Raw genomic sequence first — 109,161 nt, forward strand, 5'->3', positions numbered from 1 at the left:
ACACACACTAAATTAAACTACTAATTTAAATCGCAAGACATTTAATTCATTTGAAAAGACTAATTTATTCTTGTAATTTGATAAAATTTAACTTCATGAATCCACTAAACTTTACCTCTTTTTTACCACTATGTCAAATGATATTTGTATTCTAATATAATACATATAATATGTATATGCCATGTGAACAAAAAAATATTTGACATTTTATTTAGACAGACTTAAATACCATCAATTTTCAATAATGATTTTATTTTTTATATTTATTAATATATAATATATCATCTAATAATATAAATTTATAATAAATGATTTGTAGTCTATTTTTTATTTATAGAGATAATTTCTGTATCATAAAAGTGACTGGATTAAAAATCGTAAATTCTGAAAATATATTATTTAAGAATAATTTGTCTCAGTCTGAGATAACGTTGTCTTTAAAAGAAACAGTTGCGGAAATGGTACATGAATTCAACCCGATTTGTGCTAATATATCATTTTATATTTAAATGATGGTTACTTTTGAAAATGATGCGTTCTCGAATGCAGCATATGGCCAATAACGTTACATTCACCTGCATTTCGCCTATATAAAGCACTACAATTGAATATTAATTAGTATTTTATCATGTACGTGTACGTAGATATGATAATATCTATATATTTAGTAATTAAAACTTCAATCATGAATAGATGATTAATCAGATTCATAGACAAAATATGTTTGACTGAAATTTTTCCGATAGGTAAAAAATCAAGTAAAATCATCTATAGAATGAGAAATGAAAATTGGTATGATTGTTATGATTGATATATACATACTGAACTAGCTTATAAGATTAAAATAACAAAAATCAATTTTGTGTGTTAAGATTTATGAAAAAAAATATATAAAAAAATGGTCATTCTTTCCCCATATCATATAATTAAGTAATCGTAACTTAATTATCTTTAAATTAGTTTTCATTTAAATTATACATCTTTTTTAGTCTAATAATTGGATTATGTTTCGTTTTAAATATATTAGATGATTATTAAAAATTAACAAACAAACTAAATGAATTAAAACATGAATTTGTGTTTATACAAGATAAAATTTAAAAATAATGTAGATGATTCGACTGTACATAAATGTATGAGTTGTACTGATTTGCACTATTGATCAAATATGTCGAAAGTACAAATCGTCCGTCTTAGATTTGATTAGAATAATGAGTGTATATTTGTTTTTCTTGCCTTTGGTGGTACAATCTTTATAGGAATCATTTTTGTCAAGTTAATTTCTATAATTTAGATGATATACTTAAATATTGTATTTGACATGTAGTATGTCATTGCGAATACAGTATCTTATATCACTTAAATACATGTAAAGCCGTGTAAAACATACTTTTCATACTATACTTTAGAGCGGAATATAATTGACTATAACTAAATATATTATATTGTCGATTACGATACACTAACTTATAACTCGTATGATATATACACGTGTGTATTTAAATTGCTAATAATTTTCTCATATGTGTTAAAATTAATAATTTATTTGGATATCACTACTAGAAAAAAGGGCTTAGACATCGGCTAAAAACCGATGTCTATTGAAAACAGGACCGATGTCTTCGCATGTGATGTAAAAGGTAGGGGTCTTAGACATCGGTTTATGACCGATGTCTAGAACCACCTTTCACAGCAGTTCTACTAAAGAACCAGATGTCTATGCATTGAAAATCATCTTTTTTTACATGATTCTAATATGAAATATGGTAATAATAGAGGCTGAATATGATCTTAAACATGAGACACACAAGAGAAAAATGAACACATTTGCAGTGGAACTGATGTAATATTCATTTTTAACATCAGTTACCTAAACTAACCGATGTAAATTACTTTTTTTCACATCATCTGTTTAAATTAGACGATGTCTATGTTCGTCTTTCACATCAGTTCTTTATTTCAGTTGATGTCTATAGTTTTCTTTTACATCATCTCTTTATATCGGTTGATGTCTATAGTGTTTTTTTACATCAGGTTACTTTTAAATCCATTGTCTTTCTGTAGTTTAGACATCAGTTTTTCAAAGAAGTGATGTCATTTCACATTTTTTAGTCCATGTTCCACCTGCTTATATAACATGCCCAAATGTAAAATTAAAATCTCAAAACAAATCAACAATCAAATTTCCCAAGCAACAATATCACCAATTACCAAACATATTTGCATTAATCCACCAACTAATTACATAATTCACCAACAAGCAATACTAGTACTGATGCCAACTAATTCAAATTATCCACAACACAACCAATACTAGTAGTACTTCAATTCACAAGTCTGCATTGCCATTAACTACACATTATACTCCCAAAATCAGCAGTAGACTTCTAAACGAAACCTAAAGTCAGATTACTCCTAAAGTCATTGCAACTACATGAATGATTCAATATGGCTAAGAGCCTCAAACCGGACCTCATCAAGCTCGGCTTCCGAACAAATCAGCTTACGCGTCTTAAGAGCCCACTGAAATGTAAAACAAATAAAATTATAAATTATCCAACTGCACACATATATATATATATATGACAATTACAAAATCTAAGGAATGTAAATACCTTCTTTAAAAATGACAGTTCATGGTCCATTATAATTTCTCTCATGTAGCGCATAACTACATAGCCACATTCAATCCCACCAGGTTGTTTGGGACATCCCTGTTTAAAAATAAAATTAGAATAGTAACATACCTATATAATAATACCGTATTAACTGATCCTAATTAATAGAAAAAACAAAGGTTATACCGGCATATATTTGATACTAGGGGCTTTATTTCCCCTCCCAGCCTGAACATTAAAAGTAATCATCGCCCTGCAGTCACGTGTGGTGGTGACATTAATTAGTGCAAAATAAACGATATTTCAATAATTAAATATAGCTCTGTATCAAATAATGGAAATACCTAGTCAGTGCTTTTTCCAACTCAGGAAAATTAGTTCCTCGAGGCAAAGGATTGAGTACAAATATTTCTCCAGCCCATAATATGACCAATATCCAGTGACAACTATGTTTATTACAAAAAAATTTTAATTAGTAGGAAAAGCCGGTCAGGATTAGAAAAATATCCAATGGCCAATAAGGACGGAGTACTTACTTGGTATTATAGGGTAGTAGGAAAAGCCGGTCAGGATTACCCTCTTTCAAACGATTCACCAAGTTACGTTCAATATCTGTACTGTTGGTGAATATGGTTGCGGGATCACAAAAAGCATACATTTCCAATTCGTCATTGTCACGAACCACCGTATGCAAGTACCTGCATTAAAAATCAAAAAAATATTTATTTTTCAAAATAAATATGCACACAAGCAAATAATATGAGACAGGGCAGAAGCGACAAGAATAAATTGGAAAGATTACTTACGCCATGTATGCAGATAGTGCACCTTGCCCAATCATTTGGAACTCGAGCAAAGCAATTATATTCTCAGCCAATATAAAAATTGTTTTCTCAGCACCAAAAACCTCGGCATCACATGGCATTTGTATCGAACCCCCGCTGGACTTCATGAATGTTGTTGCATGTTTATACAACAAGCGAAAGCGCTGTGGAACTTTCTTATTGATCTCGACACTCTTAAACAATCTTTGCACCTTTTCCAACTCAGTTTTAGGTTCTTTTTCTTTTCTCTTTTTTTTCTGCATATATAAAGCAAATGATTTCAATATAACTTAGACCACTAATTTTTCTCCTATTTTTCTGCAAATATAAAGAACCTATAATCATGCATACCTCGACAACTGGGGCATTTGGGAGTATGATCAAGTCTCGGGGCCATGACACATAAGACCCAACAGCTTGGTCCACTGTCTCGATTTCACCCTTTATGGGGATTGGAATCAAGGCGTCTCCTTGAATTGCGCCATCCACCGAGACACGAGCACATCCGGGCTGCAAAGCCACTCCATGTATAGACTTGTTCATGTTTTCATCATCAAATAGCAAGCCAAATGCCACCTTGTTTTCTATGGTTTCCACTGCCAACTCACATTTCTTCGGCCCCTGCACACATTTAAATTAAAGAAATAATAGGAACATAGGAGATACCTTTGACAAACTACAAAATGCACAAGTTATATTACCTTATTCTCTGGTGGAACTGCAGCATACTCAATAATAGCTACATCATCATCGAGAAGATTTTTTGCAATTGCTGGCTTAGTTTTTTCAGGCTTAGCTTTTTGCGCATCTTCTGCCTTCGAATCACAACTTGCTTTATCAGACAACATAGGAGATGAAACATTTGATTTAAGAATTGTCCTCAGTTCAGCCATCTCCTTCCGTGTCTTTTCAATCTCCTCAGCCATGTCCTGCTTGGCTTTCTTCAACTCTTCGTCCCTCTCTCGATCACGGGCTAACAACTCGGCTTTGGTTATTCTACAGCGCTTTCCATTCGGTATGTTGAAGAATACTGATGGGCTGACGAAGCTACCAACTCCACGAACCCTTCCTGAATGTTCGGGAGTTTCTAAGGCTGTAGTCAATACATCGTCACTTCCGCAAGGATTAAATTCTCCTTTACTTTGCTTCTCCAATAAAGTATCCTTTCATAAAAAAATTTGCATTCAAATTAAAATTGCATTCGCAGTGCTGATTAATAATGACTATGCTATTTACTTTTTAAATACTCACAATTGTTTTACATATGTCTTCAAGATCTGAATCAACCTCTTCTTCAGGTTTTAGTTTGCGAGCCTTTTTCCACAACACAGCACGATCAGGAATTTCTCCAGGCTCCAAATTTCCATTCTTTTGCTGATGAAAATGAACACATGATTAAAGTACTGACATAGGTAAAATGAAGCAATCCAATTACAATGTGTAGTTGTTCTTACTTCTTCTTCTATTAATCCAATATAACCCTTCCTCGACGTGCGGTGATGGTATTTTCTATTTTTCACTCGTAAACTTTGTTTTGCACTAAGTGCCTGCAACAAAAATTACAAACAATATTTGCATATTATGGAAATATTACCTGCCAGAAATGGAAAAATTAACAAAACTTGTAGAAATGGAAAGATGTAATATTACCTGCCAGTCCCTAGTGGTCCTCTCAGCAACAAATTTTTTCCAAGCCTCTTTACCAATAAAAGCATACTGCTTTGGAGGCTTTCTTAACTTTTTCTTATTTCCAACATTCGGCTTCACGTAATCCTTAGTTAAATTCGCTTTAAATTGTCTCCACTTTGCGGATGCAGACTTTAGCACCGCATTCTTGAGTTCCTTGGGAATTTTGAATGTGTCCTGCAATCAACATTATTCCGATCAAAAGCATATCCAGCAGCTTATATAATTTAAAAACATAAGAATTCAAGAATTTAGAAACCTGAATATCAAGCCATAATTTGTCTTTTAATTCAGCATCTACACTTGGCCAGTTCGGATGGTTGATGGGAATCATCGTCCTAGCAAGCATCCCGGTATAGGACTGTAGTACGTGCCTATTCTCCCCGATGGGAACTCCAAGTGAATTGCATGTGACCTTAGTTTTCTTTCCCTGTGCCTTCTTCACTACCACTTTGTACATAGCGGAAACACCTCGGGCACTGCCATACCTTTTTTTTGCAGATTCCGTACTTGTAACTGTTGCTGCTGTTTGTTCTGACATTTCAGGTTGAGGTTCACTTGATGCCTTTGCATTTTCCATTTCTGCAACACCTTTATCTAATTCTTCATCTCCCTGATTGGAATCAGGTCCTTCTCGGAATTGTACTTTGGATTTCTGCTTTTTAGGTGTCATTTTTCTTCTTCAATCTGAAAAACAAGACCATAAAATCATTAACCATGGCATATTAATCAAATAGTAATGCACATGTATTTATACAAGAATATTAAAACAGATGCATGATAGTAATATATTAAATTGAATAGCAAATGTGCAGTAATAGTTAAATCAAAACCGATACGAGAATTAAATAGCAGATGCATGACTAAAAGTCTAAAACATCATTACACATATCAAAAACAGATACAAGAATTAAATAACGGGGAAAGACAATGTGTTTTGGACACAAATAAAAAACAGATACGAGAATTAAACACATATCAATGTTTAACCCAAGTTCCCTCAATATTATTCCTAATACTATGCTGAACATCATCAGGTACATCACACGTAGGAATTTCTGAGCAGAATGGGGGATTTTCCATGATTGTGTCTCCTAAATCATCATCATTATACACCTCTTGATAATCTCGGGTGGTAGAGGTTAATACAACAGACCATTTGGCATCGACCGGATCTTCAACATAAAAAACTTGTTTAACTTGATCAGTAGAGACATATTTATCTTTCTTGTGCCCTTGTCGACTTAGATCCACAAGTGTGAACCCAAGGTCATCCACCTTTATGCCTTTGTCATTGTCTGCCCAGTTACACAAGAACAATGGGGCCTTGAATGCATGATAATCCAGCTCCCATATTTCTAAAATCACTCCGTAGAAGGTCATATCACTCTCCACGGGATTTTTATCCTTGGCACTAGACACTTGGACCGTCTTAGCAACTAATGACACGCCACTGTTTTGAACAACCCTGACATGGTCTCGATCCTTTGTAAAGTATCGAACCCCGTCAACTAGATAAGCTTCGTAAGTAAAAACAGAAAATGATGGCTTTCCGGCTAGCCATCTGATGGTATCTGAAATGTCTTGGGGATTCTTCATCATTTCACTACTAACCTACAAATTGTAACAAACAAAAAATCAACTCAATTCTATATTAATTACTACGCAGCCACTAAAGTGTGCACAAAAGGAAACGCTAAAAAAACTAACTTTTTGCTCAAACCAATCAGCAAATAGCCGATTGTGCTCTCTCAAGAGCCAATGCAGACTTTTCTTTTTTCCTCGGTATATTTCCTCTAGATGCTCCTTATGCATTCTGTGAAAATGATTATAATTAAACAACAATACAAAACTTGGACAAAAAAGTGAAGAATTTACAAGGATATTAAATTCTTACACGATGTATGGATGTACTTCAGGATTGTTTAGAAGCACATGTAAATGAGCCTCATCTCGCTCTTTTTCTTCAATTGATTTCATTATCACAACAGATAATGGACCACTTAGCTTTCCTGCATCTTTGCGAATACCAGCAGTGGTGCAACTTTGATTAACAAACTCTTGGCAGAATTCTACCGACTCTTCTCCGAGGTAGCTTTCTGCTATACAACCTTCGGGATAATAACGGTTTCTTACGTAACTCTTCAATACCTTATTAAACCGTTCAGAAGCATACATCCACCTATAAAACACTGGCCCACATAACCGTAATTCCCGAACCAAGTGAACTACCAGATGTATCATTACATCAAAAAATGATGCTGGAAAGATCTTTTCCAGGTCACACAAGGTCACTATGACATCTGTTTGTAACTTATCTAGTTTCGACACGTCTACAATTTTGCAGCATAAAGCATTAAAAAAGAAACATAGTCTTATTATTGTGACCCTCACATGTTTGGGAAGAACCGAACGAATTGCGACAGGAAGTAATTGCTGCAGTAGGATGTGACAATCATGGGACTTCATCCCAAACATCTTCAATTCATCCATCGAAACACAATTTTTTATGTTCGACGCATGTCCATAGGGAAGTTTCATATGCATTAATGATGATAAAACTACCTTTTTTTCAGCCTTTGACAAATTAAAAACAGAAGGAGGCAAGTAGGTCTTCCTAACTCCGACTTCAGGAGCTAAATCAGCCCTGACCCCCATATCAATCATGTCAAGACGAGAAGCAGCCGTATCTTTAGACTTAAATTTCATATTCAATAATGTGCCAATCACACTATCACACACATTCTTCTCGACGTGCATGACATCAAGACAATGACGAACATGGTGAAACTTCCAATATTCCAACTCAAAAAAAATCGATTTCTTCTTCCATGGACAGTCCACCTTCTTTGACTTTCTTCCTTCCCTCCCAAATTCAAATTTAATCCGTTCTTGCTGCGCTAAGACCTCTTCTCCAGAAAGAGGTTGCCGTGCGTGCCCCAACTCCTGTTCTCCATTAAATGCTGCCCGCTGCCTCCTATAAGGATGATTTCTAGGCAAATAACGTCGATGACCTAAATAACACATCTTCCTACTATGGCTCAAATATTTAGCAACGGTATCATCCCCGCATACTGGACAACACATATAACCTTTATTAACGCAGCCAGACAAGTTTCCGTAGGCAGGAAAGTCATTTATTGTCCATAACAAAACTGCTCTCAAAGTAAAATATGATTTACTATGCGCATCATACACATTTGGTTCGCCTTCTTCCCAAAGCTTCTTTAAATCATCAATTAACGGCTGTAAATACACGTCGATGTTATTACCAGGCTCATGCGGACCGGAAACTAGTATTGTTAACATCATAAACTTCCTTTTCATGGCTAACCAGGGAGGAAGGTTATATATTACTAAAACTACCGGCCAACAAGTATATCTGTTTGTTAGTCCATTATTATGTGGATTTATCCCATCTGCCGACAAAGCCAAGCGAATGTTTTTTGCTTCGCTACCAAATTCTGGCCACCTATAATCAATATTTCTCCATGAAGGCGAGTCAGCGGGATGTCGCATCTTCCCGTCTTGTATTCGATGCTTTGCGTGCCAAGTCATTTGTTCGGAGGTGGTAGGAGATTTAAACATTCGTCTAAATCTAGGAATAATTGGAAAATACCACATGACTTTTGCCGGAACATTGACTCTTTCTTTACCATGTTTTCCTACCTTCCACCTAGATACATGGCACTTAGGACACTGAAAAACATCAGAATATACACCCCGATAGAGTATGCAGTTGTTTGGACAAGAGTGAATTTTTTCGTACTCTAGGCCTAAATCAGACAAGGTTTTCTTTGCTGCATATGCATTTTGTGGCAGGACATTATCTTTGGGAAGGAGTGATCCAACAGAAGAAAGCAAATCTGTGAATGCACTATCACTGATTCCAAACCTAGCTTTCCAATTATGTAATTTCAGCATCGACTCTAACTTGGTACATTCGCTACCATCGAATAAAGGTTGTTCAGCATCAGCCAAGAACCTCCTAAACTCGTACGATTCATTATCATAGTCCCCTGAATTATACGCAGCATCACAAACATTAACTGTTTCCGAAGCTGAGGCAACGGGGGCAGCGGGGACAGGGGTAGGACCTCGGCAATTACTATCAACTACTGACCTAGTCCTAGACTCTTCCTTATGCCAAATCCAATCAACGTACCCTAAACTAAACCCATATTCGTACAAATGACCCCTGATAATCTTTACGGGATATTTCTTGAAGTTGACACAACGTGAACAAGGACAGGGGATTTTTTTGGGGTCACAAGAGTTCTCCTCAGCAAATATCAAAAACTGCTCGACCCCCATTTCATATTCTAGTGAATCCCTATCTTTCGCAATCCATGACTTGTCCATGTTGTCCCCAAAGTACTACCTGATTGTCAAATTACTTGTCAAATAACTTGCTAAAATTTGCTATCTAAAATGACAGATGGGTTGTGAGTGTGCCTACTTATTATCAAAACAGCCTAGTTACTAAGAAAAACATAACATAATAGAACATATATATATATCATATCATATGAGCACAAACCACTCCAATATAAAATAAAATACCTATCCTTATAAAATAATCACTAAGTTGCAGACTTCTGAATTAAGCAGAATAGGTAAATACAAGTATATCACCAATATACACCTTTTGTTCCAGTCTAAAACAGAGCATTTTGATCTGCTTTTTCTCACTGTACACCACCACATTCAAGGTAAAATAACTGCTATAGATGTTAACCTTAACATGCTTGTGACATTTAAAATAACACCAATCTATCTTGCAAATTATTCTGAATTAAGCAAAAAAGGTATATACAAGTGTATCACCTATATACACTTCCATTTCCATTTTCCAGTATTAAGTTTAGAATTAAGGTCTTAACAACATAGCAATCATTTAAACCTCGAAGAAAATTGTGCACATTAACAAGACCAAAGAGAAAACAGATAGCATAAAATTGTGTAACACGTATAATTTAAATCCACTTCTCAGTATACTCCACATTCAAGGTGATCTAACTGCTACAATATTCTAATTTTCACAGCTACGACACTGAACAATATAAGAACCAGTTTACTGTAAGTTTACTGAACATATATATACGACATTGAACAATATAAAATAGCTATCCTTTGTAAGACCAAAAACAAAGGACACTAGCTAGCTAATTCAATATACAAAACCACTCCAATCAGTTTATGATAAGCAACTACAAACATACAAATACATATAAACATACAAATACATATAAACATACTATCTCATTTTCCAAAAACCACAACTACAAACTATCTCATTTTCCAAAAACACACACTGAAATACATATATACATACACATACAACCACAAGGATACCCAAACTCAAGTAATAAATAAGAAATTACCTCCTCCAACTCGAAGAGAGCTTGAATAGACTTGAACAGAGCTTGAACAGACTCCGAGCTCGAACTCCCTACAAACTCGAACTGAAGTACGAGCACCCACTAAACCCACAAACTCCACACTCGAACTGAACTCTGAGATCTGTTGAAAAAACGAATTAAAGAAGCAAATGAGTATTGTAATCGAACAAACATCAGTTTATTAGGTACAAATCAACCTTTATCGCACAAATTTAAGGATGAAATCGGCCGAATTGGAACCTAGGGTTCGCTCGCTGAGAAAGGGGGAAGAACGGGGAGAGAGAATGTATTTTGTACAAATGATTTAATTTAGGTAGTTTTATTAGTTTTATGTCTTTTTCCTTTTAATTTTATGTTTAAAGACAGGTGTTGATGTCTTGTTCAGACAACACATCAACTAAGCAGCGGGGTTTTAAAGGCGGGGTTTTTTTGTTTGTGAAAAATTTGGCTAAGTGGGGAATAGAAGCGGGGAAGCGCGGCCAATTTTTTAAAAACATGTTTTAGACATCGGTTCTACACTAAGATGATGTCTAGTTTTTTAATAGACATCGGTTTTTAAAATTTCGATGTAAAAAAGGGTTTTAACATCGGTGGTTTTTTTAACCGATGTCTAATCTGTGATGTCTGATCCTGTTTTTCTAGTAGTGTATGTTGTTGACCGGATTCGAACCCTTAATCTTTAGTGGCATAGATGTAGAAATATAGAAAATTAAATCTAACAATTGTGGTCAATTTAATCAAGTGATTTAACGGTTATAACTCACCGTACTGACTACAAACCGACGATCAAATTTTTTCATATTTAGCTTTGATAATATACTGGCTAATAACCCGTGCGATGCAGGTGTGTATTACAATAGTTAATAATTTTTTTATATGTGTTTGAATTAATAATTTATTATGATATGTTGTTGACGAGATTCGAAACTTGAAGTTGTTGTAGCATGGATGGAGAAATATGAAAATTTAAGTCAAATAAAATTGTTCAAACAAGTAAAATTCTTAAAATTGATGTAAAAAAATAGCATACATTTTATGGTTAATCACGATAATATTAGAAAGTTAGAGCGATAGTCAAGACCATAAAATAACTAAATGTTCATAAAATATATATATCAACAATCATCTTAAATTTTAAAATATTAAACTGATCGCATCAAATTATTCAAAAACAAAAACTAATCTCTATAAAAATCAAATTACTAGATACTGTTCCCGTGCCTTGCACGGGTTTTAGGGCTTTCTATTAATAATAGCCCAACATGGGCATGTGAGCAAGTAAATTATGAGACTTTTTATTCATGTGAAAAGACATGTTTATCCTTTTGTCTAATATTTGTTTAAAAAATTATGGCTTTGGAGAATTGAACTCGAGAGCATTCACTAACATCCCATTCTTTCGTACCACTACGCTGCCTTGTCATTTGTGTTTTAATACCATACATATAATACCTATGTGTCGTGTGAACAAAAGAATAATTGATATTTATTTATTTTAACGTAGGAATCCGCAGCCGCTACTCTTCATTTGCGCACTGGGTAAACCCACGAGCTCACACAATAGAGCTACAAACCACGTGAACCATATTTTATTTTGAGAAACTTAATCACCATCAGTTTTAAATTAATTCATGAGTTATTTTATTCATTTGAAAAGAGAACTGAAACATAAACTCTCAAATAAGTTGAAAATTTTGATAGCACTTGAATAAGTTAATATTTAAAATTATTTTAATTCATGAATTCAAGTTGCTTAAACATCCAAAACGTTTTAACATGAACGTCTTTGAGCTAATCATATTGACATCAAAATCATCTGCATTTCATCTAGATAGAGCACTACAATTGAATATCAATTAGCATCTTATTATGTACGTATACATAGATATGATAATATATATTTAGTAATTAAAACTTCAACTATGAATAGATATTATTGAGCGGATTCAAAGACGAAATATGTTTGACTGAATTTCTTTCTATAAGTGAAAAAATAAATAATCATCAATAGAATGGAAAACGAAAATTTGTATAATAGTTATGATTGAAAATACAGAAATGATATGTACATACTAAATTAGCTTTTAAGGTTAATATAACAAAAATCAATTTTATCGTCACAGAAGAAGTTCCTGTGATATATAAACTTAAATCATAGCGTAAGCTTTAGATCAAACCCAACTCATAAAATACAAAGGAGATGCCAAATGACATTTTCTGCCGTTACATTAAAAAAAAAACTACCAGCAGGGTGTTGAGCCTAATTAACCAAGCGTGGTTACAAATTAGGATTATATTGGTCATTCACAGGTATTTATTCACAAAAAAATTATATGTAACTCAGGAAATTTAAGGAGCCTAGACATAGAATCCAATGATTCAGACCCCAACTCACTGAAGTTCAATTTTGTATACCAAACTCAATGTCAGATGCCACATTTGGAGCATTAGTCCTGTAATATGCAACCAAGAAAGTAAGCAAGCTTTTTGCAGACACGGGTCAGCTGGACATAGCCTCAGCATAAGCATCTGCATGTTATCACTGGCTGAAGTCTTGAACATCTGATTAATTTGCATTCTTCATTAAACCAGTTGATCACATAGTGACATTGTTTAAAGTGTTCAGTAGATTCTTTTTTTAACCAATAACATGATATCACCTGCTGTAGTGCCGTCTGTGCTGTGACTGTACTTTAGGGTGGGTATCGGTTAAAACCTTTAAGGACAAAAAGAATATACTTAGCATCAAAATATAATTTTCATTTTCCCCAAATAACGAAGTGTACTAAATTACATATAATACATCTTTATTGAGCCTATATAAAGTTATACCTCCGTCAGCTTAGGCACAATTTTGGGAAGGCACTGAGACAGCTGCTGAGGAGCACAGTAAGCCATTGCACCTAGAAGCTGAACACTACTTTGCTTTGTCCGCCAAGCTTTATCCTCCAGACCCTGACATAAATATGCAATTTTAAGATATATTGAGCCATTACAGAAAAATGCACTTTAAACATCCTGGTTCTAACAGATTCTCTCCTGGAGAACTTACTTAATAGTTGCACAATACCTACAAATGGGAGGGAAATAGCCTCTGTAATCTGGATATTGACATTTATAATTTAGCTATTCCTACAATGCATGGAAATGGACCTCATCTGATTCAAGATGATGTGGCTTTGTATACTACATACAGGGGCCTGTACTACTGCTGGCACCCAACACATAAACACTACACCATACATGGTCTATCCTAACATTGCATAATAATGTTGCCACCAAAAACGTTGCCTTAGATGCTTAAAATTTGATTGAACTGGGTGTATAGCAACATCATATAGCGGTGTTGCCATTGGTCCGAAAACTGTTGCCTTAACCACAAAAAAATCGCAATGCCAACATCTTGTGCGATGTTGCCTTAGAGAAGAGTTAAAATAAAAGAGGGAAACATCCCGCTTTGTTTTGATAGTCGAATTTTTAAACAAAATTCAGCTGCAACCGCCTTAGAAAAAACATATCTCCCGCATATATCTCAGACAATTAAAACAAAAATTAAAAACATATCTCTCATCTCTCTCTCTCTCAGACAAACACATCTCTCTCCTCGAACTCACTCTCTCTCGGACAAAACCTCCCTCTCTCTCTCTCTCGCATCTCTTACTCAATCTCTCCCGTATACCTCTCTTCTGAATCTTCTCCATCTCGCTCTTTCATCTCTTTCTCTCATCTCGTTCTCATATCTCTCATCTGTCGAAGCTCGAATCTGCAAAAAATTGGGAAAGGGGGCTGGTCCGACGACTTTATAGAAGGAGCTCTGTTGTTTTTTCTCTCGTAGCTTTAATTTGGTCGAACTCTAACTATAAGGTATCTCTCTGAGTTCATCTTGTTGATTTGGGGGTTTTAAAACCCTAATTTTTAATTGTTAATTTAGGGTTTCTTCAGTTGGGGTTTAATTGGGTGTTGATTAGGGTTAAATTTGCAAGTTAATTGAAAAACTCTTGGAGTGTGTTTGCTTATCTGCATTTTCCAAGTTTGTATGTGCATTTCTGAATTCTTACTATGTGTTTATTGTTTTTTGTTTGTACTGGAGGATTAATGTATATAAACTTGTTAAACTGCTTGAGAATTAGTTTCAAGTGTATTTTCAAGTGAATTAGTTTTTGTGTATTCCTGGAGAATGTATTTGCTCCTGTAATCTGTACTTTTTCTTGAGTTATAGTTTTTATTCTAGTAGTAATGTGTGGAGAATCACAATGACCCTGGACATATGTATTTGCATATTTGGTAATGCTCCCCATTCTCTTAAACTAGTATTTGCACACTCTTGTGTTTAGGTGATATTAGTTTAGGTGATATTAGTTTAGGTGATACAAGATCAACTAGAGTCCCTAAACTACGACCAAATCTACCTAAAATTTTATATTATGAACACAGATTTTATAGTATTACTATTATGCAACCAATCAAGTTTGTATATGGTAATAGTAGATGTCATATGAATTGCGGACTGGTTAACAGGGGATTTCAAGTGCAATTTTTCTTTTAATAGCATTGTGACTTGCGTTGGGGATTAATAAGTTAGTATATATGTATAAGTTAGTAAATATGTATAAATTAGTTTGTATTACTACTTATTGTAGGAGACATGTTCTTTTTATATGTTATTTGTATGGTCTCTAAACTATAGCAGCCTGCCAACTCTAGAAAGTAATATGTGTAGTGATAACTTAGTAGTGATGATATTATATATATATATATATATATATATATATATATATATATATGGTATAATATTTAGTATTCATGATATTTAGGCTTATATATTGTATATATGTTTGTAAATATATTTGTTAGGTACTACTGTTAGGTATGGTACTACTATTATATATTGTATAATTGAGTTGTATTTTATTGTACAGAACGTAAAGATGAGTGAAATATGGATTAATCTTCCAAGGTTCAGTGAAGAGTACAGCAAGGGGGTTAAAGATTTTGTAGAAAATGCTATGGTTAATTATGCTGTAGAAAATGAAATGAAGTGTCCTTGTAGTTTATGTAAAAGTAAGCGATGGTGGGGTGCAGAACAAGTGTATAACCACCTGATTTGTAACGGTCCATCTGTGGTAGAAGTTAGTTGGATTTACGACGTCTCAAACATGGTAAATGGTAGTACTGAATGGATGGATTGTCAAGAAAATGTCGGGTTCGAAGATAATCTGGAAGAAATGTTGAATGTTACTTGCGCCTACGGTGGAGCGAATGCAGATGCAAGGAAATTTTTTCGCCTTGTTGAGGACGGAAAAAAGCCATTGTATCCGGGCTCCAAAAAATTTACTCGGCTAAGTTTCCTTGTTAGGCTTTACCACTGGAAATGTCTACATGGAGTAACCGAGTCGGCATTTGGTGATCTGTTACTACTAATAAAAGAGGCATTCCCCTATGTTGAAGTACCATCCTCTTTCAATGCTGCTAAAAAGGTAATCAAGGATTTAGGCCTTGACTACAAAAAAATACATGCATGTCCAAATGACTGCATGTTATTTTGGGATGAAAATAAGGATGAAATTTCTTGTAGAAACTGCGGTGCCTCAAGGTGGAGTGATGTGAAAAATGGAGACGACAACAGCAAGATTCCAGCGAAGGTCATGAGATATTTTCCTTTAAAACCAAGGCTGCAGCGACTGTATATGTCAAAGGATTTCTCTAAATTAATGACCTGGCACGCAGTGGAGCGAAAGAAAGATGGAAAGTTACGACATCCGGCAGATGGCAAGGCCTGGAAGCTGATGGATTCAAAATATCCAACATTTTCAGCAGAAAAACGAAACATACGATTGGGGATAGCTGCTGACGGGTTCAATCCATTTCGCACAATGAGTACCAGTCATAGCACATGGCCAGTTGTAGTAGTCAACTACAACCTTCCTCCCTGGCTTAACATGAAACCAGAAAATTTAATCCTCTCGACACTCATACCAGGTCCCAATGATCCTGGAAATAATATAGATGTCTATATGCAGCCTTTAGTAAAGGAATTGAAAGAGTTATGGGAGGAAGGAATTGAAACATATGATGCTTCGACAAATCAGAATTTTATTTTACGTGCAAGCTTGTTATGGACGATTAGTGACTTTCCAGGTTATGGAATGCTATCGGGCTGGAGTACAAAAGGCTACCTAGCCTGCCCTGTTTGTGCTTACGAGACGTCGTCACAATATTTGAAACATAGCCGAAAAGTATGCTATATGAATCATCGAAAATTTCTAGATTCCAACCATAAATGGAGATCTGATAAGAAAAGGTTCGATGGTAAAGTTGAGAAAGGTGAAACCCCACCAGTTTTAACCGGCAGATTAATAGAGTTGTTGTTGGATGGTTTCGAGAATAATTTTGGGTGTACGGGGAAGGGAAAAAGAAAAGTCAGTTGTGAGGTTAACCCTTGGAATAAAAAGTCAATTTTATTTGACTTACCGTATTGGAGTGAAAATTCGATACGGCATAATCTTGACGTCATGCACATAGAAAAGAATATATGTGATAGTATTCTTGGCACTTTATTAAATATAAGTGGCAAGACGAAAGATCATCTAAATGCCCGATTGGACTTGCAAGAATTGGGTATTAGAAAGGCACTTTATCCTACCAGATCCGCTGATGGAAAGAATTTTGAAATGAAGGCAGCAATCTTTGATCTAACAAAGGAAGAGAAGGATATATTTTGTTCCGTACTGCGAAATGCTAAATTACCGTACGGGTTTTCGTCTAATATAAGCAAGTGTGTGCAGGATAGAAAGATTGCGGGGTACAAAAGTCATGATGCGCATATTATAATGCAGTACCTTCTACAAATAGCGGTTAAGAAGACATTGAAGCCTGAGGTTGCAATTCCATTGATTAGGCTTGGTGAATTTATGCGTAGCATATGTTCAAAAGTGATTGAGGTGGAGGATTTTAAAAATCTTCAAAAACAGATCATTGAGATATTGTGCCAACTAGAGATGAATTTTCCACCTGCATTCTTCGACATCATGGTGCATTTACCAATACATCTCTGCAATGAAATTGAACTTGGTGGACCAGTCCACCAAAGATGGATGTATTCCATTGAGCGGTATTTAGGTAAGTTAAAGCGATATGTTCGTAACAAGAGTAAGCCAGAAGGGTCTATAGCAGAAGGTTATTTGGCTGATGAATGCCTAATATTCTGTTCCAGATTCCTAGGTGATGATAGTGTGTCGAATGCAATCAGAAATGTAGAAGCCAGTGGGTATCCTATTGGTCTAGGGAAAAATAAAGATGGGAAAGCATTTAATTTGTGTGAAGATACATGGATCTCTGCACATCGTTACGTCTTATTTAACTATGATGACAAGGAAGTGGAAAAACTAATTGAGTAAGCACTATATTCCTAGTTTTCAATGTATATTAATTAGATTAGTGAACATGATATAATTGTAACTAACATATTTTCTTTGTCTCTAATTTTAGGAAACACCGTGCTCTATTTGACGAAAATACAAAGTCCAAAAGGTATAAAAGAGAAAGGGATCACACTGGTGAAGTATGTGAATGGTTTAAGAATGAAATTGGTCAAATGAAGGATGTCACAAGAGAACTAGCATCCTTAGCAAAAGGTCCCAATCGGGCAGCCAAGCGGTTTAGTGGTTATATAGTAAATGGCTATAGGTTCCACACCAAGCTTAGAGATCAAAACTGCACTACACAAAATAGTGGGGTTTATTTAACAGCCTTAACCACTAGTTTTGCTAGTTCGAAGGACCAAAACCCAAAAACAGGGGATGTTAATTACTATGGTTCGATTGAAGAAATAATTGAACTTGACTATTGGGGGGCTTTAATTTACTGTTGTTTTGTTTAGGTGTACCTGGTATGTAGACGATAAGGATTCCTTAGGTTTTACTCGTGTAAACTTCAACAGAGTTCGTCAAAAAGATGACCCTTTCGTCATGTCGACACAAGTCCAGCAGGTGTTCTATATTCAAGATCCTACTGAACTGCAATTTTATTATCCAATTAAGAAGTTCTCGTCAGAGTCCTTTGAACAAGATGATAAAAATTTAGTTGAAGATGACATAAACGGGAAATTCACACATGACAGTGATTTTCATTCATTGCTAGAGGAACAAGATACTGGTGTTAGCTGGTTCAGGGATGATGTCCCATCAAAACAGATTCCTATTCCAGTTATCCCAATACTAGATGATTGTACCTTAGCTGTGGTAAGTAAATATGAAATTTAAATATATAAAATAGATCAATGCCTTTTTTGCCTAGTTTATCTAAGTAAATTAAATTAGATATAAATTAAAATTGACTAGCATTTTGTTTCCATTAGTTCCCATCTTTTCTTTAACTGCTTTTGTATTATTTCTTTGCTTGTGTATTATGTCTTTGCTGAAACTCGTTTATAGCTTAAAAGTTCTCATGATTTACAATAGAGTTTTCTGTTTTCGATATGCTAATAGTTTACAGTAGAGTAGATTAGTATGTTGACTTTGCATGATTCATTTTTTGCATGATTAGTTGTTCTTGATATTCTGTAATCTGACAAATGAATTTTTTTCAATCTTATTCCAGGATGACAACTGATACAATGACTTTTCACTTGCACCATAATGGCGAGTTCACAAAAGAAAAGTATGTTGGTGGATCAGTTATTACTTATGGGGACATGGACCTCGATCTGTTCTCATACTCAGTACTGATGGAGTGGGTCAAAGAACTTGGTTATGCGGAAATCGGAGGGGTTTATGTCAGGAAGGAAAAAGGCTGGGAATTGGTGACGAAAGATGCTGATATTAATGTGTGTATTTTGGAAAGTAAGACTTCTGAATTGGATTTGTTTGTTGACTGTGATGTTGATAAAGGGATAGAGCCGGCCAAACAAATGCAACCTCACGTGATTGTCAGGCCAAAGAAAAATCCTATTAAAGCCACAGTGAAGAATCCCAACAAGCGCAAGTTTGTAACTCTTAAAGACATTAATCATGAAAAGGAACAGAGGTTGGTGACTGCAAGAAGAAAGATATCATTTAAGTTGCCTGCTGCAAGTGAAACAAAGAAGACTGATGCCATTTTGAAAGCAGATGTGATGAAGGAAAAGGAAAAAGAGGGGAAAAAATTGATTGGATCAGTAACAGAGTATGCAGACTTAGTGTATGGTAAATATGACTTGGTGGAAGGATGTGGGGAAGTTGGAGGAACCGAGGAGGTTGATAAAGGTGTTGGAGTTGGTAAAAATACGGAGAAGGTGAAAAAAGGAGCTGAGGTTGGGGTTGGTAAAGATACTGGGGTGAAAAAAGGAGCTGGGGTTGGGGTTGGTAAAGATGCTGAGGAGGTGAAAAAAGGAGCTGGGGTTGGGGTTGGTAAAGATGCTGAGGAGGTGAAAAAAGGAGCTAACCCTGGTGAAGTTGTTGCTGACAAAGTTAAAGGAATGAAGGAAGTTAAAGGAGTAAATGAGTATGAGAAGCGTCGCAATAAAAATATTGAAGAAAATGAAAAGAAATTCCAGGAACTTGGGTTGAGAAGGCATTCTGCAGGGACCCCTGTCCAAAAAAGCCTAACAATCGCAAGGCATTCAGTGATGATAAAGAAAGTGACAACTACGACCCGAAAAATGACTCGGACCAATCTAGTGACAATGAAGAGGATATGGCTATATCTAAGGTACAATGTACTTGATGAAAATAATTATACTTAATTCTATTTATTATTTTCTCAATATGAAGAATTGTACTATTTGTCAACTGCTTCTTGACATAACTAAAATTATTTTAGCGGAAGAAAAAGGCCGGTAAGAGTGTGCTTGGGTCTGGACCAAGAACTCGGTCGCGGGCATCCAGGATTGTATTGCCACCACCTGTGAAGCAAGTTAATGATGCAGTGGAGGTTGAGGTTAATAAGGAGGTTGAGGTTTGTACCACATCTTCACTATAATTAAAGTAAACTTGAAACTTCACTTGCTATGCTAATTTGGGATTTAATATTTCATCTTAAATTACATAATTTCTTTTCTAGGCAAATGATGATACACCAAAAGTTAGTACGGTAGAGAGACTTAAGTTGATGAGAACAAATGCTCCTGGTTCAATGGCTGCCTATTTACAGTTACGCGAGCAAGAAAAGATGCAGGCTGCATTGGAGACTACGCAGCAATCACAGTCCCTAACTGAGAATTTGCAACAGCCAGGTACATTTATAAATTTACATTAGCCAGGCTGCATTAATTAAATTCTAATTGAATTTTGTATCAGTTTCTTACTAACTTATAATGTTGAATTTTGATAAGTAGCAAATGGCTTTGACTTCTTCAATTGTTTCACTTGATAGGTACGCCACCAGGCCAACCTGAAGAAGAAGAAAAACAGAGAAAGCCACGAGGGAAGTCAAAACTGACTCATGTCCATACAAGAGGGGAAAAGAGAGAGATCAAGCTATCTGATCTCGGGCAACCAGTAGATGATGATGAACACCTGATTAGGGAGTTCAGCAATTTTTTAGGAACAACAGTAAGGGAGTTTGTCTCTCTTACATGTCGTAGTTGGACCGAAGTTCCACAAAAAGATATCATGTGGGAATATGTGAAGGTAATATAATTTTTTTGTTAATTTTTGGCTATTTTCTAAGAATTGTTTAGTTAAATTTATGAACTAACTCCTCAATTAGCTCCTAAATTATATGTAAAACATGTTTCATTTTTAGGACAAGTACGTAATCCCTGAAGAAGGTTATGACTGGGTTATGACGACGATGCGGGACTTGTTTAGGGGGTACAAAGCTCGGATCAGGAGGGATTACTATTATAAATATCAAACTGGTGAGGAGAGGCTAGAAAATAGGCCTAGGGAGGTTCCATTGAAAGACTTCAAGATATTGTTAGAATACTGGGCTGATGAGAAAATAGCGGTAACATGAAATATAATTTTCGTTGTCACTGCATTATTTATCTCTTAAGGGATGTTCGAATTGTTTTTTCTCTCTTTTTCAGAAAAAAGCAAGAACAAATTCAGAATCTCGAAGGCTTATAACTGAAACACATACTGCTGGAAGTAGGAGTTTCGCACAAATAAGTCACAATATGGTAAGTGTTTTCATTTAAATATTTGTTAGGATTATGGTTGTTCTTTTGTTTGTTTCTATAAGTATGAACTGGTTGATGTGGTGAAAACCTTTTTTTTGCAAGGCACTTGAAAGAGCATTGAAGGCTACCCGTGAACAACCACCAGCGCCAATATCAGATGCTGATGTTTATGTTAAAACACGCAAACGGGAAAGCACAAGAACATACAAGCTACCTACTGAAGATGTTGAGAAAAAAGTAGTAAGTTCTCGGACTTCATAATTAGAATACAAATATAAATTATAATCTGTACAGTTATATCCTTGATATTTAGTTTTGCTATTTTAAATACTTTTTGGTAGTTGTAGATGATCAAGACATTTTTTTGCTCAATGTATGCATGTTATTGTTATAGAAAAATGTAGAGAAGCTGCTGAAAGATGGAACAATTGACGAAGCTGATGAAGTTGTTTATGGTGGGAAGGATCACAGTCGCACATTTTTAGTGGGGAGGCTTATTGAGAAAAGGGAACCATAGAAAAAGAATGCACGCCCTTTGCCTACCATTCCAGAGAAGTATGTGGCTAGTTTAACTGAACAGATTCGAGATCAAATTGCAAAGGAGATGGAAGAACAAGTGCAGAAGAAGGTTGAAGATAATGTCAAGCTCATGATGTCCAAGCTGGCAGAAAAGAATCCAGGCCTTAATCTCGATATCGAGCTAACCAGTGCAACTGAGCCAACAGTTGAGCCATCACAGGCCAAAAATGGCAGTGATTAACAGCCCTTGATTGATATTTTCCGTATTCTGAACTTAACATGTCCTTGATTAACTTTTATTTAGGTTTTATATTAAGATGAATTTGTATTTTGGAGAAGTTGGAGGATCTGGTTTTATTTTGAAAGATGTGATGTATTTTGGAGTTGGGGAATTGTCAGTACTGTTTGAGAATTTGGTTGTTTGTTTGCTTGGAAACTTGATATTGTTATTTATAAAGGGATGATCTAATTTTCAAACAAAAGCTTGCAAATTTTTTATTTGAACCTGTTGCCATAGCTTAGAAAAATGTTGCTAAGAAAATTAATTTACAGTGTTGCTATAACATTAAAAGTGTTGGCATAACCATATAATTTGATTTTAGTTATACTTTATGGTAACATAAAAAGTGGTGTTGCTATCTAAAAGAGGTGTTGCCATAACCTTTAAAGCAACAGTATAATACATGTTGCTGTTAACCAAATAGATGTTGCCATACACTCTATGGCAACATTATTTACTATGTTACCAAAAAATGGACAAAGTGTTAGCAAAACCTCTATGGCCACAAGGATTTTCGCAACATCTTCGAAATTGGAAAAAATGTTGCCTTAAACACAATAGCAACATAAATGATGGTTTTAGCAACGAAAATTCGGTGTTAGGACAGACCATATATGGTGTAGTGAAAGTTGATAAGCTGTAGAATCAAATTATCCCGGAAACCTGTAAATGAAAGTAGTGGCTATAGTTGTGAATCAAGTCCAGATCCATTACTTGGAGTAGACTCTGAGAAGTTTTAGTGCTAATAGTCACAAACCTCAATGCAACAGTCAACTTCACCAAAGTAATAAGAAGTAGTGATTTTCAAGAATAATTTTTCTACATCGGGGAAGAGAAAGTAACATTTTTATAGTCAATTTGAATCTGTAATATATTTCTGCACCAAACATTAATGGTGAAAATAATAACACTACAGCAAAGCTATAATATTTAAGCATGTTGATACTAAATTGCTGAGAAAATGCGTTGTTTTCTCACCACCAGATAAGAGCTCTGCCAAATAAGGAGGTGGTTGTTTTTCGGGTTCCAGCTCTACTTGACCATTCCTACAACAGATTGAGAAAGACGGATCGCTATATTTTGTACCTTTGTTGTTCCGTTCCTCGTTCCACATGACAGCCTTACATTTTAGACAAAGTTTTGTTGGTGGACCAAGGTACAAGTAGCCTTTCCAGAAATTTGTAAACAATGCAGGTATGCAGAAGATGTATGTGCATTCTACCAGTTTTTTTTGAATAATCACAGAAGCATGTAATAACTGAATTTTTGCAAACCAGGCAGATCTCCTTTGGTATCATTCTCGTCATGGGCTGTGTACTGTCCGCGTCTGGGCTCTGTGAAATTTCGAAGGTGATATACTTCTTTCAAAAATCCAAGACACATGCAAGGAACACGGAATTGCAGGGGATTAAAAGCTTGCAAACCTTCTTCTTCCTCAGTCAGTGTTAGTATCGTCATCCGCAACATTGTCTGTTCATAACAGGACATGAGGAACATCGGTATTAGAGAGATTAGAGAGTCATAAGAGGTAATGACCAAAATATTTGTCAACAGAGGTACTAACCCATGTCTCCTGCATCTGGAAAGGTGGTTTTCCTCAGACCGGCCTTAGTTCCTGACATCGATGCGAAGCTGCTGCTATGACTATCACCTGCATGAGCTGCATTTTGTTTATGCATTGAGGTGCATGGAAATTTAAAATCTGTTATTCATATATCTCATAGTGAGTTACATTTTTAGAGATTTATCGACTGAGAAGTGACGATCAAACATGTAATATAAAAATAAAAAAATAATAACATAAAAATATTAAGACACCATAAAAGTGTCTACTTAACAACCATCTATAAAAATATAACTATTATTTTAAAAATTAATCTTCTATTAAAAATGATACAATATTTCAATACATAATTATATTAATTTATATGGAAAATTAGGAAAAAATACAAACACAAATAATAAATAAATTTAAATATTTAACAAAAATATAACTATTATTTTAAAAATTAATCTTCTATTAAAAATGATACAATATTTCAATACATAATTATATTAATTTATATGGATAATTAGGAAAAAACACAATCACAAACAATATATAAATTTAAAGATTTAACAAATAGCTGAAATCTCATGTGTTGATGTACTTGACCATACCTGGTCTAAACTGGCTTCCTGAAACATTGTTATCACCAACTTCGTTGAAAGAATTCAACAAATTTCTCGGTCTTGTACTTGAGTCATTATGATACCAAGCTACAGAGGACAAAAAGCGTTAACAAATTGTGCACACTTGCATTTAAATAACATCATGAGAGTGTTTTATATTAGACACTTACCTGGATGGCGTACCCCTATTTTACAGAATTTTCTTTTCTCATTCTGAAACTGTTAGAACCACAGAATATTATTGAACGGCCTTACAGTATTTTTCTTGCCTTTGCAGCGATACTCCTAAAATATAGCAAATGTACAAAGCTATCGATTATAGACTATAACGCAGGTATGCATATTTATCACTTCAGAGTATGCATATTCATCACTTTTCTTAAAGAATGCAGGTACCAGAGTATGCATATTCATCACTAGAGTTTTTGTTTTGAATTTTTAAAGAAACATCATGTAAAGGTGTTGGTATGCATCAACCTACATAATATACAGAGGTGGTTTCTTTAGCATTCTAAAGTGTCACTAAAGCAAACATAATACAACTGGAATATACCACGGTGTCCAGTAGAAATCTGAATAGTGTTCGGATCACTATTTTCACCCAAATAAGAACCAATAGTTTCAGCATTCATTTTTAAGTTAGTTCTTTTAGCTCAAGGCCAAATTATACACAACTGATAAAGATAACAATGCAAGACCAAGAAAAGTTGCGCTGTTTTTATGACAATAAGTGATTTTATATGTGTAGAATTTAGAACACCAATTGCATCAAAAATACTGTGAAAGTAAGTCCGCAAAGAAGATACCTTTATTATATACTCCTAATTAGACTCGCCGTGAGGATGGCTCAAGCTAGAATTCGTGGTGTCATAGCATAGGCAAATCTCAGGTGGCCCTCTATTCTAATAGTCGTGGAGTTTGTATTCGTGTCCTGTAGAAAAAGAGCGGATTCTGAATGTGTGTAATTAGAAGTTCTAGATATGGATGATAGCATGTCTTTTGTGCAGAATATAGCGATTTTCTCATTACCCGTCGAATTTTATCAGCCAAAGTCCAGTTGGATTGAAGTTACAATCACAATAATATATTTTCATCATTTAAATCAATATTTATTAATAACATGATGTACTATCAATGTCTGAGTCTAGCAGATACTCTGGTCTACCCAAAGATAAGAATGCAAATCTCCACTGTTTACTAGGATTAAGTTCCCGAAACAAAACATAAAAATCAACATTAGATGATCCAACACAATGTATGATACACAGTAACAAACATACAAAGAACAGGGATCCAATATCAATCGTTAATTTCGATGGTTAAATAAAACAAAAAGATCATACCTTCTAGAACTCCTCGTCTGAAATCTGCAATTTCTTTTGAACCCTGTAACTCTTTCATCTAACTTTGTAAGTAGAGCCATTCAAATGTACAGTCCTCAAACTGCAGCAAAGAGATCAGGATGAAAAAATATTAATAAGGAAAACTTACAGAGTTAGATGTGTAATGAAAGAGTTAACTGCATATCATACGAAGAATAAACATACATACTTACCGGTAATGAGAAAAGCCAGAGAATTTGTATTGATGGGCCTCAGTTGAACACGCTGGCATGGGCAAAAAAAATAATGATTTGAGAGGAATGAGCACCTTTATCTCTTAATCTAAATAAACTAATAAAAGAGTTTTATTTCCTGATGGCATTACCTAGATGATGGCGGAAGTATACAGATTTGCCTGAAAAACAATTCTTATATCTGTATACCCATGACTCCTCCGTTTGTACAAATTTACATACTCATATCTGTATACCCATGACTCCATTTGAAAAACAATGTCTTCCACCCTCCTTTGTTGATTGGATTCTTAATTTTCTGCACACAAAAACACAAATACATCAAGATATATTAAAATTTAAACATAAAAACAGGCATAGTTTCACAAAATCTTGCACAATTTTATATATCGTTCGGAGATGTGAATAACATGACTTAATTCAAAACAAAAATAAAATTACTCAATTAAGAACAAATCTAACGAAACTGAGAAAAAACTGTAAGGCGATAAACACACAATCCAATTACCCGGTTTTAAAGTCTGCTGCAAAACAAAATCAGGCAACATATTCTCCTTGTTCACCATTGTTTTCTGCCTGTATTGACTAAAAACATCTTTGGCATCTTCACAGATAGATCGATGTTTTGAAGAATTTCGAGCATAGGAAGGAGACAACTGCGCGAACGGAACGTGCTCACGACCACCTACAGCGACGATGAATGATTAGTTTATCAATCATTCCCAAATTTTGAATTGTGAGTTTTTCTGCCAGAAGAAAAGGAGTGTGTGTATACACGCCATGATTTCCGCCAGCAGTTATGCCAGGAAACAGCAAAGGACTGGTCAAAACCCAGTGAAGCACTCTGACCCGATAGTAAGAACAAGTCTAATAGGTGTGCTAAATCAAGTCTTAAATTAAAAAATAGGGAATATGGGATAAAATTGCACTCCAACATTATGCTAGTGATGTGCTAAATCACTAGCACAAGCATCCCCTTCCCTATTTTTAGAATATGCTAGCCACTTTTAAACTATTTTTATCATTAAAATATTCATTTCTCTCTCTCCTCCACATCATTTCCCTCTTTCCTCCACTCCAAATAGATGGCAGTTGTTTAAATTTAATATTATTATAAAATAGGGAATGGATATAGGGAGTACTATTGGAGCTCATGTGCTAAATTTTGTGCTAAATCACAAAGACATATTATTTTATAATATTTTTAGGGAACCTCTTAGCATAGTGTTGGACTTGCTCTAAGCACCTCCAAGCTCCAATACAAAATTGTATAGGAAATATCTGGGTCAGATCCGATGGGTTATCAGAAGATCCAGAAAAAAGGAAAATACTGATATGCCCAAAAGAGATAGTGTAATGCTAAAAAAGAGGGAGGGTGATTTCAGTAAAAAAGAAAGGCTAGTGCTAGCAACTAGACCAGACAATTCGGTACACGACACGTAAACACGACACGAAAAGTTTAGGTTCGGTTTTCAATATTCGGTACACGAACACGAAAGTACACGAACACGAAAAGTGCACGTTACTATTAGTGTCGGGTTCGGTTTTTGATACGTTACTATTAGTGTCGGGTTCGGTTTTTGATATAAGTACACGAACGACACGAAAGTACACGAACTAAATAAATAAATATAAATTAAAAAATATATTATACATATTTATATATATTCTTTAATCAATTTCAGTTCTATTATTTCATTTATGTTATTTTATGAATTTATTATATATCTAATCTATTGTTTGTCACAGAAAAATATAAAAATAATAGATTAATTGTGAAATCTGTGTACTTTCGTGTACAAATGTGTATTTCGTGTACATTTCATCCGGACTGTTTGTGGTACACGGAAGGTACACGAAATTTTTCGTGTACTTAACGTGTACGGTTCGTGTTGACACGAAATAATTCGGTTCGTGTACGTGTTCCAGAACTGGTACACGAAACCGAAACAATTTGGGTTCGGGTTTAGGGTTCAGTACACGAAAACACGAAAGTACACGACACGAACTGTTTGTCAGGTCTACTAGCAACTATTAAGAATAAATTGAAATATTGAATATTGATTGATGTTGAATTGAATTGAATATTTTTTTTTTATAAACCTTGATTAATAATAAAAGTACAAACAGACTCAAGGCAGTGACGGCTCAACTAGATTTGAGGCCCTAATCAAACTTTAACAAGAGGCCTTTTCTATATATAAAAAATAATTTTTATTAAAAATAATGTATATTTTAGATTATTATAGAATTATGCACAAAAATTATTTATGATGAGATGATAATTAATTATATTTCTATTTTACACAAAATTTATATACCATTTTATATGTTGTTTTTTTATTTATTATTAGGTTTATTTGTATATTAATGTAACATTTAAACTAATTAAACATTGAAAAGTACTATAACACAAGAAATAGAAAACACATAATATATAATAATGTAAAACTTATGAAAAATAAAATAAGTATTATATATTTAAATAATAAATTTTATTACATTTAGTAAGTACTTAATACACATATCACTAAAAAAAATTAAAATCATTTGATTCATTTAATTCTCATTTTGTAAGTTAATCTTATATATATTTATTAATATTTCATGTTATATATATTATCTTTTTAAAATACAATAATTCATATTTGTTTTAGATATTTTATTTTTTTCATATTAACAAACAAAAATTTAATATTATTATCTTAATATATAGTAAAACATTAGCAAATTTTGAGCCCCTTTTTAGGGTTGGGGTCCTAAGCGACCGCTTAGCTCGCCTTAGTGTGAGCCGGCCCTGACTCAAGGCCGACTCTACAACCAACTTGAGCCCGAGAATAAAGATAAACTAGTTCCCAGAAAATGGATGCTCATGTATGAGCACCACTAACCACCCAAATACATAAACTATATAGCACTGTATTACCATCCATGCTTGTTCACTCTAGTCGCCTCCTCGCTATTTCATTCAGAACCATGCTGAGATGACCTTACAATCTAAATCTCCATCCAAGAAGATTTCCCCTAGTCCATATCTTTAGCGTAATAATCATAACTCCCAATATGAAGCTGATAAAGCTCTATGCAGGCCTCCTTTAGCTAGAGCATCGGCCTCTATGTTGAGCTCTACGAACAAAGGTTGTTCAATTTGTTATGTAATAAAATATCGAGAAAAATAAGTTTGATTATATTAAACTAGTTGAGAAGCCGCGCGTTGCGGCGCCCTATAAAAATTATATTAATGATTTAATATTAATATTTGTAGAATAAAATAATTTTATGGATGTTTATAAAAAATATATTAATGATTCAAAATTAGTATTTGTAGGATAAAATAAATTTTATATTATGAAAATCTTGATGTAATACCACTAATAATATATAAAATTGCAAAACTGGACTATAATTCATGATGAAAAAATGAAAATAAATTTAAGCACGTAATTAACAATTTAAAGTACGATGAATCTTAATTTTATTTATGTTTTTTTTAAAGTAATCGTGTTCTTACGTTGTCACCTCCTCCAATTTATTTGATTGATTGTGCACAAAAGGTTGCTTGAACGGAGCAAACAGATAATACATGAATAATTTTTTTCCGTATACAAAATAAATCATATAAAAATTAACAACAACAAACATGTCCGATGAACAAAACAAATATTATAAAATAATAACCAACAAACATACCTCACTAATAGTTAATTTATTGATCATCAATATCATGTCAACACTTTATTTTTTTTCCCATATTTGGATTTGTCGACTCCTACGTAGCGGTCTCTAACTACCTTTGCTTGCAACAACTTTTATTTTTTTTAATACTGTATAAACAGCCTTCATTTTTCGTTGCAGAAGAACGACACAACCGAGTTAGAAATCGAAAGACAACTATCACCAGAGGTAGATAGGGTTGTGATATTGAGAGAGAGGATGTTGTGTTTAGATGATCCAAAATCCTACAATCTATAGAGATATTTATAGGTGCAGAGAGACTTATATGCTACTCTTTTCCATAATTAAATAATCTGAAATAAAATCAGATTAAAATTTTCAAGTTTCTATATTCCATAAATAATCTGAAACAAAATCAGATTCTAAAACTTGCTTCCAATATACCCAAAACTAAAAAAATAGTTCTACTCTTTCCCATAATTAAATAATCTGAAACAAAATCAGATTAAAATTTTCAAGTTTCTATATTCCATAAATAATCTGAAACAAAATCAGATTCTTAAACTTGCTTCCAATATACCCAAAACTAAAAAAGGTAGTTTTAATTTTTGATAATTTTCATTAAAAAATTCTAGAAAATTAGAAAAATAGAACGAAGCGATGTCAGAGGCGCCACATACACGCTCCTCGCTTCTCTTTTATATAAGTATATAATCTGAAACAAAATCAGATTAAAATTTTCAAATTTCTATATTCCATAAATAATCTGAAACAAAATCAGATTCTGAAATTTGCTTCCAATATACCCAAAACTAAAAAAAGTAGTTTTAATTTTTGATAATTTTCATTCAAAAATTATAGAAAATTAGAACGAAGCGATCTGAAGGCCCCACATACACTTGTCAGATAAAACTTGAGACCTTTTGTTTGTGGGCCTGCGAAATAACCTAATGACTAGGTTTGCTTCTTTAGATTTTCGTGGCCCAATCAATAACATCATTACATTTTAATAGGAGGATATGAGATCAATTTGCTACGAACAAAGGTTGTTCAATTTGTTATGTAATAAAATATCGAGAAAAATAAGTTTGATTATATTAAACTAGTTGAGAAGCCGCGCGTTGCGGCGGCCTATAAAAATTATATTAATGATTCAATATTAATATTTGTAGAATAAAATAATTTTATGGTTGTCTATAAAAAGTATATTAATGTTTTAAAGTTAATATTTGTAGGATAAAATAAATTTATATTATAAAAATCTTGATGTAATACCAATACTAATATATAAAATTGCAAAATTGGACTATAATTCATGGTGAAAAAATGAAAATAAATTTATACACATAATTAACAATTTAAAGCATGACAAATCATAATTTTATTTGTTTGTTTTAAAGTGATCATGTTCTTACATTGTCACCTTCCTCCAATTTTTTTTGGATTGATTGTGTACAAAAACATCTAACTTAAATATAACTACTCTCTTAAAAGTTGCTTGAACGGAGCAAACAGATAATGCATGAATAATTTTTTCATGTATACAAAGTAAATAATATAAAAATCAACAACAACAAACATGTTCGATGAACAAAACAAATATTATTAAAGAATAACCAACAAACATACATCTCTAATAGTTAATTTATTGACATCGACCATCAATATCATGTCAAGACTATATTCTTTTCTCATGTGTGGATTTGTCGACTCCAATATAACGGTTTATAACGACATTTGCTTGCAACAACCTTTACTGTATAAACAGCCTTCACTTATCGTGCAGAAGAACGACACTTCCGAATTAGAAATCGAGCAAGAGAAAGGTATTTCTAAGTTTTGATATCTTTCATCCAAAAATTTCAGAAAATTAGAAAAATAGGAGCGATGTGAGAGGCGCCACCTACACGCCCATCGCTTCTCCTTTAAAAATCGAGTAAGAGAACTATCCGGTAGGTTTGTGGTATTGAGAGAGGAGGTTGTGTTTAGATGATCCAAAATCCTATGATCTATATGGGTATTTATAGGTGCAGAGAGACTTGTTTGCTACTCTTTCCCATAATTAAATAATCTGAACAAAATCAGATTAAAATTTTCAAGCTACTATATTCCATAAATAATCTGTCTTTCCCATAATTAAATAATCTGAAACAAAATTAGATTAAAACTTTCAAGCTACTATATTCCATAAATAATCTGAAACAAAATCAGATTCCGAAACTTGCTTCTAATATACCCGAAACTAAAAAAGGTAGTTCTAATTTTTGATATTTTTCATCCAAAAATTTCAGAAAATTAGAAAAATAGAACGAAGGGATGTGAGAGGCGCCACCTACACGCCCCTCGCTTCAAAATTTTCAAGCTACTATATTCCATAAATAATCTGTCTTTCCCATAATTAAATAATCTGAAACAAAATCAGATTAAAACTTTGAAGCTACTATATTCCGTAAATAATCTGAAACAAAATCAGATTCTGAAACTTGCTTCTAATATACCCGAAACTAAAAAAAGGTAGTTCTAATTTTTGATATTTTTCATCCAAAAATTCCAGAAAATTAGAAAAATAGAACGAAGCGATGTGAGAGGCGCCACCTACACGCCCCTCGCTTCTCCTTTATATAAGTATATTGATTTGTGTAAGTTGTCAGCAGACAGTACTCATATATATGTGTACATTATGTATTTCATGTCTATGTGACTTTTTGCATGTGATTAAAATGTGTAAAATAGATATTTTTGGTTATTATTTAATGAATAAAATTATGAAATTATATATTTTTATAATATGATATGATGGAAAATAAGTTTGATTCAACTAAATTTGTTTTGAGCCGACTCATGTCTATTTATTTTTTCGAGTGATATAAAATTTATAACATACATGTTTTTGATTATTAGTTTCTAAAATAAAAATGTGAGTTATAAACATTTTATTGACCAACATTTGATAAATAAAAACTTTTTTATAATTTAAAATTATGTGTAAAAAATCAAAATAATTAATATGAATAAAGTAGTGGAAAAGAGAAAGAAAAGTGGGTGAAGTGGCAGGCGGGACCCATTGATTTTTAATGTATGAAAGGAAAATAGTGGAGTAAAAATAGTGTGAAATGAAAAGAAAAGTAGACAAATGATGGTACCCATTGACAATTTTTGGTAAGTTTTTTTTTTGGGTAAATGAGGGCGGCACCTCGTGAGAATTTATAAATAGAAAAGAGAATTTACAACGAGAGGACTCCTCTCAACCACCACCTCTAAGAACAGACTCGAAGAGGCAGCACCAACCAAGAAGAAATAAACCAGAATAACAGTAAAAAACAACAAAATCTCCAACGGATAAACACCGCGAAAGCTAAGCAAGAAAAGCACTACAAAAGACACAAACTCCTGCCGAGGCAAATTTTTTTTTTTTTTTTTTAAGCACTTGGCTGATCGATCCGGTTGCGAAAAATGTGTCTGCCAAGAGTTTGTTGCTGTATTTTACCCTTCTCGTCTTCTTTGCCCTAGGTTTGCAAGCTTCGGCTGAGACTGATGTTCTTGATGGTATGTTTTTTGATGTTTCTTTATGTTTTACAATGAATCCCACCTGTAAAACGTAAAGAAACATAAAAAAACATACCATCGAGAACATGTCTCAGCCGAAGCTTGCAAACCTAGGGCAAAGAAGACAAGAAGAGTAAAATACAGCAACAAACTCCTGGCAGACATATTTTTCGCAACCGGATCGATCAGTCAAGTACTTAAACTATACTCCCTCCGTCCCAGTCCCACGCATTTCTTTAATTACACTCCATCCAATTCTTGACATTTCAAAACTTACCAAAAAATAATCAATGGGTCCCACTATTTGTCCATTTTTCTTTTCTTTTCAAACTACTTTTACTCCACTCTTTTCCTTTTATACATTAAAAATCAATGGGTACCGCCACTTCACCCACTTTTCTTTCTTTTTTCCACTATTTTATTCATATTTCTTAACCTCCGTGTCCAACCCATTCGATAAGAAATGGGAGGGACGGAAGGAGTATCATTCAATAACGCAGTCTCGGCTGTAGCGAAATCAGGCAAAGTGAAAACAGAGAAAAGAATCAATGCAATGACGATGTATAAACCGTAAAGAGTACAAGTAGTAGAGAGGATAGTAAAAGTAGAAAGCAAGAAAAGGATTAATACAGAGGAGGCGTGAATCTTGAAGAACAAGGAAGCAAATACAGTATAAAATCAGGGAGAAACTTGTTAACTAGAGATACATATGCAGGCTGAAACGTTTATGTAGTCGCAAAAGCGTGTGAGCACGGAAAGAATATGCACCCCCGTCCGACGCGTGACTTCTCTACCAAACTACCAAAGTATAAGTGATGTAAAATGGCCACAAAATTTATATGATTTTTTATTAAACAAATTTTCTTATGGGTGTTTTCATATCGAACATTAAAGCTTTATTGTCTAAGCGTCCCCGGTCATCTTTGCATGTGCGAGGGTAGATGGTAAAATTTCTTGAACGAAAGGAACTCCTGACAGCAGCTTTTGTATTCTGATACAATTCGTCATACGAGAAAGTATCTTGTGACAAAAAAAAATTCTTTTAAATCAACCAGCTAGCACTGGAAATTAATTTGTATAAGATATTGAAAATTTACCAAATATACTATATTTTTATATTTTTATTATCTTCCAAAAATATTTACGAAAATATTATATGTGACTATAAGTAATTATATATAAAAAAAAATTTAATACGATCAGTAATCAAATACAAAGCAATTTTTTTTTGAAAAAATTTGGAGTTACTTTCTATTGCATTATATGTTAACTTCTCCAGTCACTTATTTGCAACACAATTTATTTATTAAAAAATTCAGAAAAATGAAAGTTTTGCATATTTTTAATAAAATATTTTGAATAAATTAAAAAAAAGGGGAGAGTATATTTTTCAAAAAAAAAGTATTTTATAAAATCTATTATATTAATAATAGCCCAACATGGGGCATCCACTAACATCCATTTCTTTAATACCACTGCGCTAACTTGACATTTGTGTTTTACTACCATACATATAATATGTATGCGTCGTGTGAACAAAAAAATATTTAATATTTTATTTTGAGAAACTTAATAAGTTGAAAGAGTTGATAGAACTTAAATAAGTTAATATTTAAAATTTTCAATTCATAAATTCAAGTTTTCTAGACATCTAAAACGTTTCAACATGATTGTTTTTGAGCTAATTATATTGACATCAAAATCATCTAATTTTAAATTATTCATACCTTATGAGACCGATTAAATTTCAAAATACAAACATGTCTAATATATTCATATTTAAAATACTCATGAAATACTAAGCAAATTATTCGCGCGCGCGCGCACACACTAAATTAAACTAATAATTTAAATCGCAAGACATTTAATTCATTTGAAAAGACTAATTTATTCTTGTAATTTGATAAAATTTAATTTCATGAATCCACTAACCTTTACCTCTTTTTTACCACTATGTCAAATGATATTTGTATTCTAATATAATACATATAATATGTATATGCCATGTGAACAAAAAAATATTTGACATTTTATTTAGACAGACTTAAATACCATCAATTTTCAATAATGATTTTGTTTTTTATATTTATTAATATATAATATATCATCTAATAATATAAATTTATAATAAATGATTTGTAGTCTATTTTTTATTTATTGAGATAATTTCTGTATCATAAAAGTGACTGGATTAAAAATCATAAATTCTGAAAATATATTATTTAAGAATAATTTGTCTCAGTCTGAGATAACGTTGTCTTTAAAAGAAACAGTTGCGGAAATGGTACATGAATTCGACCCGATATGTGCTAATATATCATTTTATATTTAAATGATGGTTACTTTTGAAAATGATGCGTTCTCGAATGCAGCATATGGCCAATAACGTTGCATTCACCTGCATTTCGCCTATATAAAGCACTACAATTGAATATTAATTAGTATTTTATCATGTACGTGTACGTAGATATGATAATATCTATATATTTAGTAATTAAAACTTCAATCATGAATAGATGATTCATCAGATTCATAGACAAAATATGTTTGACTGAAATTTTTCCAATAGGTAAAAAATCAAGTAAAATCATCTATAGAATGAGAAATGAAAATTGGTATGATTGTTATGATTGAAAATACAGAAATGATATATACATACTGAACTAGCTTATAAGATTAAAATAACAAAAATCAATTTTGTGTGTCAAGATTTATGAAAAAAATATATAAAAAAATGGTCATTCTTTCCCCATATCATATAATTAAGTAGTCGTAACTTATCTTTAAATTAGTTTTCATTTAAATTATACATCTTTTTTAGTCTAATAATTGGATTATGTTTCGTTTTAAATATATTAGATGATTATTAAAAATTAACAAACAAACTAAATGAATTAAAACATGAATTTGTGTTTATACAAGATAAAATTTAAAAATAATGTAGATGATTCGACTGTACATAAATGTATGAGTTGTACTGATTTGCACTATTGATCAAATATGTCGAAAGTACAAATCGTCCGTCTTAGATTTGATTAGAATAATGAGTGTATATTTGTTTTTCTTGCCTTTGGTGGTACAATCTTTATAGGAATCATTTTTGTCAAGTTAATTTCTATAATTTAGATGATATACTTAAATATTGTATTTGACATGTAGTATGTCATTGCGAATACAGTATCTTATATCACTTAAATACATGTAAAGCCGTGTAAAACAATATACTTTTCATACTATACTTTATAGCGGAATATAATTGACTATAACTAAATATATTATATTGTCGATTACGATACACTAACTTATAACTCGTATGATATATACACGTGTGTATTTAAATTGCTAATAATTTTCTCATATGTGTTAAAATTAATAATTTATATGGATATGTTGTTGACCGGATTCGAACCCTTAATCTTTAGTGGCATAGATGTAGAAATATAGAAAATTAAATCTAACAATTGTGGTCAATTTAATCAAGTGATTTAACGGTTATAACTCACCGTACTGACTACAAACCGACGATCAAATTTTTTCATATTTAGCTTTGATAATATACTGGCTAATAACCCGTGCGATGCAGGTGTGTATTACAATAGTTAATAATTTTTTTATATGTGTTTGAATTAATAATTTATTATGATATGTTGTTGACGAGATTCGAAACTTGAAGTTGTTGTAGCATGGATGGAGAAATATGAAAATTTAAGTCAAATAAAATTGTTCAAACAAGTAAAATTCTTAAAATTGATGTAAAAAAGTAGCATACATTTTATGGTTAATCACGATAATATTAGAAAGTTAGAGCGATAGTCAAGACCATAAAATAACTAAATGTTCATAAAATATATATATCAACAATCATCTTAAATTTTAAAATATTAAACTGATCGCATCAAATTATTCAAAAACAAAAACTAATCTCTATAAAAATCAAATTACTAGATACTGTTCCCGTGCCTTGCACGGGTTTTAGGGCTTTCTATTAATAATAGCCCAACATGGGCATGTGAGCAAGTAAATTATGAGACTTTTTATTCATGTGAAAAGACATGTTTATCCTTTTGTCTAATATTGTTTAAAAAATTATGGCTTTGAAGAATCGAACTCGAGAGCATTCACTAACATTCCATTCTTTCGTACCACTACGCTGCCTTGTCATTTGTGTTTTAATACCATAAATATAATACCTATGTGTCGTGTGAACAAAAGAATAATTGATATTTATTTATTTTAACGTAGGAATCCGCAGCCGCTACTCTTCATTTGCGCACTGGGTAAACCCACGAGTTCACACAATAGAGCTACAAACCACGTGAACCATATTTTATTTTGAGAAACTTAATCACCATCAGTTTTAAATTAATTCATGAGTTATTTTATTCATTTGAAAAGAGAACTGAAACATAAACTCTCAAATAAGTTGAAAATTTTGATAGCACTTGAATAAGTTAATATTTAAAATTATTTTAATTCATGAATTCAAGTTGCTTAAACATCCAAAACGTTTTAACATGAACGTCTTTGAGCTAATCATATTGACATCAAAATCATCTGCATTTCATCTAGATAGAGCACTACAATTGAATATCAATTAGCATCTTATTATGCACGTATACATAGATATGATAATATATATTTAGTAATTAAAACTTCAACTATGAATAGATATTATTGAGCGGATTCAAAGACGAAATATGTTTGACTGAATTTCTTTCTATAAGTGAAAAAATAAATAATCCTCAATAGAATGGAAAACGAAAATTTGTATAATAGTTATGATTGAAAATACAGAAATGATATGTACATACTAAATTAGCTTTTAAGGTTAATATAACAAAAATCAATTTTATGTGTTAAGATTTATTAAAAAATTGTCATCCTCTCTCATATCATCTATACTATACTATAATAAGCCAACATAGGTATAATTTGTAGTCCCACTTTTTGTTCCCGTTTTTTCGTTTCGTCACACTTTTTTGGTTTCATCTCTCCGCTATACGGATGTTTAAAAACTGTCTCCTGCCAGGACTCTCTCTCCGAACAGCTATTAGGACTCTCTCTCTCCCAACTGAGATGGACACAGCAGGCATACGAATCAACAGGAACAACAGGAGGGGAGAAGCAGTGGTTCGCCATCAGAAGCTTCGTCTAAAGACAAGCGTCTCTCTGTCTCTCTCTCTCTTTCCCCCTCTCTCTCCCTCCCTCCCTCTCTGGCTCTTTCCCCTTTAAATCATCAGAAGCTTTGTCTCTCAATTGATATAAACAAGCGTCGAATTTATGGGTCAGCCTCTTTCTTTCCCTCCCTCCCTCTCTGGCTCTCTCCCCTTTAAACTCTATTTATCTATTTGCTCGAATTCGTTCCTCTCTCCCCTTTAATGCTCTATTAATCTATTTGCTCGAATTCATTAGTACAATTTGTTAATTTGCTTTTTTTGGTGATTGATACGCCCCTGTTTTCATCTCCTGAGTTTCTTGTTTTCACCTCATACTACTTTACTATCATCATTATGATTTTAATAGTTGAAGAAACTTTCTACTCTTCTACACTCTACTCTGTTACACTCTTTTCATTCCAAGTCACGTAGTTTTTCCTCTGTAATATCTCTTCACTATTTCTTAACTGCTCTTTGGTGTTCTGTTTTTCCATTCAGAATGGGCAGTAGAATGTCTAAGGAGACTTATTGTAAAAGATTTGCTCATAATGTATTTGTTATTGCAGTTACATTGATGGAATCTCGAGAAGGTTCGAGAAAAATATGCCAACAAAATAGTCTATAAAAAAGTTTCGGTGCCCATCCAAAAAAACTTCACGAGTATTTTGTTACTTTTGTATATGATTTGGGTGTTCCATATAGAAATTTGATATACTCGACAAGTAGTATCCTATGCTCTACAGCTCTTATTACTTATTTTCGCATTGATTTATGATATTTTATGTTTCTAATGATTTGTATTGACGATATGTAGATTTTGTTGTGGATGATTACACGGGTTCAAACGAGTCAGGTTAGTTCTACTAGGTTTGCCGTCATGTTTTTAACTATGCATTATATAATTAGCTTATCATTTAAATGTTTTTCGTAGTCTGTAAACATTGTTGGACTAATTTAATATATTAAAGCACGCAAGGTATTCTTTTATGTCAATCTAATGTGGTTACTACCACTTTCATGTCTTCGGTTGAAGAGTGAAAAAATACTATATTGTTTCAATTTATAAGAGCACTTGGCTAAATAGTCACCATGTATCTGCTTTTTTTTTTATTTTACTAGCAGCGCATAGACTTGAAGCTCTTGGCACATCTCTTCATCAACTTCTAAGCAATAGGATGGAACGAATTCGAAGACAAAAAACTGAAAATGAACAACAAAATGCCCAGGAACGAATTCGAAGACAAAAAACAGAAAATGAACAACAAAATGCCCAGATAAAAGCTCAACTAAATTGCGGTATGGTGTCTAGACACTAATCTTTTTGATTTGTTAAAGACTATACATCAATGTGTAGTGTTCATCAAATATAGTACTTTACATATCCATTAACAGGTTTGGGTAACAACTATGATTTCTCCAACAATCCGTATATTGATGGTCTCATTGTAGTTAACACTTTGTTTGGTCACAGAACTATTAGCTATTCTTTCCTTTACTGTACTGTTGTCTTTGGTACGAGATACTTGATATGATAATTTGACTATGCGGAGCTTCCTTAAGCTTTTAGATCTCATATATCTTTGTTTATTGTCATGTATCATGACAGGACGAGAACAACCATTTGTTAGAAGAGAAAAAGCTTTAGAAAGTCTTTCTTGCTATAAATCTCTATATAGAAATCAATTTTATGTCACATTGTCGACGTGTAGTTAGGTAGATGAATCTGATTTCCAAAAGACGGTACATAGATGATCATGATTTGTTTTTTGTAAAAGAACAAATTTACCTAACTTTCTTAAGCAAGAAAGAAAGAAAATAAGAAAATAAAAACAATGATATGTTATGCAGAATGGACAATGATTATTTTTGCCAACTACCGGAGAAGTGGTTTTCTTGGTACTTTGCTAGATTACTAATTGAATCTGAATTTTGATCAGAGCCAAAAAGGTTAAAATTGTAAATGGAAATAAGTAAAACTATTGAGATTAAATGGTGTTATTTTATTTTTTTACATGAATAAATTCAATTTATCAATGTTGTACAGGGTTTTAAGCATATTGAAGACTTTCTCCTAGGGGGTGTCAATAGTCCTGCATCTGATGGCAAAGTTGAGAAGTTGCCAGGCCTACCCAGAAGAATGATTAGGTATTTGATCGTAACCTGTTCTCTGGGAGTTGGATTTTCCTGTGTTGTGCAGTTTGTGTTTTTCAGCTTTTTTATGTTAATATTTTCCTCCTTGATCTGTGTTCTTTTATAGTCTGCCTATGGTTAGACATATGTATTTCCATCTATCATTTGTTAGTCTGGTTTCATGAGGAATTAAAAGAAAATTATTCCATCTTGTATATTGGTGGTCTCATTGTAGTTAACACTTTGTTTGGTCATGGAACTATTAACTATACTTTCCTTTACCGTATTGTTGTCTCTGGTACGAGATACTTGATATAATAATTTGACTATGCTGAGCTTTCTTAAGCTTTTAGATCTCATATATCTTTGTTTATCGTCATGTATCATGACAGGATGAGAACAACCATTTGTTAGAAGAAAAGAAGCTTAAGAAAGTCTTTCTTGCTATAAATCTCTATATAGAAATCAATTTCATGTCACATTGTCGACGTGTAGTTAGGTAAATGAATCTGTTTTTTGTTTTTGTTTTTGCTTTTATCTTTTTTGTAATTAATATGTAGGCTAATGCGACATCAAGGATCATCGTGAATGATTACCACCAGTTTAAGTTCTTAAACTGAAAATAAAAGAACTTTTCACGTTATAATTTGTGAATTTAAGAAGCAAGTCATAACGGATTTTTAACTCCATATGTAATATGATGTTGCAAAACTTTTTATGAACCGGAAGAAAGATAAGAAGTTTGGTAGCAGTTGAGTTTGGTGTTTGGTAAATTGCACTCCAGTGTAGTCCTGGTCTAAATGTTCCAATACATATTCTCATTAGTAATATCATGTGATACCTGATTGACCCAAGAAAATGGGGAACAGAAAATTTCGATAGGACAATGCTGGGAGAAGCAGGATATGTCATTGTGTTAAGCCTTGAAGTTACTTTCCCGTAGATTGTTAATGGAAGCCACCTTATAACATATGCCTAGATAGAAAGATACACCAGAATTTAAAAATTATCCAAAGCGCTTATATCCATGGAATGCAGCAGGTAGGAGGGCAATTTCAACATCTTTCCTTGAAGTGATAAATGAAAATTTTAAGAATGTGAGATTGAGAAGATTTTCAAGCATTCAATTGCAACAGGTATGTGTGTTTGTGTAGGTTTTTATGTGTAAATGAAATAATATTTTTTACATACTACCATCTTTATTCATTGGGGGTGCGATTTGCTTAAAGATTCGTTGATTGTCAAAGCCTCATCTATAATCTAGAGACTCAGTGACGTCATAGTAGGACATGAGGTCAGATACATAAACTTTAAGTTGCAGCCATTACTTAAGTAAGCCGTATGAAAAAGAGAAATATATATAGAAAAGAAAAATTATTTTCGATACACCATGTTTATGAATTGGACTTAATATCTTTAAGGCTACCCACCATTAATATTATAGCTACAAGCCTACAACAAACCAAATGCTTCAGATCATATTGCATGTATAAAAATATATATGTGTGAACTGAGTATTATTGTTGGTATCGCATCATATAGCGGAGCTGAGGCTAGGCCTAGCAGTTAGTTTAAGATACGCAGGCTGTCCTGCATATGTATTATGTAGTCCCTTGCATCCTGCATTTCTCTCCCCAGTGCGTTTTCATGTTGCTCCTCCTCTATTTTTTATATATGCACTATTCTGAATTGAATCTGTATCCCTTGCGAAATTAAAACACCCGCAGAGGCAAGCATCACCGGCTAGCTACCTCCTGCATGGGTTTCGCATGTATATTGTTATTATCTACTCAATATTATATACTACTACATGACCACCAGGGTGTATGAATTTTCACTCTTAATTTGCAAGAAATGACTATTTATTAGGTAAGCAGTTTAGACTGCTATCCTGAGTACTTCTTTTGTCATTGATTGTATGTTCTGTATTTAGAAATTTAGAGCTAACAGAGTTTTTAGCATAGTCTTCTTTTCATTGTCAACATTAGTAAAGCCTGTTCCTTCATCTTAGACGAGCTTTAACTTACCTTCGCTGTATATAAAAATGATCTGGAAAGAGTTTTTTATGCACTCTGATTTATAGGGTGGAGGAGCATTCGTGAAGGGTGTTTGTGTTCTATAATTACCTGCAGTTATGTGTCAGCATGTGTAAGCTCCATGATTAAGATGCAGTAGTGAAACTTCTACCCTGCTCTATACGAAACGTTTATTTTGTGATGCTTACCAGATATCTCAAGTTGCAAGGAAGTATGTTCAAGATCTTTATAAAGGATGCACATAGAGATGTTAATAAACTTTACCTACTATCATAATATATGGCGTGCCTGTTTATTACATCTCTCAAGCAGCATATCTATTATTTTATTCTGATTAGTTTCATTGATTTTATAGGTATGGGAGCTGCCTATGGCATTCTTCTTAACCGGTTACTAATATTTTTTGGTGCAGTGGATGTTTTAAATGGTGTGTGGAAACTAAAGAAAGTGATGGTCGGAAAGCAGGTACACGAGACTTCTTCAACTATAATGAATTCTTATTATTCATATTGTTGGGGCAAGTTCTTATATATGTACAAGTTGATTTTGTATATTAAATATGAGCCATTAGCTGAATCATTTTCCCATCAGGTTAGCTACCCACATGGCTGATCTTCTCCGCCAACAAAGATTTTAAGTCCAGACACTTCAGCTTTTGTTTGGAAGAGCTTCAGGAGGTCACTGTTCTGTCACCCCCGACAAAGATTTTAAGTCCAGACACTTCAGCTTTTGTTTGGAAGAGCTTCAGGAGGTCACTGTTCTGTCACCCCCAACAAAGAATTTAAGTCCAGACACTTCAGCTTTTGTTTGGAAGAGCTTCAGGAGGTCACTGTTTTGTCACCTTGTTCTCTCCCCCCCCCCCCTCACTTTATCATGAGAAACTGCTTAACTTTATTGTGATAAACTAAAGAAATATAAAAAAACAGAAAAGAGAGAGAGAATTTAGTTCGGTGTTTTTTTCAGTTCGGACGTGTAACTGAGCGCGTCAAGTGCCAACATTCATTCTTCTACACTAATGATATTCGGCATTTGTGGTTAGCCAATTTTCAATTTGTGTCTTTGGTACGTGTTCATGTATTTTATGTAAAGCACATATATCATTGACTTTTATATGTGTTCTGCAGATTTTAAGATTTTTTGAAGTGACTTGAAAAAACAACCAAATTACTCCTTTGCGGAGGCAATTGAGTGGTGACAACTGAGTAGTCTATATATGTCTGGAATATTGAATTTTATGTTGTTTCACTAATTTGTCAAATGTTTTTTATGAACAGGAATTCTTTCACTACAATCGACATGGTGTGCAAATGATAAATGGAAAATTTAGGTTATTTGATTAATTTACGTCATTTTAGAACAGTATATCACAGAAACTCAAATTGAGATGCCATCAAAAGGATTCCAAGGAGAGAGATGCTACATTTTTCACACCAGGTACCATTTTGTGTACTTCAAGAAACAAGAACTCTCTATATACAGCTCTTCCAAATATATATCTTAAAGCCGCTGAAGGGGATATTGTTTTTGCCACTATGGATCTTAAAAATTAGATTATTGCTTGAGTGATGTTTTCTAAGGGTTTTATCAAATGCCCTGTGAAAGGCATATGTTCAGCCTATTTGTATTTAAAGAGTTACAACTCAACTCAGATAAGAAAGCTCAGTAAATAGCAAGTCATCGGAATTCGTACGAAGAACGTCAAATGATTTATGGGAATTATATGTCAGATAAATTCCAGGATGCTGCTGCAAACCACTGAAAGAAGTTCATTAATATGTTCAAGCCTCAGTGCACAAATAATCTTTTGTGGCACGTCCAGGAGTTCAGAAGATATAAAGTTTCTATACTTTATTTTATCAGACGATTCCATTTAATGAAGATGTACTTACAAGACGAAGACTCGACGAACAAACCAAATTCTTAATGTTTATTTGACAGAGAATATTTGATTTAACTAGATACAGATGAACCAGACAGTACATCTGTGTATCAGTTATTCAAATTAAATATTTGAAGTCAAGCAGAAGTGGTAGTTCGATCGATCGACAATTCAAGAAGAAGTTAGTAAAGTTTAAAGAAGACGAGAAGCTGTTCCACTGAAGAATAGGTGATTAAATATTTAATAGATTATTATTTCACTTCTTAAATAATTATATTAATTATGTAATTTATTCATTAAATTAATTCACTCTCGAATTAATTTAATTTATGAATATATATAATTAACTTAATTAAGTGGATAATTTTTTATTTAATATAAATTACAAATTACACCTAAACCAATTCAGCAAGACAATCTGATATTGTCTTACCAAATGGAGTCCATCTTCCAAGACAATCTCAATTGTCTATCCAAGTGGCAGTGCAACTAAAGCAAGACAAACGGTTTTGTCTTACCGAATGATGATGATTCCAGCAAGACAATTAGATTGTCTGATCGAGGCTTTGAAGCAACAGCCAAGACAATATTCATTTGTCTTACCGAAGATTGGTGATTGCCTGCAAGACAATTGATTGTCTGACCGACTGGATGCTTGCAAGACAATCATAAATTGTCTGGCCGAATGCATTCTGCCAAGACAATCCAAGATTGTCTGGCCGAATGGTTTCCGCAAGACAATTGCAATTGTCCTACCGAAGTTAAATTGTCTTGCCCTTCTTATGGATTGTCTTTCTGCTATGTAAATGGCTTTGTAAGACATTTAAATTGTCTTTCCTTTCTAGATTGTCTTGTCTTTGCATTGTCTTACAAGTACAATGCTTTGCCTATAAATATGGCATTGCATTCTTCAATTTTAGTGTTCATCACTTTGATATTCAAAGCATTTGTAAAGCTTTCAAGTTGTTCGTAACTTGCTTGATCGTTATATCCACAGTTTTCTGTGCTTTGATAACCCGGTTGTTTTAATCACTAAATCTAGAATATACCCTGTCGAATTTATTCTATGAACTTTAGTGGACATTAAAACTGAACCTTATTAATTATATAACGACTTCAAACATTGTTATATTAATTAATTATAATCTGATTAACAAGTTCTATTTGTTCAGATTCACTTCCGCGATAATTTGGTATCGATTGTATTCAATCCCCCCCCCCCCCCTTCTACAATCGTATCTGGACCTAACAATTGGCATCAGAGCGGTTGATACCATTTTCCGTATCAGATCCTATACACACTCTGTAACGTCCAAATATTTTTTATTCGAATTAATTTTATTCCAAAAATTAATTTTGATTTAAAATATTTTTCTTTCAAAAATCCAAATCTCTCCAAACACTATTCACTTTAAATTCTTAAAAAATGAGTACGCAAAAGATCAGTAGCATTAAAATCCCACCGTTCAGCCAGGAACACTTTGGCCTATGGAAAAGGCACATGTTCCTATTCCTCCGAACAGCAAACAGAAAATACATCGGGATTTTGGACAAAGGTGTTACTACTCCGATGAATGTCATATTAGCACACGAAGAAGATGGTGTGTTAATACCTCATCAGGTCATTCCGAAAGAACTTTCTGAGTACACAGATGAAGAGAGTGAACAGATGAACTTAGATGACGCTCTTCAACTAATTTTGGTTGAATCTCTAAATCCAGTGATGTACAATGTTGTTGTAAATTGTACGAACGCCAAGCAAATCTGGGATACATTAGAGATTATCAATGAAGGCTCAGAGGAAGTTAGGGAAAACAAGAAAGAGATACTGATGGCTCAGTATGAACAGTTTGGTTCCAATCCCGGAGAAGGGATTTCAGAAGTGTTTATCAGACTTAATAATTTGATAAATAATTTAAATCTGAATGGGAAATTCTATGACAAGAAAGAGGTCAACATGAAGTTTCTCTTAACACTTCCTGAACATCTGGAACACAGAATCACTGCCATCAGGGAAAGCAGAGATCTGAATGAGATTTCTCTGAAAAGACTCTACGGAGTTTTGGAAACTTATGAACTGGAGCAAGTTCAGAGTAAACAGAGATATGGCTGGGGTAAAACACAGAACCATTCGAGAGCTCTAGTTGTTGAGTCACCTGCACCGGAAGAAAAGAAGGATGTCGTTGTTCATTCTAAGACTACTCAGGAATTTGTTGTACCTGAGATGGGTCAGACTGCTTCTTCCAGTGGTGACGAAGAGTTCTATACAATGGAAGAGCTTGAACAGTTAGAAGATCAATCTCTATCACTGTTTGCCAAGAAGTTTGGAAACATGAGATTCCGGAAGAATCCTTCCTATAAATACAAACCTAATGTTGGTAAGTTTCAGAAGGGAGGCTATTCATCTTCAACAAGCAAAGGAGGATACAAGACTGGGATGGTGGACAGAAGTAAATTTAAATGTTTCAACTGTGGTGAACCTGGACACTTTGCAACTGAGTGCAAGCAGCCCAAGGTTCAAGGAAAGAGAAAGGATTCGTATGATGAGCTGAAGCAGAAGTATGATGCCTTAGTAAGAAAGCATCATGGTACTTCTGGAAGTCAAAACTTCAAGAGCAAGTCTTATCTGGCAGAAGGCAAAAGCTGGGATGATGCAGATAGTGATGAAGAGGAGCAGCTAGGGAATGTTGCTTTCATGGCTAATACTTAATCATCTTCACCTCCTCCTGCTGGAAGCTTTCAGGTAGATCCTACATGCCCTAAACTGTTTATGCAATTAGGACTTGAAAGAGATGATGCTATTAAAAAGATGAAAGCTGCTAATCTTAAAATTGATACTTTAGTCTTAGAAATTCATGCTTATAAGATGAATGAGATGAAAGTATTAAAACCTAAAATAGAACAATTGACTATGGATTTAGGATTACAATGTGCTAAAGTCAAAGTTCTAGAGAAAGGTGAGATTGCTTTAAGACTTCAGCTAGACGAAGAGAAAGTGAAATGTAAAGCCTTTAAGGATGCCTCCATGATAGTCAAAGAACTTAATGATAAACAAGAGATCAAGAGAACTGTTGGAATAGGTTTTGACTATAACAAATCTGTAGGTAAGGCTAGTAACATTACTCCTTTTAAGAAGAGTGCTGAGGAGAGAGGGATTCCTTTTGTTTTGAAAGATTCCCTTAAACCTTTGTTTAAAACCTCAGAAGCCGAACCTCTTTTAGAGACTCCTGTTGTCATTAGATATGAACTCAAACAGGAAGACCTTAAATTGAAAGAGAGTAATGAGAAGAGAGATGAGATCCTGACATCACTGAAACCAATAAAAGTGAAAGGCAATGTTAGATTGCCTAAAGCTGGTTTAGGTGTCAACTCTGAGAGAACTAAATTCAACAAGCCTAATAATTTTGTGAATAGTAAGAACAAGAACAATAGATGTCATTCTACTGAGAACTTTAAATCTGATAACAAGGTTATAGTAGAATCTATTGATGTTCCTACTACTATGACTGATACTCCTGTTGTTCCTGCTTTTGATGCATGTCATAAATGTTGTGGTGTTGATAATTGCATGACTTGTGCTTTCAATATGATGTCTGCTTATTTTAGAAATTTGCATGCTAAAAATGAAAACACATCTCCTAGACAACACACAAACAATAAGCATGCTAGATCAAAGACTGCTAGTCCTCCTCGTGTCAGGAAGGAGACTTATGTTCCAAAGCCTAAAACCAAGGTTTATAAGGTTGTTGTTAAGGAAGTAAGTTCAGTCAAATCTGAACCAAGTATCAGTCCAAGAGACTCTGTTGTATTACCTGATAGAAATCAATTCTTTAAGTTTGCAGGACCCAATCAAGTGTGGGTCCCAAAGAATGTTTAATCAAGTTGTCTTTTGCAGGGTGCCAGTGGAATTGTTCGTGTTACCTGGGTGCTTGACAGTGGAGCGTCAATGCACATGACTGGCAATAGATCCCTGCTGGAAGACATAAGAGAAGGAGATGGCCCAACAGTGAGCTTTGCTGATAATAGCAAAGGTCGTACTGTGGGATATGGCAAGTACAAAATTGGAAAGATCATCATAGAAGAAATTGCTATAGTGGAAGGACTTCAACATAATCTCCTGAGTGTTAGTCAGTTTTGTGACAAGGGATATTATGTTCATTTTGAAAAGGAGATATGTATCATTAAACATATCAAGGATAAACGTCCTTCACTATGTGGCATAAGGAAAGGCAATATATTCGTAGCTGATTTGTCTTCAGGACCTGGAAACGAAGTTCAGTATTTCTACGCCAAAGCGTCTGCTGAAGATAGTTGGTTATGGCATAAGAAACTCTCACACCTCAACTTCAAAACCATGAACTCTCTAGTCAAGAGAGATCTAGTGTGAGGTTTGCCTTCCCTGGAATTCTCATCTGATGATCTTTGTGAAGCTTGTCAGAAAGGAAAAGCGAAGAGAGCATCTCACAAAGGCAAGACAATCAATACCATTACAAATCCACTTCACTTACTGCATATGGATTTGTTTGGTCCTGTGAATGTTGCATCAATTGATGGAGGAAGATATGCCTTAGTCATTGTGGATGACTTCTCGAAATTTACCTGGGTTTACTTCCTAGCTTCTAAGGATGAAACCCCGATGACAGTGATTGATCATATAAAGTCAGTTGAATTAGAAAAGGGTGTGCCAGTAAAAGCTGTAAGGTCAGATAATGGCACGGAATTCAAGAATCAAACTCTAATCAACTTTTACTCTGAGAAGGGAATTAGAAGGCAGTATTCAGCACCAAGGACTCCTCAGCAGAATGGAGTCGTCGAAAGAAAGAATCATACACTGATCGAAGCTGCAAGGACTATGATTGCTGAAGCAAAGCTTCCTCTGTACTTTTGGGCTGAAGATGTGTCTACTACCTGCTATACCCAGAATAGAACTTTGATCAACAAGGATCATATGAAAACTCCATTTCATTTGTATAAAGACAAGAAACCATATGTCAAACATCTTCATGTTTTTGGAGCCAAGTGTTTTGTTCTCAAGGATAGTGAAGAGAACTTGAACAAGTTTGAGCCAAAGTCATCTGAAGCAATTTTTGTTGGTTATACAATAAGTGCTTATAGAGTTTTTGTAATTGATACTCTGTCAATGAAAGTTAGTGTCAATGTTACATTTGATGACACTAAACTCCCAAGTTTACAATCTGCTGATCCATCTGAATCTCTGAAGTTTGACAACTATCCAGATTCCGATTCAGATGATGATATACCACCTGAGGTTGCAACAGGAGATGACAACAATGATGGTAATGATCCAGGCAATGGTGGAGGAAATGGTGGAAACACTGGAGATTCCACTAGTGCCAGTGGTTGATCATCAAGTCAACCTGGCAACAACTCAGGGGGAGCTGATGGATCAACTAGTCACACATTTCAGCTCAATGACAATACTACTGAATCATCAAGGACACATCTTCCAAGGGAAAGGATTTGGAGCAGAGATCATCCCTTTGATTTAATTATTGGTGATCCTGATGTAGGTGTAAGGACTAGAAGTGCTACGACAAATGAATGTCTATTCTCTGGTTTTCTATCACAATTAGAACCAAAGAAAATAGATGAAGCACTAGCTGATCCTGATTGAGTTCTTGCCATGCAAGAAGAACTCAATCAATTTGAGAGACAAGAAGTCTGGGCCTTGGTTCCAAGACCAAAAGGAAAATCTACCATTGGAGCTAGATGGGTCTTCCGTAACAAGTTAGATGGTGATGGCATTGTTGTGAGAAACAAAGCCAGACTGGTTGCAAAAGGTTATTCACAAGAAGAAGGAATTGATTATGATGAAACCTATGCTCCAGTTGCTCGTCTTGAAGCCATCAGAATATTTCTTGCATTTGCTGCACACTCCAACTTCAAGGTTTATCAAATGGATGTGAAAAGTGCATTTCTGAATGGAAAGCTAGAAGAAGAATTATATCTGGAACAGCCCCCCGGCTTTGAAAATCCAAAGTTTGCTGATTTTGTATACTTCCTATTCAAAGCTGTCTATGGACTCAAGCAGTCACCAAGGACATGGTATGACACTCTCTCTGAGTTTTTAATTGAAAACAAGTTTACTAGAGGTGTCATAGATAAAACTCTCTTTTACAAATTGCATGATAAGGATATGATATTTGTACAAATATATGTTGATGATATTATATTTGGTTCTACTAACGATAACTTGTGCAAGAGATTTGCTAAGTTGATGCAGAGTAACTATGAGATGAGTATGATGGGTGAGCTGTCCTACTTCCTTGGTCTTCAAGTAAGCCAAAAGTAAGATGGAATATTCATTTGCCAATCCAAGTATGTCAGAGATCTTCTTCGAAAGTTCAATCTGGAAGACTCCTCACCGGCAAAGACACCCATGGCCACTGCCACAAAGCTTGACCAGGATAAATCTGGTAAGAAAGTTGATATCACAAGCTATCGAGGTATGATTGGCTCTTTACTTTATCTCACTGCAAGTAGACCAGATATCATGTTTGCAACATGTTTGTGTGCTAGGTTCCAAGCTGATCCTAAAGAATCACATCTTATAGCCGTCAAAAGAATCTTTAGATATCTTAAGGGTACACCTGGATTAGGTATTTGGTACCCTAAGAATACTGGTTTTGACTTAACTGGCTATACAGACTCTGATTATGCAGGATGCAGGATTGATAGGAAGAGTACGTCTGGAAGCTGTCAATTTCTAGGACGTCGGTTGGTTTCCTGGTATAGCAAGAAGCAGCACTCTGTGTCTACTTCTACTGCTGAAGCTGAGTATATAGCTGCTGGAAGCTGCTGTGCTCAGATCTTGTGGATCAAGAATCAACTGAATGATTATGGTGTTGTAGTAAACAAAATTCCAATATTTTGTGATAATACAAGTGCCATAGCCATTTCCAACAATCCGGTTCAACATTCAAGAACCAAGCACATTGATATCAGGTATCATTTCATTCGAGAACATGTCATGAATGGTACAGTGGTTTTACATTTTGTACTCACGACTGAGCAAATTGCTGACATCTTCACTAAACCACTGGATGAATCCACTTTCTCTAAGCTGGTTTGTGAGTTAGGGATGTTAAATATGACATAGTTTTCTTGTATATATTTTTCATATGCACTATATGTTTTTGTATATTTTTGTGAATTTTCTGTATAATTATATCTATATTATTAGATTTTATATGATTTTCTGTATATTATCTGATAATATTCTGAGTAATTATGCATGCTTGTATATTAGTAAGTAATTTTCTAAGTGCTCATACACTCCCCTGTAATATTCTCTAAGCATTTAGATAATTATTTGTAATTATTTTGTATTTTTCAAAATTAATTAAGCATAAATATTTGATTTTAAGTTAATTCATCTTTTTGAATTAAAGTTAAAGTCATAAGTATTTATATTTAATTAAAGTTGAAATTTACAAAATATTTGTGTAATTTATAGTATTGTTTTTATTATAGATTTTTGATTTTAATTGCAAAAAGTTTTATCTTTTAATTTAATCAAAAATCATATATAATAATTTATATTCTATTTCTTTTCGGTAAGACAATCGAATTGTCTTACCTGGGTGAGTCTGTTAAGTGGCTCGGCAAGACAATTCTATTGTCTTACCGAGTCTGATAAGTGTCTTCGCGTATATCAGTAAGACAATTTAATTGTCTTACAGACTTTCTCTGCACTAGCTTCTCAGATCTCGGCAAGACAATTTCAAATTGTCTTACCGAGACTCACCCTCTCGTTGTCTTACTGCCTCTTATTTATATCTCTCTAAGACAATTGGGCAAGACAATTTCATTGTCTTGCCAACTACTTCATCTTCCTCACTTGTATACACACACGATCACATACATATATACACGCATTCGTACTGGGTTTTCAAGTTTATACCTAAAACTTGCTGAGATTCGTGTTTTTCAAGCATTAAAGCTTGCTCTGTTACTTTAAATCGGTCGATTTTGAGTCGAAACTCTGCCGATTTTTTTGTGTAAATTCGGACTGAGTTGTTCTGAGTTTGAGCTTTTAGGGATCGTATTTGGCTGATTCTTGACCGTGTTTTGTTGATTGTGTGCATCTGCTACTGAAACCGAAGAATCGAGTTCGTGGTTGCTTGGATTTCGATTTTAGGGTTCTTCATTTGAAATTGGGGCTTTTGGATTTAAGGGCGCGTTTGGCTTTGTTGGGTTATTTGAATTTAAGGACTTGTTTGTTTGGCTAGCTTTTGGATTAATTGATTAAGTGCCATTTTAATTAATTAACTTTTAATTCGATTTTTTTTCTAATATTTCGAATTATTAATTAATTAATCAAGTTTTAATTATTAGTTGAAATTTGCGAGACATTTGAGAATTCACATTTAATTTGAAAAATTCTCGCTTAATTCAATTTTTAATTATTAAAAAATGGCCGGAGAATTCGTGATTGTTGAGACTAACTACTGTGCCAGCCTTAACCCTGATGACTGCTCTGATAGATTCCGGACTTGGGTCAGATTTCTTTCAAGACAGAGTCTAGTCAGTACTGCACTCACATCAGATATTCAAGTCAAGCTGCAACCTCTTTTTGACTTCTACTCAAATGCTGTCAATTCTACGACCCTGGAGAACTACAAGATTATAGGGGATCTACCTAACAGGAAACGTATTGTAATCACTGTCGATGATGTGAACCGGATCTTAGGATTTCCAAGGGACAATTTTGAGCCAGATCCCTGAGAGGATGAACTGAGACAATTCTTTCAGGATATTCACTATCAAGGTCAGATTTTTCTCCCTAAGATGTCAAAGGGAAATCTGAAGGCTGAATGGGATGTGTTCTTTGACACCCTTGCAAAGGTGTTTGCTCCCACTAATCGAAAGAATTTTGGGAATATATCTTCGATGCTGCAAATCTTTGGATTCAGCATAGCTTATAACCGTCGAATCAACTTTGGGAAGATATTGCTGAGGGAGATAATAAGAAAGATGGGGTCTGTTACACAGAGATCAATTCATCAGAATGAGAAAGTTGAATGCTTCTATCCAAGGTTTCTGATGTTATTTATGAATGATAAAATGGATGATGCTGATAGGAACATGTACATAGATTCTCCTGTTGTTCCTATTCAGAGGACTTGTGCCAAGATCCAGACCAGGCTGGTGAACAAGAAGAAGCATGACAATGTGCCACTGGTGGTGACTCCTTTCATGCTAGAGCAATTCAGTGCTCCATTTCAACCTGTTCAAGTTCCAGCACCACTACAACAGCAACAATATCAACCTAAACAACAACAACAAGCTCAACAAGAACAACTGCAACAACAATCACCTCCACAAAACCCTCAACCACTTCAACTTCTGCAAGACTATCAATCATCCAGCCAATCCTCACATTACTCTCCCTACAACCCTCCTTACAACTCACCACATCAATCACCTCACCAATCATCATACAATTCTCCTCACCAATCTCAACACCAATCCCCTCTACATTACAACTTCTTCCCAGACCAACAAGCCTCCATCCTTCCCTCTCAATCTGAACCAACACCTTCACCTACACATATACATACCATTCCTCAACCACAATCGACCTCTCAGCCACTGCCTGCTGATTCTGCTATCAATCCAGGCCTACAGGACTTCAGGGCTGATTTACAGGTAGCTCAGGTACTTTCTAATCTCACTGATACCTTTAATATTGATATTGCATATTTTGATTGTGATATTGGATTTGATTTCCAGACTCCCAGCATTGAACCTGAAAACACCCAGGTTCATATCCAAGCTGACGTTTCCATTTCAACTACAGATTCTTCATCAAACACTTCAAACAACACTACTTCAACCCCTGTTGTTAGAAAGGTTGCCCGGAAACGGAGTGGGAGTGTACTTTTAAGAGATCCCGCAGCTCTGTCTCATAAGAAGCAAAGGGTAGCAGAACCAGAGACAACTGCAGCTGCATCCATTTCCTCCCAAAAGGATTTGGACACTGAAACGGTATATATACAGTCTCTAGTTTCATTCTCTCCACAGAATGCATTTATTGAAATTGGCCGTCCGACCGCGGTATCCTGTAAAGAGTCAAGCACACAACTAGCACTCACGCTAGTAAACACTGAACCTATGTCTTTTGATTCTTCACTTAGAGAGAGCACAGAATTTCAAAACATGTTATATGAAAAATTTTCTGATCACTCTTTCTTTTTGGATCAGGATCTACTTGGCAACCTGCAAGTACATCCGCCTTCACAGGCATCTGAAGGACAATTTGTTCCTTCACTTCCTACAGTTCCATCTCAGGGAACTATGGTTGTATATACAGGTTCTGGTGACGGTGTGAAAACTACGAGTGAAATCAGGCAAACACCGAGCGAAACACATGCACGAGAGGATAGTGAAAAATCTTTGAGTGTTCGTGAGGTGAGTGCACACACCAACACAGATCTGCTACAGGAACAATTGGCTGCTCTGAAAGCTGAGATTGAAAGGTTGAATGCTGAGAATGCCAGATTCAGAAGTGGAGAGCTAGTGACTCTGCAAGAGAAAGTTGTTGATCCCTCCTTTACTTCTCTGAAAAAGGAATTGGATGATCATGTAAAGGGCATTCATTCTAGGATGGACAAATTTGATAAGAATCAGGAGCTCTGTCTGACGAAGCTTGACAACTTGGAGCAAACTCTGGCTCAAGTTGTTCAACACTTAAAGATTAATCTGTCAACATCTCAGTCTACTCCAGAGGATCCCTCAACTAAGGGGGAGAAAGATAAGAAGGATAAGGATGACAAAGATGATCACAACAATGCTGATGCTGCTGATAGGAGTGATAAGGGTGGAGATGGAGCAAGTGAAAAGGATTCTTCTGCAGCTGGCAAGTCTAAAGGCAAAATGCCTGAATCTGAGAACATCTTCACTAATCAGGATTATGACAACATTCCTGAAGATGTTGATGATGATGATGCATTTGATTCTGCTTATTTTGAAGCTGAGTAAGAAGGTCGTTTCGAGGAAGGCTTTCTTTTCAATGAAGATCAGTCTGTGGACCCTGAGCATATGGAAAAGGTCAGAATGTTTAAAGCTCAACATGAAGCTAGCAAAGCAAAGCTTCAGGAACTACAGAAACTGGTGGATGAGAAGAGGACAACTGATGAGTTGGTCAAGATGGAGAAACAGAAGATATGGGATGCAAAATGCAAGGAAAAGAGAGAGGATATCTCCAGGAAAGTTGGTGAAAGCTGGGATATTGCTAGGCAAATCCTCTCTGGACCTCAAAGGGAACCTTTCAATGATGGTAAGTTCAAATCCTTCATTTATGATCTGAGAGAGGCTAACCTTAATGAGGATATGTTTATGCGTGCTCTTGCTCTTGAGTTAGAATACATAACTATTGGTGTCAAGAATCTTCTCAATGAATGGGAGATCATTATTTCTACTCAGAGAAACGGAACATTCAGGGTTTCAATTGATTTATTCAAGTTTCTATCTCTAACTGAAATCTGGGTGATTCGTAACAAGATCAGACGCAGCTCAAATCTGAATGAACTCCTACGTGACAGACTTATGGATTGTGCAATTCATAACAGTCCACAAGTTGTCAGAAATCCCTACTGTGTTAAGTTCATTCACGAGGGAAAGTTTGGAACCTTCTATCTGGACTACCAACATCTTCTTAAGTATGATGTTAATCAGATGGTTCTTGTATCAACAATTCTACGTACCAAGGGCTTCGCTACTAAGGCCAAAGCTGATGCTGATACTGAGATTGTGAACTACTGCACAAGGAGGAACATTCAACAATACTTCAGAAAGATTAAGTATATCAACCAATCTCAGCCAGCAGACTTCATCGAAGACCCTGTGGACATAGAAGTTCAATATCATCTTTCATTGGCTCGTGAAAGAAAGAAGCGTGGAGAATCCACTGCTGCTGAAGAGCCTACTCAGAATGAGCCTTCTACTCCAATTATTCACTGTTCAGATGCTGAAGAAGGAGAAGTCACTCGTTCTGCGTGAATAGATTGATTAGGATATTTGTTAGATATGTTCAAGGAACATCCTTTTATAATCTATTTATGATCATGGTTTAATGTTTAATGCAAGCCATAAACTTTTGCTATTTACATTCCTTTGTTTAAATCTTTGTCGTATCTGTTAGTTGAGTTATCCTCTAGGAAATTTGCATGTTATGTTAACAAACAAATAGGGGGAGATTGAAAGGCATATGTTCAGCCTATTTGTATTTAAAGAGTTACAACTCAACTCAGATAAGAAAGCTCAGTAAATAGCAAGTCATCGGAATCCGTACGAAGAACGTCAAATGATTTATGGGAATTATATGTCAGATAAATTCCAGGATGCTGCTGCACACCACTGAAAGAAGTTCATTAATATGATCAAGCCTCAGTGCACAAATAATCTTTTGTGGCACGTCCAGGAGTTCAGAAGATATAAAGTTTCTATACTTTATTTTATCAGAAGATTCCATTTAATGAAGATGTACTTACAAGACGAAGACTCGACGAACAAACCAAATTCTTAATGTTTATTTGACAGAGAATATTTGATTTAACTAGATACAGATGAACCAGACAGTACATCTGTGTATCAGTTATTCAAATTAAATATTTGAAGTCAAGCAGAAGTGGTAGTTCGATCGATCGACAATTCAAGAAGAAGTTAGTAAAGTTTAAAGAAGACGAGAAGTTAGTAAAGTTAGTGCCCATATTAGACACTACTAAAGGTTGTTAACCTTCTTGTAATCACAACACACACAAGTGATGGCGTCCCAACCAACTCCTATCACATAGACATGTATACCTTGTGTCCCCTATAAATAGGGTTGTTCATCCCAATCATATGGAAGGAATGCCAAGAAATCTCGAAGAAGACCAAAGAATACCAAGAGATATCAAGGTATATCAAAGAATATTACGGAATGTCAAGGAATATCAAGAAATATCATTTCTTTTCACAACAACCTTTATTACTTACCAAGAATCAATACCAATATCAATGATCAATACCAATGTTCTCTCGTCATTCGAGAAATAGAAGATTTTATTTATCAAAACTTTTGTAGAAGAGATATCGTAATAAGGGGTCAATAATGATAAGAAGAATTAAAATAAATTTTCGTTAAAGAAAGATATTGCCAAGGTCTTCTCAAATTCCTGCTCTGCTTCAATAAACCGTTGTTCAATGTATGTCTTCTTCTCGACGTTCTCGCTCGTGATAGCCTCGTAAGATTTCCTTGTAGACATTATCATTCGCAATTAAGCTGGCTCATCTTGACATCAGATGAAATCCCGGTTAGCTTGAAGCGTCGTCGTGAAGACTAACGTTCTAACTTACTCACAGTATCACTTCTGATAACTAGACTCAATTCTACATACTCTCTATCATTCACTTCTCATCTATCTACAAAACTCTCTTTCTAATCCAACATATCTCATATTATACACCCATTATTTTACATCTTAATCAAGATGATAAACCACTTTCAAACATGGTCAGAATACTCTAAACCATGCATCTTTATCATTCTTAACTCAATCATTTACTATTAATACTCTTTTGACTAGGTCTAACTCTGACCCTTATCACACATTACTATCTCAATCAGTCCCCATACTAGAAACCAAGTGTCTAGACTTAGGAACCATGATCTATCTAAACATGTACCCTCAACTTAATTATCTAGATTCCATTCCTATTACCTTTCTAGACTATCCCTAGACAGTCTCACAACACCTCTACATGAGGTCACTGAACACTTCTTCTCTATAAAACTTATATCCACAATCTATATTCTAATTTCAATAACTTATAACCTATTGCTCTGATACCAACTGTGACATCCCGAGAATCCGGGGGTCTGGATTCTGACGTCACCACACAAAATCATTCTAAAACGCTTTTGAAAACCTGTATTTTTGAAAAAGGTAATAAAATCAAAGGATTTAAAACCTGAAAACTTTAGTAAAAGATTTAAAAGAAAACACTTTAACCCCCTAAAAACAGGATCGCATCCAGGTTACAGTATCGAAATTAGAATCAACCATTATCAATAAACAATGTCTTACAATCTCAGATCATCTTCGATGAGAAGAATCACTGTCAATCTATTTCAATTATGACTTACAACTGAATCTCATCAATACAATTCTATCTGGAACCAACCTTGACAATCTCCCTGGACATTCCACTTGTCCTCTGGATATTCTATAACTCTGACTCCTCGCTTAGCCTTAGCCATACTCGCAATCTCAATCAAGCAATTCATCTCTAAGCTTTTCTGAAATGGTTAAAAAGGAATAGCAAGGGTGAGCAACAATGCTCAGCAAGTGTATATAAGCAACAATAGTCCTGAAATATCTTATCAGGGTTCACAAGTTTAGGATATGTAATTGAAAACTTCACAACTCTTATCAGCAATTGAAATCAGAATTCAAACTTACAGAAGAATTGTCGAATTGGATTCATCACATATTTACTTAAAAACCAAAGGTTAGGCTGCTGATCAGTCACGCACTAACCCCGAACATGGCACACAGCCCTGTTCTCTATACTGGATCCAAGGCACACATTGGCCTATAATTGACCACGAATCTGGTCTGACCACGAATCTGGTCCACATATTTTATAAAAACTAATCCAGTTCTAACAATTTAGATCAATAAACAATTCAATCAACAGAACAGAATTATAATCATTATCAACAACAAAAATATTCCAAATCAACTTTTGAGAATCAACATTTCATAGACCACAGTTTGTCTTTTGATAAATCATAGTTCAGGAAATTCCTAACTATTCAGTATCCTCCATTATCGGCTAAGCAACTGAATTTAGCCTGCTAGCCCATCATGACAATGGCGGGTTGAATAATCAAGAAGATCCCAATTCATTCTAGGTTCTAACTATCACTGAACAACCCATGCTTCAATGACGGTCTGAACTTCGAATTAATTTGTAAAGCTGGTATTTTAAAACCTTGAGGATTGGAAAGAATGGATCAGAATACTTGAAATAGAAATTGAGAGTAATGAGGTGTTTGGTTTTTCAAAACTTGGCAGAAGAAAACAATCGTGGTTTCATGCTCAGAAGTAAGAGTTTATTTGAGAAGGGTTTCAGTATAAACAATATCATATTCTTAACAGAATAATCAGAACATGCAATATATATCTGAGGAAGGATTTAGGAAAACTTGCCTTAAATCCGATTCCAGTCTCATATCTCAATCTCATCTTTCCACTTTCACACTCTATGCATATCATAGTCTCTAGACCATCTTTGGCTATACTCTATTCGCCACACTGCTTCGTTTACTCGATTCGTTCCTTATTCGCTTTGTAACATCGTTTGACCTTCTGAACGTCTTCGATCGTATCCGTCTCGTCCAAACCCTTTACGAGAATAAGATACTACCATTATCACTAAATAATCTATTGATTCTTATCTCTACTTCTCAACTCGGTAGCATAACCTATCGCATACACATATCACGTATATCGATACCCACTTATATAACTCTTTAAACTCATCAAATATCACTTAACACATAATCATGCTTTGACTCTACCATATAGTCTAATCATATTTCACATAACATATTATCAATTAAATATCATATAAATCTTATCGAAAATCCGACATCGTCTCGTCTATTTATTAGACTATCCATTTGTTAACCTATTTCAACCAACAACCAATCAACCAAATCAAATTCCTGTAATCCACATATTCTTATCTAACCTCAATTAAGACATGATGCTATGTCTCCCAAATCATTTATCAAATCACAAATGAACACGTATTTCATGTATTCATTATTATATAGCAAGTAGATCACGTATAGTCACATTATGCATTTTCAACAATCTTTATACCCATTGGAAATTCAACCATATTGTTACATTATATTAAACTAGAGTTTATAAGCTTTAACCTCTTTTTCGTTTCACTCAATTCTGAATTACCGATCAAAAGTTATAAGCAAAACCGTTTTCTAACTCTCCTATCGGTACATAACATATCAAACAGATAGCAGACAACATTTTTCATATAAGGTTTCCCATCCCAATTGATGTCAAATCAAGTCTCAGGTTAAAAATGATTTTTCGGAAATTTTATGGAATTTCTAGACATTTTTCGGAATTAAAACGGGTAAAAGAATCCATTTTTGAATAAATAATCAAGTCCGATTGCTCAAGATCGGGTCCGAAATCATTTGAAATCAATTAACGAGCCTCAAACATATTTTAGAAAAATAATTCAAAGCTCGAAACTATTTTCTAGAATTTTTAAATCAAAAGGAACAATTAAATCTAATTAATTAATCAATTAAAATCAATTAATAATTAACTAAATTAATTAATCAATTAATATTTAAATTAATTGACCAATTAAAATAATTAATTACTAACTAAAATTAATTAAGAAACTAATTTAGATTTATTTTTGAATAAAGAAATAATTAAAAACTATTTTTGGAATTTAAAATAATTAAATAAAACAATTTTAGAAAATTAAATCAAAAGGTTTATTTTGTAAACTTTTGAAAGTTTTCGGGCCAGGGTTTAAAGTGTAACTTTCAAAAGTTCCAGGGGGTGTTTTGTAAGATTCAAACCTTGGGTACAAAAACTTCACCATCTTTAAAAGTTGGGGTACCAAACTGCACTTTGTCAGCGGCACCCCCCCACCGTCGCCGTTAACGCGCCGGAATCGGCGTTCCGGCCATCGACTCAACGCCAAACTGTCCAGAACTCAAGCGTACGATCCCCTAAATCTATTTATGGCTTCAATCTCAGCAAATAAACGACCAATTGGCCGGAAAAATCAAGAAAAGTTCCGCCGCCGGCGGAACTCTCTTTTCTCCGATGAACGCATAATCGGACTCCTTCACTAAAACCAACACCACCACCGGATTCCTCTCCTCACACTCTTTCTAATGGTATAAGCCATACACACCCAGAATCAACAGAAAGGAATCCCCCAAATTTCAATTAAAAAGCTTCAAGAACATTCAAGAACACAACTCCGAGAATTAAACCCACGTTTCTATATGTTATCGAAGTCAAAATTCGACATATAATATATGAAAACGAATGGCAGGAGATGCTCTACAACATGGAATCATCAAACAACACAACAAAGATCATCTACGAAAAATCATTATTTAAAATCATTTAATTCGAATTTTGTAAAAATCTCATAAAATCACCTGATGATTCTGCACTGAAACGGATGATTGTATTAGATTCTACGCGTCGAGAGCTTCGTTTTGACTATTTATACGCCTCCATCGGATTCCTATAACGCCTTCAAATCCTCGTTTGAATATGAAGAACACGAAGAACACCCGTTCGTCTTCTCTCGGTATTCGTGCAGAGAAACGGACGAAATGATTGTACGTGCGAAATAAACTGGTAAAGGATATTTATAGAAGAAGATAACAGAATATTCCTTGAATATGCTTTGGAATATTCCTTGAATATGCTTCACGCATTACGAGACAACCAGATAATTATTAACTTTAAAAATATTAATAAAACCGTACCGGATCATTTACGGGGCAAACCGTACTCCGGATTGAGAAAGTTAAAACACGAGAAATGCTCAGAATGTCCCAAATAGCCTAATGACGAAATTTTCACGAACGCCCACGAGGTTCAAAATGCTAAATAACTATTTAAATATAAATAATAATTAAACGAAATTAAATTCACAAATCGATTATAAAATCACGTAGCAATCCAAAAATTGATATGAACATATCTAAATAAACTATATTTTATCCTGATCATATAGAAATTGAAATATCTCAAATCCGAACACATATGAACAGTCAATTCAATAAACCCGATAACACAAACCTCACAAATTTTCATATAAATATCACATACTATCCATAAATTATCAGGAAAATACCCAAATGTTCCATATTTTATGTTATTTTACACCAACTATGAGAAAGATTGTAGAAGGGGGGTTGAATACAATCTTTTACAAACTTAAAAGATTCAAGAATGATACACTAAGAAAACAGTAAACAGAAAAACACCAAGTATTAAAAATACGGGTGGATTGAATGATCCACCCGTGAGATTTTATATAGAAGAATCTGTGGATTGTTTACAATTCGCACAGCTGCTGGTTCATCACTCAACAAGTTCTAACTCTCAGATTTTTCTTTTCAAGTAATTTGAACAAGTTCAACTGATGCTACTAACTTGGTTATATACTCCAAGTTTTACAAAGTTTTTAGCTAGATTACAAAATGCACTCTGATCTAAAAACAATGCTGCACAACTTTGTCTTATGCATGCTTTCTGAGATGTCTTCATCTTTGACCATCATCTTGATTTGATCCAGATTGCACTGCATGAGATAAGTATGTTTCTGCTTCTTCTTTATTTTCCTAATTAGGCTTCCATGTCTATTTTAGTGTAATTCGATCCATGTGATTTGTCAGACTTAAGCTCTAGTCACTTTCAACTGCTCTTTGCTTCATCAGTTGAAAGTTCTGGTTACTTTCAACTGCTCTTGACTTCATCAGTTGAATGCCTGACTCATCAGTTGAATGAATTACAAACTTCATCAGTTGGATGGTGTTCCAGTCTCATCAGTTGAATTCCTCAGCATCATCAGTTGAACACTTTGTCTTCAGTTGAATGCTTGATTTTCATCAGTTGAAACATCATCCAGTCTTCATCAGTTGAATAGTTACATCTCATCAGTTGAATATCCTTCACTTAGATAAAATTACATGGCATTGGATATTTACAATTAGCCATCCTATTCTACCCATCCGTTGATAATTCCCAAAGACAAGAAATGTAACAATTACAACTGAAATTTGATAAAGATTCTAAGTAAGACATGTTACAAAATGTTTATGTTATCATCAAAAATTATTGATTCCTAACAATCTCCCCCAATTTATGACTGGAGAAGATGCAGACATAAATTCTACACTTGATGATAACAAAACATTAATAAAATAAAATGCAGAATTTAAATACAAGAGTTAGAAAAGATTACAGATGATTATGCTCCTCTAGACTGAGCAGTTACTTGTTCCTAGAAGATCTTCTTCTTCTGGACTTAAGTTTTTCTTCAAGAATATTAATCTGCTTCTGAAAGATCCTGTAGAACCATTCTTCATCACTATCTTGTCTGTTGAGCTTGGATTGGAGAGTCTTCAGAGTATTCAAGCTAGCAACCTTGAGTTGATCTTTAGGTCTGAAAAATCTCCTAACACCTTGATTGTCCCTAAATTCCATGACTGGAGTAGGTTCATGATGAATTTTCTTTCCAGTGTAGGGAATTTTCAGCCTTCTTTGTAGACTAGCATCTGAGTTCCATTCCTTCCTGATCTCAAGGATTCTCTTTAGTACCATTTGCTTTGCAGGTGGTGTAAATCCTCCAGACCTCTTCATAGATCCATATATTTTTGTTAGAGAACTGAATCCCTCAGAATTCAGAACTCTGTGAAGAGGCCAGATAACATCACCCTTGTTTTTGTAAGAGAATACCAATCTTTCAGGTAACTTTGAAGTTGCTTCTATTCCTCTTACTTCTTGAAGATCATCCAGCTCCAGATCCAACTCAGAAATTTCTTCAATGTTAGCAATGATGAGATAGTCATCAGGATTTTCAGGTTCTTTTGGAGGTTTAGGAGGGTTAGCCATCCTCTTAGCCACAGACTTGACTTTCTTCTTTGGCTTAGAAGATTCTTGGACAAGAAAAGCTGGAATTGGGATATCTTCCAAGTCAATTGGCTCCTCCTTTGGCATTATTGGCTCATCATGGAAGTTGACATCTGGATGTACTACTGTGGTATCCTTGATTGGAGAAGAAGGCTTTGAGATAGGCTTTTCTGGCACTTCTTCTCTTCTCTTGGCTGCCTCAGGCATCTTAGTTTTAGATTTGACTCTCCTTTTCTTTGGAGAAGATTTAAGAGACAATCTTTCCTCATTTAAAAGCTCAGCTGCCAACTCCTCTTCCAGCTCAATAGCATACCTTTCATCAACCTCTATTTGATTTAAAGAGAGTTAAGATTCAAACTCCTCTTTTTCACATTCTCTGGCCACCTCTTCAGCTTTAGCAAATGAGTAGTGAGGATGGCCAGTTCCAATAAACAGCTTCTGGCCTTCTCTATAGATGATGGCAAAATGAGCCTTTAAGGCCACATCTGCACAATCTTTATAACTCTTGATTTCTTGGCCCAAAAGCTTGTATTCATTTTTGTCAGGCCTGGCTGGTGGAAAGTAGATTGAGCTTGAGTCTTTTCCAGGCCTGGAGTAACCACAAATGTTTGGAAACAGAATTGGCTTGAACTCATTCAGAAATGATGGCTCACCCTTTTCTGTCTTGGAGGGAATAACAATCTCAGGTGTGATTACCCTGAGAATTGTGGTTGTGGTTGGAAAAGAGATTTGAGCAGTGGTGGCTGTAGAAGATGTAGATGATTTCTTGCCCAGTTGAGCCACTCTCTTTGCAATGGAGTCCAATTCTTTCATCCTTTCAATCTTTTGCTTTTCCCTTTCAGTGTGGAAAGGGGGAGGAATTTGACTGATCAATTCTGCAGGAGTTGGTAATTCTTTCTCCCCCTTTTTGTTAGCAGCAAGTGTAAGGGATGGACTGGGAAGAGAAGCACCAGAGGCAAGAAGAAGATGTTGAAGGAGTCCAGTCTGAATTCTTTGATGCTGCAACATCTCATCCATTCTAGAGTTTAAGATATAGACATTGCCTTCCAGAGCTTCTACTTGCTTTTCCAATTGCAGTTGTTTTTGCTCAGAACCAGAAAGAGCTGATTTGACCTGAGCTGGAAGCTTTTCATCAATTTGTTTGGTCAGATCAGTCTTAACAGAGGCAATGAGAGAGTTGAGATGCTCTATCTCTTTCTGAAAGTGGAGAGATTGATATTTGTGAAGCTTGAGGTTTTCCAGAGCTTGACTGGCAATGGTGGCAGAGATGGCTTGAGAGGAGGATGAGCTTCCAGGTTGTGATTGAAGAAGAGTGGAGGCTTGCCTTTCCAGCTCCATGCTAACAACAATTGCATTGGCAGACTGCATGGAGAGCCATGAAGGTAGAGAAGTTGTAGGTTGTTCACCAAGGGATTCCTCAAGAGCATCATTGAGGTCTTCATCACTATCATCATAATGAAAATCATCTCCAGCATTGGCAGGCAGAGCTGCAAATGCCTCCTTTGCTCTAAGCATAGAAGATGTAGTGTGAATCAGATTAAGGTGCCTCTCAGCTGCTTGATTATCCAATCTGGCAAAATCTTGAATGGAAGACATTCCATGAGTAAAAGTCTCAGGGTCTAGTGAAACACTATCCAATATGGATCTATATTCAGCTTGAATCTCTTGTTCACTAAACCCTTCATTGACACCTGCATTTCTCTCATTATCTCTCTTTTCTTGCATCAAGGGCTCCCCTTGGCTCACCACACAACTCACCTCTCCCTCACTTACCCTTACTAAAGGGTCACTCTTATCCTCTCCTTTTTCCTGGCTAGAAGAAAATGCCAGACTCTCCACACCCTCTCCTTTTGCCAGCTCACTAGGCTGCCTCTCCACTCCATAGCTCACTCCACTCAATCCTAGAAGTGTTTGTGCTACCATGTGATCAACTGCTGTAGAAAGAGGTAAAGTAGTTGAAGTAGCAGCAGTTGTCAACTGATGAGAGACATCAGTTGAAACATTAGTAGATGAGGCATTCAACTGATGAGAGCTGTTAAGCAGATCAGTTGAAGGACAAACACTTGTCAACTGATGAGGGAGATCAGTTGAAGAAAATGAAGAAATAGGTTTAGAGGCTGTGATAGTTGAGTCTGTGGTGATTGATTTTAAAGGAAAATCCACAGAACACACTGTCACAGAAGAAGGAAATGGAAGAGAAAGATCCAACAAATCATCAAAATGATGATGATCAATCTCAGAAGGGGGCTTCTCCATGAAATCCAAAGATGGAGAATTTACAAGTGTGGTGTGAATTAATTCCACATCCACAGAAGAGGTTGGGGATTGTGTTTGAGTAGTAGAGATGGTAAGATCATAAATGTGGGTGATTGGTTGAGATGAAGAAGGGGGCTGTGACTCCACATTTATTGGAGTCACATCAATCTGACTTTGAGAAGTTAAAGGCATAAAATCCAGAATGGATGCCTGTGTGTGTGCAGAGTGCTTCAGTTTGTCACTTCTTAGCTTCTTTCTCCCATAGGCTTTTATTGGTGAAGAAGTGGTGTCCCTCCCCCTTTTTAACTGTGTCCCTGGTTGGGGACTATTTTCAATAGCAACATCCTTTTGGGAGGATGCTGCTAGGGATGAGTTTGATTCCATATTAACATCTACAGTCTTTTGGGAGACTGCAGAGTGGCCAGGCTGGTTAACACACACCTCTCCATCCTTATGCTTAGGGTTTCTTTGATGTTCACCCTTTCCCTCCCCCTCACAACCTCCAGTCACACTCCCCTCAGGTTTGTTTCTTTTGGTTTTTACAACAGGTGCCTTTTGGGAGGCATCTGAGGTTGGTTTAGAAGATTTGTTTTTAGAAGGTTTTGCCACTTGTGTGGACTGTTGATGGGCCTCTTCAACAGCCCTGATGACAGAAAGCAAAGAAGGTGAGGGTTGAGAGAGAGTAGTAGGAAATCCATGTACCTCTTTTTGCTTTCCAGCCTCCATTATTGGCAGGTACACCACCTCCAAGGAGGGGTACAAATTCATCCTGAAGAGGTCTTTAAAGACTCTCTTTTCCTGCACAAAACTGGGAAGCTTGGCTTCCTTGTTAGTAATAACCAGCTTTTTGTTAAGATGCTTAGCTAGCATCATAAGAAATCTGACATAATAAATATTCCTAGGTCTACCAGTTTTATCACCTAGTTTCTCCCCAATTTCTTGGATCATCAAACCACCAAAATTGAAATATTCATTAGTCAGGTACATGTAAAGCATTTGTAAAATCTGGGAAGTGAGAGCATTGAAATTACTAATCTTACCAGAAAATGCCTTAATAAAAGCATCACATAAATAACTCCATTCTCTCCTAAGACCCCTTCTTTCTATTTTACCTAAGGCATCAGTTGGCAGAACATAATTCATGGCATAAAGTAGATTAACCAACTGATTATCACTAGGCAAAGATAAAACAGTATCTTCAGGAATCTTAAAGCATGCTTTCATAATATCAGCATTAACAGAATGAGTTTCATTTTTAATAGAGAAAGTTAGAGTTTCATCCTTACTATTAAACTCTGCAGAGGTCCACATCTCCTCCACTATTTCATGGTAGATGATAGGAGCTTCAGTCATAGCATAAGAGAGCTGGCTTGACTTGATGAACTCCATCATCCTGTGATACTCCTTCTCCTCCACAGCTTTAGTATCCACAAATGATGCAAAGTTGTTCTTCTCATAGATAAACCCACTTGGTGCAGTATACTTCTTCATGGGTGCCATTGTAGTTACAGAGAAAGCTTGAGGAAAGATTAGAGTTTGCTTTTGCACAGAGAGAGAGAAGAGAACTTGAAGAATTCGAAAGAGTGAGATGAAGAGAAGTGAAAATAAATTAAAATACTTAAATACTTTCTCAGAAAATTGCTGTGATTGGCTGAGAAATTACCGTTGAGAAGAAATTACTCTTATTTATCTCTACAAAAATTACACACACGATCGTGTGTATAAAGTAGGAGAGAGACAAAAGAAATTTCAACGGCTCAGATCTGATAATACTTTCAACGGATGAAATATGCGCCCCTTTAAACTTCCTATTCAACTGATGAAGATCAGTTGAAAGCGTCTTCAACTGGTGTCATCAGTTGAATGAAAAACAACGCAAGAGGATATTGTTTCAAACATCAGTTGAAACAATTTCACTAATTCATCAGTTGAAATATTATAGACTATATCCAGAATTATAACTAATTCTATTTTGATAAATCAAAATTAATCAAATTCTGGCTGCCAAATTACAGAAAAATTCACTCTTAAATTAGGAGAAATTTAACATACCTAATTTACTTACCAACCTTGTGAATGTGGATTCATCAAGAGGCTTTGTAAAAATATCTGCAATCTGTTCTTCACTTGGAACAAAATGCATTTCAACAGTACCAGCCATCACATGTTCCCTTATGAAGTGGTATTTGATGTCAATGTGCTTGGTTCTTGAGTGTTGTACTGGATTTTCAGTTATAGCAATAGCACTGGTGTTGTCACAAAATATTGGGATTTTTGAGAGATTTAATCCATAATCAAGTAATTGATTTCTCATCCACAATAATTGTGCACAACAGCTTCCAGCTGCAATGTACTCAGCCTCAGCTGTAGAGGTTGATACAGAGTTTTGCTTTTTGCTAAACCAAGAAATCAGTCTGTCACCAAGAAATTGACAGGTGCCTGTTGTACTTTTTCTATCAATTTTGCATCCTGCAAAATCAGCATCTGAATATCCAATTAGATCAAATCCAGAGTCTTTAGGGTACCAAATACCAAGATTTGGTGTTCCCTTAAGATATCTGAATATTCTTTTTATAGCAATAAGATGTGATTCTTTAGGATCAGATTGAAATCTAGCACAGAGGCATGTAGAAAACATAATATCTGGTCTACTAGCTGTCAAATATAAAAGAGAACCAACCATGCCTCTATAATTAGAGATGTCCACAGATTTCTCATTAGGACTTAACTCTAATTTGGTGGCTGTTGGCATGGGAGTCTTAGCTTCTTTGCAATCCAATAAATCAAACTTTTTAAGTAGATCATAGATGTACTTAGTTTGATTTATGAATATACCTTCCTTAACTTGTTTAACTTGTAAACCAAGAAAGTAGGTGAGCTCTCCCATCATGCTCATTTCATACTGACTTTTCATAAGATTAGCAAACTTTTTGCAAAGTTTCTCATCTGTAGAACCAAAAATTATATCATCTACATAAATTTGAACCAGAATAAAGGCACCATTTACATTTCTGTAAAATAGTGTTTTATCCACAGTTCCTCTGGAAAAATGATTATCTAACAAGAATTGAGACAGAGTGTCATACCATGCCCTTGGTGCTTGCTTTAGTCCATAGAGTGCTTTTAATAAAAAGTAAACATACTCTGGAAATTCTGGATCTTCAAAACCAGGAGGCTGACTGACATATACCTCCTCTTCCAGTTCACCATTTAGAAAAGCACTCTTGACATCCATTTGATAAACTTTAAAGTTTGCATGAGCAGCATAGGCCAGGAAGATTCTTATTGCTTCTAGTCTTGCAACTGGTGCAAAGGTCTCATCAAAATCAATTCCTTCAGATTGAGAATATCCTTTAGCAACAAGCCTTGCCTTGTTTCTGGTGACAACTCCATTCTCATCCACCTTGTTTCTGAATACCCACCTTGTTCCTACAATTGTTCTGTTTTTAGGTTTGGGTACCAGCTTCCATACATTGTTTCTCTCAAATTGATTTAATTCTTCTTGCATAGCAAGAACCCAATCAGCATCTTTGAGAGCATCTTCTATGACTTTAGGTTCATCCTGTGAAAGGAATGCACTGTACAAACACTCATCTTGAGTTGCTCTTCTTGTTTGTACAGATGCATTTGCATCTCCAATAATTAGCTCAAAAGGGTGATCCCTTGTCCACTTTCTTTGTGGTGGAAGTGATTGTCTTGATGATGTGGCTTCATTGTTGAAGTTCAGGTTTCCATGTTGGAAAGCTCCCCCTAAATTTGACATCTCATTATTTCTAGACTGATTGAAACTTTGAGACATTCTTTCAACTGATGATCCTTGAGGTGTTTCAACTGATCCCTCCAATGTAGTTTCAACTGATGCTTCAGTTGAATTTCCAATTGTAGTTGTTTCTTGCACCAGAGAGTCATCAGTTGGAATATTAATTCCAGGATTAATTCCAACATTTTGAATAATGTCATCATCATCATCACTGTCATACAGATCACCTTCACCTTCATTTTCAAATCTGAGATTATCATGAAATCCTTCATCTGAGAATCCTTGAATCTTCTTATCATCAAAAACCACATGGATTGATTCCATAACAATGTTGGTTCTCAGATTATATACTCTAAATGATTTTCCATCAGAGTATCCAACAAAAATAGCTTCATCTGCCTTGGCCTCAAATTTTCCAAGATTTTCACCTTGATTTCTTAGAACATAACACTTGCATCCAAATACATGAAGAAAGCTAATTGTTGGCTTCTTTCCTTTGAAGAGTTGAAAGGGAGTTAGATTATGAGGTTTGGTAATTAGTGAAATATTTTGAGTGAAGCAAGCAGTGTTCACAGCTTCAGCCCAAAAATAGGTTGGAAGTTGAGCTTCATTAATCATGGTTCTTGCAGCCTCAATAAGAGTTCTATTCTTCCTTTCAACAACACCATTTTGTTGTGGAGTTCTTGGTGCAGAGAACTCATGAGTAATTCCCTCTTCTTCACAAAATTCTTTCATCACAGAGTTCTTGAATTCTGTTCCATTGTCACTTCTTATCCTTCCAACTTTGACATCTGGATTGTTGTTTAATGCTTTGATATGATTGATGATGATTTTCCCAGCTTCATCCTTAGAATGCAGGAAGAAAGTCCAAGTGAATTTAGAAAAATCATCAACAATCACTAAGCAATATTTCTTCTTTGAAATGGACATTATGTTGACTGGTCCAAACAAATCCATATGCAAGAGCTGAAGGGGCTTCACAATTGATGAAAGAGTTTTGCTTTTGAAAGAGCTTCTCTTTTGCTTTCCTAGCTGACAAGCTCCACAAAGTCCATCTTTGGAGAATTCCAGCTTAGGTAGACCTCTTACCAAGTCCTTCTTTACTAACTCATTCAGGGTTTTGAAATTTAGATGAGACAGTCTCTTATGCCATAGCCAACTGTCATCTGAGCTTGCTTTGCTGAGAAGGCAAGTGATAGATTCAGACTTTACAGAATTGAAGTCAGCTACATACACATTTCCTTTCCTTTGTCCAATCAGAACCACATTGTTGTCATCTTCTTTGGTGACAACACAGGCTGCAGGAGTGAAATTGACTTTGTAACCTTTGTCACAGAGCTGACTGATGCTAAGCAAGTTGTGCTTAAGACCAGACACCAATGCAACTTCATCAATGATGACATTCTCTTTAGCAATCAAGCCATATCCCATAGTATATCCTTTGCTGTCATCTCCAAAGGTAATGCTAGGGCCAGCTTTCTCCACAAACTTTGTGAGCAGGGAAGAATCACCAGTCATGTGCCTGGAGCATCCACTATCCAAGTACCACAAATTCTTCTTGTGGTTTCCCTGCACACATTTCACAAACAGATCAAGTTGATTTTGGTACCCAAATTGCTTTGGGTCCAGATTTGTTAGTCTTAGCAGCCTTTTCCACTTTCTCAACCTTTTCCTTGGATTGAATTGGTTCAATCTTTGGTTTTGGTTGAGAAACTGGAACATCAACTCTGTTTTCAAACACAGGCCTTTGAGACATGCATAAATTGTTCATTCCATGCAAGTTTGAATGAAATTGAGGCATGTTAAAGGCATTGAAATAAGGATTGAACATATATGGCATGTTAGGCTGAGAATAAGGATTGTGAGGCAATAAACCAGGCATCATATTTATAGCAGATAAATTCATGTGAGGAACAGATGTCATAGGAATAGGCAAGGATAAATTAGGAGCAACCACAGTTTTACAATTAGCAGATAAATGATTTACACTACCACACTTACTGCAGGTTTTCCTAAGAGCACTAGCATTGGGAGTGTAATTGGTGTGCTTGTTAACTCTTATTTTGCCATTTCTATTTCCTTTCTTCTTTTTAGTCTCCTCAGATTTATGCTCACTAGTATCCAACTTCTTCTTGTTCTTGTTACTGGAATGAAGAGTGTTATTAACACTATCACTAGTCTCAGAAGAACTATTCTCACCTTTAACAAAATTCTTTTTAACAGGGCCATATTTCTTGTTAAGCTTCTTGAGAACACTCTTGTCAACTGATGAGTTTTTGTTCAACTGATGACTCTCATCAGTTGAGACTTTGTTCTTCAACTGATGATCATCATCAGTATTCTCATCACCTGAACTATTCTCAGATTTCTCAAGCACTTTCTTATTCCTCTTCCACTCATTTTCTACAAAGGTCTCTCTACCTTGCATGTTGATGATATTGGTGGAAACATCCCTTCCAGATTTCCATTTGGCAATAATCTCTTGTTCCTTATCAAGCTGCTTTCTTATGATCTCTTCTCTTTTCAGAACAACCAAGAGATCATCCTTGGCTGTCTGACACTCAATTTTAAGCTTCTCAAACTCAATAAATTGAGCTTCTAAGACACTGTTTCTATCACTAAGAAAGGTGTTAGCTTCCTTAATCCTACTATTTTCCTTAGTGAGAGATTTTAAAGAAACATGCAAATGATACAATTCTGTAGACATTTCATTAATAGTAGCATTGCATTCATCTTTAGTTAACTCAACTAAGTTTGTAGTGAATACCTGACTACTGCTTCCAGTGTTTTCTTCTTGATCTGTGGAGTTGGCCATTAGAGCTAGATTGACAAACTCCTCCTCTTCATCAGAATCATCTCCAGCTGCCCAATCATCCTTTGTGATGAATGCTCTTTCCTTTTGTTTGAGAAGTTCATAATATTTCTTTTTGTAGTCAATGTTTTCACTTGAATTTTTCTCAACTTTAGGCTTTCTGCACTCATTTGCAAAGTGACCTGCATTCCCACAGTTGAAGCACTTGAATTTTGATCTGTCTACCATGCTTCTATCAGACTTGGGATTGCCTTTGAAAGATTTTGCAGAATTAAAATTCTTTTTGAATTTCAGTTTGGAGAATCTTCTTGACAGGAAGGCTAGATGTTCATCAATTCCATCACTTTCTTCACCAGAATCAGCTACTTCTTTCTCCTTTCTTCTTCCTTTGCTTGACTCTGAGCTCTCCTCTTTGACCAACTTCTCAGTTTCTTCAACTTGAGACTTTCCCTTGTCCTTGACAGTATCTTCCTGAGATGCAACTAGAGCCACAGATGAATGCCCTTTCTTTTGGCTTTTCTCAATCTCTTCATCTTGCTCCATTTCAAGCTCATAAGTCTTTAAGGTTCCATACAGTCTCTCTAGAGTATAGTCTTTAAATTCTTGTGTATTTCTGAGAGAGACTGTCATGGGTTTCCATTCTTTAGGAAGAGCTCTTAAAAATTTCAAGTTTGAATCCTTAACTTGATAAACTCTTCCAAAGAGCTTTAGACCATTTAACAGTTTTTGAAATCTGTTAAATGTATCACTCAAACTTTCACCAGCCTTGAAATGGAATGACTCATATTGTTGAATCAGAAGCTGCATCTTGTTCTCTCTAACTTGCTCATTCCCTTCACAGATGGTCCTGATGGTGTCCCAAACTTCTTTGGCACTTGTGCAGCTAATAACACTATCAATCATTTCTTGATCCAAACCATTGAACAGAAGATTCATGGTTTTCTTGTCCTTGTGCACTTCTTCAGTATCTTCTTGAGAATATTCATGGATAGGTTTTGGAATCATCTTACCTACCATGTCTTCACCATCAGCTCCCATACTTGTGCAGACCTTCATGGGGACATGAGGTCCTTTTTCAATACAGTTCACATAGCTTTCATCAATGGACAACAGATGCAGATGCATTCTTACTTTCCAGTGAAAATAGTTGTCTTTGTCAAGAACAGGAATCTTCACTCCAGCATCCTTCTTTCCCATCTTTCTCTAGCAGTGATGATCTTTTTCCCTGTTTGTTGGGAACCTGGCTCTGATACCAATTGTTATTTTACACCAACTATGAGAAAGATTGTAGAAGGGGGGTTGAATACAATCTTTTACAAACTTAAAAGATTCAAGAATGATACACTAAGAAAACAGTAAACAGAAAAACACCAAGTATTAAAAATACGGGTGGATTGAATGATCCACCCGTGAGATTTTATATAGAAGAATCTGTGGATTGTTTACAATTCGCACAGCTGCTGGTTCATCACTCAACAAGTTCTAACTCTCAGATTTTTCTTTTCAAGTAATTTGAACAAGTTCAACTGATGCTACTAACTTGGTTATATACTCCAAGTTTTACAAAGTTTTTAGCTAGATTACAAAATGCACTCTGATCTAAAAACAATGCTGCACAACTTTGTCTTATGCATGCTTTCTGAGATGTCTTCATCTTTGACCATCATCTTGATTTGATCCAGATTGCACTGCATGAGATAAGTATGTTTCTGCTTCTTCTTTATTTTCCTAATTAGGCTTCCATGTCTATTTTAGTGTAATTCGATCCATGTGATTTGTCAGACTTAAGCTCTAGTCACTTTCAACTGCTCTTTGCTTCATCAGTTGAAAGTTCTGGTTACTTTCAACTGCTCTTGACTTCATCAGTTGAATGCCTGACTCATCAGTTGAATGAATTACAAACTTCATCAGTTGGATGGTGTTCCAGTCTCATCAGTTGAATTCCTCAGCATCATCAGTTGAACACTTTGTCTTCAGTTGAATGCTTGATTTTCATCAGTTGAAACATCATCCAGTCTTCATCAGTTGAATAGTTACATCTCATCAGTTGAATATCCTTCACTTAGATAAAATTACATGGCATTGGATATTTACAATTAGCCATCCTATTCTACCCATCCGTTGATAATTCCCAAAGACAAGAAATGTAACAATTACAACTGAAATTTGATAAAGATTCTAAGTAAGACATGTTACAAAATGTTTATGTTATCATCAAAAATTATTGATTCCTAACATTTTATTCTGAGAATATGAAAATTGAAAACCCGCGATTGCAACATATATAAGCAATCAAAATAGAAAACTAGTTATCAAATAATTTACCAAATATTCAAATAATATTCGTAAATAACCATAACTGGTTACACGACCATTACACACGTAACACTTAATCATGTAATACATATATTCACATATCAACCATCAAACTTGCATGACCAATCTCTGTATTTTCAGAAATAACACTTGAAATGAGTTTTGAAAGGATATTCATATATCCATATAAATCATTTGGAAATATCTAAATAACGTACGACTCATTCTGATAATATCAATACTTAACTCACAGTTCTGGCACGTATAAATAACAATTACAGAAAATCAATTTACACCAAAATTCATGCAATATTCACATTTAATTATCATAACTAATTAACTCACAATTCACATGCAGCATTTAGCCATGTAACAATTATACTCACATAGCAATCTTTTAAATCTTTAAAATCAATTATATAAAATATAATTTTGAAAAGACAACCCTGTATCGATAATACAATAACCCGGAATTTAAATATAAACTTTGAAAACACATTAAACCGGAATAAAATATTAAATTTTATTCCTTTCTTTCTAAGAAAATAACCTTCACAACGATAAACAAATTTTTGAAAAAAAAAAAAATCCGGGTCGTGAAAATATACAAAATCACAGAAGAAGAATGCATAATATGTTTCAACCTTATAATTCCACATCAAAATTATACTCATACTACACAGATCATTCATCTTATCAGAAGAAAATCAACTAAAGGCAATAATAATATTCAAAAACTTATTTCTATATTAATAAACTAATTCTGAAAATCTGGGATGTTACATTCTACCCTCCTTATAAGGATTCTGTCCTCAGAATCCGCGAAGAGAAATAAATGTACCCCCTTCGTACTATCATCCTCCCACCTTTGTTCGATCTTGGCATACCTTTGACTTTGAAACAAATAAGAGTATTAAAACTTTCATTATTACAGAGTTCAGTTCTTAGATTCAATCTTTAAGAACTTGGAATGGAACAAAATGTTTTCAAATTAGGTCATGTTTGAATAAGAGAGTGACTGAGAGATCAATATGATCAAACGAACTTAGTGTTGCGTGCCCATATTAGACACTACTAAAGGTTGTTAACCTTCTTGTAATCACAACACACACAAGTGATGGCGTCCCATCCAACTCCTATCACATAGACAGGTATACCTTGTGTCCCCTATAAATAGGGTTGTTCATCCCAATCATATGGAAGGAATGCCAAGAAATCTCGAAGAAGACCAAAGAATACCAAGAGATATCAAGGTATATCAAAGAATATTACGGAATGTCAAGGAATATCAAGAAATATCATTTCTTTTCACAACAACCTTTTTTACTTACCAAGAATCAATACCAATATCAATGATCAATACCAATGTTCTCTCGTCATTCGAGAAATAGAAGATTTTATTTATCAAAACTTTTGTAGAAGAGATATCGTAATAAGGGGTCAATAATGATAAGAAGAATTAAAATAAATTTTCGTTAAAGAAAGATATTGCCAAGGTCTTCTCAAATTCCTGCTCTGCTTCAATAAACCGTTGTTCAATGTATGTCTTCTTCTCGACGTTCTCGCTCGTGATAGCCTCGTAAGATTTCCTTGTAGACATTATCATTCGCAATTAAGCTGGCTCATCTTGACATCAGATGAAATCCCGGTTAGCTTGAAGCGTCGTCGTGAAGACTAACGTTCTAACTTACTCACAGTATCACTTCTGATAACTAGACTCAATTCTACATACTCTCTATCATTCACTTCTCATCTATCTACAAAACTCTCTTTCTAATCCAACATATCTCATATTATACACCCATTATTTTACATCTTAATCAAGATGATAAACCACTTTCAAACATGGTCTGAATACTCTAAACCATGCATCTTTATCATTCTTAACTCAATCATTTACTATTAATACTCTTTTGACTAGGTCTAACTCTGACCCTTATCACACATTACTATCTCAATCAGTCCCCATACTAGAAACCAAGTGTCTAGACTTAGGAACCATGATCTATCTAAACATGTACCCTCAACTTAATTATCTAGATTCCATTCCTATTACCTTTCTAGACTATCCCTAGACAGTCTCACAACACCTCTACATGAGGTCACTGAACACTTATTCTCTATAAAACTTATATCCACAATCTATATTCTAATTTCAATAACTTATAACCTGTTGCTCTGATACCAACTGTGACATCCCGAGAATCCGGGGGTCTGGATTCTGACGTCACCACACAAAATCATTCTAAAACGCTTTTGAAAACTTGTATTTTTGAAAAAGGTAATAAAATCAAAGGATTTAAAACCTGAAAACTTTAGTAAAAGATTTAAAAGAAAACACTTTAACCCCCTAAAAACAGGATCGCATCCAGGTTACAGTATCGAAATTAGAATCAACCACTATCAATAAACAATGTCTTACAATCTCAGATCATCTTCGATGAGAAGAATCACTGTCAATCTATTTCAATTATGACTTACAACTGAATCTCATCAATACAATTCTATCTGGAACCAACCTTGACAATCTCCCTGGACATTCCACTTGTCCTCTGGATATTCTATAACTCTGACTCCTCGCTTAGCCTTAGCCATACTCGCAATCTCAATCAAGCAATTCATCTCTAAGCTTTTCTGAAATGGTTAAAAAGGAATAGCAAGGGTGAGCAACAATGCTCAGCAAGTGTATATAAGCAACAATAGTCCTGAAATATCTTATCAGGGTTCACAAGTTTAGGATATGTAATTGAAAACTTCACAACTCTTATCAGCAATTGAAATCAGAATTCAAACTTACAGAAGAATTGTCGAATTGGATTCATCACATTTTTACTTAAAAACCAAAGGTTAGGCTGCTGATCAGTCACGCACTAACCCCGAACATGGCACACACACATTGGCCTATAATTGACCACGAATCTGGTCTGACCACGAATCTGGTCCACATATTTTATAAAAACTAATCCAGTTCTAACAATTTAGATCAATAAACAATTCAATCAACAGAACAGAATTATAATCATTATAAACAACAGAAATATTCCAAATTAACTTTTGAGAATCAACATTTCATAGACCACAGTTTGTCTTTTGATAAATCATAGTTCAGGAAATTCCTAACTATTCAGTATCCTCCATTATCGGCTAAGCAACTGAATTTAGCCTGCTAAACCAGCATGACAATGGCGGGTTGAATAATCAAGAAGATCCCAATTCATTCTAGGTTCTAACTATCACTGAGCAACCCATGCTTCAATGACGGTCTGAACTTCGAATTAATTTGTAAAGCTGGTATTTTAAAACCTTGAGGATTGGAAAGAATGGATCAGAATACTTGAAATAGAAATTGAGAGTAATGAGGTGTTTGGTTTTTCAAAACTTGGCAGAAGAAAACAATCGTGGTTTCATGCTCAGAAGTAAGAGTTTATTTGAGAAGGGTTTCAGTATAAACAATATCATATTCTTAACAGAATAATCAGAACATGCAATATATATCTGAGGAAGGATTTAGGAAAACTTGCCTTAAATCCGATTCCAGTCTCATATCTCAATCTCATCTTTCCACTTTCACACTCTATGCATATCATAGTCTCTAGACCATCTTTGGCTATACTCTATTCGCCACACTGCTTCGTTTACTCGATTCGTTCCTTATTCGCTTTGTAACATCGTTTGACCTTCTGAACGTCTTCGATCGTATCCGTCTCGTCCAAACCCTTTACGAGAATAAGATACTACCATTATCACTAAATAATCTATTGATTCTTATCTCTACTTCTCAACTCGGTAGCATAACCTATCGCATACACATATCACGTATATCGATACCCACTTATATAACTCTTTAAACTCATCAAATATCACTTAACACATAATCATGCTTTGACTCTACCATATAGTCTAATCATATTTCACATAACATATTATCAATTAAATATCATATAAATCTTATCGAAAATCCGACATCGTCTCGTCTATTTATTAGACTATCCATTTGTTAACCTATTTCAACCAACAACCAATCAACCAAATCAAATTCCTGTAATCCACATATTCTTATCTAACCTCAATTAAGACATGATGCTATGTCTCCCAAATCATTTATCAAATCACAAATGAACACGTATTTCATGTATTCATTATTATATAGCAAGTAGATCACGTATAGTCACATTATGCATTTTCAACAATCTTTATACCCATTGGAAATTCAACCATATTGTTACATTATATTAAACTAGAGTTTATAAGCTTTAACCTCTTTTTCGTTTCACTCAATTCTGAATTACCGATCAAAAGTTATAAGCAAAACCGTTTTCTAACTCTCCTATCGGTACATAACATATCAAACAGATAGCAGACAACATTTTTCATATAAGGTTTCCCATCCCAATTGATGTCAAATCAAGTCTCAGGTTAAAAATGATTTTTCGGAAATTTTCTGGAATTTCTAGACATTTTTCGGAATTAAAACGGGTAAAAGAATCCATTTTTGAATAAATAATCAAGTCCGATTGCTCAAGATCGGGTCCGAAATCATTTGAAATCAATTAACGAGCCTCAAACATATTTTAGAAAAATAATTCAAAGCTCGAAACTATTTTCTAGAATTTTTAAATCAAAAGGAACAATTAAATCTAATTAATTAATCAATTAATAATTAACTAAATTAATAAATCAATTAATATTTAAATTAATTGACCAATTAAAATAATTAATTACTAATTAAAATTAATTAAGAAACTAATTTAGATTTATTTTTGAATAAAGAAATAATTAAAAACTATTTTTGGAATTTAAAATAATTAAATAAAACAATTTTAGAAAATTAAATCAAAAGGTTTATTTTGTAAACTTTTGAAAGTTTTCGGCCAGGGTTTAAAGTGTAACTTTCAAAAGTTCCAGGGGGTGTTTTGTAAGATTCAAAACTAGGATACAAAAACTTCACCATCTTCAAAAGTTCGGGTACCAAACTGCACTTTGGCAGCGGCACCCCCCCACCGTCACCGTTAACTCGCCGGAATCTGCGTTCCGGCCATCCACTCAACGCCAAACTGTCCCGAACTCAAGCATACGATCCCCTAAATCTTTTTATGGCTTCAATCTCAGCAAATAAACGACCAATTGGCCGGAAAAATCAAGAAAAGTTCTGCCGCCGGCAGAACTCTCTTTTCTCCGATGAACGCATAATCGGACTCCTTCACTAAAACCAACACCACCACCGGATTCCTCTCCTCACACTCTTTCTAATGGTATAAGCCATACACACCCAGAATCAACAGAAAGGAATCCCCCAAATTTCAATTAAAAAGCTTCAAAAACATTCAAGAACACAACTCCGAGAATTAAACCCACGTTTCTATATGTTATCGAAGTCAAAATTCGACATATAATATATGAAAACGAATGGCAGGAGATGCTCTACAACATGGAATCATCAAACAACACAACAAAGATCATCTACGAAAAATCATTATTTAAAATCATTTAATTCGAATTTTGTAAAAATCTCATAAAATCACCTGATGATTCTGCACTGAAACGGATGATTGTATTAGATTCTACGCGTCGAGAGCTTCGTTTTGACTATTTATACGCCTCCATCGGATTCCGATAACGCCTTCAAATCCTCGTTTGAATATGAAGAACACGAAGAACACCCGTTCGTCTTCTCTCGGTATTCGTGCAGAGAAACGGACGAAATGATTGTACGTGCGAAATAAACTGGTAAAGGATATTTATAGAAGAAGATAACAGAATATTCCTTGAATATGCTTTGGAATATTCCTTGAATATGCTTCACGCATTACGAGACAACCAGATAATTATTAACTTTAAAAATATTAATAAAACCGTACCGGATCATTTACGGGGCAAACCGTACTCCGGATTGAGAAAGTTAAAACACGAGAAATGCTCAGAATGTCCCAAATAGCCTAATGACGAAATTTTCCCGAACGCCCACGAGGTTCAAAATGCTAAATAACTATTTAAATATAAATAATAATTAAACGAAATTAAATTCACAAATCGCTTATAAAATCACGTAGCAATCAAAAAATTGATATGAACATATCTAAATAAACTATATTTTATCCTGATCATATAGAAATTGAAATATCTCAAATCCGAACACATATGAACAGTCAATTCAATAAACCCGATAACACAAACCTCACAAATTTTCATATAAATATCACATACTATCCATAAATTATCAGGAAAATACCCAAATGTTCCATATTTTATTCTGAGAATATGAAAATTGAAAACCCGCGATTGCAACATATATAAGCAATCAAAATAGAAAACTAGTTATCAAATAATTTACCAAATATTCAAATAATATTCGTAAATAACCATAACTGGTTACACGACCATTACACGCGTGACACTTAATCATGTAATACATATATTCACATATCAACCATCAAACTTGCATGACCAATCTCTGTATTTTCAGAAATAACACTTGAAATGAGTTTTGAAAGGATATTTATATATCCATATAAATCATTTGGAAATATCTAAATAACGTATGACTCATTCTGATAATATCAATACTTAACTCACAGTTCTGGCACGTATAAATAACAATTACAGAAAATCAATTTACACCAAAATTCATGCAATATTCACATTTAATTATCATAACTAATTAACTCACAATTCACATGCAGCATTTAGCCATGTAACAATTATACTCACATAGCAATCTTTTAAATCTTTAAAATCAATTATATAAAATATAATTTTGAAAAGACAACCCTGTATCGATAATACAATAACCCGGAATTTAAATATAAACTTTGAAAACACATTAAACCGGAATAAAATATTAAATTTTATTCCTTTCTTTCTAAGAAAATAACCTTCACAACGATAAACATATTTTTGAAAAAAAAAATCCGGGTCGTGAAAATATACAAAATCACAGAAGAAGAATGCATAATATGTTTAAACCTTATAATTCCACATCAAAATTATACTCATACTACACAGATCATTCATCTTATCAGAAGAAAATCAACTAAAGGCAATAATAATATTCAAAAACTTATTTCTATATTAATAAACTAATTCTGAAAATCTGGGATGTTACAGTCTTTCTGCTATGTAAATGGCTTTGTAAGACATTTAAATTGTCTTTCCTTTCTAGATTGTCTTGTCTTTGCATTGTCTTACAAGTACAATGCTTTGCCTATAAATATGGCATTGCATTCTTCATTTTTAGTGTTCATCACTTTGATATTCAAAGCATTTGTAAAGCTTTCAAGTTGTTCGTAACTTGCTTGATCGTTATATCCACAGTTTTCTGTGCTTTGATAACCCGGTTGTTTTAATCACTAAATCTAGAATATACCCTGTCGAATTTATTCTACGAACTTTAGTGGACATTAAAACTGAACCTTATTAATTATATAACGACTTCAAACATTGTTACATTAATTAATTATAATCTGATTAACAAGTTCTATTTGTTCAGATTCACTTCCGCGATAATTTGGTATCGATTGTATTCAACCCCCCCTTCTACAATCGTATCTGGACCTAACACCCTGTATCATTTCTATATTTGATTTGGCAATGTTTTCTATTGTGCATTAGCATATTTTACTTTTTCTTCTTTTTACAGACTCATAAATCACTGCCTTTTTATTTATTGATTGGTCTTGGACTAAATATAAATATCTACAATATAGATCAGTCTGCAAATTGTTTAAAGAATGTGAGTCTTTTTGAGAAGTTATTAGTTGCTCCCTTAGTATACTCTGTTTAGAGTTGTTTTAATAAATGCGTTTAAAGTTGTTTGAATACAAACTTGGCCGTTGAATCTGATCAGGCTTGACAAGCCCGGGTTAAGTTTGTTTATGCATTTTAATTATAATTAAATTATTTTGTCAAGTATAAGTAGATGACCCATAAATAGTAAAATATTTTGTCAAAAATAGGTGACCACTGACCAGTGACATAATATGCTTGCCAATTTACAATGGTAGGTTTTTTAGTGTTGTCATTGCAATATTCATTTTGATTTTATGCTATCCAGTAGAGTGTAGCCATTTTTCTGCACAGCAACTTGCAATATTAGCTTGACAACATTAGCTTTTCATGGCTGCTGAAACTAAGCTTGGTGATGACATGCCCTAAATTCTTGATAATGGCAATTTGGTTGTGCTGATCTAAGCAGGAATTTAACTCATCATATGAGCTTTTTGAGAAGGTATTAGTCTGCAAATTATTTTTGGATTATAACAAAATACTAACAATCAGGTAACATATGCAGACCTCATACATAATATTAGAAGGAGATATCATGTTCAAATATAAAGATAACATATCTAGGTACTATTGTAGAGTTAGTTTTCTGATCGCTTATTTGTAGTGTAGGTTCAAATGAGAACCAAATTTGGTTCACTCCGAGATAAAATGAAATTTATAATCATATAGGCTAGAAATGATTAGTTCTCTGTATCATTTTGAGCATATACAGCTTTGAGTCGGTTCCTATATAGTATATAGACGTTATTTCTACATTGTAGTTGAAATATTAGGATACCTCAGCTAGATAGATCCTTGATCGAGATGGAACATAAAGGTTTGTACTGTATCATGGTTTATTCAGATGTTCAAATGTAATCGGATGTGTTTTCAGTTATGGTTTAATCTCGAACATGTCGTAAATTGTATGAAGGGGATTGTTTTGAATTGGGGAAAAGATGAAGAGGCCTGTTTTCTGCGGAAATTTCGAGTACGAAACTCGCCAATCAGACCTGGAGCGTTTGTTTTCCAAGTACGGGAGAGTTGAGCGCGTCGACATGAAATCTGGTATCTTCATTCTATCCCTCTTTATTGAATTCTAGACTTACAATTATTTTACAGCAACTGTTTTGGTTATTTGATTTTGTATAAACGAATGTCGAGATATGTTCCTGGTCTGTGTGTCTAATTACTACGCTGCATCGTGGATGGATTTGTATTTGTTTATTATTTTTTCCTCGGATATTAGGGTTCTTTTTTTCGACTGTAATAATATTGGTTTAATTTTATGGATATGGACATTTTGGGATATGGGGGCGTTATAAACTTGAGAATTGTCGGGAATGTGGTATCTGCTGTATGATTCTGCAAGTTGAATTCTTCTTAAGAGTTAGTCTGTGATTGTCGCAATGTTAAAAGATATAGATTCTTTAAAGAGATAGTCTATTGATTAAACATGAATGTTTTGGGGAAAAAGAGCGAGTAATTTCTGAAAAGTTCCTGTACTGCAGGAGAAGCATAGTAACTATGTTTGCTGCTGTATGCTATTTCCGTCTACTGACTTGAAAAATGGTATGTACATGTATGAAAGGAATATATATATATTTGTGGTTAATACTCATGCTATTTATAAAGAAATTTAAGTTGATATAGAATCATACTTCATGTAAGGTTGATAATTTTTGTTAGTGGCCTTAAGGTATGGAAGAAACCTGAAGTGGAAAATCCTGGATTTTGTATTTTACGAGGGATTCGTTAGTTTACCAGTGATTGAAAGTAATGGCAATGTGGTAATATAAGCATCAGAGACATTCAGTTCCTACCACTTGCACCTGCTGTTTACAAGGAATAAAGGTATCGAAGTTGGGTTATTTATATTCCAGCAGCTTCATCACATGGATGCTAATCATGGTATAGGAAGATAGTTCCAGATCGCTATTATTACTCAACTGGTAATGTTGAGACTTAAGGTTACTTGACTGCATCTAATTATGTTTTTCATTCTTTCACTTTTCATGATTTCATATTATCTTATTAGTAATCGAAGTGTAGTCGAGGATATACAAATTCAAAGTACCGAGCTTTAGCGGTTAACTATCTTTTATGCCTGTAAGAGTACTATTATACTGTTTCTGGAATCCCCTGGCTGTAGCTTTCCTGTAAACAAACATATAGCATCACAATTTAACTCCTTTAACTTTTATTTTAAATTTAAATTATGACTCCTCTTTATTCTAAAACCAGCTCCTATAATATCTTGACTGATATCCACTGAAGTTAGTTTGTTTGACCTGTATTTCTGTTCTGAGAGTTGATTTTAATATTACTGGATTTACACCCCTATATCAGAGTAGTTTCTTTCTTGGAATTATTTGAGATTCCAGATGGGATCCAGAAAAGTTAGGATATAACCACACCCATTAAGTTTCTGATTTGTTTGGCAAACCTCGAACTCATAGTTACCAACAACTGTGCAAAAATTACTTGACATGCTGAATTCGATTGCCAAATTTCAAGCATTGAAGTTTCAACTGGTAGTATACCTATTCAAGTCAGCTCAGAGCTTGGTCCTATCCGAGTCTAAAATGCTCTAGAAGCAAGAAGTTTATTGTTTCTTACAAGTAGAATCAATAGTTTAGAAGTTAACTATGCAATTTAGAGAGCCCCGTCCATCTGCAGGAGACCGGCTTTCTTTTTTTTCTTTTTCTTTTTGCAGGCCAAGGAGATGAGTTCCGTCCAATGTGTTGAGAACACTTTATGAGAAATTTATGTTGCCGTCTTTCTAAGAGTCCAAGTTGAGGAGCTAGCAAGGTTTCAGAGACATATTCTGTTTCTGTTGGGGACATTTAACTAATAAAGTTGTCTAAGTTGATCGTTTTGTGAATTCTGGAGATCCTGCACCTCTTGCAAATGGTGAACCAGTATATGTTGCCAATATAGAATATAGTGATCCTCCTGTGACTGTAAACTGGTTTTTGGTAACTTTTTGTAGAAACTTTGTTGTCGGTATGAAATCTTCTTTCAGAATATAATAATTAAAATCTTAGCAGAGGGGCTTACAATGTTGAAATGGATGGATATAATACTTTTACCTATCTATTATTTTTAAAATAATGAAAAATAAAGTGTTTAGAATGATAAAGATTTCGCATCAGTTTTTATATCAAAATATAAAAAAATGTTTTGTTTACTAAGTGTACACATGACTTAAAAAAATATATAATTGACTTATTCTTAATACATTAATTCCATATTAAGTAATTAATTATAACTTATGACTAAATTGAAAATATTAAAAGTCTAATATGAACTTATTTTATCTAATAAAAAAATACCATTTAAATATTTAGAAAATGGAGTATCATATTTTTAAATCATTATATTTCTACATAATATCTATGTTTTGTTTTTACATAAAATTAATTGTATTAGATTAGGCGACACCTTGTAATATATTTTAACTTAATTTTATTAAAATTATAAGATTAATTATTAATAAAGATAATATTGTCGTGAAGTGTATATTCTTTGTCGCATATGATGTAAATGGTCAGTGGTCAGTTCTCCAATATTTTCTACAAAACACTTTACACAAATTCTAAAATCGGAGATATAAGTTTATTATACTAACTTTGTGTTAGATTCTAAGAAATTCTTCTGTCTTAAACTTTTTATATCAAATGAGGACAATCATTATAAATCGAATCTTCAGGGTAAAATTGCTCTACTCGTGAGATGTTTTTCGGTTTATCTTACACAATCCATCCATTGACTTCTATCTAGATCTATTTTAAAATTATTTTCAATTCATTTTTATGTGAGACTTATAATGCAAGTGATTTAGACACTTAATATTGTTATTATTGGTAAGAGTCATTTTAATAGAGTTATCCAGTTTAATGTGGGGAACAATAGTACATATCTTTGGCTGCTTAAAAACTTAGTATGTGTTATTAAAGTTACAAGAGAATGAACTGTGTACATGCAAGTTGATATAACATGGGGTATATGGATCTTTGCTGCATGAATAGCCTATCCATTGCTGATCTTATGCTTGAGTCTTTGCCACTTCTCCACGCATTAGACAAACAAGAATACAGTTATTGACAAAGAGCTCTGAAGGGAGGCATCACCTTTATTGTCGTAACATTTTCCAATATTATCATATATTGATATTAAGAAAAAAATTCACATATAAATAATAAAAATATTTTAATAACTAAAACTTTTAAATGGATAGATTTCTTTTCCAATAACTAAAAATTTTAGCTCTATATTTTAATATAACTAAAATTTTCAAATACAATAGTACCGTGTGCTATACTATGAAATATGAAAAATATGAGGTAATATTGATCAAAAACCACATTATCATATATTAATATTAAGAAAACATTCACATATGGAAAAGAAATGATTATTTATACTAATATTTTATAATATAGAAAAAATATTGTACAAGACAAACTTTCAAAAGTGAATATAACCAATCGATTAATATAATTTAATATCATTTTATTTAATTAAGGAAAAACTCTAATAAAATAATATTAAACTTATAAATAATCAAATTAAAATTATATGGTCGCCCGTGCTTCGCACGGGTTATAGGCTAGTATAATTAAGTAGTCAAATCATATATTTAAATCAGTTTTCATTTAAAAATTTAACATCCTTATAAATTGAGATATAAAACTTTTATAGTTCAATAATTGAATAATGTTTCATTTTAAATATATTATATGATTATCAAAATTAACAAACAAACTAATCGAATTAAAGTATAAATTTTTGTCCATACAAGATAAGATATAAAATAATGTAGTAGCTGATGACTCGATTGTCCATAATTGTATAAGGTATACTGATCATTTGCAATATTGATCAAATATGTCGAAAGTACAAATGGATCGTTTTTGATTTGATCAAAATAATGAGTGTATATTAGTTTTTCTTACTTTTTGTAGTACAATCTTTATGAGAATCATCTTTGTCAACTTAACTACTATAATTTAGATGATACACTTAAATATTATATTTGACATGTAGTAGGTCATTCCTAACACAATATCTTAATCTGCTATGTAAAACATACTTTTCATATTCTACTTTAGAGTGGAATATAATTGACTATAGCGAACTATTTTATGTTGTCAATTACAATATACTAGCTTATACGATACACGCGTGTATTTAAATTGCTAATAATTTTCTTATATTTGGTGAAATTAATAATATATTTTCATATGTTATTGACGGGATTCAAACCAGTAACCTTTAATAGCATAGATGTAGAAATATAAAAAATTAAATATAACAATTGTAATCAATTTAATCAAGTGATCAAACCGCTATAGCTCACCGTATCGACTACAAATCAACGACCACATTTTTTTTTATGTTTAGCTTTAATAATATACTGACCTATAACCCGTGAGATGCATATGTGTAATAATTTAATTATATGTGTTGAATTAATAATTTCTTGTGATATGTTGTTGACGGGATTCGAAACTTAAACCTTTTGTAGCATGAATGTAGAAATATAAAAAATTCAAGTCAAATAAAATTCTTAAAATTGATGTATAAAATAGCGCGCATGTTATGGTTTGAACACAATAATATTAAAAATTTAGAGGGATGGTCAAGACGATAAATTAACTAAATATTCATAATACATATATCAAAAATAATTTTAAATTTATAATATTAAACTGGTCGCACCAAATTATTCCAAAAAAAAAATTTGAATCTATTTATAAATTGAATTACTAGAAACTGTACCCGTGCCTTGCACGGGTTTTAGGGGTAGTATCAAATAATATTACAATACAATATTTTTTTATAATTAAAAAACGTTGAAACACGTCTTAAAAAAAACGCTGAAACACTCTTTTCCTTTTCACAAGATTTAGATAAAAAGAGTTAGAAAACCAAGATGACATTAGCTACAATATGATCCTCTCTCGATCCCTAGCCAATTCTTTACATTGCTCTGGGCACCAATATTAATAAATATGTATAAAGTAATCTTACAATCCACGAGCTTATGATAAGACATTCATTAGTGTAATGCATGTCATCAGTCGAAACAGGCTTGGATGTTCGGTCTAAGACCTTGACCAAGAGCAACTGGAGTGAAACTGAAAAATGTTAAGTTAGACTTAACGCCAAAAGTTAGTTGATGTATTTTTATTTTTTTCTGACAAAAAGGAATCAATTCATTAATCAAAAGTCATACGGCATCTACAAATATAATCGAAATTGAAAAGACGCTGATTTATATCGCTGTTGAATCCTTCCTTCTTGGATAGGCAACTAAACGATTTGAAGATGATTTGAATATGTGTACTCGTTTTCACCTGATTGGCTTTCATCTGACTGTTCTGAACAATCGACCATAGATGCGATTCCATAATAACCTTCAAACCTGAATCAAACTCATTAAAATCATGCTGATCTCTGACCTCGGTCATGGAGAACATCAAAAGACACCAAAACAAAACCAACTCTCACAAGAAAGAGAGATTAACAAAACCCAAATAAATTGGAAACTTATTGAAAACAAGATTTTAAACAAGAAAACAAAAACAAAAAAAGAAATCGGGGCTTTCCACCGGTGAAAACCGATGGAAGCCCCTCAAAAATCTTTAAAGGAGACTAGGGTTTGAAAGGGAGAGAGAGCGCTAGGGAGAGAAAAATTAACTTTTGTAACTGTTATTTTCAAAAATGATTGTTACTTAGTTGATGTATTTTTTTTTATAACTAAATATTTTTGAATTTTTTTTGATAAAAATTACTTCTAAATCATAAAATACTCATAAATCATTTTTATTTTTATTATTATATTTTTAATAACTCATGAATCACGGGCTCTTTAATAATATTGCTCTGTACAACCAAGCTACTTTACTCAAATAAAATGAAAACGAAAAAACAAAAAAAATCCTTTTTTTACCGATTTTTACACAATCTAAGTCACACGTGCTTCCAAATTAGTTGATTGTTGTCCTTCCGGAAAAATGAACTTTTTAGTATTCAGAGGGTTGTTGATTGACTCTTTTTTAAGTAGTTTTGTACGGTAAATATAACGCAGAGATGCCTAAATGTTCCCTAGAATCCTTTGCATCCTCTGGCAGTGAATTCTTTACAATCATAATGTTTTATTCACTGCTTTAGTCTTTTCAGATGATTTCTTTCTGTTCTGGCAATTGAGATCATTGTTAGAAAGGGTAAAATGGTTTTGATGCATTCGCAATAGATTTTGATGCGATAAAGTGTAAAATAGATAGATGGTTGTGCCTGTGCATGTGGTATTGTTTGTTGTTGTGCTGAATTGTAGTTGAACAAATGAAGCTTGCTACAATGTGTTTAAGACTTCTGTTTCATGACTTTGATAATGTTGTACATTCTAATTTCTAAATAAGCTGTGGATTTTTGTTTTTTAAGCTGTGGATTTTTGTTTCTTACTGGAAGAGGCTTCATGATGTCTAGTAAGCATGCAGAAATTTTAACTATATATGGGAGAATTGCAATTCATAACTGGCTTAGTTTTTGGATAACCAGCTTACAATAGCTATGTAACAAAACAATGACATATACATTTGAGTTATGGTCGACGTTAGGGAAGGCACGTTGAGATGTGGAGCAGCAGAGTATGCGTCTTACTTGTTTTGATGGGGAGGGAAGAAAGGAAATGGTGATGGATCTGACGGCTCATTCGAGGGAAAGTCTGGAGGTGTAGAGAAAAAGGGTTGAGGTTGTTGTTGTTGTACTGGAACCTGTTGGAAAATATGGGTATAAGTCCCATATTGGTAAATAATATTTTGAGCATTATGTGTGAGATATGATGATATCTTTTTGATAATGGAAATTATTTTTTCCAAATGGAATTTGGCTCAAATATTATGGCATAAATTAATTTGATTTGGTTTCAGATTAATTGATATGGTGTATATCTTGACATATTTAATCTGATTCTGTTTCAGATTATATATGGGATATAATAACTTGCAAATATTTATTTGATTCTGTTTCATATTATTTATGGAATAGTGTGGCGTGCAAGTTTTACACCGATTCTGTAATTAATGACGATTAATTATGGAAAAGAGTAGTGCACAAGTCTTTCTTCACCTATAAATACCCATATAGGTTGAAGGGTTTCGAATCATCGAACACATCCTCCTTCTCCCTCTCTCAATACCACAACCTAAATATTTCCGGTGATAGTTCTTTTGCTCGATTCAAGCTCGCCGAAGGTGCCGTTCTTGTTAACGACATCGCAATCCGTTTTATCCTGGGAAGCTTTCGTTCCGCACATACGGTGAGAGGGCGAATACGCTTTAAGGAGACAGTTTCGCACTGGACTCGGATTTCTTCATATCCTTCTGTTTAATCTGTCTCCTTCATTCTTCTTCCGTTTCGCACACACAAACACATATATTGGTTTTTTGCACAGATTGTATAACAATCTTAAAGCGTATTTTATTTTACATCTGTGACTAATCCGATCTGTTTGTGTTTTGATTCTACGAAACCGATTTGATGGAGAATAGTAATGGAGCAATACCCACGAGCAGTACGCCTGTTGATCCCAACGCACTGGTTAATCCAGATGGGGGTCAGACACAGCAGTTGCAGGCTAACCCCAACGCACTGGTTAATCCAGATGGGGGTGTGCCACACGTTTCTGGGCCTACGCCTGCGGGCTACGATTCTGGGCCTACGCCTGCGGGCTACGGTTCTGGGCCTACGCCTCCGGGCTACGGCTATGGGCCTATGCTTGCGGGCTATGGGTTCTGCGGGACAGATGACCTTTGGTCAGTTCAGTGTTCCACTCGATCCGGCAGGACATGTTATTCCTCCGGTTGTGACTGTTGTGCATACAGCGCCTGTTGTGCCAGCTGCGCCAGTTATGCTTCACGTGTCTACTGCTCACGCTGAAAGGCCGGAAAAGTTCAACGGAACGAACTTCAAACAGTGGCAGCAGAAGATGCTGAGAGCGATACACAGACGGTGTTTGCCGTTGATGCATGGAAGCACTCCGACTATATCTGTCGGAACTATGTGCTTAATGGTTTGTCTGGCCCGCTGTATGATATGTACAGCTCGAAGATAACATCTAAGGACTTATGGGAATCACTTGACCGTAAGTATAAAACCGAAGATGCCGGTGCCAAGAAGTGGATTGATGGTCATTTTCTAAATTATTAAGATGGTTAAGAATGATTATGGAGTTGAATAATCACTGGGTGAACTGTTGTTCACACTGTGAGTGTATTCGGCAACTGCAAATTACTCGTTTTTTTTTTTGTGAAGTAGCTGCAAGCTTGCATCGCGCTTTAATTAGCGAAAGAAAGCGATTTTGATCAATTCAGAATGTCACTGAATATGAAGATATTAGTTGTTTGGACACTAATCATATTAAACAAGATATCCTGAAAGGAAATAACTAGATTTCCTATTAAGTTCTAGAATGTATGAAACATTCTTAAGAATGATAAAGTTGTGGGGGTATCTTGACGAGAAAATGTATTCGGCAACTGCAAATTACTCGTTTTTTTTTTGTGAAGTAGCTGCAAGCTTGCATCGCGCTTTAATTAGCGAAAGAAAGCGATTTTGATCAATTCAGAATGTCACTGAATATGAAGATATTAGTTGTTTGGACACTAATCATATTAAACAAGATATCCTAAAAGGAAATAACTAGATTTCCTATTAAGTTCTAGAATGTATGAAACATTCTTAAGAATGATAAAGTTGTGGGGGTATCTTGACGAGAAAATTGTAGAATTTTCTGCGAGTTTTGGAATGTGGAAAATATTCTTAAATATTATTAAAATGTGGGGGTATCTAGAAGATGTCTTGATACCATTACCTGTAAAGGTAAAAGAAGATCCAAAATAATTGAGATATTTTGGATTGATATAGACAATGGTTGTGTCTGCTTACATCCTGCATGTGAATCTAAATTTGAGATTCACAAAAGTGGATATTTCGGAGTCTGAGGATACTTTGATAAGAATTCTGCAATTTTGTAGATCCATAATTAATCCAAGTGAGTTTGTAAGCTCTCTGATAAAAATGAGATTGAGTAACAGACTTGAGATATACATATGGTAGCCTCGAATGTCTGAAAATTTGCTCAACGGAGAAAAACAAAGCTTTTAGCAAGCTATGTGTTCCTCTAGTAAGTCTTTGATGAAAGAATACATTAAGGGGAGAATTGACTAAAGTTAAGAAGTCAATGAGTCAAAAATTTTCTGACATGCATGCTAGAAAATAGACTGTGGTGGTATACGGATAATTTAAACTCTCTATATCCTCTATGGGGGGAAAAGGGTGTTAAAGAATAGAGAGAGTGATTCTACTTTGTAGAATCATATTTAAAATTATGTGGATCTTCTTGTGAAGATGCTATCAGGACCCAGAATTTTTTAAATTAAAATAGATGTGCGGGTTAAAGGAAAATACAAGGTCAGACTGATAATTTGGTTTACAGTCAAAGTGAAGACCTGATATTTTTTAAGAAAATAAGGTTCATTAAGATGATACTTAAAAATTGTCGCTTTGCGAAATTTGAGAAGTAAATCAAATGAACATTGAGATAGTCTTTCTAAATAGATATTTAAAATATATCTACGTGAGACAACCTGAGGGTTTGTTGCTAAGGCAAGTGTAGAAAGACTATGATCAGGTGAAATATTTTGTGAAATCAAAATAGACACCCAAACAGTGGCATGCGGAATTTGATATTGCTATGATAAGCAATGGCTTCAAATTAAATGACTTAATTTTCCACTTTGAGGACGCTCAAATTTGGTAAATAGATGATTTGTATTACCAGTTTGGGGACGCTTAAACTTGGTAATAAGGCAAATTGAAATTGCTAATTTTTGGGACGCTAAAAATTGGTAATATCAATATAACGAATTGAAGCCTCTGATAATTGGTAAAATGATTACCAAAATATGAAATATGCCAATGTTGAGATGTTAAATTGATAAATAATCAATAGATTGACATATGAGTTTACACCATTTACAAAAGAAATGGTAGTCGTATGTAATTGCGCGCGAGTGATCTGATTATTACTAAAAGTAATGAAGAAAAGATCATCTCGAGCAATTTTAATGAGACTTGAGTTTTAATTTTTATAATTAAAATCTTAAAAACTTTATTGAGTCTTCGAGGACACAAGTCGGACGATAATGACTTGAATCTTGAGACGATCGCTTGATTGATTTCTAATTTGATTAGAATCATGCTGGTATGGATTTTGTATGAATCCTAGGATAACGAGAACGGTTATGTCATGATGACATTGTATGTGGATGATCTACTTATTGCCGGAAGCAATGATAAAGTGATCAAATCCACAAAGGACATGTTCAAATCAAGATTTGACATAAAAGACATGGGACTGGCAAATGTAATTCTAGGAATCCAAATTTCTAGAACATCAGAGGGTCTCGCACTAAGTCAACCTCATTCCGTTGACAAGATCCTTGAGAGGTTTCTTAAGGATGATACTGAGAAAGCTAGGACACCTGTGGATATAACTTTACATCTATCCAAGAATAAAGGTGTGGGGGTCTCTCAGTTGGAATACTCTAGGATAATTGGAAGTCTGATGTACATAATGAGTTGTACAAGACCAGACATTGCGTACTCAATTAGCAAGTTGAGTAGGTTCACGAGTAATCCTGGAGATGATCACTGGAAAGCGATCATAAGGGGACTAAGGTACCTAAGGGGAACTCGAGACTATGGACTGCACTATGGCAGATACCCAGCAGTATTAGAAGGATATACTGACGCAAACTGGATATCTAGCAAGAAGGCACTAAAGTCTACGAGTGGCTACGTGTTTACACTAGCCGGATCAGCAATATCATGGAAATCCTCCAAACAAACGGTAATAACTCATTCCACAATGGAAGCTGAGTTTGAGGCTCTAGATAAATGCGCTGAAGAGGCAGAATATCTACGCCAATTTCTGGAGGATATTCTAAGATAGCCGAGGCCTGTGACTGCAATAGGGATACACTGTGATAGTCAATCCGCTATTGGCAGAGCACATAGCACAATGTATAATGGGAAGTCCCGTCATATACGACGACGACATAGTTCCATTAGACAATTAATCTCAACCAGAATTATCACTATTGACTATATACCGTCAAAGGATAATATTGCGGATCCGCTAACCAAAGGTTTACCAAGAGAAGTGGTTGAGATATCATCGAGAGGAATGGGTCTTAAGCCTATCGCTTAACGGCATCATGGTGGACACCCAACCATTGCTGACTAGAGATCCCAAGAACTTGGTTCAATGGGACAACTAAATCATGATGACCAAATCACTGTGGGGGTAACCCCAGGCCTGTTCCTATGATGAAGAAACAGTGAGACCCGTAAGGTACGAGGTTAAGCCTTGAGCTTTTAATGATCTTTGGTGAATACATGGAGTGGTACACGCATGGAATTCAGTTGAGCAAACGCGGGTTACTCTATAAGATAAAGATCACCTATGTAGGAGAGAAGTGGGGCCGCTTCAAAGGAGAATTGCGAGGCACAATTCTTTAGAAACTCCCGCAGAACCAGGACGATGTTCCATGGCCAAAATGGACATACTCATGAGAGCTGAACGAGTCAGAAAGGGTATAGTGATAAGTATATCATCGTTTACACAAACGGTCGAACAGTTCAAGGACAAGCACGTCCACTGTCTACCAGTAAAGTCGGTATACTTACTCAAGCGAAGGTTCAAAGAGCATTCTCTACCTGTCGTATGCTATATCTGATCGAAGAAAACTATCACCAAGTCAAACCTTGTGTCTGTCGATTTGTCTGTCTGTCTGGTGTGTGCTACTACTAAGATCACCAATCTCACCCATGTGGGGGATTGTTGGAAAATATGGGTATAAGTCCCATATTGGTAAATAATATTTTGAGCATTATGTGTGAGATATGATGATATCTTTTTGATAATGGAAATTATTTTTTCCAAATGGAATTTGGCTCAAATATTATGGCATAAATTAATTTGATTTGGTTTCAGGTTAATTGATATGGTGTATATCTTGACATATTTAATCTGATTCTGTTTCAGATTATATATGGGATATAATAACTTGCAAATATTTATTTGATTCTGTTTCATATTATTTATGGAATAGTGTGGCGTGCAAGTTTTACACCGATTCTGTAATTAATGACGATTAATTATGGAAAAGAGTAGTGCACAAGTCTTTCTTCACCTATAAATACCCATATAGGTTGAAGGGTTTCGAATCATCGAACACATCCTCCTTCTCCCTCTCTCAATACCACAACCTAAATATTTCCGGTGATAGTTCTTTTGCTCGATTCAAGCTCGCCGAAGGTGCCGTTCTTGTTAACGACATCGCAATCCGTTTTATCCTGGGAAGCTTTCGTTCCGCACATACGGTGAGAGGGCGAATACGCTTTAAGGAGACAGTTTCGCACTGGACTCGGATTTTCTTCATATCCTTCTGTTTAATCTGTATCCTTCATTCTTCTTCCGTTTCGCACACACAAACACATATATTGGTTTTTTGCACAGATTGTATAACAGAACCATGGGAGGGGGGAAGACAAAATCAGGAGCCTGAGGAAGTGGGAATTGAGGAGGATCTTGTGGAACAATAGGTGTTTGTGGCTGTGGAAATTGATCTTGAGAGGGTGGTTGAAAGATGGGGACAAGAGGTGTGGGGGTGTTGCTGATTGGTTGATCAGGTAGTGGGAAGAAGAAGTCGTTTATCGGGGGTGAAAATATGGGGACTAGAGGTGGTGCTGGTGGGAAATCAGGGATTGCAGGTGGGGAAAAGAAGGGGAATGATGGAGTGTCGGATGGAGGTGGTGATAGCCAGGGCCATGGGAAGATTGGTTGTGATGACTGATGAGAATACGAAAAGGGGGAGATCAGGTGGTGGAGGGGAGGGTACTGGTGGTGGGGGGGAGGGGACTAGTGGTGGGGGTGGGGGTGATGGAGGAGGTGGTGATGGAGTGGGAGGTGGAGGGGAGGGAATTGATGGAGGGGGCGATGCGATTATAAGGGGTGGAGAAGGTGGTGGGACTACTGGTGGAGCTGCGGCTACTGGAGGGGGGGATGAAGGGGGAAGTGGTGGGGGAATTACAGGGACTAAAGGTGGTGGAGAAGGAATGACTAATGGGGGTGGATTGGGAGGGCTGCTGGCTCGTCTAGGGGAAGGGTTAAAAGGGTTATCAGGAGATTGATCACGAGAGAATGGCCATTGTCCACAACTACCATATAGGTAGCTGTACAATGGATCACAATCACCTGATGGTGATGTTGATCTTCCTCCGCCTCTGCCTCTGCCTCCTCGTCCTCGGTTTCTTGAACCTGATGGTGATGGTGATGATCTTCCTCTTCCTCTACTTCTACCTCTACTACCACCTCCTCTTTTTCTGCTTCGCGTGCTTCGGTTTCTTGATCTTTTCTCTTCTTCTTCACTATGATGTTGAGTAGTTATGGGCCTAATGGCCTCTCCAAGAGCACAACAAATAAGGAGCAGTGTCACTAGAGTAAAACTAACTGCATTTCTTCTCATCATTTTTTCTTACTGACTTGTCCTTGACACATTGTACTCTTTTTAAGGACAACAGTGGAGAAAACAAATACTCCATGTAGTTAGTTGCATAAATGCGTGCCTCGACTAATGTGCATCTTCTAACCACAATCATACAGAGGCGCAAGAGTAAATACTGAGAGTTGCAAGCTTGGTGAAGACAGCTAGCTTCCAGGACAAGTATGTTGACATGCAAAGTTTGCAATGGAGGTCAAGGTCAGCGGGAATGGCTGGGAATTGAATGTAAAAGGGACGAGTAATGGCTCACTGCCTAGTTCTACGTGCCATTCTCAACATGGCTGGATAGACTTGTTTTCAATCACTTAAATAATAATCCATCAGTAACTGAAAACCGGAGTTCCTTTTGTTCATTAATGTTCTCTCCGCCTAGCACTGATATTATTTGCCAGTATAGGCTTATTCAAACCTAATGTTGAGCCCATTGACATGTATCTTGATTCTTGACTCTTGAGGTTTTCACTCGGGCGGTGGGCTTGGACATTTGTTCACCTCTTTTGGACTGGGCTGATGCCTCGGTATGTTTGTGTTTTGTAGCGAGTCTAATATAACTCGACATATTCTTTTTGTCATACTAATGACTCAACATAACTCCTTGCTGGGCTTTTGTGGTTTACGGGTAGGGCCGTTAACGAAACGAATATTTAATGAAATATTCGGTATTCGAATTCGTTTAACATTATTCGTATTCGTTTGTTAACAAATACAAATACGAATTCAAATCTTAAAAAATATTCGGTTTGTTAACGAATACAAATTCGAATAGATAAATATTCGTATTCGCTATTCGCTTAATTATTCGGAAATTAAATTATATATATATATATATATATATATAATTTTATATTATATAGAAAAATATTATATTTTTATTTAATAAGATTATGTACTGGTAAGGGGAGCTTTTCTAGTTATAGCCACAGACCGACAAATCAGAAACAAAATGTCACACCTTCTGGTTTATCCACGTTTGTTCAATCAGTAATTTGAATTTTATATTATTTGAGTTGGATGACTGTAGTCTGTATTATTAGTACTTTTTATAGTTTGCTTGAATTGGTGAAATATGGGAGTTTATAACTTTTGTCACGTGTCAGCAGTTTAGTTATTTTTTTTTATTTTCTTTTAAATGAGTGCCTTAAACGAATATGAATAGTTCGTGAATTTAACCGAATACGAATACGAATACAAATAACTATTCGGATAACAAACGAATACAAATCCGAATATGTATATTTAAACCGAATACGAATACAAAAACTATAGTATTCGTTTCGAATTCGTTTCGTTAACACCCCTATTTACGGGTGTGAGATGAAAACTTTCTATTATTAGTATTATATATTTAGTGAAAAAAAATATTTAACAGAGAAAATCATAAAATGAGTCAATTTTTTATTGGATTACGATGAATCAACCCTCATAAAAAATTTAGGATTATTTATCAACTTTTTCTTGCTAATAATATATCATGATGTACCATTTTTATGACCCGACCGTCATATATGTACTCAGTACTGCATTCGTCTTAAATTAAATGAGTTACTTTAGAGACATAACTTAAGATGATGATCATTTATTTTCAAAATTTATTTTTTTAATTTTCCTTTCATAAATAAATTTTTTATATCTAAATTTTCATTAGCAAAAACAATATTTTATTTTAAATTGTTATTTGTAAAATACGTCTAATTTTAGAAATTTTGTTGCGACATCAAAATGCAAGACAGTGAGGAAAAGCTAAAGCACGTGCATCGGTGCATGAGGTGTAACGACAGCATAAACAGTATTTAACACATTGACTAATTATTAAGTCAATAATTCTAACCACTCACGTGAAATGAACAAGTGAGAAGAAACAAAAACACAGTGGAGAGTAGAGTAGCAGTAGCTGCGTATCTGTAGTTTACATAACGTGCACATTTTGCCTACATATTGATTATCTTAGCATTCACCATTAATCGCGCAATTACTTTCAACTTGTTCATTCATTTCTTAATATGAACTACTCCTCTAACAATGCTTATCAAATTTAAAAATTAATTATCGGTTGATTACTTGATTCATGTACAGTCTAGCAGGCTGTTTGTTCTACGTACTAGATTTAAAATTACTTTATTGAAAAAATATTTATTTTTGTAAAAAATCAGAAATCAATTTAAAATTAATTAAACAAATAGATTAAACTCTCGACATGTTGAATTATAAATTACAATTTTAAATTAAACTAAACAAGTTCTAGGAACCGTATATCATATATATTTTAAGTGATGAATAAATTAGATAACGTAAGCATATTGTAGTCATTTTTGAAACAGATGGTGTGATTTATATTATTCTTCAAATAAAATGGTAGAAAATATTTATTTTACATTAAAGAAAATCATAAACACATGAAACACAAAATTTGTTTTGGATTCAGAAAAAAAATCATATGCAAATAGCTATCAGTTGCCTTATAAAATAAAAAGTTGATTTTTTTTCTAATCTAACGGTGCTTATTTGTTTAATATACGATCCAACAGATGATAAGTTTTGGACCATGGAACCATGCGATCAAATTATCCTTTAGGCTTATTGTATATAAGTATACAATTATATAATTTCCAACTTTGCGAAAAGAATTTGTAGTATTTTTGGACCGCATCTCTTATCCTCCTCCTTGTCCTTGAACCCAAATTATTCGAATTATTAAGATACAAGTACATGATAACATTATTTGCATTGTATAAATTTGTAATCTCGTAACCGTATAATATATGTTCACTCATATCGGTGTGAATAATTACAATCGAGTGTGCAATTCTAAATTTTATGAATCAACTTGTTTGTCTTTTACTTCATTACTAGAATTTGAATCCGATTATATACAATATAATCTGAATTTCGACTAAATTCCCCGGCCGAATAGTTTGTTTGTGCTATTATCTCTGGTCTAAACGGCCACAAAAGACCACTTGTCCTCGTACATGCATACCATGATTGGCGGGCTTCATGCGCTTCTCAATTTCAAATCGGTGACATAACGGCCATTATTAAGAGCAAGTTCAAGATGCCCTGTATCATGTCCTAAGTTATAATTTAGGGTAATTGATCTAACAATGTCCTAGTGATGCTTTATATCACTAAGACAACCTCCCCAAGCCCTATTTTTGGGACACATCTCACCTTGTCCTATTCAATATTTTATTATAAATTCTCATCATACTCTCTTTCTCTCTCTATTTTTATATTATTCTTAAATGATGAAAGAGAGTCTTTAATAATAAAATATTGAACATAATGTGAGAATAAGACACATTGTTGGAGTTCAAGTTAGTAAAGTATGTCCCAAATTACTAGAACATAATATTTTATATTATATTTGAGGCATCAACTAGGACACTCTTGGACTTGCTCTAAGACGAACAAGACGTAATAACATGTGAGATGACACAAGAGTAATGCTTAAATTTAAATAAACCATTCAAGTTTGCTTGTTTGTACATGTCAACCACTGAACAAATAAACTCGATAGGGTTACTATCCAAGTACTGAAATTGTACAGTACAACCATTGACAAAGATAATTACTCTGGTTTGTGAGAGAGTAGTTCACACTCTCTGACTTGTGGAGGTGAATGGTGCAAAAACTTCTGATTGGCCCAAAAAATAAGGCTTCACTGCTAAAAAGAAAGTAACATTTGAATCATACAAATATCTTTGTCGACACGAGATAAAAGTGCATCTCGAATTATCATGACATTCTTTACCGTTCCGGTGTTTTAAATTTATGTGTTTCCTAACTTTGTTTAAAATTATTTTTATATAAATATTAGAGTTAAGTTCCATGTAGTTCACATATTTACTGTAGTACCGTAGACCACATATATTCTGCAACTATAAAATGGCATAAAAACATTATAAAATGTATGAAACTTGTTATTCTGTGAAATACATTCTATAAATATCACTATTTCATTAAAAATATTAAAAATTATTTATGTTCGACAAGTAGAACACATATGTTCTGTAATATGTAAATATGTTCAGCAACTTAACATGTTTTGCAGAATAATGTGTTTTTCACTATTTAACTTGTAGAATGTTTAGGATTGTCCATTAATTGTATACATACCAAAAATATTAGTAGGAGTTAGAGGAGTATAAAGTGGATGTAGTGCAACGACAATCCATTATTGTCTTTAATGACAGGATATCTAGAAATAGCGGGTATATTACTAGTTTTGAAAAAATATATAATCGAGCATGCGTCCAAAAAAAACCCCGAATAAAAGTGAATGTTAGGAGGGAGTACTAAACTGCCATCTTCCAAGATAACCTAGGAACACCAGAAAGTACGGGAAATAACATTTTCCAAACGATAGAAGCATGAAACTTTTAGGCTTATTTTAAAGAGTAAACTTCACAGTTGTGGCCAAAGTTTACATCGATTTTCAAAACGTTGGCTAGAGTTCCAAATTCTCAAAAAGATGGCCAAACTTTGGTTTCGCTTTTTAAAAGTGTGGCTCCCGTTAAATGTCCCTAACGGGAGCCTGACAGGAGCCACATTTTTGAAAAGCGGACCAAAATGTAGCCACTTTTATGAGAATTTGGAACTCATTTTTACCCTTTTGTTCATTCCAAATTCTCAAAAAATTGGCCAAATTTCAGTCCGCTTTTCAAAAATGTACATATAATGGGAGCCACACTTTTAAAAAGGGAAGCCAAAATTTGACCATCTTTTTGAGAATTTGAAACTCTGGTCAACTTTTTAAAAATCAGTGTAAACTTTGGGTACAACTTTGAAATTTACTCTATTTTAAATAAAGATCGAAATATATATATATATATATATATAATAAATTGTTAAAATTAAATTACTATATCACTTTAAATATGAACAGTTATAAAATTTATGACATAATAAATATCAATAAATAACTAATATAATAATAAATAAACATTAAATAATATTTTGATATTAAAATATATCGATTTTCACCCTATTAATCATTCTGATTAATTAATCTCTAATTTTCGATTAACTCTAAATTTGTAACTCAGCCGATTAGGTTCGATTACCAACTTCTCAAACACTGGTTTTAAACCGTTAATTTAACACTAAGTAAATATTGTGCAGAGTTTAAAAAATAAAAATGACAATCATTTTGACTACTTATATATTTTAACCACTAATGTGTAAAATATATATATACGAAGTCAACAAACAGTAATTTGGTTTATTTGTAATATGTTACTGTAGTTGGGATGTTGCTGAGGGTTGAATAGGATGGAGATTGCGGAACAGGTTTAGAAATTGAAATAATATGAAAGTGAGCAAGGCGTGACGTGATTTGGATTCACATGCTATAATGATTCATGTACCGTGCGAGAAAAAAGAGCGGAGAGAAACTTGACAATTTTGCATTACACTGAACCGCAGGTGTACAACAAACACCGCTGTCTTGAGTTCATTTTTCCGGTTGAAACTGACTACATTTTTGTCTACTAAGCTCCTGACAATATAATCAAGCAAGTGAGAAAACTACAAAAGTCTATGTTACCTGCCAATAGCAAAGCATCCGAGATGGAAAATCATTTATCTTTTTTTTTGTAATATTATTACTGAGATATAATTATTTACAGTTATAAGAATTATTTTGATCAAGTTATTTTATTTTATGGAAGATGATTTGCTTTCTAAATTTTTTAACTTATATATGTATGTATATAATAATAATAATAATTAGTAAGGCTGATTACAAGGAGGAGCTGATTTTTTAAAATGATCTTTTATATTTTATAAAATCAAATTTAAAAATAAAATAAATTACTAAAAAGAGTTAGATTTTCAACTTTTCGTATTTTAAATTATAAGTCGGAGTAGACTGACTTATAAAGTCTTCACATAAATAATACGAATGAGTTGTTTGTGATTTATAAGTACACAAAATTGTATTTTTCAGCGGCATTTTAAGTCATTTACAAGAAATTTAAATATCAAAATAAGCTACAGAGCCAAAAGCCGAAAGTTAAGAATTTTGGCCGAAAGTTAAGAATACAGGGTCGGTCAAATGAAGTTCACTGGGATGTGTCATGCTGAACATACGAGTAACATAGTTAATTTCCTTACAATCACTGCAGCTTGTGTATCACTATCATCAATGAAAGCAAGCATTCATATCTATGAATGCTAATATGTTCCTACATACACAAGCTAGCATTAATATGTCTGTGATCCTTTCTACAAACTTACTGTTTGGCTAAAAACATCGCCCCTTTTTTTGTCCAGAGGCGCCAGATTCTTGAGTGGGATGGATTTTCTACAGGATCAGCTTCAGTGACAGCAGCTGCTGCAGTGTGGTATCTTTCTACCATCTCATAGTTCATTATCCACTTCAGACCTTCGGATGTCTCGGTCAATATTGGGGTCTGGAACGCCTGAGCATGATAAATTTATTTTTTTATCCAGCAGAGACATAAAAACCTAACTTAAAGTAACAAAAATATTGGATTGAATTTTTACTTGTCCACGGGGACTTGTACTTGATGTTGTCCCCCTCTGAATCACACGTGGAGAACTACTATCAGGTAGTACTGAGCTTTCCTCTGGAGCAGTGGAAGAGAACTCTTAAAACAGCATACATAGAACATAAAAAACGACATGAAGCAGAAATATCAAAACATGAAAAACGAAAAACGACATGATGAAGAAATGTCAATTTCACCTCTGGCTGTACTTGGAAGAGACTGACCTGAGCCAGGACTGCTCTCCTGCCGTCTATGGCTTCTTCCCCTTTGCTGAATCCGGGCCGCAGCTAAGAAAACTGCTGCTGCGACCCTTTGCTTAATCCGGGCCACAGCAAAAAGAATTGCTGCTAAGAAAAGGGCGACTCCACAAATGATACAAATGATTGCACCAGGAGCATAATCTTTTGTCTTTTGCTCCTTTTTCGGACAATATGGAGGACTGCTACCATTGGTAGCCTCGCTAGATGGTGGAGGTGGACTAGTGATATGAGGTGTGAAGTCAAACCAGGGGAAAAACCAAGGTATATCACCTGTTCTTCTATGGAATCTGTTTCCTCCTAACCTATGAATACGATTAAAGATATACAACTTATCTACTTGTGTACTTGTAAAAGAAAAAAAAAACAAAACCTAGGAGATAATGCTTCTTACCATAGATTAGGTATTCCTCGGAAACTAGGTGGTATTACACCGCTAAAGTGGTTATCTTGGATATCCCTGGTGACATATATAGTGAGCTGACAGAACAAAAATATGAAATACGTAATAAATACTTTGTAAATAAATGATCTAAATCATACAAATCTGAGAGAGGGAGTTCAGAAAGAAGGGTGACAGATCCAGTAAATCCATTGCTCTCTAAGAACCTGCAGACCATTCACAGCAAATTGGGAAACCTCTTTGAATTGGAACTTATAATAAGAATTGAAGAAATGAGGAGGGACAACTCACAATTTGCTCAAATTAATTAAGCCTTGAAATGAACTGGGTAAATCTCCAGTGAAATTATTGTATGACAAATCCCTGTGACATGATTATGAATTTCATAAAATGTGAATCAATTATTCCAACTACAGATAGTATATTAAAATAAGAATAAACGTCCTAAGATAATAAGGACTGGTTATACAAGTGGGAGTAGTTCTGCAGCTGCCATTAAATTGTCATTCAAACTATATGTTGCACATTTAGACTATTTTATTAGGAGTACTTCTCGAATAAAATTACAAGAGGTGAAGAAATATTACATTTCTTTGAGGTTTGTCAGTCCTGTGAAAACGTCTCCAATTGGTCCAGATAGTGAGTTGTGGCTCAAATTTCTGTCAATATATATACATATAGTTAAATTACCATATTCTATCCTAGTGAGCCAATTTCTGCCATTTTCAGATAACGACAAACTTACAAAAGCTTAAGATGCTTCATGTTTGTCAAGGAGTACGGCAGGTTCTGGCTAAACATATTGTGTGCTAGGTTCCTATTAGGAGAGGGAAATATATGAAATAGAAAAATGTAATGCATAACATGATCATTAAGGAGACTCCTTACAAGTAACTGAGATTAGCCGGTAGGGCGTATGGAATCGGACCCTGAATCCGGTTTGAGCTCATGTCCCTGGTACAAATATTCACATAAACCAGAAAAAATAAATATACAATATCAGCACTTCAAATTTTTACAAGTTGGTTTTCCAGAACAACTTACAGCTTCTTCAAGTTCCGAAGATCAGATAGTTGATACCCTAGGTTACCACCAAGCTGAAGCCCAGGAATTTCTCTGCAATTCAATGATATATGTTATTTTTTTATGGCTTTATTAAAGTTAACAGAGCAGAACATAAACGAGTATGTAACAGTTTTTACAATTGAACCACTGATGAGCCCTTGCAGGTAACTCCTGTCCATGATTCTGCACATGGATCCCCGCCATTTGTCCTCCATCCCTTGAGCTGTGACGGAATATTCAGGGTTCTGTGCAGGTCTTGAAGTGACTTGGCTGCATAATTAAGCCAAAACACTCAAAAGTCTACTGAATGCTGGTAATCTTTTGGTCTAGCACTTCTAAACCCAAAACTGCAGATTGACTAACGAAGTGTTATCTACTTGACACCGGTACCCCTAACCTCAAATTTGTGCTCATTGTATAAAATCAGAATCTCAACAAAGCAATTAAGAACTATGCTCATAAAATCAATATTCACTCCCAATCTCAACAAAGTGACATACGAGAATAAGGAATATCAACAAAGTGAATTAAGAACTACGCTTATAAAAGCAAATATTAAACAACAACTAATCAAAGAGAGATAATACATGGATAAACGTCACATACTTTCGTGTTCATCAGTCTCAGCACTAGCTTGGAGAACTAGGGCTAAGAAGACGAGAAGAGTAAAATACAGCCACAAACTCCTCGCGGACATAGCAACTGCATACATCAATTAAACTTATATTATTCAATACAGTCTCAGCAAAATCAGGCAAAGTGAAAACAGAGAAAAGAATCAATGACGATGTATAAACAGAGTATAGTAAAAGTAGAAATCAAGAACAGGATTGATACAATGGCAAATACGGTACAAAATCAGATGTTAACTGGAGATACATATGCTTACAAACAAGATATAAACGGAGAGATATACAAGAATGTGTACGTACAGTGTTGTTAGCCCTGGAGGTTTTGAGAGAGAGATCGAGAGGGAGAGAGAATGGAGAGAGGGGGGGAGAGATGATGGAGACTGAATGGGGGAGAGTGCCTTAAATGCCACCTAGGCTAAAACGGTTGTGTAAGCAATTTTTTTTTAAAAAATTTGGAGTTACTCTATGTTGCATTTTATGTTAACTTCTCCCGTTACACTTGTTTGCAACACAATTTATTTGTTAAAAATTCAGAAAAATGATAATTTTGCAAATCCTAAAAAAAAAAAATTAAAATGAATTAAAAAAGAGAGTATATTTTTTTTAAAAGGGTATTTTTTAAAAGAACAAATAATATTACAGTACAATATTTTTTTATAATTAAAAAATGCTGAAACACTCTTTTCGTTTCCACAAGATTGAGATAAAAGGAGCTAGGGAACCAAGACGGCATTGGCTGCAATATGATCCTCCATCAGTGTCAGCCAATTCTTTACTCTTTATGTTCGCTTTGGGCGCGGAGATTAATAAATATGTATAAACTAGTGAAAAAAGAGAAAGAAAAATCGGTGAGTAGTGGAACCCATTGATTTATAATGTATAAAAGGGAGATAGTGGAGTAAAGGTAGTGTGAAAAGGGAGGAAAAATGGGAAAGTGATGAGACTCATTGACTATTTATAATAAATTTTAAAATGTAAAGAATTGGATGAGACATCCCAAAAAATAAACAGTAAAGAAATGGTGATACGGAAGGAGTATAATTTCATGGAGGACTGAAATCAAAAAACAATTTGCAAAAATATAAAGACTAGTATTCACGCCCGCATTGATGGGCTTGTGCAAACTAAAAATTGTTTTCCTCTTAAATTTTGAACACTTTTATGAAGAAAATGTCCTAACAATCGGTGTAAAATGGTTGGATAGATGACGGTTAGTTAAAAACTGAAGTTTGTTCTTCAAGATACAGGAACAGAACAAACAAACAAAGTGGATACTGTCATACATTAAACCAAAAGTACAGTTGCTTATTATGGTGAGTTCTAAAAACAGTAAAATACAGTCATGTTCTAATCCTTAGATTCAATTAGAGGTTAAGTTGACATTCGAGATCCCTGCAGTGTTGTACGTTGACATGGTGGCCTGTTATTAATAAAAATGAAGTTGACATTAGAAAATTAAACTAAGTGAGCTAATGCTTGGTGTCATTAGTTAATACTTGTGATGTTTGTGCTTCATTGTTTGAGACAATATCAGTTGATTGTTTTCGTAGATTGGCAAAGTCTTTACAGATGTTAGTGGTCTTATACACCTTGAAGTTTTTGACAATGTTAATCTCTTTGATTTGAGTAACTAAAATGTACTGTGTAGTATACTGAGCAAAGACTTTGACACCGCTTCCGCATCGGAAACCTGCTTCCAATAAAATATAAGCATTAATTTAAGTTGTTAATGACAACGTAAGTAATCATGATTACCTCATCAAATAAATCTGAGGCTCTTCTACCAACAATTCTACGAACTTTTCTATCTCCTAAGATCACTTGAATCTGTCCAAACGCATATCAGATAGAGTTTATGGTTGCAGCGCATCAGAAGCATTGAATACATAGCAATAAGGAATAACAATCAAACAAAGGAGTTAACTTACAGTGGTTGCAGCACAAATTCGGTGTGCCTTCAATAACTGAGTAGTTGGGTGTGGAAAAAAAGAAAGAGATGTTAAGATATGTAATATCAATACATGCTCTCTTGAGATACTATAATAAGCCAACATGAGTATAATTTGTAATCTCACTTTTTGTTCATGTATTTCGGTTTAGTCATGTTTTTTAGTCATTCTTATATTGTATTATATTGCTAAAAAAAAGGAATCACACTAGGAATTTATCTCTTAATAGATACAAGTCTTAAACAATTATAAGACTAAAAATCTATCTCTTATAACTACAAGTTTTAAATAAATTACAACACTAAAAATCTATCTCATAATAAATACAAGTCTTAAACCAATCCAAAGTAGGCAAAATTCTCATCAAAAATTTCAATAGGGTCATTGTAATTGGCAAGAAAGAAGCCATCCAGAGTGTACCTTCGGATCGCAAATGAAGCTATTGATATAAAAAGAGTTTATCTTTGATAAAATATGCAGT

At 34.4% G+C, this 109,161-nt stretch overlaps 8 protein-coding genes and 1 long non-coding RNA gene across 21 annotated transcripts; 3 read left to right on the forward strand and 6 right to left on the reverse strand.

Moving 5' to 3' along the window:
- Positions 1–2,186: 2,186 nt before the first annotated feature.
- On the reverse strand, positions 2,187–4,105 carry LOC108214051 (uncharacterized). The gene is made up of 7 exons (XM_017385823.2): positions 3,794–4,105; positions 3,425–3,699; positions 3,155–3,316; positions 2,963–3,064; positions 2,805–2,871; positions 2,616–2,714; positions 2,187–2,523 (listed from the first exon to the last, which is right to left on the reverse strand). The coding sequence occupies exons 1-7, from the start codon at positions 3,983–3,985 to the stop codon at positions 2,431–2,433; spliced, it is 990 nt and encodes a 329-aa protein (XP_017241312.2). The 5' UTR covers positions 3,986–4,105; the 3' UTR covers positions 2,187–2,430.
- Positions 4,106–6,106: 2,001 nt separating this feature from the next.
- On the reverse strand, positions 6,107–9,490 carry LOC135148003 (uncharacterized). Its single transcript, XM_064082100.1, has 3 exons — positions 7,026–9,490; positions 6,839–6,944; positions 6,107–6,742 (listed from the first exon to the last, which is right to left on the reverse strand). Exons 1-3 carry the CDS (start codon positions 9,488–9,490, stop codon positions 6,107–6,109), a joined length of 3,207 nt encoding a protein of 1,068 aa, XP_063938170.1.
- A 3,158-nt stretch (positions 9,491–12,648) lies between these two features.
- On the reverse strand, positions 12,649–26,999 carry LOC135147704 (uncharacterized). 3 transcript variants are annotated; one of them, XR_010285481.1, is made up of 13 exons: positions 26,687–26,999; positions 26,310–26,476; positions 26,158–26,209; positions 25,946–26,045; positions 25,409–25,533; positions 24,773–24,887; positions 24,591–24,689; positions 23,995–24,090; positions 23,855–23,900; positions 23,409–23,764; positions 13,363–13,485; positions 13,191–13,246; positions 12,649–13,092 (listed from the first exon to the last, which is right to left on the reverse strand). It is a non-coding gene; the product is annotated as an uncharacterized LOC135147704 (long non-coding RNA). The 3 variants fall into 3 exon arrangements; XR_010285482.1 differs by having other exon boundaries at positions 23,409–23,900; positions 23,995–24,081; XR_010285480.1 differs by having other exon boundaries at positions 23,409–23,900.
- Positions 13,943–18,409, forward strand: LOC135147776 (uncharacterized). The gene is made up of 3 exons (XM_064081311.1): positions 13,943–14,394; positions 15,450–17,923; positions 18,019–18,409. The coding sequence occupies exons 2-3, from the start codon at positions 15,459–15,461 to the stop codon at positions 18,407–18,409; spliced, it is 2,856 nt and encodes a 951-aa protein (XP_063937381.1). The 5' UTR covers positions 13,943–14,394; positions 15,450–15,458.
- Positions 19,145–22,629, forward strand: LOC108203821 (uncharacterized). The gene is made up of 9 exons (XM_064081312.1): positions 19,145–19,955; positions 20,054–20,217; positions 20,329–20,463; positions 20,569–20,740; positions 20,881–21,137; positions 21,253–21,456; positions 21,539–21,631; positions 21,734–21,871; positions 22,026–22,629. Exons 1-9 carry the CDS (start codon positions 19,145–19,147, stop codon positions 22,146–22,148), a joined length of 2,097 nt encoding a protein of 698 aa, XP_063937382.1. The 3' UTR covers positions 22,149–22,629.
- Positions 27,000–42,083: 15,084 nt separating the features above from the next.
- On the reverse strand, positions 42,084–68,077 carry LOC135148022 (uncharacterized). Of its 4 annotated transcripts, none has more exons than XM_064082137.1 (2): positions 61,834–68,077; positions 42,084–42,439 (listed from the first exon to the last, which is right to left on the reverse strand). In XM_064082137.1, exon 1 carries the CDS (start codon positions 68,075–68,077, stop codon positions 64,667–64,669), a length of 3,411 nt encoding a protein of 1,136 aa, XP_063938207.1. In that variant the 3' UTR covers positions 42,084–42,439; positions 61,834–64,666. The 4 variants fall into 4 exon arrangements, 3 of the variants coding, with proteins under 3 accessions (XP_063938207.1, XP_063938206.1, XP_063938205.1); XR_010285832.1 differs by lacking the exons at positions 42,084–42,439; positions 61,834–68,077 and adding exons at positions 57,371–58,905; positions 59,822–61,034; XM_064082136.1 differs by lacking the exon at positions 42,084–42,439 and adding an exon at positions 57,372–58,905.
- Positions 68,078–71,907: 3,830 nt separating this feature from the next.
- On the reverse strand, positions 71,908–81,460 carry LOC135148023 (uncharacterized). 4 transcript variants are annotated; one of them, XR_010285833.1, is made up of 3 exons: positions 80,988–81,178; positions 78,987–79,181; positions 77,787–78,099 (listed from the first exon to the last, which is right to left on the reverse strand). XR_010285833.1 is itself a non-coding variant. In XM_064082138.1 (2 exons), exon 2 carries the CDS (start codon positions 74,344–74,346, stop codon positions 71,929–71,931), a length of 2,418 nt encoding a protein of 805 aa, XP_063938208.1. In that variant the 5' UTR covers positions 74,347–75,165; positions 80,988–81,454; the 3' UTR covers positions 71,908–71,928. The 4 variants fall into 4 exon arrangements, 1 of the variants encoding a protein (XP_063938208.1); XM_064082138.1 differs by lacking the exons at positions 77,787–78,099; positions 78,987–79,181 and adding an exon at positions 71,908–75,165 and having other exon boundaries at positions 80,988–81,454; XR_010285834.1 differs by lacking the exon at positions 78,987–79,181 and having other exon boundaries at positions 80,988–81,460.
- Positions 81,461–97,092: 15,632 nt separating this feature from the next.
- Positions 97,093–97,491, forward strand: LOC135148004 (uncharacterized). Its single transcript, XM_064082101.1, has one exon. The coding sequence runs from the start codon at positions 97,093–97,095 to the stop codon at positions 97,489–97,491; it is 399 nt and encodes a 132-aa protein (XP_063938171.1).
- Positions 97,492–103,913: 6,422 nt separating this feature from the next.
- Positions 103,914–107,160, reverse strand: LOC108194948 (protein STRUBBELIG-RECEPTOR FAMILY 2). 5 transcript variants are annotated; one of them, XM_064080780.1, is made up of 13 exons: positions 107,032–107,160; positions 106,706–106,801; positions 106,237–106,369; positions 106,079–106,150; positions 105,923–105,988; positions 105,780–105,851; positions 105,622–105,693; positions 105,326–105,397; positions 105,175–105,240; positions 105,026–105,091; positions 104,599–104,936; positions 104,370–104,452; positions 103,914–104,284 (listed from the first exon to the last, which is right to left on the reverse strand). In XM_064080780.1, the coding sequence occupies exons 2-13, from the start codon at positions 106,794–106,796 to the stop codon at positions 104,096–104,098; spliced, it is 1,320 nt and encodes a 439-aa protein (XP_063936850.1). In that variant the 5' UTR covers positions 106,797–106,801; positions 107,032–107,160; the 3' UTR covers positions 103,914–104,095. The 5 variants fall into 5 exon arrangements, with proteins under 5 accessions (XP_063936850.1, XP_063936849.1, XP_063936848.1 ...); XM_064080779.1 differs by having other exon boundaries at positions 104,370–104,473; XM_064080778.1 differs by having other exon boundaries at positions 104,572–104,936.
- Between the last annotated feature and the right edge of the window lie 2,001 nt (positions 107,161–109,161).

The sequence above is a fragment of the Daucus carota genome, chromosome 7 (genome assembly GCF_001625215.2).
Source record: "Daucus carota subsp. sativus chromosome 7, DH1 v3.0, whole genome shotgun sequence".
Classification (NCBI taxonomy): Eukaryota; Viridiplantae; Streptophyta; class Magnoliopsida; order Apiales; family Apiaceae; genus Daucus; species Daucus carota.

Coding starts and splice junctions, on each gene's coding strand:
- LOC135147776 (XM_064081311.1), top strand. CDS start 15,459: ATGAGTGAAATATGGATTAATCTTCCAAGGTTCAGTGAAGAGTACAGC. Junction 17,924..18,018: donor GAAGTGGAAAAACTAATTGA/GTAAGCACTATA, acceptor CTCTAATTTTAG/GAAACACCGTGCTCTATTTG.
- LOC135148022 (XM_064082137.1), bottom strand. CDS start 68,077: ATGGCACCCATGAAGAAGTATACTGCACCAAGTGGGTTTATCTATGAG.
- LOC108203821 (XM_064081312.1), top strand. CDS start 19,145: ATGACTTTTCACTTGCACCATAATGGCGAGTTCACAAAAGAAAAGTAT. Junction 20,218..20,328: donor AGGATATGGCTATATCTAAG/GTACAATGTACT, acceptor AAATTATTTTAG/CGGAAGAAAAAGGCCGGTAA. Junction 21,632..21,733: donor CACAAATAAGTCACAATATG/GTAAGTGTTTTC, acceptor TTTTTTTGCAAG/GCACTTGAAAGAGCATTGAA.
- LOC135148023 (XM_064082138.1), bottom strand. CDS start 74,346: ATGGGAAAGAAGGATGCTGGAGTGAAGATTCCTGTTCTTGACAAAGAC.
- LOC108214051 (XM_017385823.2), bottom strand. CDS start 3,985: ATGAACAAGTCTATACATGGAGTGGCTTTGCAGCCCGGATGTGCTCGT. Junction 3,700..3,793: donor CAAATGCCCCAGTTGTCGAG/GTATGCATGATT, acceptor TTATATATGCAG/AAAAAAAAGAGAAAAGAAAA. Junction 3,065..3,154: donor CTACTACCCTATAATACCAA/GTAAGTACTCCG, acceptor TAATAAACATAG/TTGTCACTGGATATTGGTCA.
- LOC135148003 (XM_064082100.1), bottom strand. CDS start 9,490: ATGGACAAGTCATGGATTGCGAAAGATAGGGATTCACTAGAATATGAA. Junction 6,945..7,025: donor GAAGTACATCCATACATCGT/GTAAGAATTTAA, acceptor TCATTTTCACAG/AATGCATAAGGAGCATCTAG. Junction 6,743..6,838: donor CTGATTGGTTTGAGCAAAAA/GTTAGTTTTTTT, acceptor TACAATTTGTAG/GTTAGTAGTGAAATGATGAA.
- LOC135148004 (XM_064082101.1), top strand. CDS start 97,093: ATGGAGTGTCGGATGGAGGTGGTGATAGCCAGGGCCATGGGAAGATTG.
- LOC108194948 (XM_064080777.1), bottom strand. CDS start 106,796: ATGTCCGCGAGGAGTTTGTGGCTGTATTTTACTCTTCTCGTCTTCTTA. Junction 105,694..105,779: donor ATGAAGCATCTTAAGCTTTT/GTAAGTTTGTCG, acceptor ATATATTGACAG/AAATTTGAGCCACAACTCAC. Junction 105,398..105,621: donor CTGACAAACCTCAAAGAAAT/GTAATATTTCTT, acceptor ATCATGTCACAG/GGATTTGTCATACAATAATT.